Source organism: Phycodurus eques, chromosome 5 (assembly GCF_024500275.1).
Source record: "Phycodurus eques isolate BA_2022a chromosome 5, UOR_Pequ_1.1, whole genome shotgun sequence".
Lineage (NCBI taxonomy): Eukaryota > Metazoa > Chordata > Actinopteri > Syngnathiformes > Syngnathidae > Phycodurus > Phycodurus eques.
In genome coordinates this window covers 4870567-4992462 of record NC_084529.1, presented here as the reverse complement: position 1 = coordinate 4992462, position 121896 = coordinate 4870567, and the positions used below count along the sequence as shown (strand labels likewise).

At 42.8% G+C, this 121896-nt stretch overlaps 3 protein-coding genes across 12 annotated transcripts; 2 read left to right on the top strand and 1 right to left on the bottom strand.

Annotated features, from left to right (window-relative positions):
* The first annotated feature begins 229 nt into the window (after positions 1-229).
* On the top strand, positions 230-4805 carry kxd1 (KxDL motif containing 1). Of its 5 annotated transcripts, none has more exons than XM_061677133.1 (5): positions 230-333; positions 913-1026; positions 1158-1310; positions 1547-1593; positions 2889-4805. In XM_061677133.1, exons 2-5 carry the CDS (start codon positions 929-931, stop codon positions 3137-3139), a joined length of 549 nt encoding a protein of 182 aa, XP_061533117.1. In that variant the 5' UTR covers positions 230-333; positions 913-928; the 3' UTR covers positions 3140-4805. The 5 variants fall into 5 exon arrangements, with proteins under 5 accessions (XP_061533117.1, XP_061533118.1, XP_061533120.1 ...); XM_061677134.1 differs by having other exon boundaries at positions 863-1026; XM_061677136.1 differs by having other exon boundaries at positions 240-290.
* A 557-nt stretch (positions 4806-5362) lies between these two features.
* ergic2 (ERGIC and golgi 2) lies at positions 5363-13521 on the top strand. Its single transcript, XM_061677131.1, has 13 exons — positions 5363-5802; positions 5901-6009; positions 6076-6122; positions 6994-7061; positions 7575-7615; positions 8292-8393; positions 9154-9246; positions 9622-9677; positions 9799-9897; positions 9981-10078; positions 10199-10361; positions 12985-13064; positions 13149-13521. The coding sequence occupies exons 1-13, from the start codon at positions 5697-5699 to the stop codon at positions 13230-13232; spliced, it is 1146 nt and encodes a 381-aa protein (XP_061533115.1). The 5' UTR covers positions 5363-5696; the 3' UTR covers positions 13233-13521.
* A 3691-nt stretch (positions 13522-17212) lies between these two features.
* Positions 17213-116961, bottom strand: LOC133402877 (membrane-associated guanylate kinase, WW and PDZ domain-containing protein 2-like). Of its 6 annotated transcripts, none has more exons than XM_061677124.1 (23): positions 116372-116961; positions 96119-96235; positions 72641-72760; positions 68491-68715; positions 64483-64711; positions 61960-62039; positions 48467-48524; positions 47818-47939; positions 45628-45810; positions 39614-40137; positions 37844-38012; positions 29474-29505; positions 27406-27598; positions 26266-26381; positions 25403-25595; positions 24919-25146; positions 24004-24189; positions 23559-23850; positions 22318-22537; positions 21017-21175; positions 20701-20839; positions 17904-18570; positions 17213-17389 (listed from the first exon to the last, which is right to left on the bottom strand). In XM_061677124.1, the coding sequence occupies exons 1-23, from the start codon at positions 116667-116669 to the stop codon at positions 17386-17388; spliced, it is 4554 nt and encodes a 1517-aa protein (XP_061533108.1). In that variant the 5' UTR covers positions 116670-116961; the 3' UTR covers positions 17213-17385. The 6 variants fall into 6 exon arrangements, with proteins under 6 accessions (XP_061533108.1, XP_061533111.1, XP_061533110.1 ...); XM_061677129.1 differs by lacking the exon at positions 17213-17389 and adding an exon at positions 19369-19457 and having other exon boundaries at positions 18425-18570; XM_061677130.1 differs by lacking the exon at positions 17213-17389 and adding an exon at positions 19369-19457 and having other exon boundaries at positions 18425-18570; positions 26290-26381.
* Between the last annotated feature and the right edge of the window lie 4935 nt (positions 116962-121896).

Genomic DNA, 121896 nt, shown 5'->3' with positions numbered 1-121896 from the left:
TGTCTACTTCTCTTTTAATGTATTGGTGTCAATTTGCTAGCTGGCTTGTTTTAATATAGTTATCAAATATTTGTCAATATTTTCTTTTGTTGTTATATAAGTACGTAACTATGGAGGTTTACGTAATGCCGGAACTGGGCTCTTTATCTTGTTTCCAATAAAGAAAGGGGACGATATAAAAATGAGACACCACCAGACATAGACGTCTCGTGACAGGAAGTAACTAAAACACGGAAGTACTTTGTTATGATTTAGCAGACAGCTGGCTGAATAACGCTTAAGCTGCCCAAGTACGGAAATTTATTAATATATACATCTTCCGAGGAACCCCCGGTAGATATTTTCATTTTCTTGTGCTTCGGTTGTTATTTTGGCGTTGTTATTTAAGTTAGCTTTCCTTTAGTTGAGCAGCGGAACACATTAAAATAAATCAACATAGGCTGACTGAATTAATGAATAACATGGCTTTTTGTCTGGACTGCGTTTCTTCTTAAATAAGTGTCTAAAAATATGCATTCATATGTTGTCTACCTATTGTTCTATCCATCTGCAGTTATAGAAAAAGTCGACAGAACCCCGTTCTGATTAGTGTTATAGCTGCTAGGTTTTTGTAACATACAAAATAAGAACAAGATAAATCATTTGAAAACTTAAAAAAAAAAATATATATATATCGTTAATGTGACCTATTTCACGTACAACGCAATTGATAAAAATCTTTCCGACATTGGAAGTGAAAATTAAACAACTAAGTGAGCACACAGCTGCTACCATTTAAAGTGCCTCTGATTAATCCAAAATAAAGTTCAGATGTTTTTCCTGACATTTTAATTTTTTAATTTTTTAATTTGCTTTTCCGCAGAAGCTTTAAGGTTTTGTGCTCACATTTGACTGCTATTTTGAACTGCTCAGTCTCTGGAGCTTCATCATGGTGGAGCCCACTGCCTCTGGCGTGTTCTGCAGCAGGATGCTGAGCATGGTCAACGCTGAGGACGTCAACGCCATCATCCAGGCTCAGAGACACATGTACGTCACCATCACAATCGTCTTTTTTTTTTTTGTAGGTGAGCTTTAATTGAAGATGAATTTTGAATAGCGATGATTTTGTGTGCAGTGCCCCCTGATTTCATTCCTAAATGAAATATGTTCACTATCAGGCTGGACCGCTTTGAGAAGACCAACGAGATGCTGATCAACTTCAACGGACTCTCCAACGTGCGATTGCAGCAGATGAACGAGCGTTTCTTGCTCCACACTCGCACTCTCATCGAGATGAAGAAAGATTTGGACAGCGTCTTCCGACGGATCAGGTAAGCCATTGACCTGCCACAAATTTTAATGATAAACATGGCCTGATAAAAAGTTCAAAAAATATTTTACTTTTCATGCACAGTACATTGTAAAGTGCTTTTCACTTGTATTTAACTTTAATTTGCAATACCTTTTCTTTCCATTTTTTTTTCTGTACGTGGCCCGTTTGGACATTCCTGATTTAAACAGATGTATAAAAATATATTTTTTTATTAATTTTTTTTTAACTCCCCAGGACACTAAAAGGGAAGATTGGCAAGCAGTACCCAGAGGCTTTCAGTAGTAAGTCAACATTTGTGTTTTTATGTCATAAACAAATACAGGGCGTCCTTGGTTTACGAAAGAGTTCCGTATCTATGGAGGCGACAAATCCCAAATGGCTAACCTACACTAATGCAGTAGTCAAGTCATAATTACGGTTAATATTTGTATGAGAGACACTTGTAGGCCATAAATGTTAAAAATGAAATTTAATTAAAAATAATTGTACAGTTTTTGTCACACCTTTTGCTTCAATTTAAGACATTATGCTGCACCTTGGCCATTTGGGGGCAGTATAATAGTCATATGGTTAGACTCCTCATTCCTCAGTAAACTGCTGTGTATTAGTTGTTCTTTGCAGAGGATAAGGAATATATGCTTGTGATTATTGTTATATTATCTGTCTCCATGTGTTGCTTCACTGTTTGTGTTCAACTATTTGTAGCTTAAAGGGTAATAACACTCCAACACTGATGCTATGTGTCGTTTCGTATTTTGTCGCTTTAAGCTAGCGGAGGCTATGCAGTTGTTTGAAATACAGAAAGTGTAATTGTCTCTTTCTTTTTTTCTTTTAGTTTGACAGTAAATGTAATTTCGAGTGGCATTAAACAGCTTGAAGCCTCTGTTTTTGAAGAATTGTTTGCTAATTCTATCTGCCAAACTGTTGCATGCTGTGAAGTGAGCTGAGTTACTTCCACCATATGGCGTTCATGTCTCAAATGTTTGCAAGTAAAATAAAAAAATACAAAATTCGGGTGAACGACGGCTTTGACACGGGTCGAGTGTGGTGAAGGAGAAAAGAGTGCAAAACACGGAACCACCGGAAAAGTAGAAAAGGATTTTAATAATAAATTTAAGATGAACTATGACAAGTTATTTCAAAGCCAGGATACAGTGGAGTTCACCTCACAGTCGAGAGGGTCAGGCTATGAAGATAGCTTTGTCTTGGGCCAAAGTGATGCAATGTACTGTAATCCACAGATAGCAGGTCAGGAAATGTTCAGATCTCACTTTTGTCTTAATCCATGAGTCACAGAGAGCAGAAACGGGGAGACTCACACATTCCTGACCCTGGAGCAGACTCCTCAGATGATAAGGCCGAACTCTCACTGGTTCGTGTTGTAGCTTCTTGCGTGTATAATTGTCTGACACTCTGGCACTGATTGCATCATCAACAAGGCCTTAAATAGGGCGGTGTAACGGACTGTGTCTAGTAGAACATGATTGGCTAACAGATTGACTATCTGTCATGGCGGACTGTGATAGGCCCTTACTTTCTCTAAAAAAGAAGCCTGAACTATGTCTTCCTTGGCCAGACATCCACGAGTCACCCATCCCGGAGGACGACGACTTGGACCCGGCGCCGCTCGGCGGCGCCACCACCATCACCACGGTCACCTCGGGGCAGAGCTCGGATTGCTGCGACTCCAGTCCCGACGTGGTCTCCCCCGCCGCCAGCAGATCCTCCGAGGAGCTCTCGCAAGAACTGCCCGACACGCCCGCCTCGGACGCCCATCGCACGGCCGGCCTGCAGGATGAGGGCCCGGACTCGGTGCTTGCTGAGTAGCTTCACATTGTGTGTGGATGGACTTGATCACTTGAACTTAACTTCTATGTTGTCTTTCTTTATTTCTAATCCTGTGGTACCTTGATTTACGAGTGTACCAGGTTTTTTTTTTTTTAGGTAAGAACTGTCGCTGGTTGACTTATTTTATTTTTGCCGCTTGAGTGAAGTGGAAACAAAAAATGGAGCGATTAAGGTACCGCAATGCCCTCACACGTGGGCAAGGCGAGCCACACTCACCGATGCACTTTTAGACATTTACTGAACGGGGCAAAGGGTCACACACACGAACAAAATGGGCACACTCGCAAGGACCTGCTGCGGGCCACAATTTACACCCAGATGCTGACACACAGACTAACCTGACTCCAGCTCCTGATGTCACTCAATAGGCCGCGCCCCTTAAAGGCACACACCCGACACACGAATACTACAGTACAGTGAACCCTTACATTAAAAAAAAAAAAAAAAGCAACATTTTTTTGGGGTGGCATCTTGGTGCCAAGCTTCTGCGTTGAACTAAGCCTCAGTGCTTCTCAATTGTTTTGTGTTACGACCCCCCCAGGAAGATGAAAAAAAATTTGCGACGCCCCCCCCCACCCTCGTGAGTACACCTCTATATAACATTGTATATAAAGGATAATAAAATATAATCCTTATAAACATTGAAGAAAGTACAAAAAAGATATAGATCAACTTACAATAAATAATTTATTAGTTGTTTTCAGTCTGTAACAGAAAATAAAAGTGCATCATTTCCTTGAAATAGAAGAGAGCGAGAGCAACGGGAGCACCACTGCCATCTACTGCAGTGGATGTGCAATTACACTTTATTCTCATACGGCAAATCATGTTCTTCAGGGTCTCACATGCACCCAATTGCATCGCAACGTGACCTCCCCCCCCCCCAGGGGGCCCCGCCCCACTATTTGAGAAGCATTGAACTAAGGGAAGATGTGTCAGTTATCAGGCCTTAGCGTTGTCTAATAGAAGTGTTTTTGCTGCCATCTCGTGGCATGTATAGGCAATTACAAAACTTTTCATGTAGGCGTCAATTGCAGATTTCCGCTATTTGCGACATCCCCCGCAAATAGACTTGCATAAATTTACACTTTATTGAAGAAGTTTATATACAATAAAGTGCTAGTTTTTATGAAATACTTTTTTGGGTTATGAGCTTTCTGACAATGAAGTCAAGTTACCACTACTGCATTTGTACTTAGTTCTGCTTAGCACCCAAAACTGATGTATATGAGCTGCAGCCTTTCCCGGCTAACTTTAATCTAGAGGTGGGACACACCCTGGACTGGTCACGAGCCATTTGCAAGGCATGTACATGTAGACAAACAAGTATTTACACTTACATTCACACCTAGCGACAATTTAAGAGTCTTCAATGTAAAATGAGAACATTCAAACACCACACAGGAAGGCCGTAGGTGAGCTTCAAACCCAGAACCCCAGAACTGCGGTGCAGACATGCAAAGCAAGTATCCAATCGTGCTTTCCTCCTTATTTCTTTTTACTTGAACTTAAGAAGGGACTGTTCACACAAGTCAAGCTTGAAGTGCCAAAATCATGGAGTATTGTTATGAATCGTCGTTTGTGATGAGAAGTAAGCCAACCAGGCTGTGAAAGTGTGTGCAATTGTGTCATCATTAAACAACGTCTACACACAGGAAGTGATTCATTAGTTTCCTTTATTAGATTCCTGTCATTGGTCACATGATAGAACCTCACTGTCACTTGCTATCTTCAAACTACAGGACATGCTATTTCTGCATTTTGTATACTAATAAAAGCAGTTGTACGGTAAACTATATTACATTTTGATTAAAGTTCTTATTACTAACAGGATTGGGATGATTTAGTGTTAGATAACAATGCTTGGGAAGGATTTTACGGACGTCGTCTCCAGTATTTCGTAGTAGGAGGACTTTCTCAAATGCACACGTTTTAGTGGATGATGAACATTAATATTAAACATATTTGCAGTACACTGGAGGGCCCGCAAATGACAAAATACGCCACTGAACCTATACAGAAGTAAAGTTATAATTATATGATTTAAAAAAAATAAAAACAACAATATAAAACAAATAAGTACGGCGGTAACTGAACGTGCTTCCTTGAGCCGTGTGACGACATTTTTACGCCTCTCGCTGTTCGTAACTTCGAAACGTCGTATGTCGTTTACGCTTGTAGTTTTTTTAGGATCCACCCGAGGGCGCCACGTCAGGAGCTTTTGCGTTTTTCGTCTCAAAACCTGATTGACAACTACCGTCTCCTTTATCTCCTCCTCCTAATCTTTTTATTTTACGATTCATTTTGAATGAAACTTTTATGTCGTACCTCACTGAGAGCCCTCAAACTTCTAATAATCGACCATTCGCCACGGAAGTCATGTATATGCTATTTAGCCGGCTAGCCTAGCAAGCTAGCAGCTGTCATGTTGCTCAACGTTAGCACGTCAACTTGACAAAAGAAAAACAAAAAGCCAAAACTCACCCGACGACATTCATTCATTCATTCGTTCATTCAGTGCCGAAGTTACGCCAAGATGAGGAGACTAAACAAAAAGAAAGCCTTAACGCTGGTCAGGGAGCTGGACGCCTTCCCAAAAGTCCCCGAGAGCTACGTGGAGTCGTCAGCCAGCGGGGGCACAGGTAAGGCGGACAGTGGGCGCAGGAAGCCACGTCTACCTTCTCCACGTGTGCGTGTGTTTTAAAAAAAAATGTCAACAGTATTTTATCGCTCCTTCCAGTGTCTCTGATTGCGTTCAGCGCCATGGCAGTGCTCGCCTTCTTGGAATTTTTTGTCTACAGGGACACCTGGATGAAATACGAGTACGAGGTAGATAAAGACTTCAGCAGGTAACAACACCAGGAAGTAGTTCATTTGTGGAACATGGATTTAAGCTACTGCCCTTTCTGTTGCAGCAAACTGAGGATAAACATCGACATCACTGTAGCCATGAGATGCCAGCGTAAGTAATCACTGTCAAGCAATAAATGACCATTTTGTCAAAGGCTTTCCCAAGCTTTATTGAGCCAAGGCACACATTTTACATGAGAAAAAAAATCTCAATGCACACTACAAAACAATAAAGTCATAAAAATAGGATATACAAATCAATTATGTACCTTCTGCCATCTAGTGAAAGAACCTTTAAATGTTCTGCCTGTTGCCATACGTCGCTGGCATAGATAGTTTAACAACATTATTTGTAGTATTTTATTTATTTATTTGTGCCCTGCGATTGGCTGGCGACCGGTTCAGGGTGTACCCCGCCTCTCCCCGAAGATCGCTGGGAGACAGCAGCTGGGAAAGGCTCCAGCACGCCCGGAGGAGCCTTGTGAGGAGAAGCGGAAAAGAAAATGGATGGATGGATATTTACTTATTTTAGAACAAGGAAGTGAAATTCAATCATTTCCCGTGGCACACCTGATGATATCTCACAGCACACCGGGTGGGAATCAGTGGTACAGACATTGCGCCACGGTGGCAAAAGCTTGCGCAATCTCCAATGGCAACACGAGTAAACTCTTACATGTCATTCGACCAAAGGAGAGCAAATGAGTAAAAAAAAAAAAAAAAAAATCCATGCCTTCTTCTCTACTTCTGTAATTTTAATGAGTGCAGTCTCAATAAAAAATATGTTACTTGAGGTGAATTGCTTCCGAGGGAGACGGAACCCCTTCATTTTAGAGAATGCTTTGGCTTTTAGCACCCGGAAGAACGTGTGACGTCATGGCAAATTGTCCTTTGTGTACCTAATGTTTTGTCCATATACTGCGTGTATTTTTGTACACTTTGTGAGAGTCAAGTGTGGAATGTGTCATGTTTTAAATGTACAGACATAGGTGCAGATGTTCTGGATCTGGCAGAGACCATGGTTGCTTCTGATGGCCTTAAATATGAGCCGGTGAGTGTCTTTTGGTTGGATTTTGTTGTACGCATCATGGCCGTGTAAATGTGATGCCTTTTATTTGGACAAGTAGGCTAGCTGATACTATTGATGAGCCTCATGTGAAGGTGTTTTTTGTTAAATAATTTGCGGTTGCTTCACAATGCAGGGCTCGTGAATAATAGTCATTAGGCTACTTGGATCTGCAGCGTAAACCCGAACAGCGTAAACCCGAACACACTTCAACTTGAATGTTGCGCTTTTAAAGTGCTTGTAGTTGAACTGATTAGATGGAGAAGTCACATGAAATACGCGTGAACCTGCAATAGCTGATCAATCAGCAGGATCTCTAGCAATGGATACATTGAAATGAGTTTGTCATTCATCTTAGCTGTAAGGTGCTGGTGAACACTGAAGATCAAGTTCGTCCCTGAATGAATGAATGAATGTATTATCCCAGCGTTTGTATTTATGAATGAAAAAAAAATGTCAGTCTTAAACATCTTTTTTTTGTCCATTCCCATATTTTAGGTCAACTTCGAGCTGTCGCCACAGCAAAAAATATGGCACATGTAAGTTGATGTGATGATGTCATTCAGCATCCTACAGGTGGCATAAAGACAAAAAAATGGATGACAAAACTTCCCAGGCCACTGGATTTAATAGTACAGCAGTGCCTTGACTTACAGGTGCACCATCTTGTGAGTTTTCTTTAGTTGAGAACCATGGCTTGGTTGATTTCTTTTTCCTTTATTTGCCAAAATTTGACCGAAGTGGAAATAAATGGAGCAATTAAGGTACCGTGATGCCTCGCATGTGGGAAAGGAGAGCCGCAGTCGCTGATGCACTCTCAGCCATTTATTGAACGGGACAGACGAATACAAACCGAGAACACTCGCAAGGAGCTGCTGTAGGCCGCGGCTCACGCCTAGACGCTCACGCGAAGACTAACCGGTCAACACAACGCCTGCTCCTGACGTTACACACTAGGCCACGCCCCTTAAATGCACACATCCAACACACGAACACCGCAGTACGTACAAAAGTTAAGGCTTAAAAAAAAGCACTTTATTTCTTTACATTGTCTTTTGTTATGTTTTTTCTACAATACAGTGCTATATTCTGTATTAAAAACATAAATTGAGTTGCGAGGTTGGTCACGGAATGAATTCAACTCTGTTAAGTACTTAATTGTACTTAAACGCAGGGCAAAACCGACTTGAATGACTTCATTGGTATCTTTTCCAGGACTCTTCTTCACATCCAGGAGCGTCTGCGAGTGGAGCACTCTCTGCAGGACTTGATCTTCAAGACTGCCATGAAAGGATCTCCACCTGCGCAGTCCAGAAGGTGCACAATACACACACACACACACACACACACACACACACACACACAGATAAAATCTGTTCAGTCAGCGTGTCATGTGAAATTAGTTGGAATACGCCTGAGTGGGAGATTTAGAGATTTTCCCCATCCTGTCAATCATTTAACTAAACGTGAATTTTTTTCCCCACGAGCTGGAGAAGCAGCATCGATCCAATAGAATTTGCGCAACCTATACTAATGCGTCACTTGTTGCCAGGCAGAGTTCATGGGCCTACAGCCAAAGTAAACATCCATCCTTGGTCCTTCCAACCATCCATGGATGGATCCATCCATTTTCTACCGCTTATCCGAGGTCGGGTCGCGGGGGCAGTAGCTTTAGCAGGGACGCCCAGACTTCCCTCTCCCCAGCCACTTCATCCAGCTCTTCCGGGGGGGATCCCGAGGCGTTCCCGGGCCAGCCAAAGGACGTAGTCTCTCCAGCGTGTCCTGGGTCGTCCCCGGGGTCTCCACCCGGTGGGACGTGCCCGGGACACCCCACCAAGTAAACAGGCCATTGAAAAAAAACTACCACTGGTTACTCAAAAACAGCTGGGAGCTTGGTTGAAGGAAAAAAAAAAAGTGACACATGCTAGCTTTAAAACCCGGAAATGTCTTAGTTTTTATCCACAAGCTGGTAAGTGATTCGCTGCCCTGTATTGACATTTAGAATGGAAGGAAAGTAGAGAACTCAAGCTTGACTGTGTGCGTGTGCTTGACTGTGTGTGTGTGTGTCGTTCCACAGTATGGACAGCAGCACGTCTCTGACCGCCTGCCGCATTCACGGACATTTGTACGTCAACAAGGTGGCCGGAAACTTCCACATCACAGTTGGAAAGTATGTATGCGTGCACGCACACCGGCCAACCTGACTCCAGTTCCTGATGTCACTTACTAGGCCACGCCGCTTAAAGGCACACACCCAACACATACATACTAAAGTACATTCAGTAATTACATTTCGGAAAGAAATAAACTTGGATTTTTATTCTCTTGTTTTTATACAGGGGAGGGCTTGTTTTTCTCGATTTAAAAATCAAGAGAAAAAAACATGGGGGTGTTTTTTGGGGGGCTGGAACGGATTGATGGCGACCCCTTTCATTTCAATGCCGAGAATTTATTTGATTTACGACTACAATGAGATGAATAAAAGTTGTCAGGTGCCACTGTTGAGTACATGAAGTATTTAAAAAAAAATAAAATTTATGCACAGGTCCATCCCTCATCCACGAGGCCACGCCCACCTAGCGGCTCTCGTCAGCCATGACAGTGAGTTCGTTAATCTTCAGTTTTTCATCAAATCAACTCTGATGATTTGTACTATTTGTGTGTGTGTGTGTGTGTGTGTGTGTGTGTGTGTGTGTGCGTGCGTGCGTGCGTGCTCGCGCAGGTTTTAACTTTTCCCACCGCGTCGACCACTTATCGTTCGGAGAAGACATCCCGGGCGTCATCAGCACCTTGGACGGCACAGAAAAAGTCACCACCGACTGTAAAGGACATTCTCATCGCTTGCTCCTTACGTCTACTTTAACTGACTCTGACATAACGTGTATGCGTGTGTGTTGTTCTCAGCCAACCACATGTTTCAGTACTTCATCACCATCGTCCCCACCAAACTAAACACGTACAAGGTGGCAGCCGACACGCATCAGTACTCCGTCACTGAGAGGGTACGCGGCCTCGTTTTTCTTTCGGAAGGCAGGAGATGGGCACGTCTCGTGACCAGCGTGCGTACGTGCGCGTGTGTGTGTGTGTGTGTGTGTGTGTGTGTGTGTGTGTTCCCCGTGTAGGAACGCGCCATCAACCACGCAGCGGGCAGCCACGGCATCTCGGGGATCTTCATGAAGTACGACATCAGCTCCCTGATGGTGAAAGTGAGCGAGCAGCACATGCCGCTCTGGAAGTTTCTGGTGCGTCTGTGTGGCATCGTCGGAGGCATCTTCTCCACCACAGGTCACTCACTCGTGCCTCAACGCTAAACTTTAATATTTACCACTTTGGTGATGGTTTGATGTTTTTTTTTTTCTCTCTCTCCCCCTCTTCTCATTATATACAATGGTATGAAAGTGTTTGTCGCCTTTCTGATTTCGTATTTTTTTTGCACGTTTGTCACACTTAGATGCTTCTCGTCATCAAACAAAGACAAAACAAATTCATGGTTCCATTTATCACAGCAAGTCTTCCAGACTGTGAAGTAGCGAAACAGCCCTAGACCATCACACTACGACCACCATATTTTATTGTTTGTATGATGTTCTTTTTCTGAAATGCGGTGTTACTTTTAGGCCAGATGTAATGGGACAAACACCTTCCAGAAAGGTCAACTTTTCTTTTGTCAGACCACAGGGTATTTTCCCCCAGATGTCTTCTGGAAAAATTGAGATGAGCCTTATTGTTGTTTTTACTCAGCAGTGGGTTTTGTCTTGGAACTCTGCCTTGCAGGCCATTTTTGCCCAGTCTCTTTTTTTATGATAGAGTCATGAACACCGACCTTAGCTGAGGCAGGTGAGGCCTGCATTTCTTTGGATGTCTTTTTGTGACCTCTTGGGGTAATTTTGGTCAGCCAGCCAGTCCTGGGAAGCTTCACCACTGTTCTCTGTTTCCGCCATTTGTGGATGATGGCTCTCACTGTGGTTTGCTGGAGTCCCAAAGCTTTAGAAATGGCTTTCTAACATTTTTCACACTTGGAGAGCTCACTTACCTTCTCTCTCTTTTGTTGCTGAATTTCTTTAGCTCTTGGCATAATGTCGAGCTTTTGAGGATCTTTTGGTGGACTTCACTTTGTCAGGCGGGTCCTGTTTAAGTGATTTCTTGATTGAGAACAGGTTTGACAGTATCAGGCCTGGGTTTGGTTAAAGAAATCAAACTGGTATAATAAACAAGAGGGGTGGTGGTGGTGGGGGGGGGGGGGAGTGGGGGCAATCACTTTTTCAACAGGGCCATGTAGATTTTGATTTTTTTCTCCCTTAATAATAAAAACACTTTTTCACAACTGTACATTATAGTGTATATTTCATAATTTTTGGAAACAACCAGCGCCAGGGTAGTTCGGCTGGCAGAAAGCAAGTGACTACCCCTCTGAGATTTAATTTCATATTTTAAAAAAGTTTATGTAATCAATGTAAAATGTTCAGTAACTATCATAATTTTGAATATAATTTGTTTGAGCTAAAAGTATTTTGTAACTCATTTGTGTAAATACTGTATTTACACAAATGAGTTACAAAATAACTAATTTGTGTAAATATTTAATTTGATTGAATTTTAATATTTAGTAAAAAAAAATCTGTAATATTATGGAATATTATATGTATATTTAGTAAGTACTTTTTAAAAATTCAGTTTTACTTTAGTTTTATGAATGCTTATTTCATATATAAAATTGTAACTTTCAAGACATTTTGTAAATTAGATTTTGCTATAGTTGAATAAAGCTATTATAGTCAATTATTTTAAATTTGATTTTAATTAAATTTGATAAACAATATTGTCATTTGTGTAAATATTTAGTTTTACATTTATTACAAATATTTTGTAACTAAATGTAATAGTTAATATTGGGTTAAAGAAATATTAAACATTTTAAATTGCTTATTATATAAATTGTTTTTGTAAAATGTCTTGTAATATATTTCAATATTTAGTCTTTTGATTAATTTCCTATTTTAATTTTCATATTTTGTAACTTTTGAAGTTATACATTTTTTAATTAAGGTAATATTTAAAATAAAATATTTGGTAACTTTTAAAGACATTTTTGGTCATATAATATATTCATTCGCAGGGGGTGCTGGAGCCTATTCCAGCTATTTCAGGCGAGAGGCTGGGTACACCCTGAACTGGTTGCCAGCCAATCGCAGGGCACATAGAAACAAACAACATTCACACCTACGGGCAATTTAGAGTCTTCAATCAACCAAGCACGCATGTTTTTGGGATGTGGGAGGAAACCGCAGTACCCGGAGAAAACCCACGCAGGCACGGGGAGAACATGCAAACTCCACACCAGTGGGGACGGGATTTGAACCCCGGTTCGCAGAACTGTGAGGCAGTTGTGCTAACCAGTCGCCCCCTGTTCCACCTGTAATGTCATATTTAAAACAAAATATTTTCTAACTTTTTATGTAAGTCTTAATTTGATGTAATATTTCAAATAAATTGTGTAACTTCAAGACATTTTTTAAATCTTGTAACTAATTTAATGAAGTATTTAAAAATATTGTAACTTTGAAAAAAAAAAAAAAAAAATCATGAATTTCATTTAATATTTAAAATACGATATATAGGATGAATGCATATATAAAACTTTAGTGTAACGTTTTAATCTGTTAAAACACTTTTCTTTTAAAACCACATGTACTTCCATTTCATTTTCAAAGTTATTACGTTTTTGGGTTGATGAAAATATAAATACAGAAAAAAATGTATAATCTTGAGTGCAACGTGATAATACCATGAAATGTCTTTTTTCATGCATATCTTTATGTGCTGAAAGTAGCTTTAAAGCAAACTTACTCAACGAACGAAGCCTACGAAATGCACATTATTGAGGTACGTTTCGTCTCGTGTGCTGCAGGGATGGTGCACAGCGTGATGGGCTTCTTCGTGGACGTGGTCTGCTGTCGCTTCCAAATGGGAATCTACAAACCTCTCAAGGTGCTCCTCGCGATCTCAAAAACAAACACGACTCGTTTTCTTTCCCCCTCATCTTCATTTTTCTGCCGTTTTTAATCATCCCAGGGGGAAAATCCTGTGAAACTGCAGCAGGCAAAGGAGGAAGTGGCGCCCCCTGCTGACACTAATTTGACTCAGATGGTCAGCTGACATCTCATCACTCATGCCAACACAGCCGTTTGAACATTTATAGTTTTCGATAACTCAGCCCGCTAGTGGAACATCAAATAAATGCTCACATGGCTGGAAAGACTTCTGTAAAAGTGTCCCTTAAAAAACAAAACAAACAAAAAAACATTTTGACCTACTTTATGTACCAGCTGGTAGAAAAGGATCACGTTAAAGCCAAACATTAAATTGTAATAAATCGAAAAAAATAAAAAGCCACACAGAAGGTGCCTATGTGTAAATGTTTATTAAATAAAATCTCTCCACTCAATTCCTCGTTGCCGTTTCCTAATACGATCACGTCATAGCGTCTCTTACATCACGTCAAGAGTTCATTTGACAGTATTTCAGAATATCTTTCGGTAAACAAGTTTTTTTGTGTGTTTTTTTTCTTAACAAAATGTAAGCTAGCCGTACTGTCGCATTTCATAAAAATAGTTGTTCATGTCTTTGAAACTACAGTATCAATGATACAGTAAACCATATTTGTAGGTACACAGCTGTACAAGGTGAATAGTACTCGGTTAACACTACACAGGTATACTTGATGGGAACGTGCCATTGTTGTTCACAAAGAGCTGTGACTTTTTTTGTTCCTTTTACCGGATACAAAATGACTCACAACAGGCAGGGAGGCAGGGCGGATGTGTGAGTGGAGATGGAGGACATATGCTTTTATACTTCAATTCAGACCTTTGTAGTTGATAATACTCCAAGCATTAACTTTGCTTCCAATTAGACAAATGATCAGTCTGGGTCTTGAAGGTTTTGGGCCATCATCAGCATGCACTCAGTCAGTGTGTGTGACGTACATAGAAAATAAGAGTCGCTGTCGGGCGGAAGCCGAAAGTCCAAATTTTGTCAGTGAAATATTTTTTCACAAAACGATACTATTGGTCAGTCCCCATGTGGGTCTAAATTTGTGTTTTTTCTTTTTATAGTGACAAGTGACTCAACTTAGGAGTGTTTGCGAGATACGAGCCATCGTTTGGCAATTTTTGGGATTTGACTTGCGAGAATTATTTTGAGGGCAGATAATGATCACTTCTTCATAAAAGAAGCAAAGTCATTTTTGTCACGAGCCACATTGTAGTTACGCTTTCCCGCAGAGGGTCGTCATGAGTGTGAAACCATATAAATATTTCATCTTCTCGTCCTATTAAAATAATTTTTTTTTAAATAAATTGATGGATAACTAGTTTTCAAATCGGATGTCAAGGATAATAGTTTATTGTTCAAGTTACTGTAAAAAGGGGTTTGGTAACAACAACAAAAAAGCTTCTGCCAATGCCTCCACATTTATTATATGACAATCTTGAAATTTTGGTACAGATTTTAGCAAGAATCATGGAAGTTGACAAGATTTGCTTTCATGGGCCATATAAAATGTGACGAGCGAGATCTGCCCTGGGCCTTGAGTTTGACATGTACTTTAGTGTTAAAAGCCTCTCCAAGTTAAGGGTCAAAACTCAAACATAAAACAAAAATAATTACACGTGCATTTAAGACAACCTCACAACTTGGCCTTCCGCTAGCTTAATGCTAAATGCAATGTCAAAACGCCATAGATAGGCTAACCAATGGCATCTTACGGTGCGGTGTTGTAACGCTTTAACCAATGCATATTTGAACAGACGGTGGCGCAACACATAGACAGACAACATAACAAAACTCACAGGCATATATTCTTTAACCGCTGCAAAAAATGTTACTGCAGCTTACCGAGTCCCTTACAGTAGTTGTGAAACTCTTCTTTGTCTACGTGACTGTATTGCACTGCCTCCCGGTGGCTAAGTGGGACCACCAGAAGGTGGTGTGATAAATGAAACATGATCCACAAACTGTTTCATTCTTCACATTCTATGTAAGTTTTTATAAAGTATGATATTATACTGTTATTTTCCTTATTAAAAACATAAAAAATATTTTTGTGGGTTTTTTCGGTAATGGCATTTTCATTCATTTCAATGGGGAAAGATGATTTGAGTTAAAATATATATTTAATAAACACCCCAAAGAAATGCATTTTTAAAAATTTCCTGAAAAATAATAGTTCGGAGATGTGACGATTCTGCACGAGAGCGACGACATAGAACGCAGACCGGTCCTAATATTCTATGACAAAGTTAACAAATAAAGTTCGGGTTTGGATCCAGAGATTTAAAAAAAAAAATAAAAAATAAAAAAAAATAGCATTTCATAAATTACTGAAAACGTCAAAATTGTAACAGGAAATGGAACCCTAATTGATAACGCCATCGGTTAGGCCATTGCTAATGCGTCTGTCTCCGAATGACATTTGCAGTTGCTCCACATGTGAACAAACAAACTTGTCGAGGGAGGGGACTACAAAAACTGTTCGCTCGGTTTCTCTGCTTTTGGTTTGCGACAAAATGTTGCCACAAACTAGATGAGAAAACACAAAAGGAGATGAAAAATTCAGTGGAACCTCCCAAAAAAAAAAAAAAAAATTGCCAAAGAAAAAGCAAAACATACTTCTATGCTCAACACTTTGTCTCTTTGACATGTTGTGTTCCACCTGGGAGGCGCGACTGTAAAACGAGTAGGTACTGTAAAGCGGAGTGCAAAAGTTTTTTTCTTTTCAGCTAATCATGGCAACATTAATTAATATTCATTTGATAGAGTGCCCAATAACTCTATGCAAATTAATAATTGGGGGAAACTATTTTGCGTGTAGATAAGTTTGATATACCACCGTGCCAAGTTTTCAATACTGGTATTGTATATGATTGACAGTAATGATTCATTTTTACTTTTTTTTTTTAAATTTCCAAATACTGTAGGTACATTTTTCATTTGATCTCTGGTAATTAATTCTGACTTATATAGTTTGATTCGATAATAACAATGCTACCAATCCTACTTTTGCAGCTCTGATTATGATTATGACCAGCAGCAATGCTACAGACCCGTTGTTGCAACAGTGTCGAGAGCAGCAGGCTGATGTGGGCGCGCATGCTCACCGGCGCCACCTGCCGCCGTTCCGTGCCCTGCGTCCCCAATTTTTTACTGCATTGGTTTTGAGTAAGGCACTCGGCCCCCTCATCATCTTCGTCTTTCTCACACTGATGCCCCTCTCCCACAGTGATGTGGTACACGTAGCACAGTTAAAAGGCTTTTCGAAATGAACTGGAGTGATGAAGCTGCTTTTTTTTTTTTTCTCCCCCCCCCCCACCTTGTTTTTGGAGCACTGAAGGAAGCCGTTTTGAGTATTTTCATAGCCTTGATATGCAGCTTAAAGGTCCCATATTATGGCTATTTTAGACCTCCATAGAGTGAGTCTCTAACATGGACTTAGTATCAAAGTGTCAGTTTCATTTATATTATAAAAAAACACCTTGGTTTTGTCATACGAGTGTCCAGAAAAGGCCCCTCTGTCACTACTACTGTTTGACCCGGTTTTGTATCCGTTTTGACCATACTTGGCATAGACTGCCCCCATTCCTCTGATTGGTTGCCTCCGTGTAGCAGACCCATTTGGCAGAGTACACATTTGTTATGTTGACAGCGCTGGCTCGACAGCGGAAAGGGAACCCGGAGATCTTCGCTAGTGACGTAGATAAGTTTGAGAAATTCCAATGAGCTGATTTTAGGCCTCTCGGCAGAAAAAAATAACATCTGGAACTCAGGAATGCGTGGATGATTTTAATTCATACTTCACATTTTTACTGAGGCACCATAGAGCCAATATTACATGCCAAATATTAGAAAAAGTTGGTTTGGAAAAATATGGCACCGTTAAGGTGCTAGTGTGGACAAAGAGCATACTAGTACATAGACCTTTTGAACTGCATATCAAGGATATGGGTGGGTGGGTGGGGGGGAGAAAAGCTCATACGGCTTCCCATAAATACAACAATACTATGCACAATGGTTAACGTATGCTTGTGTACAGAACTCAGTGTAGTAGTGTGACTTCTTCCAAGCCTGCTGTCACTAGTATATTAAAAAAAAAAAAAAGGAGAACAAAGTGGCCCTCGTTCACGTTTTGGGAGTCCCATGCAGAGGGTGGCCATTTTGCGGCCGCGTCTTTGATATGTAGTCAGTCGAGGCTCGGGATGGGACGGGACGATCGGATCCGAAATAATTCCATCCTGGTGTTTTTGGATCCTCTTCATCTGCTTGTTTACAACAATAAATGTACACATTTTTGACATCTTTACATTTACAGTATATGATATATTTGTTAGGCATGTGAGGAGTAATGTGGGACCGACTTGTAGAACCATGATTCCCAACCTCTGGGGCCATTTCTTTTGGAAGTGATGATATTGAAGTGTTTTGGGATCCTGGTTTCTTGTATATTCACATTTATAATCTATTTATTGAGGCATTTATAATAATTGTTTTTTTGGGGGGGGGACTCAATCATTCGCAGGGCTCGGTCCTTATCCACCGCAAATAGCCAATAAAGGTCGGGAAACACTGTTCTAGAGGTTTTTCTGTCTGCATGGACCCAAAAAATATTTGGGTGTGCATCATCGGGCTCCTCCCGCTATGTTACAACAACTGTGAGAGTTGATCAGCTTTTTAAGGTGGCGGGTGTAATAATCCTCTTGTAAATGAATATCTGAATATGAGTTGAGGACAGGATGAAGAAGGGAAAACTGATAAAAAGCCGATCCCGTCTACCTGCTGACAGTGGAGGTCCAGGACCTCAGGGTGGCAGGCAGTTTATCCGGCCCGGGGATGTTCCAGGGCCCCGGGGAGGTGGCGGCAGCTCTCCTGGCGGGGGGCTCCTCGGTGCTCTTAGAGGGGCAGAAGAGGCCGGAGTGACCCCCGGAACGCTCCTCCTCTCTGGTGTAAAGCCCTCTGGTCAGCAGCCTCTCCTGGAGGCCGGCATGGGCGTCTCCGCCAGCCAGAGAGGTTCCGTTGGGAATAACACTCAGGTAAGGGTCCCACGGCCAGAGAGCGCCCGCCGCCTGGGTGCCCAACCCTATTCCGTCACAGCAGGGGGAGCAAGCGTCCCTCTGCCTCCCCAGGACGGCTTTGGCGGGCAAAACCCGAGGCTGCCTGGTGCCCGGCCCGCGCTCGGCCTCTCCTCCCTGCCCTCGGATCATGCACTTCTGCTGGGTGGACCTGCCACCTGTAGCCCCTCGAGCCGAGGAGCTGTGGTCCGTCGTCACCTGTGGAGCTTTGTCCGCCGCCATGCACGCCGCGGCCTCTAGAGGGAGCGGATGAGGGGAATCCAGGGATGCGGCCGGATGGGATGCAGGCAATGGACTCTGTTGGACTTCGAGGGTCACTTCCGGCAGGGCAGAGTGGATTGTAGGAAGGGAATCCCAGGGGCCGACACAGTCTGTTGAAGACCAGGGAAAAGGCATAAAGGGAGAATTACCAAGACAGATATATGTCGCGGATTTTGAAGCGATCATGTTTTATTGGGTTTTACTCTAGACAGGCAAGTCGCACATCTTCAGTGTCGTACCACGCGACAGTAAGCACTGAGGCTTACTGGACGACGTGCAGTGTAATTAACAGCAAGAAAAGAGGCAGAGAGGGTCCCGTAATAAGAGAGAGAGAGAGAATATATGCTCGTGAGTTTTGTTCTATGCTTAGCTTGTATGTGTTGGTGCGGCATGCGTGTTAAAATAGAAGTTGTTTGAAAGTTTATAATCATTGTCACATTTGTACTAATTCCCGTGAGCCCATCAATGGCATTTCACATTATATGCAAGCATTAAGATAGCAGATGTTCCTTAGACAACATTACTGTGTATGGTTTGGTAGAACGTTTGGGTTTTAAATACACAATATTGAATTGCCTCTAGTTTTGTGTGTCAGTTTGACATGTAACTTCAACTGGGAGTGACAAATAAACAGCTTGGAGCAAGCACACCTTGTATTTTTTTTCCTTTCCTCAAAGTGATGCTATACGATTGTCTCTCTATAGCACCGATTTTCACCTATCGCGGGTGGGTATGCAACGTTTCGCCCGCATTCACCGTACACGAAAACACACACACTTTATTGTCCATGCATTAACACATGATCATGCAAACGCACGCACGCACACACACACACACACACACACACACACGACTCTCCATGGCAACAAGAAGAGAAGAAAAGAGAAGACATGCAGTTTTGCACAAACCGTGTCTTTAGAGTGGCCCATTAGGAAGAAATAGGGGGAGCTTAGTGTGTCACCTTTCATGCACATGGACAGGTTGGAAGGTACCATTCCTGAGGGAAGGCAAGTAAAAGCCTAATATGCCAATCGTCCGACTTCAAGCGTAAACATGTCACACAGAGACAATTAATGACAGGAGCCAGACATGAAGAGTCACATATGGTTAATATGCTTGTTAATGTGCTTTGGAGAAAACAAAAACAAAACAAAAAAGCATCAATACACTGCTCACAAAAAGTCAGGAATATTCAGTGTTCAGTGACCTTCATCTGACCTCCTCCAAACTTGAATGTCCAGCTGTTGAATGTGTCAGTCATTTTTGCACAACTTGCAGTTGTCGGACAAGGAGCTGATTGGCAAAATTATTAACAGTTGTTTGATCCATGAACATTTCCAGGGGCGTGCACTTCGCCTTTCTGTGACTCTTCCAGTCTCTCTGGAGCTGTTGCAACCTACTAATGACAACCCTGACGGAAGGCTTCAAGCAGGATGTATGTGTTGCTGCTCCGTGTGTGTTAAGTAGCAGTTTTTTTTTTGCATTATATATTAGCATTTAGCTAGCAGACTTTGGTTGGACAAAATGTTACGATTTGGTTAAACATTTTGGTGTTGAAATATCCAATGTTGTATTCTCTTTTATTTTAAGTGTCTGTCTGTCCGTACGGGAAGCTTACGTGAGCGTCGTCTTTTCATGTCCTCAAAGTAATGTTCCATCGCACATTTCTTAAACTATATAGATATAATTAACATACATACATTATATTGTATACATTTATATACACATTCAATTGCTGTAGCATCGATGCTAATTTATGTTAGCTCATGAGTATTTTCCCATGAAATGTTAGCATTAAGCTACCAGAGTTTGATTAGACAAAATGATGTGGTTTGGTTGAATGTTTTGGTGTTCGAATCGACAATGCTGTGAGGCTTCAAAGGGGATGTTGTGATGATGTCAGCGGGAAGTGGCCACTGAGCTTATGGCAACATAAGCAACAAAGATGGAGAGACTGGAAGAGTCACAGAAAGACTTGGAAGTGCACAGCCTTGGAAATGTTCATGAATCAAACACCTGTTGGGAATTTTACCGTTCAGTTTCGTGTTAGAGAAGAGCAAACTATGCAAAAAGTACTGAAGCGTGAAACAGTTGAGAAAAGGTCAAATTAAGTTCACCTGCAAAGGTCATAGTGCATTTTAGGTTCATGCTGACATTTCCTCCGAAGCCTCCAAGTTTTTGTGAGCAGTGTAAAAGTGAGCAAGGGTCACGAGAGAGTGAACACTGGGAACAAGACCCACCGTATTCCGGCACCTGTCCCGTGCCTCTCTTCAGCAGCAGTCGGACCCTGCGGGCCCCCGCCTTGATGAGTTCGATGGCCCGGGCGTGAGTCATGTCCCGAGTGCTGTCGCCGTTGATCTCGATGATTTGGTCCCCAACCTGAGGACCGGACGTAGACACGCACGCGGACGCACGGATATACAAATTCACGGAGGTGACCTTGGTCATATTCTATATGTTAATACATTACAACTTCATATGAAGTCAGTGTGAAACACTTACAGTTTTGTTTTTTTTATATTACAATTGAGGTCCATATGACATATTTGAGCTCACCCTCATCCTCCCGTTGCGTACGGCGGGGCCGTCCTCGGCGAGGCGCAACACAAACAGGTCCATCTTGTACTCTCTGCCCCCGCGGATGCTGAAACCGAAACCTTTGGAGCTTTTCTCCAGCTCCACTGTGAAGTAATCAAAGTCCTGCAGAGGGGGAATCTAAAAACGGAACCAAAAACAAAAAACAGGGCATCGTGAAAGCACAGCAGGTGGAACATATTGTACAGTCCTTGCGCAGTGAAAGTAGCGCACGAGTATAGCGGATATTAAAAGTCTACACGCCCCTGTTCAAATGCTTACTGTGAAAGAAGAAATGAGAGCACGATAAATAACTTTTAAAGCTCAATTATCGATGTGGAGGGGATTCCAAATAGCAGTCAGTGGTTGCACTAACGCAGTGGAGATTTCAAAATTCCATGCATTTTCCAGATGATAATTCCCACAATTGTTGGTAAGGGAGGGGGGGGGGGGGGGGGGGGGGGGAGAAAAAAAAAAGTAAAATCATTTGTGACATTTGAGAAAACAGAAATGGATCCTTGTGATTCAGTCAAAGGGACGTGAGTGCGTTTCGCCTGCATATGACTCACAACTGCAGCCGAACTCGTCTTGGAGACGTCAAAGCAGTTCACACAAATTATGCATTTAGTTAAGTTTGTTTTGAAACCCTAACCGTGTTTTGAAACCCTACTTTGACACTCTAAGCCTGTTTTGAATCCCTACATTGACACCCTAACCCTGTTTGAAACCCCACTTTGAAACCCTAACCCTGTTTTGAAACCCTACTTTGAAACCCTAATCCTGTTTTGAAACCCAAATTTGAAACCTTAACCCTGTTTTCAAACGCTAACCCTGTTTTAAAACCCTACTTTGTAACACTAACGCTCTTTGAAACTCTAACCGTGTTTTGAAACCCTACTTTGAAACCCTAAGCCTGTTTTGAAACCCTAACCCTGTTTTGAAACCCTGCTTTGAAACACTAAGCCTGTTTTTAATCCCTACTTTGACATCCTAACCCTGTTTGAAACCCCACTTTGAAACCCTAACCCTGTTTTGAAACCCAAATTTGAGACCTTAACCCTGTTTTCAAACGCTAACCCTGTTTTAAAACCCTACTTTGAAACCCTAATCCTGTTTTGAAACCCATATTTGAAACCTTATCCCCGTTTTGAAACCCTACTTTATAACCCTAACCCTGTTTGAAAAGCCTACTTTGAAACCCTGACCCTGTTTCACTTGATCTCATTTCTTACACGAGCACAAGGTGTGTAGACTTTTGCTATCCAGGGCAGCGATTGCGATACCTGCGGCCGAAACTCCGCAGCGATCCCCAGGGGGAACTGCGCGGCTGCCGTGTGCTGTCTGAAGTCCAGCAGGCCGGGCGGGTGCCGGTAGTCCAGCGTCGGGGGCTGCCGGTAATCGGTCACCGGCGGGTGCCGGTAGTCTACGGGTGGTTGCCTGTAATCAGTGAACGGAGGATGGCGGAAGTCAGGTTTCACATCCTGTCTGGCTTTAACCTCAGACCTGTGAGGAGGGAAAAAGCAACACAATCTGAGAGAGTTTTGTCTGGAGGACCGTCTGTGTGCGCAAGCGTGTTCAGTGCTCCTCCGTCATATTGGACCGATCGTGTGGAAGATTTATAGACGGGCCTCATGCAAAATGTTTTTGGAGATCATTATTGTGATATACAGCTCTGGATATCAAGAGACCGGTGAGCGAGTCTTCTTCTCGCTTCCTCAAAGTGATGCTACAGTATAGCTCCCATTTCTTGACATATGTTTTTAATATTTTAATATACGGTGTACGCATCTGACATTTTTAAACATGATTTGGGAGTTTTTATATCATCTATATAGGACATATGATGTTTTGAAAAAAAATATTTTACTTCATGTTTTTACAAAAAAGGTGGAGCGGTGTTTTCAGTGCTCCTGGCTGACATGGAGACCGAGTCCTCATTGTGGTGTGTGTGTGCGCGTGCGCGTGTGTGTGTAAAGCGGGGGTCACTAAAAGAAAAAGCTTTTGAAACTTTCATCGAGCTCTCACTTGTAAAATGGGTAAAAAGCCACAGCTGGGTCGGAGTGCTACTCCAGAGTGTGTAGACACACACAACTGTCACTGATTGCTTGCATTCGTGCATTATCCAAGAGACACCTCGAGGTGAATTATTCAGCGTCACCGACTGGGTGGAACTCGGCTAAGTCAGAAGAGAGAGTCAGGAACTTACTACATGGGCACGCTGGCGCACTCGACATAGTTTATTTTATTTTCTATGTGATTTTTTTTTTTTCTTTTTTCTTTGTCACTTTACAAAGGCCACGGGTACGGAAAGCCGCACATGTATTCCAAATCCTTGATACCTCATGTTCTAGTACGTTCTTTGTCGTCACTCGTAGGAATGTCCATCTACTGTATCCTCCCTTCCATTCACGCAGCAGCACTCCTATCCATCCATCCAACTTCCATCCATCCATCCATCCATCCATCCATCCATCCATCCATCCATCCATCCACCCTTCCCGCCGCTGCTGTTTTGCTGTCATACCTTCCGTCATGTAGGTAGACTTGCGGCGGGGGTCCAGAGGGATGGCCGACGGGGCTCTGCTGCGTTCCGGCCGGCGCCGGGTGCGATGCCGCCGGTGCCGGAGGACAAATGAGGATTTGGCCGGTCTGAGCTGGTGCCTGAGCAGGCTGGACCGACGCCTGGCCCGTCTGAAGGACCGCCTGACCGGCCAGCTGGGCGCCGCCTTGGCTCGTCAGGACTCCGGGGCTGGGCTGGGTGCCGTGTTTCTGGGTCATGGGGCTCTGCTTTTCTGAGCCGGGCCCGGACTGGGAGCCTGTTGGGGGTGGGGGACATCAGATCACAAAGGCTCATTCCCTACTCCCTAGTGACAATATGGGGTATTGTATATAATGGACTACGTCTATCGTTCACTCAACAGCCAAATGGAAACAAGTTTGGTTCCACTACGCATAAGCAAGGCACTTGCCTTCCTCTGGTATGATGTGCAGCGTGACCGTGAGGCCAGCGTCTTTGATGAGCTTGACGATGTCGGCGTGCGGCATGCTGATGATGGACTGGCCGTTCACCGCCAAGATCCGGTCGCCCACTTTTAGTTTGCCGCATCGGTCTGCGGGGCTGCCCTCGATTATACGTCCGATTTTGTGGGGCACGGCTGGAAGAAGAGGTAGGTTGGATAGATAGTTAACTACGTTGGATTGGTCGCACAGGGAGGTACGTGGGTAGGTAAGACAGGTAGGTAGTTAAGTAAGGTACATAAGTGGGAAAAGGCGCTGCCCCACCACGGACGTTGGTCACCACATTACATGAAAATATTGACAATAGATTAAAAACACACAAATATTTACCCAGTGACTCTCGATGACAGTTTGACATGCAGTAGCTCCTCTTTATATATATTTCTATGCAATAGATAGGAGCAATGTGGGGCGCTACGTTCCAGCGACATCACGTTCCACTTGGGCGTTGGCGTGTTCGGTGGCATGTGAACTTGCAGGCGTCAAAGTTCACTTGCTGTCTGCCGGAATTTCTATTTATTTATTTTACGTTTTACCTCTGACCTTTTACCTTTGCAATTTTGAAAGTAAATGTGCTATTATGTGTTGCTAGCTTACTTTCATGCTAACGCGGCATGATTGTGCTTCACAATACAGACGAGTGAAGATGTCACTATTCCTCGTTTATGATTTAATAAACAAACACAAAACATTGTCAATATAACTACAATGTTAGTAATGCCCCTCTCTGTGACATGTTTAGTGTGAAACACACGATTTAAGTTATTAATGTAACGGATTGCCAGCAGCCTTTAGGCTAGGCAGGCAGGTTGGGTCGATATTTAGGTAGTTTGGATAGGCAAGTAATTAGGTATGGATCAACTTACTGATGACAGCGGCGTTCTCCGGCCTGTTGAGGGAGCTGATGATGACGAAGCCAAAGCCTTCGTTCTCCTTGCGGTGAATGAGCACGTCGCTGGTGTGCAAGGCCGAGCCGTCCGAGGCCACGGCGGCGGAGGATGCGGGGGCGCCCGGGGCCGCGGCGTCGTTGCGGGGCGAGCTGTGCTGAGTGGACACTAAGCTGGGGCTGCGGCCGTTTACGGGGCACCCTTCGCCTGGAGGGGACGTAGTCAATAAGCAATGTGTGGAGCTTCACCAATAGACCTTCGAACGGCATAACATCGACTTAATACAATGAATATGAAGATCAATGGAAAATCTCCTTTTTGGGTGAAATTTAAGGTTATTTTGGGGATCCTTCAACTACGGCTCGCTCAGCCCTGCGAGTTCCCGTACCCCAGTTTGAGAACCTTGCTATAGATAACGTCTGTGCTGTTAAAATCCCTCCTCCATCTCCTTCCCCCTCCTCACCGGGCATGTGCAGCCTCCTCCTCACGGTCAAGCTGACTTGGCCGTTGCGAGCGGCGGCGTGCATCAAGTCGATGACGTACTTGTGCGGCTTCCCGGCGACCACGTTTTTATCCACCGAGATGAGCTCGTCCCCCGGCCGGAGTCGGCCGTCGCGCTCGGCGGGGGTGTTCTCGATGATGGCGCCGATCACAATCTGTTCGGAGACAAAGGCGCCGTTAGGAACAGGCCGCGGCAGAACGGCACGCTTAGCATGTCCGTGGCACACATTGCACTGCTACTGTACATGTTAACAAGGCGTTCGTTTAGTATGGGAGGCAGCGGTGGGAAGTAACCAAGTACACAAATACTTTACTATTCTTAAGTAGATTTTTCAGGTGTCTGTGCTTTACTTGAGTATTTTTCTGACAACATTTTAGTTTTACTCTCAACATTTGAAAACCTATACACTACTCAGAAAAAAAGTTAGGGATATCGGGCTTCTGTGCCTTTCTGTGACTCTTCCAGTCTCTCTGTATCTCTGTTGCAACCTGCTGACGATGACGCTACGGCAGACGCTCAGTTTTCTAAAGCAGTTATTCTCATCAGCCAGAGCAAAGTCTCTGGTCACGCAATTTAGATGATCCTTGCAAAAACAACAACAACTGAATGAAATGATGGCGGTGGACTCCGCTCTGGACTGGTTGCCAGCCAATCACAGCACCTGACATCCATGTCTGTGTTCAAGGTACAGTAGAGCTGGATGCGTCAAGGTGGCCAGCGAGCGCGTGCACGAAGCGTGTTGAGGTTAGGCGGGCGTTACGACGGCGTGGGAAGCAGGTGTGCGAGGTTAAGTAAGCGTGAGCTCCAGCCCGTCCCATACGAGCCTTGTCACGGGCGTCCGGACTCACAGCCTGCACGGCCTCGTCTCCCCCCAGGATGCGGAAGCCGAAGCCGCTCTTCTCCCTCAGCAAGTGCACCTCCACCTCTTCGTACTCCGGACCTGATGCACACACGTCAGCGTCACAGCTTATAGCTCCTTCTTTTGGCAGCGGGCTCGTTCCAGAATTGGAGAACATTTTCCCATGACGTTTCAAATAATCCATGTATAATATACATAAACTAAATTGTAGTTGTCCGGAGACAAAGTGTTGTCGTAAAAGTCATTCCAAAAGGTTATTTAAAATACCAAATCGCTTGTACCATCCTCTTGATGACCAATTTACATATCACATATGACAGTTACATTTAAGTTTGAAATCACCTTTTTTTCGGTGTGCTTTTTGTTGAGGTCTTCTATGTAATTCTTCTTCTTCTTCAAAAAAAATAAATAAATTCCACAGACATTTTAAATAGTAATATTTATGCTCTGAAGTTGTGTCTCCCAACTAACACTGTTACTAAAAAACTTTTCAGCCAAAAAAAAAAAAAGTAAGCTACATGACTCAGCAGAAATGATATCATCACACTAATTGCTCTTACCGTGGGTAGACCTAAGAGACTGTAAGTCCTCTTTTCTATGGTTTATTTTCTAACATATTAATATCAATATTGGTAAGTTTCTGTTTGACCTGATAGCATAGCAGGTAACAGAGCTAGCATGTACTTTTGAGTAAAAACTAACGTTGGAATTTATTTGCAACCCTGGTACTGTACTTAAATAAATACTTAAACCAAATTAGTGCACAAATAAAATAGAACCTTCAACATTTAATTGAAAAGGACTTATTCAGCACTATTTGGTGCCTCAGTAACTGACTGAGGGTTGTGCCAAACACAGCAAAATATATGATTAAAAATATATCCAATAAAAGTGTACTGTTGATGGTTTAGCGGGATGAATCAAATTCTGAGATTTTTTATTTTACCAGTTTTTCTTGGAAACATTACTAAAAATGATAAATTGTCATTTTTTCCCCTAAAATGTTGGAGCCTAAATGGCCCTCCAATTGTGGAACGACCCAGCGACGCATTTGATTGGCTGCCCCCTCCGTCTCCCACGACGCTTTGACACAAGCTCAACTCACGTCGGCTCTCGTAGATAGCCCTGGACTTTTCGTAAAGGTCGTACGGATCCGGCTTGTTCAGGTCGAAGCCCTCGGTGGAGTCCGGCACGGATGTGCGGTGCTGGGGCTGGTTGGGGAAGGGCGTGCCTGGAGGCAGAACAGGACCCGACAGGTTGGCCTGGGGGCTTCCGTGCGGGTCCCACTGGTCAGGTAACTGCAAAGAAAACAATCAATATTTAAGAATAACAAGAGCATATCGCGTAGTTTTTTTTAATCCAGACCACTGAGCATTGACATTATCTGAGAGTCCTGTAATACAGTATTTGTTGCATTGATTTAATTGTTTTTCTTAAAATTGGTTTATAAATTTGTTTTTTTTTTTTTTATACATTTACAGTATCTCATTGAACAATTATTGTGAAGAATAAAAACAAATATTTTTTAAAATTTCTATCCGTCCGCCCATCTATCTATCGAACTAACAAAAGCACAGTGCTAGGTTAACTTGCTAGCTCGCGAAAGCTCAGTAAGAAAAAACAAAACAGTAATTTTCCGCATTTCAATGTCTTCTTTCTGACCCAACTGTCCAAACTCGGGAAGACCTAGTTTGATACAAAAGGAAGACGGCAAGTACATACAAATAAAAATATTGATAATGTATCAGAAGAATCAAAGAAAATGGGGTGGAAAGCACAGCGGACATGCTAATATTTAGCTGACTAGCATGCAGTTATCTAGTGACAGTAGGTCTAGCTTCTTCTTGGTGGCTCACTGGTCACAAAGCTAGTTAGCCTAGCTTAGCTTTCTAACCAGCAAACTACCTAGCTAGATTTCTCCTCCCTCTCTCTAGCTATCTATCTATGTTCGCTGAGTGTATACTGTATTTTGTTATATTTTTTTACGAGATAAATGCTTGAATAGGGTGGAAGCCAAAAAAAGAAAAACAAAAAAAAAAGAAAAAAGTCTTAATCACTTAAGCGCATGAATTTCCCCTGTGAGGGACAAAGGATGATGTTCATATTGATATTCTGCTGTTTGTTGATTATTATCGTCATGCAATTTACACCGATCAATGGAGCATTACACCCCTGATGATCATTGTAATGATTTATTGATTCACTACAATTGATTGGTGCAGTGGTTGCTTCGTAGCAGAGAAGACCAAGCAATCCTAGACACATGAGCGACGTTAAATTGCCAAGCTTTCTTTCCCTATGGCATACAGTATAATGTGGGCGGAGCATGGCATCGAAGTCTCTTAACTCATTAGCGCCCCCTGGAAAGTTTGAAAAAATTCGCCCCGAACACCAGTCATGTCAATCACTACGTAATTTAGTGGACATGTCGATCACAGCAGGACGAAAAAGTCTCAAGGAGCTGAGCCTGAAATTGAACAGGAAGTCGGCCATTTTGATTGGAAGTAGCCACGGTGGCTTCACCAGCTTGTACAGTATGTTGACAAAATAGGTGAATGTCATTCAATTATGCAGCTCCCTACACGAACAAAGTTGCAGATGATTGTACCAAGTTTTCGACTCGCAGCGACCGACACACTTTGGTAAAGTCAACACGAGGACAAAGAAGGACTTCATGGATGATAAATAGTCTCTCTGCAACCGGTCAGTCAAACAAGTTCAAGTCAAGTTTCAATCCAAGAATGTGAAGAAAGCGCAAAGACGTCAAATCCAGACAGCTCATCTGGATGATGGATGATTGCCACTCAAGGAATCATGTCACCCTCCAAGTGCCTGTTACTATGTATATTTAGCTTCACTCACTCAAGTATGCCGCAAAGACAAACAGCCACTTGGCCGGGCGCAGATACGATAATGAATCGAATCCATATCCACAGAGAAGAGATTCATCAGGCGCTGAATATTCCGCGTTAGTGCTACGAATGAGTGGTGACTGCAGAGCGTGGTGCAGTGTGAAATCTGAAGAGTGTTGCGCAAATTGGAGGCACCGCCTCCTCATTCGCTCATAACGCGAAACCTCTAACAACTCTGAGGCGGCACCGCTTTTTGTGCCTCGAACGTGCTTCAGTACTGCAAGCCGCCAGCCGAAAACGTCACGTAACCGTGCGTCGTACCTGTTTAGAGGCCTTCCATGGAGAGATGTGGCCTAAGGAGGGAAGAGAGACAAAGAAGATCACAAATGGAAACTGTTTCACACGTAATTAACTCATCCGCTGCTGTGGACTTGTTTGTAAACAACTGTAATGACAAACAGATTCATGCAGATGGCAGCGTTGGATCACTTTGAATTTGAGATCAGCACAGCTTTTGAGCGGAAGAGAAAGATTAGACGGTGAATCTCGCGCTTGTCACGTCAATTATGAGGGAGAGAAATGGAAACACGCTGGGAGTCGGGCACGTTTAGGCACATGACACTCAAACAGAATATGTATATGTATGCTATAAACAGTATGTGTTGCGGTAGGTAGTAGAAAGTGTGTGTCACGATCGTGAGAAGATGACATGGAATGGGGTGAATGACGAATGCCATGTTAATAAAAAAAAAAAAGCCACAGACATTGATTTTTTGTTGTTTAATAGTTTGAGGTGTCACAAAAGCCAAACAACAGCGTCAGAAATAAATAATAGCTTGTTTTCTACACGTGTTGGTCAGAAACCAGTGTTTTGGGGGAAACCAACCCATGTTCTACTGGGGATAACAAAAGAATGGAAAAAGCTAGAGGAAAAAAAAAAAAATGGCAAGAGAGTCTACTCAGTTTTTATTTTTTGGTCGGTGTGGTGCCTTGTACTGTCACAGAACATTATTCTGCGGGTCTTGAACAGTCAACATTTTTATTTTTTATTTTTGAGCTAAAGTTGTAATTTTACAAGAAAACCTTTTTCTTTTTTTTTTAAAAAAAAAAAAAAAAAAAAAAAGAATAAAATCACAATTTCGTGATAAATAATTCCACCAAGAATTCAGGAGAAAAAAAGTTTTACGAGGATATAATATGAAGAAGGGGGAAAAAAAGATTTACAAGGAAAAAATATCTTCATTTTACAAGACTACACTACAATATTGTGAGAAAATGTCATCTTCTCTGATCAAAATTGTAATTTTCCAAGAATAAATTTTAATATCGCAGGTATTAACATATACTTACATTCTGTATGTAGGTAAGGTAGCATTTACTGAATATGTCATAACACTGAATATTACAGACGTAAGATTTGTTAAATTTAAGTTATTTTTCTACATGAATGTAATCAAGTAACATTGACTTAATATCTTTACAACAGATAAGGTTAGCAGTACTGTCGGTACATTTTACTTGATTTGACTTACTTTAAAATTTCAGTTCAAATTGTTAGTTTTTTAAGTCAATTCTATGAGTTGCAGCTTCAGTGTCAAAAATGTATATAATTGCAAATCCTGTGTCTTGGTGGGGATTGTCTAATATGTACAGCAAAGTTGGATTTTCCATTCCTGTGTTTTGTCTTTGTTTGTGAAAAGCTCCCTAATGTGCACCGCTGTTGCATTTGTTCTCTACATAATTACATCATTAGCTGCGGGCGAAGGCGCAGACAACCTCCCACACACACGCGCGCGCAGACAGACACAGACACACACACAAACAGTTTTCTGCGTGAGTTATATTTCATGCGCGTGTAGGAAGTGGGGAGCACACTAGTTGTCAGCACCACAGCTCCCCTGCGACGCCGCACAATCAAAGGAGGCGAGCAAGCAACGGCAGTAATGCTGAGACCCAAATACATACATTGTACACGCACAGGAGATGCGCTGCATGCAATGGCTCTCTAGCATCAACGTGTTTGTAACTCGATCTGCGCAAACAGACGCGCGGCAATCCTGCAGCACCGACGATGGATCCCGATGCCGAAAATACGTATTCTGATAGAAAGGCCAACGAGAATTTAGTAGCAATTGGGTTAGGGTTTAAAAAAAAAAAAAAAGTCAGCTTAGACAAGCAGAATTAGACAAGCAGACTTAATCAATGGATGAATGAAGTTGGAACTGCACAAAGAAAATATATTTAAAAATAAATATTAAAAAAATATATCTTTGTTTTACATAAATAAATGTGAAGAAGTATTTTTCCAAAAAGTATTTTCCATGTAAACTATTTTTTTGTTAAAAATGTTTCATCTGAATAAATGTGAATACATAATTTTTCACTTAATTCATTGATTTTTAATTTTGGTGTCAAAATGAAACATTTCACGTTAAAAAAATCTCTTTTATATGAATAAATATGAAGACATTAAGGACTCATGTTTTGATATTTTTCATGTAAAAATCAAGAATTTTCATGTTAAATATCTGTTATTTGAATAAATGAAGTAATTTTCACTTTTTTTCAATTTTATTGTATTTTTCTGTGTAAATTTGGTTCATATCAAACGTAAAGAAATGGTGTTTTATTCACTTTAAAAATGTGTATTTTTCCAGAAAAATACAAAATCTATGAATAAATTAAATGTAATGAAATTAAATGTAGAGTTCTTCATGATTTTTGTATTTTTCATGTAAAAATTTATTTCATATTGATATTTACAATATCTTTCTTTTTCGCCTTTTAAGATTTTCATGAGCAGACAATTGTAATACTTAATTAAATTTAAATACAAAATAACACAAAATATTGATGATTTGAAACATCTTGGTTTCATAATAAAAATGATAAATTACATTTCACTTTTCAAAGAAATTATTAGTATTATTTGCATCAAAATATTTTCATTTTATACTAATTAATTAAAATAAATGAATTACATTTCAACATTTTCAGTTCTATTGTAATAAAAGGAATTTTCTATTTTATAGCAAATCTAAGTATTTTTTTTCCACTTCAAATTTCATAGTAAAAAATATTGTGTTTAAAAAAAAAAAAAAAAAAAACACTCCAAAATGCTGGCAACATGCTGCGTTTTGGTGGCATAATGTAACGTATTTAACACAGCTTGTCAGTGGCATGTCCCCAAATCTCAGAAGTGTGGAGCAGACATACTAACCAGTAAAGTGAGTGAGTGGAAAGTGCAAAAAAAACAGTGAAGAAGATTAAGTTCACTGAAAGTGAAGTTGAAAAACTAAAACAACAAACAAATCAACGACGGAAAAGCAGTTAATTTCTTTACATTCTGTTAGGTTATTACTGTATGCTTTTTTAATACATGACAATTGACAAAGGTTGAGTGTGGTGAAGGACCCAAGTGCAGTACACTGAACCAACGGCATAGTTGTAAATGATTTCAGTAGCAACCGTGAGCAGTTAACTTCACAGTTGAGATGGTGAGACTTTGAAGATTGGGAACTGGAGCCAAAGCCATGTAATGCTACGTAATCAACAGGTAGCAGGTCAGGGATGCTCACGCTTTGTCCACGATCCACAGAGTGAAGGACATGGGAAACTCGTAGTTTATTATCTTTGGAGCAGAACCCCCAACAGCCACGGGGACAGGCAGGCAGACATGCAAAGACAGAACCCGGGGTCGGAGGCGGAAGGTGGAGGGAAATAAAAATTTCATTCATTTCAGTGGGGAAGGTTATTTTGAGATGAGAGTGATTTAGGTCATGACCGGAATGAATAAAACCCGTAAGTCAAGGTACCGCTATACGTACTTTGTGTACAGAGTTACCTGAGTGGAAGTGACGAGTGGAGGGTTTTATGGACTAAGAAGCACCTCCTCCAGGGAATGCACAAAGCCCCGAAGGAATTGTAATAGCTCATTCATAGGAAACTTTCCTTAATGTGACAGGAAAAGAAATTAGTCGTCTGTACGCGGCAATTGTCTAATCGTATTAAAACGGAGCGTCACCCCCACACAAGGCATTTAGGCTTCATTTAAATTCTAATCAAATTCATCAGCATATGTGCCGGATATGTGGCGCTGTTCTCACGGGCGTGCGGCTGAATTTCAAATGAGTGCCTGGTGGAGAACTTTTAACGCGAACCCTGGACGACGCTGGTTTCCCCCCGAGCGCTTCGGCCCGTGCGGCTTGGTTTTCGCCCGCCGCCGTCCTCGTCTGTCTCTCACTTGCGGTTGGCTCGGCTTCAAGGCGGAACACATCAGGGGACGGAGCTCAGCGGAACTCTGGAAGAGAGCCCGCCGCGGGGAAAGCCAAAGCTTCCCCGACAAACGCATGCAGTGCAGGTCTGACACCTCCACTACGCTCACATGAAATATTCCAGAACGGGGAAGCCAAACTCATTTTCGTCGCAGGCTACTCACTCTGCGCGCATACATATATGTGTGTGTGTGTACACACACACACGTGGATGGGAGTTTAACACAGTTATCGCAATTAATTAACGACAAACAAATGAATTAGGTTAAGAAATGATTGCATTTTAACTGTATTTTGTGTTCCGCAAAAAGCGGAATCTTTTGTCAGTGCACAGATTTTCTGATCCACCGATTACACTGACGCACACGTCAGAGCTCGCCGACCAAAATGGAGGAATGGGATGAAACGGTGTTACTTGGACTGAAGGGAGGCAAATTTCATTAAAAAAATAAAATAAAAATGTCATGTCACTGAAGCACTTCAACCCTTTGACATTGGATCCAGTTTTTCAGCTGCAACACATAAACCACTTAAAAGGCAATGGTGTTCTTTAAAAAAAATAACTGACCTGAAAGGGCACTTTAACTTTAGGTCTGTGTAATTTTGGCCAATGATATTTTCTATTCGTTTTTTTCCCACTGTTTTGTATTGAAATGCAATTAAATGCACCCCCCCCCCCCCTCCCCCCAGAATTAATACTATTCCTGTCCGCGTCAATCATTTGATTCAGTTGTCCACTAAAATCGCTTTCAATTAAAACGTTGCTTTTTCGGACAAATATTGTCATACAATTCAAATGCAATTAGTCAAGATCAATTAATTACAAAGCCTCTAAATAATTTGATTTTTTTTCAGTTGAGTCCCACCCATATATATATATATATATATATATACACACACACACACACAAACACACACACACACACACACAGACACTGTATGCACATATATAAAAGGTGTTGTATGATAGCTTTAAGGGATGTTGTCCTCTTTTTCATCCTATATAGGGCAGCGAGACACGTACAATCGAGTCACAACACTTCCTGGTGTGTCAGACTGATCGTCCCTGTGGGCTTGTTCTCTTCCCTTGTTTGATAGAGGAAAACACTGGAAAGGCAAGAGGATGAAATGGCCTCCTTGGGGGGGGGGGGGGGGGGGGGGGCACGTGCATGTTGTTTGCGTGCAAGCAAATGCACATCAGAGCGAGAATGTCACTCAATAGAGCGCAGGCCTTTGTCAAAAGCCTCACACTCCTACTCTGGATCAGAACCAAATGGCACATTTTCACTGACGACCATCTATTTTATACAATTAACTTTAGTCATTAAAGTCTTTAAAGTATTTAAAATGAGGCTTGAAAATCGTGAACAATCAAGCTGTCGTCACCACTCTGTTAAGCGAAATGAACTTTTACGCAAGTACTGCTTTCAGGTACTTTATACAAGACTGTTCACTACTCAAATGAGGGGGAAACAAAAAAAAAAAAAAAAAAAAAAGGCTGGCATCGGCAACAAAAACTGGCCGCATCGTGGATGAGTGCAGTGTTGAGCACGTCTGCGTCACAGTTGTGAGGTCGTGGGTTCGATTCTCAGCTCCGCGAGTTTGCGTGCGTTCATTCGAGCAAGGCCGCACTGAGTGTCCCGGCAATGCTTCACCACCAGGTGGCAGTTGGCGACTCGTGCATGCTGCCCGAGATGCTCGACTGACTGCTCAACCATCTGACACTCTCGCGCGCATTCGACTCTCTCTGCTCCGCACTCCACTGCTATCACTCACCACACAACATCAATACGATCACTTGAGTCACATTCGGCAACAGTTTGCTGACACCAGTCCAACATGCTGCTCAATAATAATGCCGGGCATGCTCCAGGCTGACTGCTTGTCAGCGACGCACTGTGCATGCTTTTGCCATTTGTGCATTTCTGATTCTTTTTGACACTTCCATTCATATCATTAAATTTGCGAAAAAAGCGAGTGATAGCGCCTCGGCCGCTAATTAAATATAAACGCAAACGTCCTTATTGTTGCGCTATCACATCGGGAACAATACAAATTAACTGGCACTTTGTCACAGGGGGGTGGGGGGGCAGAAAACTAAACAAACAACTTTAAAACAATCAAAACTCGCTGGCAAATGTGAACTGATGTGCATCAAAAGACAACAAATTCAACTTGTGTGAGATGCGAAACGAATGTATGACAACCTATTTGAAATGCTCTCAGTCACTACTGAAAAGCTCTCACACACACAACCGAAAGTCTTACATTACACTGAAACGCTCTTACGCGATACTACTGAACGATACACACACACACACACACACTACTGAACCGCTCTCACACACACTATCTATCAGCCGTATTGTATTTCATTATAAATTACAGATAACTTCAGTATAATGTATGAAAATATTTCAGTATAATGTATATAGTACTATACTACACTGTACCATACGTATACTGCATACTCAGTATAATACAGTATACGAGCGTATTTCAGCAAAAATAATTTCATTAGTGTGCGTGAGAGCGTTTCAGTAGTGTACAGGATGTGAGCGTAATAGTTTCTTTTCCAAAATGATGGCTCTGAGGCGGGGTCTCAAGGATATGGTCTCACTTCTCCAATGGCTTTCCAAAAGTATTCACTGCGCTCACAGGTGGCCACTCAGACAGGAAGCAGTCAAAGCCTAGCATCACACTCTCTTCTGCTATTTCAGGGCATATTCCCTCCCGCACAAGCCTTTGGCTTCTCAGGCGCGGGAACATACCCGACATATGCAGGAAATCAAAGGCATCGAAGAGCGGCTCATTATAATTCAAGTGACAGGTGTCAAGGAACGACAGCATCGACTGAAATCTCTTGGAAGCGAGAAGAACAAAACCTGCTTTAAGGCTCAAGCGGGTGCAGGTGGAGACGGCGATCATTTGAAATGATCTGACTTCATATCAGTTGTCATTTGACACGTCATTAATCGTTCACTTCTTTTGACAGGATGCAGTTACTGTTTACGGTCACAATGTTCATTTTCTATACGGAAACGTTGTTGAAATAATATATCATATCCGATGCGAGGATTCTGCCTGACCCCAACGCTAAATTCTTTATCCTCTACGAAGAACGACGAACGTTACTGCGGCTTACTGAGGCGTTGCGACCGTCTCCATGTACCGTATATTCGTATGTCTGGATTATAATACCTTCTGGTGGCCAAGGCACACACACCAGAAGGAGCAGCACAATGTCCATTGAACTGAAACCAAAACATTTGGGCAAAAACGGTTTAATTTCTTGACATTCTATTTAGTTACATTATTACTTTGCATTTTATACAGTAAAGTATTATAGATTCAATTCATTTTCTTAAAACGCATTACAACTTTTTTTTGGTTTTTTTTTGAGGCTGCTCCACACAGGCGGGGCCGGGGATTGAACCCGGATCCTCAGAACTGCGAGGCAGATGTGCTAACCAGTTTTTTTCCACCGTTCCACCAGTTTTCCATTGCGTAATATACAAATTATATTATTATTTCATTTTGTTTGAATACAATTTACTTCGCCATAGAAACATAGAATTACGTCCTCTGAGGTCTGCTCGATCAAGAGAGACCATGATTATGCATAATGAGCAGATAACATCATCCAGGTCAACTACGCCATGAAAGAGAACATATTACAGATCATCATATTTCTTATCTGAAAATTCTCAAGGCCTAACAGACTGAAAATTCTATGGATCATCAGTGCACGCCCAAGCGACGACGTAAGCACAAAAGACTTCTTGTATCCTTTCCCCACAATTTCTCCTCTCCTTGCCGAGTCACGGTTGGTCGCAAAATGTAATTTAAGGCTTCTTGTAGCCTCATAGCTCCAAAGTCTTTGACCTTTTAATACCGCACAAGCCTGCAGGTTGAAGAGTCCTCAGTCAGAGGTCTCTTCAGTGCCCATCGGGATGACGACGACACGATGTTTTTTACTCTGGGCCCTCAAGTACTGGCATGACCTTTTGCTTTCTGGACTTTTACTTGAGCACTGCTTCGCAACTTATTTTACGTCTTGGAATTTCTCCCTTACGAGCGACTGGTGGATATGTTTAGCTGAAACCTGTCAGCCAATCAAAGAAGGGGTTCCCCGAGTAGAAGACCAAATGAGACGGTCGAGGGGATACGTTGAGAAATGAGTTTTACCCTTTTACTCTAATTTGAAGGCTTTTTTCAACCACATTTTCCACAGGCGATGTCGCAGAAAAACATTCCCCAAAAAAGCATTTTTTTCCCGACACGAAAAACAACATTTCTCCGGTCGCCGTCATCCGAAGTCATCTGCTTCCAACATCAGGTCAGAAAAATAGCAGTTTACCAGTCGTTCATGTCAGGCGGCTAATGTAATGGCAGCGCACGTCACTGCTCTACTCACCTGTCGCCGCTCTCTGAATGAGCAACGTGGCTTCAGCTCCGACGGGACACTCTTTGAGCATCTCCACCACACGCCCGTGGCCGGCCGCCGCCGCCGGCTGCTGGTTCACCTCCAGGATCAGATCGCCCTCGATCAGGCCCGACGCCGCCTGCGAACCCGGATCCAGAACCTGCGAGAGTCCAAATTTGCCGAAAAGCCTGTTATACATTTTTGCGCCAAATCAAATTTGGATTATTTTGCCAACCGAGCGTCATCCTACTTCCAGTTTTATGTTACTGTATGTTTGTCCTTTTGTTTAAACCTGTCATTTTAGCACTTCATATTTTGAGTGTATTTTATATATTATTGTTTTCAAATGCCGCTCACGGGCTAATACTGTTTTGCAACGCTTCATTTCATTTATGATAATTAAAAAAAAAAAACATCCATCAGTTTTCTATAGCGCCCTTTTTATCGACGGAGCATGTTTATGGGAGGAAAAACCCGATGAGAAGAACAGGCGAACTCCACACAGCAATGTTCCAACAGAGACTTGAACCCAGTTCTCTTGACCGTGAGGCACAAGTGCTTACCACTATGCCAGCGTGCTGCCTATAGAATGTATTTTTCTTTTAGAATTCTCAACTATTCTGTTTGCTGAGCTTATTAAAAGGCTTTTGAGTCACACTTAGGAATGTAGGCAGGGTGTTAAACGATGAGACATTTCTGAACACGGGCAAGCGCAGTGTTAACCGGTTAGCGTGTGTGTGCCTCACAATCGAGCGATTTTGGGTTCAAATGCTTTTTTTTTTTTTTTATATATATATATATTGTACTCGCTACAATGTGAGAAACAGCAGCTCTCGTCACATCATAAAGCATTTAAATATGCAGAATGGAATGCATGAAAAGTGGAGTGAGCTCAATGCAATTCAATAGAGCAAGCAGACTGAGCTCATTTGGTTTGACTTATCTTTCAATAGTTTGTGTAGAACAAATTGAATTTACAGTGTTTTCGCGAGCATAAGGCGCACTTAAAAGTCTTACATTTCCACCAAAACGGACGGGGCGCCTTATAATGCGGCGCGCCTTATGTGCGCACCGAGTTCCAAAATCTGTAAACGTTGTTGTGTGACTTCGATGAGCATTTCCTGCCGACACGCTGCTTATATAGAGGGAAGGCGGACGCGACTGAGGACAGCATGCGGACGTAAAGGGGGAAGGGTGCGTGAAGGAGGACGCTAAAGCCACGCCCCCAGTAGGTATATGTAAACAACATGGGTTTGGCTAAGGACCCCCGAAGATGGCAATTTTAATCTGCAAGCTATCAGTTATTTCTTTTGTCTGTACTGCTTCCAGTACGTGTATGTTGAAGTTATATTTAGTTGTCCAATCAGATTTCAGCCTCTATGTGTTGCCACGTCAATGTAATCTGCCCAGGGCCTTCAGAATCAGTAGTGATTCTTGTTGATGTCAGCATTTTTCTGTCGTCGGATTGGTCAGCGCAAAACTTGCTCCGGGCAACTTGGACAAATCCGTAGCAAGCTGCACACATGAATATATTTAATAGCAGCAGAATCGCTGGTAAGTATGATGTTTTTTATTTACATATTTATGTTTCCGTCATGTTATTATTAGATAGGCATTGATTATGAACTGGGCTCCGCTTCGGATGATGTACACAGTTGCTTGACATTCTATCACGTTCTCATATTGTATTGGTTTCTATAATTGTGACATGATAGTGGTGGATGAAGCCAGGTAAGTCTAGAAAATCTAGTTCAACTTGACCTGTTTGACCCGCTGGCCAGTGGGACTGTCGGCAATGGTGAACCCGAAGCCCTCCGCTCCTTTCACCATGGTAACCGTCAGCAGCTCGGCGGCCTGCGGCGTCACCCCGGCGACGCCCGGCGTCCCCGGAGAGGCCGCGGACACGTTGTCCTCGTGCGGCGTGAGCCCCGACGCCGACCCGGGCGTGGCGGGCGTCAGCGAGGAGCCGTCCAGGTGCGTGTCACCCGGGTGGGACGCTCCGGCCTGCGCCAGGGCGGGCAGCTGGGAGCTCAGGGACAGATACTCCAGGTAAGGATCGTAGCCGCTGCGGCCGTTCACCACCAGAGGGCGGTGCTCCATCCCGATGGGCGTCATGGAGCTGCCGGCAGCCGCGTTGGGGTCCTCGGGGTCGAAGGGCAGAGGGTAGCCCCTGCAGAGCACCAGCGTCACGCTTTGACCGATGGGCACCGACTGGAAGAGCTTGACAACATCGGCGTGTGTGGTGCCCAGCACGCAGATGTCGTTCACGTACACGATTACGTCACCTGAAGGAAACGTGGACGCACACCGTCACTCGCATTATACATCATTTACGTTCAGCTCTGGAAAAAATTGAGAAAAAAATAAAATCAATTTTATACACCATTTTCTGCACATCAATGCTCTAATTGACAGTACAGTATTGTACTGCAATCTTATGCAAAAATAATAATACAATTATAATTTTTTTAAAAACTTGTACAATCTTTCTGCAGCCAGCAGCTTCAGCTTCCACTCTTCCAATTGCCCCCGTGATCAGCTGAGGGTGTGTCCACTTCCTCAACTCAAACAGCGTCAGCAAGCCATCAAACGCCCTCTCGGAAACTAAAAATATTACACGAAATTGCTCCCTTGTCCAAAATTTGATACAGTTGTGCTCATAACTCTACTAGGCAGAACTTGTGAAATATTGGTCATTTTGGGGAAAATACGACTGAACGGGGATCATCTCATTATTTTCTTTATTGCTGTTTTGTGTATTGATTGTGCTATTCTGAAACGCTTTGTAGTTTCATTTGAATCCCACTCAAAATAAAATAAATGTGTTTTGCCTGATCACGCATGCTTACTTTAAAGAACGGTACACATCTTACAAATTCGGCCACGGTATGTGAACTTATGAGCTCAACTGTAAATGATGTAAAGTCTACAATGCAACCCATTTCACCCAAATTGTATGATTAATTCATTTAATACTATGTGAAGTCGCACATTACAAAATCAAGCCCTCATATTGGTTCCATGAAATTTGCATGAACACAGTTAAAATGGTTCCAAAAAAGGAGGACACAAATGAGCAGCACAGAGTCCAGATGGTTACGCCGCATCTATTTGTTTTCATAGCATGTCGTGTTCATATTGTGAAAGTGTGGGAAAGAGGCGCTGATGGAAGCGACGGCGAGAGCCATCTTGTCCTTTTTCACAATAAAAGACATCCGGCACACGCTCAGTTAAATGGAACGAGAAAAATAGGACTTTCTGTGCGGTCTGGCGTTTGGGGAGCGCTCGCATAAAAAGTCTGCCGCATAAGTGTCTCATAAAAACGCAATATCGGGATGTCGCTTACGCCTGCAGATGACACACACGCGCGCGCGCGCGGGTGCGACACAGAGGTGAGGGAGAAGGTCGACGAATCTTTTTGCGAGTACCTCGCACAAACAGTTTGACAGCCGTCCCGATTGACACGGTGACTGTTTGAGTCGCGTCTCGCGCACAATGCGGCAGAAGGTTGCACGTCCCCGTGGGTGGAGCTATGAAAAGCGTCATCTGACTTCATGTGGCGCGCAGGGAGGATGCCCCTCAGCGATGCCCGGACAACATTTCACTGGAGTCTTTATTCATCCTTTTAAACTCATTAGAACACATTGAAGTCTGTGCAAATCACTCGATTCGACAAAAAAGATTCAAGTGCTTGGCAGACCTCATTAAATTCACCTTGTACAATACCATAAAGGTCCGCTCGCTTGTTGAGTGTATGTACCGATACGTTTATTCCTTCATTTTGAATGCTTAGCGATCGGCAAAACAATCCCATGCAAGACATCATTGGCTTTATATTTATAATGATCTGATATCATCATAATATACAGCTATATCGCGGCTCATTGGTCACACCCTCGGCGTATTCTGGATTTCCAAGTGGCGGTAGAGGCAGAGAAGGTCCCCTACGAAGATCCAGTCGCGGTCATTGTTCCCACAAAGCAAAGAGACCATCAGCCTGCGAGTATTTTTGGTATGATTTCTTTGTATGTTTTACTGCTGTGTATGCGTGTTAGTTAAAGTAGCAGTTCCTTTAAGTTTTACTATCGCCATAAAAGTTTGAAAAACAAATTTTAACTCGTCCCTACGGAGTTTGAAAAAGAAAAAAAATGGGGCTGAGGTGCGGCGAGCGAGGGGGGAGTGAAATATTTCAGCAAGGCAACACGGGATGGCCTCTGCAGTCGTTTTATGTGCGGACATTTATGGATTTGTGCTTTGAAGTTGCAAATGCGGTCGCCTTAAATCCTCTGCTTCATGCCACGGGAGCCCTTCGCCGCGCACACACGTTTACAAACAAACACAAACATACATGTCACACGCATCGTCACGCACAAATCCCTGAGAGCAATGTCGCTCAGCTCAAATAGGCCAGCTAATTTCAGCCTGGGAGCGCCCGTGTGTGTGTGTGTGTGTTGTTAAGTGTGTCTATGAGCAGCTCTGGCAATGTCACAGAGGGGAGAGCAGCAAGTTGCGGGGAAAGAAAATCAGAAAACAGAGAGATCGAGAGAGGGAGGGGGGGGGCTGATTGGGAGGGGAAAGGCTGACAAACCAGAAAGGAGGAATAAAGTCAAGAAGTGCAAAGAGGCAGGATGAACAAGGAGAAGAAAGAAAAAGAAAAAAAAACGCACTTAGGCTGAAAAAGCAGAGGAGAAGTGTCAGATGACATGCAAGGGAGACAATGAAGTGGAAGTCACGGAGACAAAAAAGGAGATAAAGGAGATAGATGGAGGCCAGATAAGAGCGAGAGAGAGAGCGTCACGAAAGTGAAAGACGAACGGAGCATGGAGGCTTAAACGAGCAGTTTAGGCACCAAGCGAGCGAGAGACTGGGCGTGAGGCCAGCTCGCGAGTTCACGGGAGTGCAAAGCGCAAAAAGCCACGAGCGCTCTGCTTTCGACCGACGTCGTCGTCGTCATCGCCCCGCCCGCGTTGGAGGCTCGCTAAAAACACTGCGAATTTGCGAACGGCGCTAACAGAGCAGAGGCGGAGGGGAGGGGAGGGCTCCAGTCACATGACTTGACAGACTGAAGTCGACTTGGTTGGCTAAATACTTAGGGAAGACTCGATTTGACTATGGCTTGGTATTCATGAGACAAATAATAATAGCATTCTACGATATTGTACTTTATGCAAACATAGAGTAATGACAAAATCAAAAAGAACGTAATGAATGAACCATTTTTGCCACATTTTCTGCTTCAATTCAATGGGTATTGTTCTGCTCTTTCCGGTGTGTCCGCCTTGGCCACCTGGGGGCAATATAATACAGACATATGGATATACATGGAGACGGTTACAACTCCTCAGTAAGTCAATAATATTAGTCATTCTTCACAGAGGATAAACAACATATGCCTGTGACTATTGTTATATTATCTGCTTACTTAAAACTACCTAAAGGGTCATAGCACCACGACACCAATGCTGTTCGTTAGCCCGTCAATGGCGTTTCGCATGATGCTTTAGCATTAAGCTAGCAGACCTTCGTAAGACAAAGCTATGTGGTTTGGTTCAATACACAACGTGAAATTGTCTTTGTGTTGTTTATTTTGACAGGAAACTTCAAATGGGAGAGGCAATAAACAGCTTAAAGGTCATTTTTAAAAAAAATTATTGTTTACTATCTGCCAAACTGATGCTTGTTATGAAGTGTTCTCTTTGTTATGAGTTGAGTTCACTGCAATTATACAGCGCTCGTATCTCAAATTTTTGCACGCAAGTCCAAGTTTACAAAAAAATGAATAAATAAAAAAACTTGACGGCTAACCAACGGCTAGAATCTAAAAAAACAAAAAATGTTAAAATGTGTAAATTGGGTCACTCATATCTCTAGGAAGATTATTACATTTGGATTAAAGGGTTCTGCTTTTGATCAAACCAGGAAAATGGGAATGGCGTCATACAAGGTTTGCAACTCAAAGTTGCTGCAAGAACTAGCCTGAGCCGTCCTTATTAACACAAGTGCAGATACTGAGGACAAAAGCTTATCCTTGCAAAAGCAGAACTTTTTTATTTTTCCCCTTTAACACCAAATTCCTCACCCCTCCGTTACCTCTCTGACGTCCATTGCCCAGAATCCATCATATCAACTTTTTCCATCATTTCACTTTATGAACTCTACTTGACTCACAGAAGCAAAAAAAAAAAAAAAAAAAAAAAAAAAAAAAAAAAAAAAAAAAATTCTAAAGTTAACAAGCTGCTGGCAACAGATATATAGGAAGGAGGATGGGCTTCATTAGTTGGATAAAGTCGTAAAAAGAAAAAACACATTCAGCTACAAGGGCCCATTACTAGTTTGTGGAATGATCAAATCGTACAATAGCACAACGCTGCTGAAAATGAGGTGAAACTTGCACAATACAGCCCAATAAACGTAACATAAAAAAATTAAATAAAAACATAACAAGAGGGTACTCGGTGGGCGACGTAATCTGAATTTGTGAGTCAGAACGCAGCATCGTCAATCACGAAGCCACGTTGAGGCAGTTGCTAATATTTGTATGAACAACACTTTGTAGGCCATAATATAAAATAATCAAAGTAAAAAGCACAGCAATAAGTGACCATGCATTACTATGCCATATGACGACGACGCTGTGAAAATCTGTTTATTCATCGATTGAGTATTTTTTTCTTTTTTTTCTAATATTAAGATGGATATTTTATTCATACGGAAAGGAAATTCACTCAATTTTTAACTCTCACGTTTCTGTCTGTTTTTTGTCAGTTTTTCTTCTCGTTTGTTTTTCATGATTTTTGGATTTTATTTTGTAAGAAATGCATTTTTTTTTTTTTTTTGTAATTTATTGTCATATTTTGGCTTGATTTTTGTCCAAAGTGTTTCATATTTTTGACCGTTATTGTCTTGTTTGTTTTTTTGCCAGATTCTTGTTGGTTTGAACATTTTTTATATATATTTTAACCTTTTGTCAAAGTTTTATCCATTTTTGTCATTTATGTGCCATAACGTTCGTCGTTTTTTCTGACTGATATAAATTTTTTTTGTGGACTATTTTTCTCCAAGGTGTGTTTCAAGTTTGTCTTGTTTTTTTTGTTTTTTTTTGGGGTCATACTTTTGTCAGTATTCTATCCCTACGCGATGCTAACACAGTGCGTGTCTTCCTGCGCCACAGGACAATGTAAACTATAGTCGTTCATTGAGCGCCGGCGTAACCTCCAAAAGGTTAGAAACAGAGGACCGCGTCTGCGTATAGTTTTTGCTGACCTTAAATTTGCCATTCCAATCGAATCAATACAAGGCATAGCACATGCAGCGAATTTTAATTTGCCGGGTGAACTTTTTTTTGTGCGGGCAAAATGACACGCCACGGCCAAACCTGATTGTGATGCTCCTCCTGCTGGGACCCACCGGGCCTCCTAAGTAACGCGCATTACTGAAAATGAAGATAAATATGTATTTGTACTACGAAGCAGAAGCATGACACCCGTTGCGATGAAGTGTTTTAATTTAGATTTTGCTCGACAGACACAAAACTATAGCTGGCTTCAAGACCTTGTAAAGTGAATTCAGAGATTTCGAAATACGTTATAGTAGTTATAATGGTTCTTACCCTCTATGTAAGAACTCAATGGCGGGCAGTTAGCTCGGCAACTATGCCAACACCCCGAGAATACATCTTCCCTTTGGATAATCCACTGGTGTGGCCGCTTTAGAGCGTGTCAAATTAAGAACACCTTTCTTTTCGCTTTACAGGGATTTTGAGAATTTTGAAGTACCCGTGTCCATCTTTCCGTCCTGAGCAGCCGGCCCATCTGGAATGACGCTCTTCACTTGCAGGAACTCGTCGGGCTCGTCGCCTCCGATTATTGTGAAGCCGAATCCCATGTTGCTCTTTTGCAGGCCCGTGGAGAGAAACGTGCCTTTCATTTGGGTCGGGTCCCTCGTGAACAGCGGCTTTTCTGCGGGAGAGACAAACAGAAGCCTGAGGTTGAAGGTATTTCTTGTACGATTGAGCGGTCCATAACAGATCTACGAGCGCAATTTGAGTGGGGCATCGTGCTGGTGGCGTGTGTAGAAATGGGTCTCTCGCACTGGGATTACTTTGCCGCATATTGTGCCAGATTTTGTGCAACTTTCCCCTAACGTCGGTGAGTCATTGGGAGCTTATTTTGGAATGGTCTAGCACATCCTTACGTCGGTGCCTGGCTGAGCCCACTGAAGGCCTTCGGGGTGATCGTGTTCTCAGTCGTCTACCGTGCCCGCCCGCCCCGCACGCGGTGACATTGTGCATCTGCCCTGCCTAATACTATCTTCGCCGAGGCTGCCCCTTCCACCTCGCCCGACTTGGACGGCGGACACAGAAGCATGAAAAATCGATGTGCACCTGCTCGGTGCAATCTGCATCTGCACTTCTGTAGTCTCTTTGAGTTACCCGCAAAAGTCGAACGGAGGCAACTGGACTTTTCTTTGTTGTTGAGGACGTTCCACATTTAATTCAAAATGTTTCCTCAGCCCTGAATTTTAGGTTTGGAGCCGTCCTTTTCATGTCTCTGATGGGTGTGTCCCCTGGGGGTTGCCACATGGGGGTTGTTGTTGTTGTTGTTGCCAGGTGTGGTTGGTGACAGAAGCTCTTCTTGTCCCTCTGGGGGCCCCAGGCAAGGAGCATGGAGACCCATCCATCACTGTGTTTTTTTTGTGTTTTTTTTTGGGGGGGGGGAGGGGGGGGCAAAAACAAAAACACAGTGATGGAGAAGCAAAGGTATCTTTCATTTCACAATTGATATGTAAAATTAATAACAAATAACTTAACTCATTCAAGACCCACAGAAAATTTTGTTCTGTCCAAGGCACCAAAATCTACCCCCCCCCCCAAAAAAAAAGAGTAGACTCTTTTTTCATCAGAAAAAAAGTTTGTTTCTAGCTTCTTTTGTTCTGTAGTAAGCAGCAGTGAAACATGGGGTTGGTTTCACCCATTTTCTGACCAAAGGTGGAGAAAACAAGCTTTTGGTGTAAAGAAACATGTCGAGCAGAATATGTTTTGCTTTTCTGACACATCAAACTATAAAACAATTAAAAAAAACAAGACCGAGAAGAGAAGAGTTTGGATGGCAAAATCATTTATTTACAGATATTCAACCAAGAAACTCCCCAAGAGCAACGGCAACTCACCGCATGGCTCCATTTGAACGCTAGTGGCTTTTTTTTACATGACGTTACTCATTTACGGCATGATCTGACTCATCTTTTTTTTTTTTTTTTTATATCATACATATACATACTCTCTTCAAGTGTCAACTTGTTGGCATTTCTCTCCATCCCAATCGACATGACAAGCCGAGATTCACCGCCTAATCTTTATGTTCTACTCAAAACCTGTGCTGATCTCCAATGATCTTGGATGTATCTGCCCATCTTGCATAACGCTATTTGAAAACTTGGGACAGCACACCTGAAAAACTGCTCACAAGGAAATGCAGAGTGGAACGGAGTTTTATCATTGGTGATATGGCACGACACCTTCTTGTGAAGGGCTACAATTAAACACTTCGATCATTCAGAAGCTCCAAAATTCCTTTGCCCAATAGCTGATATGCTGTGAGAATATTTGTTTCTGGCATTTCAAAAATCTTTACACGTACGGCAAAGATCAGCTGTCTCCGTCGCCGCTATCATTTTGCCTACGCCTCCCTCCTCAACAAAACAGCCGCACTCACTTCCGCTTTACGCCTGCGTTTTGCTATTTTAAAGACGCATAATCAGTCACCGCAATTCAACTCACATTTGATCAATCCCCTTGCGCGTGCCACAATAATCTATTTTGCACGGCTATTTTGCCTGTTTGGCGGACGCAATCTTTGGTGCGCCCGGTGAGTAGATCGGATTCCACATCTGTTCGCGTGCGCGTTGAAGTTTGTGCGCGTAATTGTGCAACAATTCCACCAACATCACATCAGCGTGCGGTGTACCTCTGTAAATGGTGGGCAGCGGGAGAGCGGAGAGTCCCTGACTCTGCATCTGCCTCTGCTGCTCAAGGCGCCTCTTTGCTTCCAGGACTGGATTCTCAAACTGAGTCCTGCGATTGATGTGACTGCAAAAGAACACGGACTATTAGCACAGAATAGGAGAGATACAGTCAGGTCTTTTTCTTTTGGGGGGGGGGGGGGGGGGTGATTTGAAATAACAGGATTGATGTGTAGACTTCACAACAACATAACTTTTATCATTTAGGAATTACAGTTCGCTTTAAGCACAGTATACTCCAGGTGCTGACAAAAACGACGACGACACTAGAGGCTGGTGCAATGTGAACAGACTGACGTGCGCTAGAAAAGTTAACTCTTAATTCCCAACAAAAACTAGTAAGCTGTAAATGTTTTGTTCAATTGCACCAATAACAAAGCAAGCTTCATGCTAGTACAGTGTTCCGTCACGATTGTTGGGGGGAAGGGAGCGAGCCCTGCCACGGACAGCTGATAGATGCCACAAGATGGCAGCAAAGCATCACTTTTTGATTAGACAAGGGCCCTGCCGAAATGAAGGCAACTGCAACCTACTGATATAAATTGCCCTTTATATGATATTCAAACGTATCGCCTTTGCTGTTGCGAGACTTACTCCACGTAGTAGCTGCCGTAGATGGGGTCATCGATCTTCTCCCAGCCGTAGGGCAGCTCTGAGGTGCGGGAAAACACACCAGGGAAATGAAGTCAGTTTACGGCGTGAACAGCAGAAGAAAACCACTAAAAGGAGACAACACGCATCGAAGGTCGCAAGCCCACACGCTCGCTATCATTTTTTTCTTGACAGTCAATACTGGGAAAAGAAAACTATTTTGCGTTTGTATTTCCGCTGATTGATTATTATTCACTACAAGTACAGTGGCGTCGAAGTCATTCTGTGACCAAGGTTGTTACTCCGTTTTCTTGTATATATTAAATAAATGTTCCCCCGCTGAAATGAATTAAAATGTCATTAATTCATTCCAGCCTCCAGAACACCATCATGATATTTTACCGTGTTTGTAGTATAGAAAAATAGCACTGTGTTGTATAAAAACATAATAAATCATAAAACAAAGAGAATGACAAGAAATAGAAACTGCAAGAGGGCATTACAATACCTTAATTGCGCCATTTCTTTTTTCACTTTACATGAGCGGCGACATATCTGAAGCTCACTGGTAACTTTTTGCTTACAATACAAAGCAAAAAAAAAAAAAAAACTAAAAAAATCTGACAAGCCGTGGCTTGTGACGCAAAAACCTAAGGTGACTTGTAAGAGAGATGCTGGAGCTGCTGTTGGCCACAACTCACGCCCAGATGCTCACATGCAGACCAACCAGCTAACTCGACTCCAGCGGCCGACGTCACTCACTCGCCACGCCCCTTAAAGTCATATTCAACACACAAACACTACAGTATGTCAAGTAATTACAGTTCATGAAAGCAGTTTATTTCTTTACATTCTCTTTTATTGTTTTATTACTGATTTTTATTGAGTAAATTGAGTTCCAAGCTTGGCCACACAACGAATTAAACTTGTAAGTTAAGGTACCACTGTACGTTAAGTGGAAAAGCACTTTCTTTGGTATTTTTTTTGCCATCTAAAATCAATGTAACACATTACAGAAAGCCCAATTTAAGAATATTTATGACCTAGCATTCACTAAATAAGCACCAACATTTTGGGGGATTTAAAAAAAAAAAAAATCTGCATTATTTTTTTAATATCCACACACACCGCACTTAATGAATGGTGGCGGTTGTGCTCACTCCGATCGTCGCTCAGCTAAAATGCAAACCAGTAATTGCAGATTTGTTAATTACTCCCATTTATTTCCGAAGAAAATTGACAGGTAGCATCACTGTGTATTGTCTCTGGGACAATTTCAAAGGGCCGTTGAACAGCGGATTTAAGGATTATGCGCAATTTTCCAAGCTAATAAAGGCCTTCGTTTGGGGAAAATCTTAATTTGAGGATCCGCAGACCCCCTGTGCAATAATATATTAAAAATTAACACTCAATTAAGGCTGTTAAGTCATTCAATCAAAAGCCCATTCCTGTTCTGCAGCACAAATTGTTCTCGGCGAAAGAAACGTGTACCAAGCGCGTCTTTACATTCGTCTTTCCTTTTCTCACAGCCGCCCACTCCCGTTTCGCCTTCCAGCCTCTTCTCGTGTTAATTGTCTTGTCCTCGCTGCCATCCATCCCTTCTCCTATTTATCTCCTTTTTTTTTTTTTTTTTTTTACTGCCGTCGGATAAAGTGGGTCAACGTGCGGCTAAAAGGCGCTGTGCCTTTTGTCTTGCCTATCACCTCTAGCCAACAAGACAATGCAGAATAGGATTTAAGTACAGTGAACTCCCGCTGTAACCCGGTTCATCGTGCGCCGACCTGCTTTGTGACCGATTTTCAAGCAATCGCTTTTTTATGGGTTTTTAAGCATATACAAGCAAGACAAAAATTCGAGTGGCGAGCCGTTTCAAGAGACAATGTTGAACACAACAGTTCTACAAGGACCATTTATGAGTTAACAGTAATAAATGACAACCAAGTCCAATTAGTTTTTTCTTTAATTTGTTATTCGTGTCCTCCAACACAAGTTGTCCAACGTTTAGCGTTTCTTGCTAATCGGTTGATTGACGGGTGTCATGGGTGCCTGAGAGTAAAAGTTACAATCAACACAACACGCGGAGGCCTGCTTGAAGTGGATTTCTTTCACGAAAAACAATTTAAAAAGTCACGAAAATAATACTCGTTCGTACACACTATGCTAAATTTGACTTCTTCCTACTTCTTTATCAATATGTATAATTTGACTTTATTTTTGTTCAAATCTTGTTTTGTTATTTTTCCGTTACTTTTTCACATGCTAGAAATAATATTCACTCAATATATTATAACATATATATGCTGTGTATATATAAAATCTAATATTCACGCAGATTGATGATTAGCTAACGTCCCGATAGCAAGCTAGGCCGCTTAGCCTCGCTTCCGACAGTCATTGAAACAAACACGCAGTTCACGATTTCCTAATAACAGAAAGTGGCATTTTAAAACATATACTTGTCCAGTTTATTCACGTTATCCTATTCAACCACTGACCATAAATGTACGATTGGCCAAATTAACGGTTTACAACACCAGTGAGGCGATGTGATATGTAAATTTAAAGGTTGTCGCGCTGTTGTACGGTCTAACATTTGGTCAGAACTAACTGTTGTATAAGTGAGTTTTATGTAGTTGAAAATGGTTTAAAATGTCCGCAAGGGTGGAAAGACTCTATAAAAATAAAGATATGGTCTCGCTACATTGTGGATTGTCAGCTATTACTGATAGGCGCGGAAGGTATCCCACGCGGTAAAGTTCGGTACGCGCCTTATGCAGCGTTCAGGATGTTTTTTGGTTAAGCGCTCACTCGGCGAGATGAGGAGTACAACGAGGGGATTGACCTTGCACTTTTATGCGCAAGTTAACATAGTCAAATGCCCATCCGCACCCACAGCCCATCTGCTCAAGCTGCTCTGCTCCCGCACAAGCATACGCTACTAATTCAGCATTCAGACATCATCTTTTTTTTTTTTTTTATTTATTTATTTTTTTTTTTTAAAGCTTATTTTCCACCCTCATAATACAGTGGAACCTGTAAATTCGAACACCACTTCCATTGGAGAATTAAGAGTCCAACCGAAAAATATGCCTCCAAAGGCATATAACAATCTCTCTGGCTTTTCGGCGACACTCATTCCAAAAAGTAGAAGCTGCGTCAACGACGGCTATTAAGATTAACAATGCAAGACGAGAAAAAGAAGAGTGACGTTATGTGGTAGGCCAGCACCTATCGAATGTTTTTAGAATCAATTATTCTGCAGAATATCCCATCGACTAAACAAGTAATCGGATAAAAATGTATTTTGCATTATTAAAGAACGTAACACGCATGTGAGGTGCAGGTATTATTGTCCATTTGGTGTCGTCATGGTAATGTTGTGCATTGTATTATCTGTGACTGAGCGTGTACGGCTTTTTTAAGGCGGGGCCTGGGCTCTCTCTTTTCTTTTTTAGATAGAATTGTTTGAGTTATTTGATGAATTGTTGCAGCACTAGCATTGTGTAACATGGAAACCTGAGCGCGGTTTATGAGTGAAAAAACAAACAATTCCTCAACTTTGCAGGGGGCGCTATGCAGTGAGTTTTTAAAGTAACATGGGCCAGCATTACTGACTCTGAAGACCCTGATTGACATGACAACACATCGAGACTGAAATCTGATTGGACAAAAAAAAAAAAAAAAAAATTATTACTCCATGACAACATGTCCGAACTTTATGATTAAAACATTCCATATTTCACCCACTTGCTAAGTTTAAAGGCTCAACTTGTAAATAATTGAGCATGTAAATTATGCAAGTGAGTCAAATTCCCGCTATTAAAGGCATCCTTGGAATATTTACTTCTTTACGCAACGGGCTTGAATTGATAGTTGAAGATCTCAAGTCCAAGGCTCCTGAACCTTAGGTTCAGCAAGGATTAACTGAGTACTGAGTACTTCACTCGAGCACTCACCAATGCTATTACCGAGCACCGATACCAGTGATACCTTTTGATACATAAAATTTCAATGAATGCAATGACATATAATTGTGAACAAACACCTTTCATTGTTTCTGATGCACATGATGATTCACCAATGAGTCAAAGACTCACACACACACACACACACACACACACACACACACACACACACATGGACAGACACACATGGACATTCCCAATTCCCCAGCCCTATTATTTTTACAATTACTGTGGCATCATCCCCTCATGCTATAATGTAATTACAGACTGATTTGTGATCTTGATATTAGTCGTGTGCGTGTTTGTGTGTGTATGTGTGCGCGTGAGATCAGCCAACGCGTGTGCACGGCCGTCACCTCACGCAACCCCTCTCATGCCGCAGGCGCGGGACTCAGACACGTTCCGACTCCGACCCGCCTCAAATTCCCGCCCACCTTGTCCGCGAGCCACCTCTTAACGTCGGCCCGTTTGCCCTCCCCCCTAAAAAGTGAGCGGGAGACAGTTTCCATGGCAACCCCCAGTCTCTAAGCTTAGTGCTCAGTCTTGTCGCTTCCTGCTGCTGAAATACACAATGTGGCTGTGTGTGTGTGTGTGTGTGTGTGTGTGCCCACAAGTCTGTGTTTGCACTGCATGTGTTCATGGAAATTAAATCACTCACTCATTGTACGTTTGTACGTGCGCCCGTGTGCGCGCGGGTGCGTTGCTAACGCTGCATATTTGCGTCTCTCTTGAATTAAGTGTGTAATCGTAATTCGTCATCTTCTCTCTCGCACAACATCTTTGCCACTAACAAGCAACCAGGAACACATTCAACCACACCATGTGACTCAGTATGACATGAAAATTCTATTCTATTTGATCTGTCTCTCTCCGTCTGTTTGTCAAGCTCGTTAGCTAGCTAGCTAAAGTCCAGGAAGAAAACACTACAATACACAAGTGTGTAACTCTATGTCTTCTTTCTTACCTAGCTGTCCAAACTTCACAATATTTAGTTCATTACAACAAGGGTGCAAGTAAATAAGGAAAATATTGACAATGTAAGAAATGGGGTGGAAAGCACAGTGGACATGCTTCACTGTTGCTAATTAGCATCTAGTTATTTAGCTAGAGTAGTTTTAGCTCGTGGCACGGTGAACGACTGGTTAGAGCGGCTGCCTCACAGTTCTGAGGTCCGGGGTTCAATCCCCGGCCCCGCCTGCGTGGAGTTTGCATGTTCTCCCCGTGCCTGCGTGGCTTTTCTCCGGGAACTCGGGTTTCCTCCCACATCCCAAAAACATGCACGCTAGGTTAATTGAAGACTCTAAATTGCCCGTAGGTGTGAATGTGGGCGCGAATGGTTGTTTGTTTCTATGTGCACTGCGATTGGCTGGCGACCAGTTCAGGGTGTGCCCCGCCTCCTGCCCGATGATGGCTCACATAATGGATGGATAGTTTTAGCTCCCTCTCGAAAACTAGCTAGATACTGTAGCTGGCACGATAGAAAGCTAGTGAGTTTGAACGAGCTCACTAACTAGCAAACTGCCTCGCTGGAAATCTCTGCTTGAAAATACAATTGGCTCTTTAAAAATGTGACGTGAATACATTTGACTCTTTAGAAATGTGAGCTTTCAGTAACGAAACATTTATCGATTGTAGCTATCCTTCCGTCTGTCCATCTATCGAGGCAGCTAGTAGGGCAAGCAACAGCCGCTGGCAGACATGGCCAAGAGGTTAAGATCATCACCTGCGACCGTGGGGACCCCGGTTCAAGTCAACAACCGGCAGAAGAATGAGGGCAAGAAAAAAGAAGGAAAAAAAAAAAAAGGTCAGCGTTTGAGAGGAAATGCATGTGTTCACGACGAATAAAGATGATTCGGCTTCTTTCTTCTTGCCTGGTCCAAACGATTTAGGACTCGAAATTCAAGGCACCACTGTATACTGTACCGTCTTTGTGACATTCTTGAATGGTGGTGATTTTTTTCAAACTGTAATATATATATATATATATGCCTTGGCTCCAAAAAAGGTTGGGAAACACTGCAGCAGAGCACCTAGCGTATGTCATGTGTCAGAGAGGTGTCATGGCTGGTCCACCACACATTAGGGGATCTAAGGGGGCCATTGCGCGACAACGATGCTACTCTCCTTGTTACAAGACCGTCACCGGGATTTTCAAGCCATCGTTTCAAGGTACATCAACTACATATTGTTGTTTTCGTCATTGAAAGGTATACTTCACATCAAAGTAGGGCTGACATATAATGGCACGCTCGCTGTAAGGCCAATAATGCGGAAGCATATTTTGGTAATGGTGTCATTGTACCCGTTTTTGATCAGCGAAAGACACGCGGGACTGTTTTGGGATGAAAAGATGGGCAGAGAATGACAAGTCTGCAGACAAAACTGTGAGAAAATAATTGCAGTGTTTCAAAGGGAATGTTCTCCAGAGAACAGTAGGAGGTGGTTATGATATTTCACCTCCTGCCGTGTGTCAGATTGGGAAGTGAAACTTGTGTATTGCTGATATTTGCGCCCCAAGTGAGCTCGGGATTACTTCGGCCAGAGTATGTCGTCTAATATGCAATTTCCTACCGCCAAGTCCAGATGCAGCTCAATCTTCTCGATGAGTATAAATAGTATGAATGACTTAACTATGTCATAATGTTACCTCTGAGTTGCATCACTCACTCCATCAGTTGTTTTTTTTAATCCATCTATCCCTCAGTTTTTGTCTTTGTTCCCTTTGAATTCTGTCGATCTACTTAAGGAGACGGAATTCTTGATGCGTACGCGAATCTGTGCAAAAACTGCAGCTCTACTTAGATTTTGGCTTTGACATATACAAGCTGTGTTCAGAACACTCCTTGTCCACCATAAAGTGCCATATTTTGCGAGTTCACCATTTTAGAATGCTTTCCGAATTTACAGTGACAATCGGCTTTCATTGGTAAGTTTGTGAAAGACATTTTCTTACATGGATGTATAAATTGGTTGTCTCTGCAAGTTAACGTGTGACATGATTAAAAGGTGTATACTGTAACAACAGAAAACAAAACCTTAAAAAAGCAATATAGCGGGGGACAAACGATAAAACGTGTGTCTGCTCGAAGAAGGCTGACAGTTGAGAGAAATGCCAGTTGATGACATTACCAGTTTATTGTTCCAATAAAGAAGTTATCGATGGACCACCGCTTTTCCTTGCTTTATCGTGTAAGCAAACGCGACAGTATTGCCTGTCGTTTCCCTGTTGCAGTATTGCTTCGGTGAATGCGCTGACGTGTGGATTTAAGCCTGCTTGTCAGCGAGCGTTAGCGGGTGCCATTTCACACGGGCGTGCATAGCACTTGTGCTTTTGTCATATTTGAGGAAAGATTTTTTTTCCCAAGTGACCGCGCTACTGGCCTGGTTTGTGCTAAAATATTGCCACGGGCTTGAGCGACCGCTGCTAGTTTGCCACCCACCACCTGATAATTTTCAGCAACGTGTCCGTGTTGCCAAAACCAACCTCAAGCTATAACCGTTGTTGACGTTCGACCCCGAGCACTAACACACTGCTGTTGACGAGGCCTGTGACAGCCTTCCCCTCTTACACCTCTTCAGGTTTAGCTTATCAGTTCCCCGCTTTGCCTCGTCTCCTCCCCCTGACTCGGTCACACACAGAACGCTGACGCGGTGGCCTCGGCGAAGCGGCGCGTCGCTAATCCGGGACGTGAGGTTGCATTGACGGCTGCGCGGGGATTGAGCGCCTTATCAAAGGCAGAATTCGCAGCAACAAGCAACAAGTAACAAGCACGCTGTCGTTTGTAACGCCGAGAGGGGAGATGAGCCTGTGTCACCCATCAAAAGGAGACGGTTGACGAGCCTTTGAACTCTGACAGTCTGCCACATCATATATACACGTATAAATATACGATGTATAAATATATGCAGTATATATATGTGCGAATGGCAGGCGCACAAGACACGTGTTAGCTACGCTTTCACTCAAACGCAAACAAGCATCTCCTCAAATCACCCTGAAGCCTGAGAAAAGGGAATCGGGAAGGAGGTTAGAGTGTGACACTGCGAAAAAAAGAAGGAATGGAACAAAAACAAATCTCTGACATAAAGGGAGCAGAGACAAAAGCGCAACTTCCAAGAGTGATTTTTTTTATTTTTATTTTTTTGTCTTCGCCACTGGTGAGGCCTTCAAGACAAGCGGGTAGTTCGCGAAGCGCCTCGTCAAGCTGTTCGTGCATTGTTTTATTCACTCTCCTTGTCTGCATCTATATTTTATCGGCCCGTACTTCATGCGCAATAATGTGAGCCAAAACCAGGAGGAGATTGACTTCACGTCGTCGCTCAGTGCACAGCAGGGATGTCGCGTGGTTTTAAAAATGGAAGTGCACCAACACCACAGTTATTTGCACACGGATTCATTATTCAACACAAAGCAAAAACAAAGGGACTTGTAATTGACTTTTTAATTGCTGGTATACAAATAGTCGGGTCTCTGGAATCGAATGTGAAATGAAAGAAAGCAAGTTAACCGTTTGTTTTCCGTCTATTTCTGAAAATGTTTCTGTGACCGAGCCCTTCTGCCCGACTGTGACGTAACAGTGGCGCTAATTTAATTTAATAACCCCACCCATGTCATGAGCAGCTACGCTGGCCGAAGATCCAGGGCCACTTTCAAGCGTGCGACCGTCAGACAACACTGTCTCAAAACAGATCATGCAGAAACACCCGCATCCCCCACAGGTGTGACAACCCTGCTCCATAGCCAAAGGGTAAGCAGAGCTGCATTGAGTTTTGCTCGATGCACAATTTAGAGTTAACCTTCTGGTGAGCGGCACTTACTTGATTGTTTGGTGTTGTGGAATGGTAAACCTCTGCTATTTACTGGGGGATAGGATATAGGATAGCAACTAATAAACGCGCCCTCCAAATGTTTAGAATTGCCTATGTTCATAGTTTAAACTGTCAATATCAGACTTATTTTACAACAGTTTCCTGAAAAATAAATGGCTTACGGATTATTTGATTTGGATAAAATGCACCGAAAGTGTGCACATGCACACTGCAGACCCTCCGCAACTTCCACTAACAACCCAGGCTAAACTTGTCTCCTCCCCAACATAGAAATATTTGAGTCTCTCAGTCGAGATGTATCAACATACTTCCTTGACACCAAGTACTCCTTTTGTATGGGCTTAGGCGCCATCTTGTGGCATCTTAGAGTATTACAGAAACAGCATAGATAAGGTGAGTTTTTAAGGAAATAGCCGAGGATAGGGTCCACAGGAAAAAAAAATGTGAGTGGATGGGAGGTAGTTTACAAACGCAAAGTCAGTGTTGCCAACTTAGCCATTTGGTTGCTACATTTAACAACTTTTCTGACCGCTCTAGCAACTATTTCTCAAAAAGCAAATGTAATTCCTGCTAAAGAAATAGAAAACATGCAAGGAACCATTTTCATATATATATATATATATATATATATATATATATATATATATATGACAAAAAGGGAGTGAAGAGAGTCAATGAAAGACATTTATATGTTGCAAAAGCAGCAATTTGTGCAATTGTTGGACCTGAGGTATGTGCCTCCAAGCCACAAATATTTTACTCAAGAGAAGCCTGGTGGAAAGCAATCACAGAGTGCTGATCATTGCCAAAGACATGGTGCCCATTCAGATGGCACAAAATCAGTGATGTACTGTATCCACAAGATGGAAACGTTTGACCCGAGGTATGTGCTTCCAAACATTTTGCTGAGGTTGCCTTGCGCGCGCGCAGGAATGTCCGATTTATGTGATATGTCACAATATCCATATCAGAGCTTGGGTTGGAGGTGTTTGTTTTAATGGCGCTGCGGTCCCCATATGAAGGTATGCACTTTTAAAAAAAATGATAAAACATAAATTTCTATCGAATCAATTTGACAACCACTGCTTTATAGGACATGAAGACATTTACCAATAAAATGACTCCTTTTAGCAGTGCTGTATATTACATCCTGTGTTTTACAGGGGTTTCGCTTGTAAAAGTTTAATGATGTGTTGGTTTGACGTGACATGAAAAAAGTTGTAGCGTTGAGCAAATACATGCATTTTTAATGACCGGCTGCATCATTGCCGCCGAATATGTGCTGAAATGCACTGTTGCACAAAGTCAAAAGAGAGCCATCGTGGAACGGAGAACAATATGAGGATGAGCCGGAGCGGGGTGCTGGATTATTGCTTCTGCGCATTCCTCCTGCGTCCAAGCGGCTGTTTTCCCTGATAAAAATAATGTTTCCTGGCTCCCACCGCTGGAAGGCACTCGCTCCGGAGCATGTGCTCTCTCATCCAGGAGCTTTATAAATGTTTGTTTGCTTTTTTTTGGCAGTTGCGGCGCTCCCTTCCCCAGATACTGCACAGAGCCAGACTACAGGAGTACACTGCCGGGCAGACTTTGCATGGCCGGCGAGGCATAGTTGGATAGTTTCATTTCAGTCAGTGGTGGGTGGTCAGCGCCAGCGAGGGCTTCTCTGCTGGCCTGATCACTATCAGAAGCACTAACCAACACTTACAAGCTGAATTCCGATACAGCGGCGCCTTCAGATACTACTTTAATTCATTCTGTGACCACGCTCGTGACTCCATTGAAATGAATGGGAATGACATTAATCCCCCTCCCAAAAACAAACAAACAAAAAAAAATTTTGTAATGTCTTTTTTTAATGAGAAAAATAGCACAATAGCACAATGATATTGTACTATTTGAAGAAATACAGTCATGAAATAATGAAATAAAATTAACCGTTTTTGACACGCCAATTAAATGGCCATTCTACCACTATTCCCGTTAGCCACCTGGACGCAGTGTAAAACAGACAAACTGATGTACTGTTCATGGACGTCTGTACAGGATGGATGTTTTAGTTACTCCCAGCTCCTTGCAGAGGATAAAGAATGTATGACTGTTAGTAAGTGTTATATAGAATGTCTAAATGTGTTGCTGCACTGTTTATGTTAAAATATCAGTTGCTTAGAGGGTTATACAGTTTACTGTATGTGTTTTCCATTATATATTAGCATTAACATTAAGCTAGCAGACTAAAGGCTAGGCTATGTTCTTGTGGAATGCAGTAACTGCGGCAATTACAGCAAGTTTAAAGGCTTCTTTATACTCGCGTGGACGGCGATTTTACTGCCGCTTCCCCCCTTGGTGATTTTTGTGAACCATGGGCTTGTGAAACCCTTCGAAACTCTTTTGTGATCAAGGCCTATACAAATACACTTGACTTGATTTATTCCCAAAAGCCTATTGACTTCATTTTGTTGCGTTTCCCTTAGCTGCATTACTTTCCATACTGCATGTGGATGTTACATTTCTGGTCCAATCAGATTTCAGCCTCTATGTGTTGCCATGTCAATCGAATCTGTCCCACATAACTGAAACCATACTAGCGATGTGACTGTTTCTTTAACCAATCAGATTTCAAATTCGTCCACACACGGCCAGAGCGCTGGCCCTCGATGATGTCAGCATTTTCCTGTCCTTTGGTTAGTCGGAGCAAAACTTGTTACCAGCAACTTGGACGAGCAACACACATCTGTAGCCATCTGCACACATTAATACATTTACTAATCAGCATCTCTATTATCTATGTTATTTACATTTTTTGTTTTGGTCACGTTATTAGATCATTATTGATTCTGAACTGCTCTAGATGATCTCTGTGGCACCGTTCCATGCTGTTATATTGCGTTTCTATGTCGTATTGATGGCTTCTATAATTACGACATGATAGTAGTGGTATTAAGAGGTAGATTAAGTCCCCAATGTACTGGTTACTGTACATCAATAATCGGTTTTCTCGCCAAGGTTGTACAGGGTCGAGTGTCACCATTGATTTAATTCAAACTGACGAGGCGGCCGTCATTGGGAAATAGAGCGGTTAAGCCTCTAAACATAGTCTAATTTAACTCACTTATGTTAGATTACAGATTGGAAACCCCTGAGGTGTGTTTGATTATTATTATTATTATTATTTTTTTTTTTACTTCCTTCTTCCTTGCATGGTCCGCCGACTGACTGACAGTCGCAAATTAAACAGCAGCCAGCCATGCGGCCTTGTCAGTCAAAGACAAACCAATTTGCTTCCATTGAGGTGATAGATGAAGAACGTCGGCCATGACAACAGTATGTGCTGCGTGTCTGGCGGAAGTACGATTGCGGTTGTGCAGAGCCCAGCGCCGTACTTGGAATTCCGGGCACATTTTGGCTCAACACCGGCAGGGATGAAGGAATGACAGAAAATGAACAGGCGAGAGGGAGGTAGAGGAGAATGGATGATGGGTGATGGGCTGCAGGAGGGGCCTCAATGTGTGTGTGTGTGTGTGTGTGTGTGAGTGGGGTGACTGAGATGTAGAAAAGGAATTGATTAAGTCTGTAGACGTTCACTTCACAAGCTATGACAGCATTGGTGATGTAAGTTTGCCTGCTACTATCAACGGACAACAACACAGAGTGCGTATCTTTTTTCTTTCCGCAATGCTTTCATTTCCCTCAAAAGCACATTCACAAGGTTGTGTTTGTGTGTGCATACAGTGGAACCTGTAAAGCGAGGGTGGGCGACTTTTTTAAAAAAAAAAAATTATTGATTTTTTTTTTTTTTTTTTTTTTTTAAACGTACAGATGGGCCAGGTCATTCATGAATGAAAGGTTTAAGGGTTCAAATGTGCATGTACTGTACAATAAAAAAAGTATTTTAAATAATAAATTATGTCAAATATTTGAAATTATACAAATATTTTATATATGTACAGTACATACAGTACAATAATTCATTCTCATTATTTTTTTTAAATGATGATAAACAGTTTTATAAATTGTAATCACTGTATGTACTCTAGTATTCGTGTGTTGGGTGTGTACCTTTAAGGGGCGTGGCCTAATGAGCGAGGTCAGGAGTTGGGTTGGCAGGTTAGTCTGCGTGTGAGTGTCTGGGTGTGAGTTGTGGTCTGCAGCAGCTGCTTGCGAATGTTGTCATTATTTGTGTCTGTTCACTGTTTGTCCCATTCTGAATTTAATTCTTCATTTTTTTTCTCGCAACAGAAAGAAAAAAAGAAAAAAAATGATCTTAAGACTCATAATTTGGGGCAATCATAAGTCAAGGTACCCCTGTATATTATTTATTTTTTTGACTATGCAAGGAAGTTGGGGGAAAAAAAACAACCCGGCAAAACACAAGGACAACACACACTTGAATTGTACTACTGTGAGAAGAGCTGTTACCATCACACAAATCTATTTCCAAACCACGTTTGCATTGTTGCTACAAAAAGAAACGAATCACACACGAGACTTCGTGAGCGGCCGCGAGGCTGACACACGTTTAAAAAAAATAACATTTTTGTACCACGGCGCTAAATCGACAAGCAGGTATGAAAACAGCGGGAAGCGGCGAGATGAAACGCTCCTTGGCCAAAAAAAAAAAAAAAAAAAACAATCGGCAGCTCAACTCTGATAAACATAAACGTACAAATGGAAGAGTTGCCATCTTGTAAATCTAGCACTCACCGTCCTCCTTGCATTCTTCCGGGGGCTTTGCCTTCTTGGCCAGCCGAGGGTCCAGCCATGACGTGGTCTTTGTGTTGTGACTGCACGACAACAGGACGACGACGACGATGACGAGAGAGAGAGAGAGAGAGAGAGAGAAAGAGAGAGAGAGAAGATCATTAGATCAAAGGAACACTAACGACCGGGACCCAGGCGAGCGGGCCTGATTAGCAAACATTAAGGCGCATCAATTATTCAATCGAGAGGCCGGGAAAGTTTACACAACTAACCACACATAAAGCAGAAGATGGCGACCTCTGCCAGCAAAAAGAATCTAACACGACTAACTGCAAAACACAGGTGGCAAAAGTACTCACATGCAAGTAGAAGTTAAGATACTGTATGTGTATGGATTAAAAAGCTTTTTATATCATTTTATCCCTCCCCCACAGTTTCAACACACTTAAACTTGTTAGTCACATTGTAAATGAATTTGAATATTCAAGTAATTGCAAGCTTAAAATGCAGAGAAGAGAGAATACTGTGTGTATTGCAGTGCCTTTAAGAGGCGGGGTGGCGGGGCGACTTTGGCCAGTGGCCGTGTGAGTGTCCGTGCGTGAGCTGTGGCCGACAGCAGCTTCTGCATGCGTGCGCTCTGAATGTGTTTATGTGTTTTGCCTTTTTGCGGTGTTCAAATAAACAGCTGAAAACTGTGGCTCTCCCTTCCCACGTGCGAGCGCATTATAGAACCCCAATTCCAATGAAGTTGGGACCTTGTGTTAAACAAATACAAACAAAATACAATGATTTGCAAATCATGTTCGAACTGTATTTAATTGAATACACTACAAAGACAAGATATTTAATGTTCAAACTGATTAAATATAGGTCGAACCTGATTTTCAAATCATTGTATTCTGTTTTTATTTATGTTTCACACAACGTCCCAACTTCATTGGAATTGGGGTTGCAGTAAGACAGTATACTCTAAGAACCCACTATGAAGCACAATATAGTTGGGGCACGAATAAAGAGCCGCAACGTAGTTAGTATGTAAACTACAGCGGAAGCACAGGCAATTAAATATAGCAGAAATATATAAAATGAGAAATGTACATGGAAATAGACTGAGGATATAGAGTAAACCGTTTCTACGGAGTCCAGCCTACTGTGGATTCTTCCACACGTGACGTTTTTAAAAGCACTTAACAGCAGTTAAAACGTCTCCCCTTTTTGTTTATCCCGACAATCCAAAAGTTCAAACTGCTGGTTGCCACGACAACGGTTATGACGGGGGCTCGCCCCAATCTCGTGCAACAGATGCTCGACAGCTTCAGCCTCTCATCTTTTTCCACCACTCTCTCATTTGTCGAAGAGGGGGACTCAGCTCGGCTTTGTAAAGTACATTTTTTTACTTCTTCCTCACCAATTTCCTCATATGAGACTCACTAAGCTTCTCGGACAGCAAGTTTGACACTTTGACTACTTAATCCTGCAGCATGTTTTTATTCTACGTATTTTTTTTTTTTTTTTTTACTTCTCCGCTGACTTGAGTGAAACCCCCAGCTGGGAATTCAGCTTCTTCCACTTACTTGCAGTCTGCCGGAATGCTGTGGTAGATTTCGACACGGTTTTACAATTTCCAGCTCATGAACTCCCGAAACTCGCATATTTCAATGCTCTCGTCTGAAGCGGAAAGAGGATTGTATTTGACTGCATTATTGTGTCAAATGCATTTGTGCATTGAGTTAGGGCTGTGGGGGAAAAAAAAAAAAAAATCGGATAAGTCGACCGCAAAAATTGGTTGACGGCAAAAATAAAAACGATTAATAATAGCCTATTTGTGACACGCGGACCCAATTTGCATCACCAGGAACCATTTGGCCCCTGTTCATGTTTCCCGCACGGACTTTTGTTACGGACGGACGCACTGCACTGTTGGACAAGTAAAATAAATAAATTAATTAATTAAAATAAAAATGTAAAATTGCCCAAAACTACAAAGTAGCATCTTTCAATTAGTCACAAGACACTATTAGATGTGTAATATACATATATCATGATGTCTGAGTGAGCTGAATGGTAGTTAGCATTTTCTTTCTTTTGACCTAAAATGGTGATCGCTAGCATGCTAATGCTAACTGTTTAGCAAAGGCTATTTTGGTTGTCTCAAATGCTGTGCAGAGTTTATACTATACACTCAGTACCAACATGTGCAGTTTAAGGAAAGAAGTCCGGCCCTCATAAATGAGAATAAAATGCATGTTCGTAGTAAAAAAATAAATAAATTGGGGATAACTTGACAAAATATCAATATGTTAATCGATTCTAAAAAGATTTGATAGTGACAGCCATATATAGGGTGCATTCGTCTTCTTTCTTTTTTTTTGCCGTATATCACCATGATTTCATTTCGAATGTAATATAACACTCTGTGACACTGTTGAAACACATTGTACCTTGACAATAAAAATCACCTCTTTAGGGCTAAAAAAAAAAAAAAAAAAAAAAAAAAATTAAAACTATGCAGGGTTTTTGTCTTACTCGATGAAGTAGACCTCCCCCTTCTCCGTGTACGCCATCTCCCAGTTGTCGGGCAGAGGACCCAGCTCTTCCTCGTCCACATCCGGGACTTTGTTGGGGGACTTGTCCGGAGATTTGGGGGCGTCCTCCGCCTCAGGCGGGGGCTCGCTGGTGGCTGCCGCTTGGCTGCAGGTTTCCACGGCGACCTCCCCGGACGCGTCGGTGCTCTTGTCCTCGTGCTCGCTGGACTCTGGACAAGAAGAACCATTGCGTTACATTTTGGCACAAATCAGGATTAAATGTCGCCGCTGCAGCCCAGAACGCAACCAGTCGTCGTGTCCCTCCATTACTTAGTGGCCGGCCGAGTATTTGTTACCCGAGCCTTCAGCGGGAATTTACCTGACCTAATCTACCTCTTGTTACCACCAGTATCACTTTGCAATTAGAGAAACAATCAATAGAGTACTTTACAAAAAATAAACAAATAAAAAAAAAAAAAAAAAAAAAAAAAAAAAAAAAAGCAATAACGGCACACAACTATGCCACATACATCATCGGAAGAAGTTCAGAATCACTATTTATCTAATAATGACAAAAACATTTAAATAAAGTACACCGTGCTAACCAGAGATGCTGATTATAAAATGTATAAATAGATCATCTACAGGCATGTTTTGCTAGTTCAAATTGGCTGTCAGGAGTTTTGCTCTGACCAACCAATCACAGGATGGAAAAATGCTGACATCAATCGAGGGCCAGCGGCGTGGCCCTGTGAGGACAAATTTGAAATCTGATTGGTTAAAGGAACAGTCCCATAGCCCGCGTATATAGTTTAAGTTACATCGGCCAAAGGTACTGATTCTGAAGGCGCTGGGCAGACTAGATTGACATGGCAACACATAGATGCTGAAATCTGATTGGAGAACAATTCTAACATACACATCTCAATACATTACAAAATGGTAGAAAAGTCCATTGATTTCAGTACTCATACATGATAGATAGATTCACTGAACACTTGGTAAAATACTTTTCAGCGGCCAAACTCCTGCCTAATTTCAACATCAAAAATCATTTTGATGGTTTCTTAATTGTTTATGTAATATTTTCATTTCTCGAGATGGTGCTGCCACTGGCCGGCGACCAGTTCAGGGTCTACACCCTGCCTCTCGCCCGAAGAGAGCTGGGACAGGCGCCAGCACCCCCGCGACCCTAGTGAGGATAAGCGCTACACAAAAGGAATGAATGGACGAATGAGTGTGAACGGTCGTATGTCCATATGTTCCCCAGGGTGTGCCCCACCTGCCAAAGTCATCTTAAATGCTAATTAAAAAAAACATGTTTTAAATAAAAAAACGGATGGAAGAGTTTTATTCTGCTCCATAAAGATAATAATGATTAAAAAAAATAAATAAACTGGTATGGTTCTTTCCTCTTACCTCATCCTCCATGACGGAAGCAATAACTCATCGAGTTTGATAAGAGTTGTGTGCGCGCTATTCAAGTTATGTGTTGCAAATACTTGGAAATGCCAGTCGGGCGGGCGCTGTACACACACACACACACACACACACACACACACAGACCTGGACTCACACTGCTCACTACACACAGCATGCATGATGAGTCAACGCTGCCGAGCTGCGAACCCCCAGGAGGGAGAGAGGAGGGAGGGAGAGAGAGAGAGAGAGGAGAGAGGAGAGGGAGGGAGGGAGAGAGAGAGAGAGAGAGAGAGAGAGAGAGAGAGAGAGAGAGAGAGAGGATTCTGAGGACAGCGAACATGAGGAGCACGCAGCACGTCAGAAAGAGAGAAACCGGCAAAGACAGAGACTTTCAGGGTCAGGGAGTGAGTCAGAAACACAAGGAAGGGATTTTGAGAGTGACAATAGATGCCACCAGCTCTTTTTTTCCCAACGTCAAACACCAAGACCGCTGCTATACTTGAATAATATTTCACCGTCTTTTATTAACTTACGATTGCTTGCAACTGAGAAGAAAAGAATCGCATTTTCATGTCACATGTTGCTGGAGAAGAAAAAGAAGATGATGAGGAAGCAGAAGAAGGAATAAGGAGCAGAAGAAGAAGAAGAGAAGGTCCCCAACTAAACTCCAGTAATAGCTTCATTGCTGTATGCTCTGTTTGTATGTGTTGCTGCTCCATGTGTGTTTAAGTAGCAGTTTATAATTACTGTAACATCGATGATAATTTCACATTATATGTTAGCATTAAGCTAGCGGACTTTTGCCAGTTTTGCAGTGAACTTTAACTCGAAGTGCTAAATAAAGTCTTCTTTTCATTTTCTTAAAGTGATGCTATACGATCGTCTCCCATTTCTTGACAGCGAGAGAGTGAGAATAATAAGTTTAAATGTTTTTTTTTTTGTTTTTTTGTTTGTTTTTTTTTTAAATCTGATTTTTCTATATTGCAGATTTTTTACCCATCTCGGGTGGGTCTGGGATATATCCCGAGTGAACAGGGAAAAACCACTTTGAAATAATCTCACTAGTGATGATAATAATAATAATAATAATCATAATAATAATGCAATGGTCCTTTGATTAAATGCATGAAATTGGGGGTAAACAAAATCAATCCCTGCTAGTCAGTCCACGACAGTGTATGGGCTATTTGTTTAATTGTAACAAAAACTACCTATCAAAGGCGGTCTTATATTGGATGCGAGTCTTTCAGCATCACCGTCAACTGACGCGTAAACTTATGCTTCTGTGCTGCGGGAGAAAAAAACAACAAGCAAAAAAACAGCACGCAGGGATCACTGGAGGTTGTTTCTGTCAAAGGCCAGATGTAGAAGCAAAAAATAGCACGACACATGAGGAGGCGAAACACGATGACATGCTGCACTGAGCCGGACCGACCGAGGAGGAGGAGGAGGAGGAGGAGGAGAGGTCAGGAGAAAGAGGAGAAGAAGAGACGCCAGTCGTAATAATAGAAACCGAGCAGCGAGGCCAGCGGCGGCAAAAGTGACACTCACGACAATGATAATAGAGGAGCCATCAAGGTGCCTTTGAGGCTCGTGTTATATACGTTTATGGACCCGGCGCAGTCGCGTCCGCCCCGAGTCGAGCGTGTCAATGTCGGCGGGCGGGATTTATGGACGAGCTGCAGACAACAGACGGACTGAAGAGGGAAAGTAAATTCCCATTTATCCCAGTATATGCAATTCCACCGGTGCACTCGGGAGAAACAACCCATGGGAGAATTTACTCGCCGCCTAAATCTGTTGCTGTGAAATATTTTCTGTCTTAGTAGAACAAGGGAATGCAAAAATGAGGACAATTTATTAGGTACACTCGCACAAAGTCAGGCTGTCCAATACGAGAGCTGTATTAAATGTATACAATTACCCATATTGATCATATGTATTTTACTATTCTTTTTCTTCGTCTTCTTGTTCTTCTTATTGTTTATTATTATTGTTACATTTCAATCCAATTTTTATATTTAAGCTCATCGTTTATAAAGGATTACAGTGGACATCAGCGAATAGCAAAAATCCTCGAATAATGGACTCTTATTATAATTGGCATTGGCTTATTAAAACGCGAATAAGGAGGGTCGGGTGTAAAAAAAAAAAAAAAAAAAAAACATGGGATCATGGTATATATCACCAAGGAGCAATCAGAGCAAAGCTTTTTTTTTTTTTTTTTTTTTCCCATATTTGAAATAATAATAACAGTGATCCATTCAGAGCAAAGCTTATTTACCTATCAAATAATAATGAGGAATCTGGTCGTCTCAAATGCCAGCCATAAAAGACCAACTAAAATAGCTTGAAAAAGGGCATCCTGGGCATTTTCAACCCAAATGAGCTTGCAAAACCAATAAAAGGACATCAAAGATTGTGAAAAATCAAATAAAAAGTGTGTTTTAATGAGATTAAATTTGTGGAATGCGTGTGAGAGTTTCAGGAGACGGTCTTTGGAAATGACTGCTTTTGGTGGGTGCTTCTGTATCATTGTGTATGGGTGTTGACTGTGTCATTATCTGCGATCCGTGTCTCGGGCTACCTGGCGTGATGGCCACTCCGTTGCCATTGACGACGGGGCTCTCCTCTTCCTCCTCCTCGGGCGGCTCCAGGCTGGCGCGCTGCTCCATGTTGCTGACCGACTGGTTCCTCTTCCTCTTGCCCTGGGCGCTGGGCCGGGCACCGGGCAGCAGGGCCTCACTCACATTAAGGGGAGGGGCTGCCGGGGACGGTTCTGCTGGCGGCTTGGGTGTGCCGTAGAAGTTATCTGATGGGTAACACACACACACACACACACACACACGAGATCTCACCTTTTTCGGCACCGTTAAAGCGAAGCGGGACGTTAAACACGGTCAAAGCGGAGAAGAAAACGAGGTTACTTATATGCACAACTTACAAAACGATAAAAAGATATTTTGCGGATGAACCTAAAATGCACTACACAGTGGTTATAAAAAGTCTTCACACCCCTGCTCAAACGCCAGATTTCTACGATTAGAAGAAAACAAGACCAAGAGAAATCATTTCAAAACTTCCCCCCCCCCCCCCCCCCCCCCCCCCCCCCCCCCCCCACCCCATAAATGTGATTGCTAAACACGTTACAAACATTTTTGTTGGCATTTTTGGGGAGGCCGGAACTTATTAATGATGAACGCGGTCACGAAAGGAAATTAAACTTGCATCTTCAGGCACGAGTGTATTTGAGTGGAGATCTTAGGTTGGGTTGGCAGCGGGATCTCAGGTGAGCATACAAGGGGCATTTTTTTTCTTCTTCCAGCAGATAATTTACAGATTCTTTTCAGTGTCTTTGAATGCAGCAGCAGGTTCCTGCTTCCCTACAAATGCCACTGCTTTGACCCGAGGGACAATCGGGCCACGAAGCAGGTGTGCTGGAGCAGGCTGGGTCCTCATTGTAGCGTGTGTGTGTCTGTGTGTGTGTGTGTGTTTCGGGTGTTGGAGCAGATGTGGTACAAAGGCTGGAGGCCTCCGATGTTCATCGCTGTCGGTCTGTGGTCATTTCACTTCTCATGCCATGATGACTTTACAGGATAAATAATAAATGATGGAATGGGGGGGAGGGGGGGGGGGCGGGAAAGTATACATCCAGTGGTTGTGATACAGTTTTTATTTATTATTTTTAAGGAATACACACTTTTCTTTTGTTACAGTTGAATTATGTATTTCTAGGCATCGTGCAAGCTTCAGTTTCGCTAAAGCGCAATGCAATTTTTGCTGTCGCTGTCGAGTGTATGACGCACATAATCGACAACTTTACGGGATGTACTTGGAAATGAAAAGCCCCCCCCCCAAAAAAAAACAACTAGTTTTGCAAACAGTAAATCATAAATCACTGAACAGTTCAACATGTGCATTCTAAAGATTTAGCACACTGGGACTATCGATGATACTCATTAGCCTACTTATGGCGTTTTGCATTGTGTGCTAGCATTACGCTGCAGAATCTACTGAGGCATTAAGTAGATTCAAATACACAATGTATAATTGTCTTTGTTTTACGTTTAGTTTGAGAGTGTACTTCAAATTGGAGTTGCAATAAGCCACTTGAAGCCTCTTTTTGTTTTTGTCAAACGCTTCACTAAGTGCCAAAGTGCTTCTTGTTGTGAGGTTCGCTGCCACCATGTAGCTCTTGCATCTCAAGTTTTTGCTCACAAGTCAAAGCAAGAAAGTGGTCAAGCGATGGCTCGTATCTCCAAAAAAACCTGTGAGTCGACCCATTCGTAAGTGGTGGTACCACTGTATGTGCCTGTGAGCATTGTTGTATGTTCTCCCTGTATGTTTTGTTACTCTGTGTGTGTTAAAGTGGCAGTTGTTTTTTGTTTATAATTACGGTTAATTTCTGTTAGCCTGTCTATGGCATTTTCTCATATGTCAGCAGTAATCTAGAGAGCGTTAGACGAAATTAGATGGTTTGGGTAAACATTTTGGTGCTAAAATATACAATGTTTAATTCGCCTTTGCGTTAGTTCTCGAGTAAACTTTAAGAGAGATTGACAAATAAACAGCTTGAAGCACGCACACCCTGCCTCTTATTTGGAGAACTGCGCGAGGGAGCGTGAGAACAGGCGCTAGGGACTACTTTTAAAAGTGGTTTATAATAGACGTGTGGGAGGGGTGTGTAAAAAAAAATTTTTTAAAAATGTGTCCATCCATCGTGGATTTTCGCCGATTGTTGGTGGGTCTTGAAATGGTCCTCTGTGATAAACGGGGTTCGCAGTTGATCATAATAAGTGGTCCTTGGGCCTTCCTTTGGAATTTCGTACCCCCTTCTCAGCCCTTGTTTGGATGCTTGCATGCAAGGAAGCGATCCCATTGTGTTCCACTCGTAGCCAAATTGGATTTTCAGCGTGCTTATCAGATTGAGGCCGAGAGGGCGGTGGGGGGAGGGGGGGGGGGGGGGTCACGTATGTTATCGTTCAATTCTTCGCCGACATTCCTCCACTCGGCTTCAAAAGAGATTTTCTCATTTCGTTGCCTCGTCATGTTTCACACAAAAATTGTCGAGCGAGGGGAAGAATGTTTTTCAATCAGTGAAGAATTTGCTCTCTATCAATCAAAAGAGAGCATGATTTATTTATTTTTTATATACTTGGTCAGGTGCACCTAATGTTGTGTCACATAATGTCCTTAAACATTGTGGGGAAAAGGAACTTTTTAATAACTTGTAATGTATACAAATAGTGGCACCTTCTCTTGTGGGTTTAATTTGACTTCCGTGACCAAGCTCATAACTCAATTTACTCTTAAATGTATGTTAATCAAATTTCAAAATTGAAATTAATTAAAATGCCTTTGATCTGTTCTAGCCCCCTAAAATTATGATTTTTTTTTTTTTTAAATGATGGACTTTCCCCTTTGTAATACTAACACTTTAGTCTTAATATTAGAAGATATTCGGTTGAAATTCAGACTGATCCCACGGAGGTCACGTGAGGGATCCACTCCACAACAGTTCTCAAAGCCTGGGGGCCATTTTTCATGTGGCCCGTGAGAGCAAATCACGTGCATCTACTTCATGTTTATTGCCGAAAATGTGTTCCAAAATTGAAAAACTGTCCTCCCCTTTTTTGGGTAGCAAGTGACTTTTTAAAAATAAAAATGCAGAAAAGTTGAACAAACTATTTTCCTTGACTTGGGATGATAAAACAATGTATCCTTTCTTTAGAGAGCACTTTGAAAAACAACCGCACCTGTAACAAACTGCTGTACATCAAGATTTAACACAAATAGAACAGCTTGCAATAAAAGCCTTTATTGTCACAACAAAATTGGGGATATGAAAACATAAAACACTACCAATAATAATTATAATACTTTTAAAAAACCCAATAATGTCAAGCATTGACTACTGGCAGGATCAATGTCCCATCGTCTTACAAAAGTCAAAACTTGGGATGAAATTTCAACTTGGGAAAGTGCCAGCATCGAACGATTGAAGATGCCGGTTACACAACCCCACGTTATCACACATTTTAAGAATGAGCTTATTTTTCCGTCAGATGGCGCCGCCTAACCTTTGCACAGGAAATGTCACAAATCGAGAACTTGTCTCCACATCCTCTGGTATTTTTACATATTATTAACCAACCTGCTGAAAATAGGTGAAAATAGCTTGAGAACAAACCTAATAACTCTTTTGGACACTTGAACAGTCCGAGAAGTGTCGTAAAACTCCGCTTCTCCCTCACTCGGCGGGAGCCGTGTGGCATTATGTTGCCTCAAGATGGGAAGTTTGGATGTTTTTTTTAGACTGTAATGCATGGGTGCAGAAAGACGAACGTCAGCCACAAAGTATCGATTAATTTGCGTTTATTACACTGATTAGTCATCTCACTGTTTTATTTATTGCATCGCTCATGGCTGTAAGACCTTTGAACCTTTGGAGGGGTATTGTGTTAATGTTGGTCCCGAAAATGTGTGATTTTGGAGGATTCCGCCCGGCAGCGACAATATGATGAGGCGATTCTACGTTTATATGGTTTCACAGTCATAACGGCCCCTGTGAGAGAAACCAATATGGCCCCGAACAAAAATGAGTTTGACATCGCTGCACAACGAGGTCAGTAACTCAGTTAAGCGAAAACACAAAAAGTAAAGACCTCGTCATGAAAACGTTATCTCAAGTTGAAATGACCACGAAAGCAACAAAATTGCATCGCTGAAAAACTCACCTTCATAGGTTCCGCTCTCTAGCAAGGCTCCGCTTTGCTCCAATTCCATAAAACGTTCCACAGTCACAAAGTTGTAGTCCACCCCCGGCACCTCCCCCTCCTTGGGCTGCCTGGTCGTACCTGGACAGCGAGAGAGAGAAAACGTGGACGGGCGGGTCAGGAGAGCCCTCTTGAGAAGAAGAAAAGACAGGAAGGCAGCAGAAACACAAGTGGCAACACAAGAAGCCCAGTCAGACGTTTTCACGTGCCAGCGCCAACCCATTCACACACTTGTGAGTGGAAAAACACCATTAGAACACTTTGAAACTTTTTAAAGCACACTTTTTGTCATATTCCTTAGCGCCTGTCCTCACTCGTAGTTCTCCGAATAAGGTGCAGTATGGAGGATATGCGGTGGAGAAGACGGATGGATATTTAAACACAAAAAGGTTCAACCAAGCCATATAAACACGAAAGTCAGCTTAATGCTAATGAAAAAAGCCAAATGCCATAGATGGGCGACTGAAGAATTTGCATAGTGTAGATCCGGCCATTCATTTTCTATATACCGCTTGTCCTTATTAGGGTCATGGGGTGCGGCCTATCGCATCTGACTTTGGGCGAGAGGCGGCGTACACCCTGGACAACAACCATTCACACTCACATTCCCACCTGAGAACAATTTAGAGTCTGCAATGAAACTAACAAGCATGTTTCTGGAATGTGTTTTTGAACGAAACATGGACGCCATGGTAAATACAAGCCTTCAAACAACTGCTGCTTTACACACAGAGCAGCAACACATACAGAGCATACAGCAATCCTCACAGGTACAATATAGTCTCTCTTTAACTACGGCACATCTCTTCCCGTAGACCTCAGTGGTGCCCGGCACGTTGTGGCACAACATGATAATACACAGGCCACGCAACTCTAAATTCGGACTTGCCTGTATACTGTAAAAAAAAAAAAAAAAAAAAACATAAAATACTATCACTTAAAAATCTGCGGTATAGCGAGGGAACATTGTAAAGACTCCATCAATAGGGCACATTTATTTATTTATTTATTTTTAAATCAAGCACAACTCAAAGCTCCTGACGCAGCACATATTGCGCAGACAACGGTAATGTGAAGGCATTTAGGCTTCCAGCAATTAGAGGCTGCCAACGCTCTGGAGAGCTCCATCAGCGGGGCTCTGTGATGGGCCTTAAAGGCAGCTTTGGGCTTAATGAGGTGCTTGTGTTTGCGCTTCGGCCAAGTCCACTTTGAGCCCAGTGAAGTCCACATGAAAGCAGAGAAAACGAAAGCCCGCCGGGCCGGGTTATGCGTGCACAGTCAGAAGGCGAGCCCCATGCTGCTAAAGCAAAGTGATTCCAACGGCAGAAGGTCTGAAGTGCGTGGCATCGTTTATGTTTGTGTGCAGGCGTCAGCGATGGCAAGTAACAAAGTAGCAAAATAAATACTTTATTATTGTACAATTTTCCACTACAGCGGTGCTTTGACTTACAAATGTAATTTGTCGCGTAACTCAAAACATTCTCGTCTCTAATCATCTTCCCTACTGAAATAATTGGTAATGCCATTAAATTATTTCAGCACCCCAAAAAACAGCATGTTTTTGATCGAGAAATATAGCACAGCGTTGTACTTTATTTAACAAAAAATACATTCATAACACAATTTGATATACTGTACTGGAATTAAACAGTTTGTGCAGCATGATAATTTATTGGGCATTGTGCTGCTCAGGCTGGTGCAAGCGACTCGGCCACCAGCGGTTAGTACAATACATAACGGTGCTGTGACTCAGCTGCAATAATATTATTTTTTTGGCAAAGTATAACGAATCCATCCCTCTGACTATTGTTATATTGCCTGTCTGTGCGTCAGGCTGCACTGTTTGTGTTCAATTATACATCGTTTAAAGGTGTATAAGTACAACCCCAATTCCAATGAAGTTGGTACATGTTCCAAAAAAGCTTCTGTGATGGTATGGGGCTGTGTTAGTGCCAATGGCCTGGGTAACCTACACATCTGTGAAGGCACCATTAATGCTGAAAGGTACATACAGGTTTTGGAGAAACATATGCTGCCATCCAAGCAACGTCTTTTTCATGGACGCCCCTGCTTATTTCAGCAAGACAATGCCAAACCACATTCTGCACGTATTACAACTGCGTGGCTTCGTAGTAAAAGAGTGAGGGTACTAGACTGGCCTGCCTGCAGTTCAGACCTGTCTCCCATTGAAAATGTGTGGCGCACTGTGAAGCGTAAAATACGACAACAGAGACCCCGGACTGTTGTACATCGAGCAAGAATGGGAAAGAATTCCACCTACAAAGCTTCAACAATTAGTGTCCTCAGTTCCCAAACGTTTATTGAATGTTGTTAAAAGAAAAGGTGATGTAACACAGTGGTAAACATGACCCTGTCCCAGCTTTTTTGGAAAGTGTAAAATCCATAAAATTCCAAGTTAATGATTATTTGCTAAAAACAACCAAGTTTATCAGTTTGAACATTAAATATCTTGTCTTTGTAGTGTATTCAATGAAATATAGGTTGCACATGATTTTCAAATCATTGTATTCCGTTTTTTATTTGTTTAACACAACATCCCAACTTCATCGGAATTGGGGTTGTATATCAATGCTAGCTGCGAGCTAGTCATTACGCCAGCGCTCAGAGGCTGCCTCTCTACAGCCTGCGGGAGCGTGTACAACCTGGGTCGCTTGGAATATTCCTCTCCCGGCTTAGGAGCTGTGAGAGAAGGCACTTTTTTGATTGACAGCTGAAAGTGCCAGGGAGGCGGAGTTTTCAGAGCGTTCAGCGTGTCGCTGAACCCTAAACCACAGCGTCTGCAAGCTAAAAGAACGTCTCCATTCTTCACCATTTGGAAACCTGATTTCAAATACTTTGCAATTGCTTTCATCCAATCATTAATTGGTCATCAACGAGACTATTTTCTGTAATGTGTCAACTTTACAAAAATGTTTTTGTTTTAAAATAAACTTCAACTTGGAGTGGCAATAAGCAGCTTGAAAACAAGTACTTGGCCTCCTTTTTGAAGAATTGTTCACAATCAGCCGAACTGTGATTTGTTGTGGAGTTCGCTGCGACCATAATTCTTGCTTACAACGCGAGACAAAAAAAAAAAAAAATATTTGACAGAGCGATGGCTCACATCTCCAAAAACTCATAAGTCGGGGGTCACTCGAAGGTTGAGGTAGAGGTGAATTTGTACTTTTCTTGAGAATAAATTTTTGTGACAAACTTTTGCTGTAAATTGCTACATTTTGAAAACAAGTATCTGTACCTTCTAGACGTGTGTGTCTGTGTGTGTGTGTGTGTGTGTGTATGAGAGAGAGAGAGAGAGTGAAAAAGATCAAACTGTGCGTAATAAACATTGTAACTCTTCCACCCACTGAGCAGGCACTAATCCACACGTATGATCAAAGCACAGCATGGCAACAATCTCACACACACACACACACACACACACACACACACACACACGCCTTATAGTTTCATGTGGACAAAGGTATTGGGACACCACGTCAAAAACCAGTACTAGTAAGTTGCCTGGTTACAATGATATAAAATTATTTTCTGTATCCATCAAGAATGAGTGGCAATATTCTGCATTTGACCAAATACCGCGTCACAAATTCACATGCAAAAGAGATACCGCGAACTGCTCGGAAAAGGGCAAGCATAAAAAAAAATAATAATAATAATAATTTCAAAAAAACAAGCTTGAAGAGTAATTGTGTGAAGGTTGTGTGTATCACATTCATTTGGGCCAATCAGATCACGTAGAAGTCGACCACGAGCTCTACTTCGCTTCCCGGTTCTGATAAAACTGCCGCTACGTTAGCATGTTTAGCATCTCTACTGATTTCCAAACGTTATATTTGTGCGACTCTTCCGCTACTGTAAATTGACCCCCAGTGACAAAATAAAATAAAAAACAATTCAAACCGGGCTTGTAGTAAGAGATGTTTCTGCTGTTTTCTACATGCGGCGCACTCCAACGATTCGTTTCGAGCTGCATAAAAATGCCTTTAATAAGGCCGCTGTAATATCGGCGCAACGGAGCCGAGTACATAAAAGCTTAGAGTGTTCCCCGCGGAAAATAAAAAATGTATCTTGAAGGGGGACGTGCTTCTCGGCCGACCGCCTTCCGCCGGGTACGGCTATCGATCTGGACGATCACGATCAGATTATTCTGCTGCCCACACCGCAGGAGGCAGAGCGTGCCGGAATACTGACGTGCCGGAATACTGACGACCCGTCCGTGGCCTCGCCTCCCACTGCTTCTTTGTGCAGACAAGACAGGGAGAGACATAAGCCAAGGTGAAGAATAACATTAACATCTGGGTGCAAATCTGAATGAAAATGCAGATTTTTTTTAAACAATAACTCCCCAAGACCCTGAATCCCAATGGTAGATTCAAATGCGTTGAATCCTAACATCTGTTCGGAGAAACTTTAGCGGTGACTGGTTTGTAATAGCCGCTGCAACAACTCTGAAGCTAACTGGGCTAATGCTATGTGGCTCTCAAACATTTTACACCAAGTACCACCAAGTACCACCTAAAAATATACAGCCGCCATCATAACCAATATTAAAATACAGGATGCTTTATTCCCGCAACATTTACATTTTTATATTGTGAGCCACTGTAACATTATGTAGATTGAACTTTAACACTGCTCAAATATAGGAAAAATTACCCAAAAAATCTGTACTTAAATGAATTAGTAAGTATTGCAGTTACATAAAAGTAAAAAAATAAAAATAAATTGTGCCTTCATGAATGTCTCAGTCTGTCTGTGTCTTGTAGCCACAAAAGCGTTGTTGTTGTTTTTCTTTCCATATCACTTCCTCCTTCCAAAGCTGACACTTGTGATTGGCTCTCTCTGGTCATGTGCCATTCTGCCATTGTCTCAAACATGACATTATTTTCCAAATATGACCTCGAAGTGACACTTTGTGGTGCAATTTGTTCATTTGTCGGAGTTTTTAAAAAAAAAAAATTTTTAAAACGCACTTGGCTATTTCGCACCGCTGGAGTGGGTGCATGCTAAGACCTGGTGAGGTGTATAATAAGCCCCGAAGCTGCCACTCCGGGTGGAAGTGGGGAGGGGACGACATTCAAATTAAAACCGGTGGGAGTATATATGTATGAGTAAGATGCGACGCAGAAACCGAACAAGGAAATTCCATTTGGAAGTGAAGCCAAAATAGCTGACATACTGCAATAACTCAGCTGGGGCGTCAGATTTGGGGCAGGACAAAGACCTTTGCTGAATAATGGAGAGGGCCAGCTGAAGACTGAAGACCGAGAGCGCCGTCGGTTCAGCTCGAAGCGCCTCTTCCACGGCGAGAAATGTTCACGCATGAGGAATGTTTGTATAATTAAGAGAGGAAGCTGGCGAGCGGAGGAAGCAGTGAAGGGATGCAGCGAGGGGGGTGACGCTAAAAATAGACTATCGATAGACTGATTATCATAAGAAAAGGTGTTTGTGTGTGGGGGGGGGGGGGGTCCAAAGATTCAGTTGCTCGGATATTTTCATAGCCGTGGGCAAAATATCAGTGCGTATCTGACGCTAAGCAGCACGGTGATTAGTGGTGAGCACATCTGCCTTAAAGTTGAGAGGTCCCAGGTTTAAGTCTAGGCGCAGGCCCTCTTGTGCGGCGTTTGCATGTTCTTCCCATGCTTGCGTGGGTTTTCTCGGGTAATCTGGCTTCCTCCCGCATTCCCAAAACATGCGTGTTACGTTCATTGAAGTCGGAATTGTCCACGAGTGTGAATTGTTTGTCGAAATGCGCCCTGCAATTGCAGACTAGTGCGAGGTGTTTTTGTAAGCATATCATTCACCTTGCCCACGGCTTGCCAATGTACGCGGGAGCTGCATTCCAAAGTTGCCACACGGCAAGAAGTTTTTATGTCCACGTCTGCAGTTCAGCACTGCTTAAACGCAAAATTTACACTATCCGTGGCAAGTTTCTTGAAACAGGACCTGCTCTTGACAAACCACCCGATGGAAGGCCTGCTAGACCACCAATGTGGAAAACACCGAACTCCTACAGCAGGCATTCACGCAAAACCAGGGAAAGTCTATCTGAAGGACTGCACAAGAACTCAGCTCAGCATTCATTAAAAAAATAAATAAAAAGCTCGACGCAGTGGCTGTTTCGGGGAATGACGGACTTCAAGTTGTTGAAAGCTTTCGAGCAGAAGATTACGATGCTTATCGACATGGATTGTGTTCATTGTTACTAGGCGCTGGAGCCGTGTGACGACCATGAAGGTTCTCAAACTGGCACTGAACTGCAGTCGGGGACAGAAAAACTTCTTGCCGGGTGGCAATTTTGCAATGGTGCTCCAATCAGGTTTCAAATTGGCCTCAGAGGGGCCAGCACCAGCACTCGATGACCACACCATTTTTCTGTCCACTAATTGGTTGGTCGGAGCTAAACTTGTTACCGCCAACTGCGATTAAATGACGTGTGATCCGCACACATTTAATACATTTAAATAGCAGTATCTCCGTTTAATATGATGTATTTTAATTGAATGGTTTTATGTTTTTGTCATGTTATTCAATAAACAGTGGTTGTGAACTGCCCCAGATGATGTACGTGGCACAGTTGCGTTCTGTTTTACTGCATTTTTATGTAATGTTGATGGTTTGTACAATTGCAACATGATGGTGGTGGTATGTGGAGGTGGATTGAGTTGGGTAAATCCCCACCGAAGACGCAAAGTATGAAATTCACTGCCCACCACTGCCTAATACCATGGAAAACGGATGCACTTCACGTCCTGTTTATATGCTTATGAGCCCATCCAAACAGAAGGTATTCAGACCCGCCTGTTTCTTCCACCCTCGGCCAGCAGATGTGACGTGTGACAGCGGGTCTGCAGCGAAAGGAACGATCGATTGCACGAGCACGCACACTTCCTCATTTGCACTCCAAAGCGGACTCGCGGCACGGCGGCAGTCCGACAGGAGCGTCTGCTGCCATGACAACACGCCATTGCTTGGCAACACGCTAATTCCGTAGCAACGAGATGGACACATAAGCAGTGGAACATTTTGGCTGGATCCAAAAAGGGACAATTTGTGCCACACAGACTTTCAAAGAGTCCAAGAGAGTGGCAGCTTAGCTTGAGCAGATGCAGCAGATTAAGCTGCATTTCGTTTTACTACATAGTATCGTCCTGCTACTTACTGTAATGCCGTTGTATGTGGGAAAGGAGAGCCATTGTTTTATATTTAATACAGAGTAGAGCAGGCATTCAATTTGCAAAATGAATGCACCATCAGCTCCTCGTTTGTCAACCAAACAGTCAAGTTGGCGTGGTGATCATATGCCAATTTTTTTCTGTTCTGCTAGCAAGAAACGCGCTGCATGTGGCTTCGTTATTGGCTTTCGTTCGATTTCACATCACAATCACGAAGCCTGGGGATGACAGTTGAGCACACGCACAAGAATTTGCCATCACATCTATTGAACATATTTACGAGTACATCGGGGAGGGAAAATATCACTATTTACACACCCCACATTACAGGGTACTCACTCGGGATAATTTGTCTGCTTACTTTGATCATAGAAAATTGAACAGTTAACGTTCGCCATTGTCAACCACAACCGTCTTCCTTGTCCGAGCAGATCGGAGAGGGAAAGAAAACACCAAACACTCGTAACCCACCCTACAGCATAGGACAATCGCTCAGGGTAAACTTTGAGAGACATCTGACAATCTGGCCTTTGCTGACTTTCATCAGAAGAGAGAAGAAACGCTGAAATCTGGTCCGACTGTCGTGTGTGTACCCCGCTTTAGCTGCATTACAATAGGTAGCCAACATCGGTCTTTAGGCTAGATTACTGAATTTAAAGCTTAGTTTGAGCCTATCCGTCTACATTGTCTTCTGGTGTCCCACAGGGCTGAGTATAAGAGCCCATGTCATAGTCCTTTAATGCTCTTGGGGGAATATTTAACAGTTTTACTAATTTAAAAAAAACAATCACTGAAAATATCCAGCTCCACTTTTTATTCCTGGAGGGTTTTAAATAAAAAGTCAGAGCAGCTACTGCTGTAGTTTTATCCATATAAAGTCACTACTGGCTTGAGAGGTGCTATTTTCACTCACTGCAGGTCTCTTTCGAGCTGCTGTGTCCTGCGTCAATCAATTACTCCAACGCCTTCAGTGGAGCGAGCTTACGCCTGGTTAGCTCGGAGTCATTCACATTACCGTGTTTGAGTCGGCTTGCCCTGCGATTTTCTGGCAACCAGTTCAGGGTGTACCCCGCCTCCTGCCTAGCTGTGATAGCCTCCAGCGCTCCCGCGACCCTTGTGAGGATAAGCGGCTCAGATAATGGATGGATCGATGGAGTCTGCAGCTTTCACTCAGGTGGCAGTGAAGAGGGCGAGGGGGCGGGGTAGCGGTCCACAGGGAGAACCATGGCTCGCTGGTTGTCAACCCTCCAGTGTAAATGACACTCTGGGCTGGGGAACGGTCGACCACTGTGAATACTGTCAGCGAGAGGGTGAGGTAGGGATGTGAGGTCGGTCGATACACAGCTTGGAGCCAAGAGCTAAAAGCATATTATTGTCGACAACATTGAGCACCAGTGATCAGTTCATCTCTGCAAAATTATTCTAAAATGGCATACAATACCAATTTACCCTTTAACTGATTCTTAAAATGTGAGAGACCCCACACATGACGAGGAAAACAGTGGCATGTGTTCTTTCAGCTCTTACAAGGCCTGACTTACGAGGATTCCAAATAGCAGGCATTAAAATGCATGTTCACTCACTCAAACAGATTGCGTGTGCTATAGGGAAAATGTCAAAGCGGTGGAGACCACCGTGTTTAAAAGAGGGTTTTGCGCTCTAAGTACAGCAGCGCTGATGGTTTTCACTTTGAAAAATTTGGTAGAGATGAAGAATGAAAATGAAGTCGGAAGTGATGGAATAAGAACTGGAGCAGGCAAACAAACATAACTGAGTTGCAGAAGAGAAATCTATCATTCTGATCATTTTTATGGAGGAAGTAAGTGCACAATAGCCATATTATCTTTGATTTAACTCATCCCGAGTGTTGGATGTACAGTATCTGACCATCCGGTGTAACATTGCATTCAAAATTTGGGATGGCACACCTGGACACTGCTTTGGGAGAGGGCAGTATCAATTGTGCGCTGGAAAGACTCAGACAGAATGAAATGCAGCGTTGAAAATGAGCTTTGTCAGACACGATATGGCATGACTCCTTCTTGTGACCGGCGAGGAACTCAGCCCTTAGATCATTCGGAAGCTTCACACTTGCATTTCTGAATAAACAATATTTTACTCTCACTTTGGTTTCTGGCATTTCAAAAAATGTTCACACACGCATAAAAGATCCGTTTTATCAATCAGCTCCTCATCATGGTTATGCACAGCTGTGCCGTTTGTACCTGCCTTTCAGGCGCGGTATTTAAAAGACGCAAAATCAGTCACCAAAATTCCTCTCATGTTTGTTAAATCACTTTTACATGCCAAATTCATTTATTTCCATAAATTCCACGCAGAACACACAAAATGAACTGTGAGCCAATTTAGCGGGTTTGACGCCCGGTTAGTAGATCAGATTCCACACCGATTTTGCAGGTGCAAACCCATTTAAAAAATTATTAAAAATCTAATCGGTACCCAGTAATTTAGGCCCTTACTGTGGCATACTCGAGATGACCAACAGAGCATACCACCCCCATAACGAAATAATCTCTCTACGAACAATTGTGACTTTACCAAAAATCATTACTCTCCTCCCCCAAAACCAGATATCTTTCGTAGTACTTAAAGTGACCTGTGAGGGTCAGCATGTGTCACAGCGCATTCACATTGGCAGAAAATACAAAGGCTGAGCTAACCATAAGGTTCACAGTTCAATTCCCCCAAATAACAAGGCTGCTCCATAACAGTCCCAGCAGTGATGAACTACAGCGGTAGCTTAACTTGCGAATGATCTTACTAGCCGTCAATTTTTTTGCTTTGTGCTGCAAGCCAAAATTTGAGGTCAGAGGAAGCTTCGATTGCGCCAGTGCTCGAGTGAAGTGAAAAAATACGGAGCAACTGAGATACTAGAAAATATTGAACAGGTTTAACATTTACGGTCGTCAGCTCTGACCATTTCGCGAGCATATCAGCGAGGGAAATAATCGTTAACACACCTCACGATAATCACTCTGGGTAATCTTTTCGAGACGTCGGTCCTTCGCTGACTTTGATCGGAAGAGAGGACGACCACCGAGCAAGCCGGTTCCATCACGCTGAAAGGGACAACACGATCTCTTGTTTTACGAGCTGCTGGTGGAAAACGACTGAGTGGGGCTTATGAACATCTTCGCAGAGGACAGATAGTCATTAAAGTCTTTATGGAGACGTTGTGTTATCCACTAAAAGACAAGTGCAAGTGAAGCGGCTCCTGTCAACACGTATTACTGTATAGAAGGAGAACAAATATATATGGCCTTGTTGCCTTCGTTTATCTCGGATCTAAAGATGTCGTTGGTTGGAAAGAGTACACAGCATGTCGCGTTGTTTGCTTCCTAAACGTTTTTATTTCTTGATTGTCTCTTTTCGATACATTTATGATTGCATTTTTTTTCGTGTTCAAATACTTTTCCAATGTGTTTCAAAAGTGAATTTGAAAAACTTTCAACTTGTTTCAAGCGTGTGGAAGGGGTATTTTAAGGCATAAAACAGTGTCAAAATCATTGCCGTCTCAGGCCACATTGTCGTTATAGTTTCCCTTCGAGGGCTGCTATGAGTGTGAAAAATCATATTTCTATCCAGTATAATCACTTCGTCATATTATTATGTACACACAATTTCCATTGTTATTGTGTATATTTTTTTTAACAAATTTAAGTAGAAATCAGATCTCATGGAATACAATTACAACTAAATAAAAATACTATTGTTCCATTTATGTTAATCAGGGATTTGGTGAAAACAAATGCTTGTAAATATCTGTAAAAAGTGAAAAAAAAATTGCAATTTGGATACAGATAAAAATGAGAAGTACAAAACCGTTGAGTAAGGAGGACAAAGTCGACACTAAATTTGCTTTTTGTGGGCCACAACAAATGAAATAGACACTTGTGGCTTAAACAACAAGTCAAAAAAAATGTTTTATATGGTCTTTCTATATCCTGGATTTTCACTTATTGGGGTAGCTCCCGCGACAAATGGGGGAGAACTGTTGTACTAAAAAATGAACACAGTAAATAATCTTCTTGGTTGAGGTAATCAAATGATAAAAATCAACCCCGTGAGGTGGGCCCACTTGATTCAACCAATCAGCGCGCGCAAAACCTATCGGTTCAATGACACAACCTTGCATTCGTTTAATTATATACTGATTAGAAGTACACAAGCAAAACTTGAACGTTCCCTTCTCTGTCTCAGGGTGACATTGATCACTTCCCTTCCCCACCCCCAGCCCTCCACTCTGGGGTTTCCTGAGGTGATGGAAATCAGGTCTGGTAAGGTGAAAAGCGCCTTTATTCGTTGGCAGCGATGAGCGGTGCGTGGGGACATTGATGATGCACGCACATACGCAAAGTCATTTGAGCATTTATTGAAAATGTACTTCTTATCAAGTACCTGTATATTGAATAAATGCTCAAACTTCTTTCGATACGGACGCACAAAGAACTCAATATGGCGTGTGTGTGTGTTTGCATGTTTATGCAGAGAGCAACATCAAAAGATGCCTTAGATGAGTCCTTTGATGATGCCCTAACCAGAGTCCCTAAGTCCGATAAACGTGTCCTCATGGGTGACTTCAATGTCCGAGTCGGCACTGATCCCAATCTGCGAACGAAGATAATCGGAACTCACAGAACTGGGAATGTAAACACCAATGGCGCTTTGAACATTTTCTCAACTCAACTCAACTTTTTTTCTAGACTTCACTAACAGTATCATTCAGATGAAGAACAAATACATAACGTCATGGTTGCACACCCGGTCCAAGTACTGGCACCACTGGACTGTATCATCACATGACCGCAAGACCAAAAGAGCGTCTGCATAACGAGGGTCTTGCGTGGGTCTGAATGCTGGACCGACCACCGGTTAATCAGATCCAAAAATGAACCTGAAAATTTGACCACCACACACGTAACAGCAGTCAAAGAAGCATCTCACTTGCAGGGGCCTGGAATCACCAGACTGTGTATCCCATTACCGTAAAAAAAAAAAAAAAAAAAAAAAAAAAAAGGATATACTTCTGTATATTTGAATGGCAATAAAGTTGAAGTATAACTAGCTACTACACCACTCCGCCGACAACACAAAAAGCGACTGCAACTGTATACCAAGCTGCCACCGAATCGAGATCGGTTTAACAATAGCTCACCTGCAATACAGAAGCTGCTGGATACCGAGCGTAAAGCCCATACTGCCTTGCCTTTCAACTCCCATTACAAAACCGTCTGAGCAGAGAAACGGAACATACTAAAGAAAAATGAATGGTGGCTCGAAAAGCCCAAACGATCTAGAGTAACGCAGATACCAACAACGCCCGTACTAGGCAAAGAAAATCGTGCCAGTAAGATTAGATAGATAAGGACAAACAGCAAATACGCAAGCACTGAGCACTTCAACTCACTACTGAAAAAGAGAAACGCTTTGCAGCCATCAGTGCTTATTGCGCTTCCAGACCTCCCACCATCACCTCCCTTGATGACACCCAACATTCAAGGAGGTCCTCTCTGCAAAACGGAGTGTCAAGAACAGCGGGAACCCTGGCCCCGATGGACCTCGGGCTGAATTCTAAAGTAGGGAAGCTACCTACTGATGCGGCAGCTATTTCACTTTATCCACAACATTTGGCAAAGTGAGAACCTGCCTCCAATGTGTAAACATGGTAACGTTGTCACCATCTATAAAAAGTAGAGTGACAAGGAGCGCAGTGAAAACAGTCGGCGGATCTCCCTGCTCTCGGTCAGCAAGGTGTTTCCGAAGTTCATGTTGGCTCGACTTACCTCTCTAATTGAGGACATCCCTCCCAGAGACACAGTGTGGCTTCAAAAAGAACTGAAGCGGGCTGGAAATTATTTTTACTGCCCGTTGAAACCAGGAGAAATGCAGGGAACAAAACAGAGACATCTACCTCGCCTTCCAAGACCTCACAAACGCCTTTGACACAATTCACCAGGACATCACAATTTGACACAATTCACCAGGACATCCTCTGGAGCATCGTCAAGAACTTTGGTGTTTTCCTCGAACTTTCTCAGCGTCCCCTCACTAAGCTTACTGATCAACGCACAAAAAACTGAAGTTCTATGTCAATAAAAGTCTCCATCTTCCATGCCTCCAGTCCTCACCATCAACGGTGCAGCCCTCGACATCACTCAGCAGTTCGACTACGTTGGTAGTATCCTGACTCCAACATTCCAGATCGCCAAAGACATCCGGGCCCGAATCAACCGGGCTGCCTCTGCGTTTGTTAAACCGCACTCCCATGTGTTCGACAATATCAACGTTCCAATCGAAACAAGAGCTGTAGTCTACGTGGTCTTATGGCGCAGAAGCCTGGACAACCTCCTGCCATCCCACGTATCGCTTTGAGGCTTTTAACATCAGATGCCTCCAGTGCATTCTTGGCCTCACCTGGTAGGACCACGCCCCACACAGGAATATCCTGCAACGTACTGGGTTGATGAACATTGAGGCAACTCTAGCGCAGACGCAACTACGGTGGGTTGCTCACACAGTCTGGACTGCACCGCCAGCTCCTGTCAGGACCAGGTTCTAAACAGCAAAACAAAAGCTTCGTCATCTTCGACTACAATGGAGTGCCCAAGTAATTAAATACAGTATGTGTGTGCGCTAGGAGAGGTGAGGACGGATTCCAGCAAATGTCAGCGCTCAGCGAGCGTCACAAGAGTCCCATCGTCGCTGTTCATTAGTCTGATCTCGGAAGAAGCGCAGAGATGGACGGCCACAACAACAACAACACATCCGTGACGCACAATCTCGCTTCCCACAGCTGCAGTGTTCAAGGATCCTACCAGAGGAGATGAGCTAAAAGCAGCCGTATCTAACAGTTGTACCTGAACGCAGCGATTCCCGACTACCGTGCTAGGCATGGGAATTCTCAAATTCCAATTCCACTTAAATATGACAAATGTAATTTGTCATTTTGATATTGAATTTTGAGATTTTATTTATTATATATAATTTTTGTCATTGTTGTACATGCAGTTATTGCATTTGTACTTAAGAGCTAATTATTAAGGAACCAGGCAGGAATAGTTCCCTTTATAATTTGCTCTTAAATACAGTTGACATGGGACCAATTATTAAATATGTTGGAGTTGGGGTCCTTTCCGCACTAATTTATGGAATTGTAACTCTCTCACAATCCTCAATAATTACATTTGACTTATTTTACATTTCTTTCAGCTTGATGTTAGTTAGACATGAAATATATTAAACATAAATTCACTTGTGAGTTATTTATGGAAGCATGCCCAGTATGCATAAACAGCTGTGTGTTTATGAATGGCGTACATTATTTTGAACATATTTCACATATTCATATTTTCTTATCTGTCAACAAATGCACCTGAGACTCTATTTAGTGCTAATAACAATTAACACCTGTAGGGTGCGCCGTGGAAAAAAAATAAAATAAAAATAAGATCAATTATCTTCAATATTCCAGAAGTGTAATAAATTCCTGTTGCAGTTTTCTTTCGTACGCAAAGCTCCAACAATGACGCAGAGTGCCAATCACGTTACAGGGAGCGCATGAGCACATCAATGCGTGTCAGCCATCTTGAACAAGACTCCGCCGGCAGGCAAATCGCCCGTTTAAGGAGCCACTCCCTCAGGAATGATGTACATTGTACACATGCACACTCACACAGAAGGCAAGCGCAAACCACAGGGTGTAGTTTCTCAGCTCAGCCCATTAAAACATGCAAACAAAATAATCAGTGCAGGAAAAAACAGAGGCATTCACACGTTATGGAAAATGGACTTCTTATTTCAATACAAATTCAATCGTGCCTTGTCTTACGAGTGTAATTCGGTGTAATTTGATAATAATTGAACAAAATTATTTCCTTGGAGTTGCCTTGTTTTTCAATGAAATGAAAAAGACATCTTTGAAAGACTATTTCAGTCAAAAAGCTAGCTTTATCTTGGACCCGGAAATGTAAAAAACAAACAAAAACTCACTTTACTCAATTCACAAAAAAAAAAAAAAAAAAAACTCTTCAAATGTACTGTGTACTGTCAGTGCTTCTGAAAGTATTTAGGCTAGCAGAGATGATGTTGCCTTTAAGTACAGTTTGTTTGCAGCATTTACATAACGGCACAATCATCACCTCGATACTGACGCACGCAAAATCAGGCCCGTCGTCTTCATCATTCCAATTCAAATCAACCCACTTCGCATGAGAAAATGTATGTCTGAGGCCCCATTCGCAGTCACTTGAAGAAACTAAAGACGCCGTCAGGGATCGTTGTAGGAGGCGGCAATCACAAAAGGGCGCAAACGCAGACGAGGGGAAGGAGGCGAAATTGGTCACGCCGCCACCAAATCATCCGTCAGACTTCGAGTGCCGCGTCGAGTGTTCCTTCGGGAGGCCTCGCGTACGGACCGCGTCCGTCCGCCTGGCCGGTCGTCTTCCGTAGCGACCGTACGGAGCACGGGTGTCAAACTCAAGACCCGGGGGCCACATCCGGCCCGCCGCATCATTTTATGTGGCCCGTGAAAGCAAAACATTTGCGTCCACTTCCGTGACTCTTACAAAAATTAGTCACAAAATTTCAAATTGTCATATGTAATAAAGCATCGCAAGCATTCTTTCATTCCTAACTCTATTTAACTCACTTTTATTATTTATTTTGTTATTATTTATATAAACGGGACAATGCACATTAGTGAACACCAGTACAATATTTGTGTAAACATGCCTAAGTTAGCATACAGCTAATTAACATCCGTAGTCTCTTGGCAGACTTTAATTGTAATTTATTGAATTACACTTTTCACATAAAACAGGGTCTAAAGTGCCTAACTTGCAAGTGGGAAAGTGCTTTCAGTATTTTAGTCCCGTTTTTACTTGTGTAAGTTTTTGCCCGTGGAAAAGAAAATGGCAGGTTTTATTTCTCTCTCTCTTTATTCATTTTGTAATATGGGACTTTCTCCAAACGCGCGTGGGTCTGTATCGTATTCCCCTGTGACAAACTGTCCGAAAATGTGAACGTTAACGCAACACAATACTACGCAACTGATGACCACCTTTATTTTCCTCGTCCTTCTTCTGTGTACTTTACATACAGTGCACGATAAACGACACAAGCAACAACAACAACAACAAAAAAAAGTTGGACGGCTTTGTAGGTTAATGACTTGACGCATTTGTCTTGCTAGACAGAATGAAAGGCTTGCGGTGATGAACTTTAAGGGAATGAATCACCTCCCGCAGCTCCTATTAACTTCGCATTTTACTGTATTTTTTGCAGCATGGGCGCGAGAACTTTTGTCCTCAAGGGCCACATTTGACTTTTCAAACAAACAGACGGGCCAGATCATTTGGCGATGAGGTTTTAAAAAAAAACAAACAAAAAAAAAAAAAAAAAAAAAGAAAAGAAAATTAAAAGATAAAATGGTTATGTAAAATAGTCTATTTTAATTATACTTTTGTATGCTGTGTTTGTATGTTGGTTTTCGGTCATATTGTTTTAAGCTGCAGGCACACATATAGCCACATTACTGGAGGATTTTGCAACTGAAGCTCTAGATATTTCCCTATAGAATATTGGCCTTACACACATAAGCTTTTTTTTTTTTTTTTTTTTTTTTTTTAATGTTTTACTGTAAGTCATGATCAATGATTCTCATAACATTCTAGAGGCTCGCTTATGAGATATCGCCGTTGACTTGGTTTTATACAGTTTTTTTTTCCCCCCCATGCTGCACTTGACTGAAATTGCTCTTCGAGGAGTTTCTAACTGCATTCAACAGTTAATTTATTTTATGGCTTCACTTAAATGTGTGCACACATCCTGTTTATAAGGTTAAGCGGGCTACACAAAATTTGAGCACTTTGCGTCTCTCGAAATCAAATTCAGAAAGGCCCGATTATCGGACGCCCCCGAAAGGTTTTCCTGAGCGATTGTCCGGCAGTGTGTTCAGAATGATTTGAAAACCATTTGGGTCTGAAAGTCGTTCATATTAATATTTAAGATAGCAAATCCTTCTGGAAGTTGCCGGAGACAAACAGAGGAACAACTGGTTTGTATAACGTAAAAAAGGACGAGGACTTACAGTGCCGGGGACGGGCTAAAAGTTAGCATAGCTACTATTGCAACACTTTCTCCGTCAATTGCTGGCAATTCAATTCAACAGAGTTAAGAACTTGGCCACGGAATTAATTAAAGCTATAAGTTAAGTTATCACTGCACTGCATCTCCCTGTTGAGTCATGATATTTGTGCATACAGTAATGATTCATACAATGTGTATTCTAGCCACTGGGCGTTATAGCCATGAAAAGCAACACGTTCCAAACAACATTTTGACACTTTGTGTTTATGCAGAGTTATTTGAGCTGCTTAGCGACGGCGCATGTGGGAGCGACGAGCCGCCGGAGCCGTTTCGTAAACATGAACTTGAAAGCGCTCTCCGGCACGTTACTAACGCGGCATAAAAATAACCCCGCGAGCGTCAGACGTTTCAAGGTGTCGTTTCCCTCGCCCTGCGATCATCGCTTTTACTTGACGGCACTCGCGGCCTCTTTAAGCGGCCGGGCCACGTTACCAGGCGACATCTTCATCCCCTCCACCACCTTCACCTTCTCCACGGGGAGGATTCCCTGTCAGCGAGGGCTGCTGGGGTGTCCAGCGCGCGTCCAGATGTAAAGTGACAAGCTTGCGTGTATTTCTAGGCTGTCTAAGGAGGCGAAACGTGAGCCTCACTGTTGCGGTTATTTATAGACCTTTTACCGATTCCCCCACGCGCGCAACGCAGGCTGCGGGGAGATGGTTCTCCAGGGGAATGACTTACGAGGCTCCCTCGCAACTACCTGCATTTGCTTCACGCCCGCCGTGCTTTTCCACACATTTGCACTTTACTCAGCCTTCCATCTCGACCCCTCGCTCATCCACCCGCAGCGCCATTGCTTCTTTTACGATTCTCTCCCGGACGCTGAGACACCTGATCGCTGCTTCTTCCCCCTCCCCTAAAAAAACTAATCACTCTTTACGAGCATTTTTTCCCCTACCTCGGTTGAGCCAAGGCTCACGCATATAGTGGTGCCTTGAGAGTTTAAGTCATTCCGCAACTCAAAACATTCACATCGCAAATCATCCTTCCCCGTCGGAATGAATGGAAATGTCATTCATCCGTTCCAGCCTCCCCGAAAACCAAATAAAAATAATTGTGGTGTTTTGTAAATAACGAAAACCGCACTCTATGATATTGTACTTTACAAAATTAGGAGTAGTAGCAGTAATTATTATTAGTAGTAGTAGTTGTAGTAGTAGTAATTATAATTAAATAGACTTGGCGCAGTGTGATAAAGTTAAGCAGACAGAAACGAAGAAGAGTTTCACAACCACTGTAAGTGACTCGTTAAGCTGTAGTAATCGTAAGCGGGTTTACGCGGAGTCTTGCATTGCAATTAGAATTGGGTTAGAAGCCCAAAACAAATGAAAATGCTCCATATGAACACCTCAGCCGCAGTAAACAGGCTGAATTCGAATGCATGTTCATTGGGATATTTGAATATTCCTTTTGCCAAACCGACCGGAAGTAAAAATTTTGTCAGAATCGGAATGGTGCGCATGCTCTGTCTTGCCGAAAATGTGCGTATCTATGCGTTGAGTGTGTACAAACAGGGTTACATACAGTTTACAAAAAAAAAAAAAAAAAAAACATCCCAACACTGAGTTGTGTGATGGAACAGGAAATGCTTGATGCCTGCATGCGAGTCTTGCAGCATTTTAAGTATACACACACACACACACACACACAATTCCTCCCACGTCCTTCGGCGCGACAGCATGTGATGCAGAATGGCGTCTGCTCGTCAAGCTGACAGACGCGCAGTGACAGCGCGGCGGGCGGAGCAGTGCGGACGCGGGGGAAAAAAAAAAGCGGATTTTCACAATCGCTCGCAACCAACACGACGAAGCGAGCCCGCAGGCCGCCGCCGCCGCACCGTCGCACGTGAAGGTTGAGCGGCACGGCCAGTGTGTGTGCGTGCGTGCGTGCGTGTCAGACTTTCAGCTTATTTACACTTTACCAGTTGATTTATTGACACGCTATACGTTTTTCTACTTCCATTTCACAATACAGTGCAGTTTTCTTTCTTAAAAACATGTAACAAAAGATGCGGTGTTTTTTTTGGGGGGGGGGGGGGGGGGAACAGATTAAAGGCATTTCAATTTACTTCAACGGGGCAATTGATTTGATATTTGAGAAGTGAATTGTGCTTGTCTTTGTAAAATTGTTCATCTCAATACTAATTACCATATTATTATATATTAAAATGGTCAGTCAATACACCAATTAACTAATGTAAGGAATTAATTTAAAAAAAAAAAGTTTTTTCATGTCTTTTGTTATTTTCTTAATATTTCGGATTTGATCATTTACAATAACTCCATGAACCAACTATCTAATGAAATCCATTTAAAAAAAACTGAAGAAATATATTTTAATTAATTCATTTGAAAACCCAATGGCTAAATTAAAGCAAGAAATTATGCAGGATATCTTGATGATGATGTAGGTAAATGCTCAGTGGAAAATGGGAGTGCACATGTGTGGAAAAGCCCCCCCCCCCCGCCCCGCCCCAGCAAAAGGTTGTCCGTCACAACGGTTGCAACATGGCGTGTTTAAGAAGCCAGTTAAATATTCAGCATGCGAATCAAAGTGAGGCGCAGGACGCCTGCGAGCGAATCTTCCATTCCACTGTACTGGGCTTTGTTAAATGATTGCCATTTTAATACGGGGGTGTCACCACTGTAGCCGCACATCACGAGGAGGGGGAAGTCTTCCCACAGTCAGACACAAGGTTTTTTAATGATTATTTTTTTTTTTTTTTTTAAATTGAAAAGTGGCGAAAAGGCCACGGTTCACACGGGCGTTTAAGCCGGCTGACTTGAACTTTGTCCCGTGTCGTCACCGACAAAACCAGAAGGAAAATGCAGACAAAAGTGGACGGCCAAAGAAAAAAGGTTACGAATGAGACGCTTGTTTGTCGTTTTACCCGTCTATCCATTTTCTATGTCGCGGGTGTCAAACTTAAGGCCCGGGTGCCGGATCCAAGCAGGACACCCAAGTCCATCACTGGGTGCCATTTTAGCCACCCCCTTCCAAAAAAACTAAATCTCAGTCTTTGCATATGTTTTCAGCAAATATCTTCAAACATTCAAATGTACTTTAGCTGGTCGTTTTTTTTTCAGCCGAAGTCTAAAAAAAAATGTGGTAAGGGTAAAACGTTTTTAAAAAAAATATATATATTTTTTTAATAATATGGTCTCTCTATTTTGTGAGATTTGACCCATTTGCAGGTGGGTCTGGAACGTATATCCCGCGGTGAACCCTCGTTCACTGTATTGCGATGCGACCCAGCGGGACGCACTGTGCCTGTTAACGACCACATATTCCTTGTCATCTATAGAAAAGCTTTTTTTTTTTTGGTTACATTTTTTTCCCAGAGGGTTTTGTTTTGTATCTCATTAAAGTGCGCAAGTCTAGCTCTTCCTCTTTTTGAATTAACTCGTCAGAAACAGGTGTACCGTTTTAAATGTCTTTCCCTTTTTAAACAGATGGTAATGTTGTCTCTTAAATTGGCTGGTCGCATAAATTTTACAGCACAGTACACACGTAAAATGGAAATTTACCCCCCCCCGCTTACTTTCCCATGGCGAGCGCTTGGCATGATCATCAGCTGATTACACTTTGACGCCGGGCACCACCCACATTAGACGTTGGCAAAAACAATTACTTCACAAGTTAGAGTCGCCCATTTGTCCGCGTGATTTTGATCGGGGTTAATTTGGGCAAATTCCCAAGGCAGCAGTGCACCATTTTCACAACCTTTCACTCCATCAACTTTGCAGTTTAATGAAAGCATTTGTTATTAGCGGTGTCCCGATCCGATCTTTGACATTGGAAATCGATTCGATGTCACCAAAAAAAAAAAAAAAAAAAAAAAAAAACACGAGTATCAGATCGGACTGGATCTAAAATCTCCGATTTGACCGTCATACAAGCGGTCCATTCCGTGCGCCGCTCCAGCACTTCTATGCAGCGCCCACGTGATCGCAACAACAGCTTGCTAAGGTGCTAACATAGCAGCAAGGAGTAAGCGTGAATGTCGCTTGCTTAATCGACACTCCCGTTGACGGTCACTGTGAAACTAAACTCGCGTAAAAGAATTACACCTACTGAATGTTCAAATACATCACAGCACTCCTTTCGTTCTTTGCTTTTGTGCACAAAAATCCCGAGCTCGAAGCTAACATACAATAAACGACAAACACCATTGACGAGCCCACGAACATTAGCATTGAAATCGCGGCGCTTATAGCTCTCAAAATAATGAATATTGGTGCACAAATGCTGTATAACCACATACGAACAGGCAATATAACAATACCTTCTGGTCTATATTCTTATAATAACAGTATACAATCACGACTACTTCTACTTTCTTTGTTACTGCGAGTTTGTATCTCATCGCGTGTGTCACACTGCCCCTCAGAGGCCGAGACGAGCACAGCAGGAAACGCGATTGTCAATGGGTCTGTTTTTCCTCATAACTACTGTTGCTGATTAATGTTTTTATTGCTATTATTATTTTTAGAAAAAAATATTTTATCCTTGTTAAAGTAAGACTTTATTCCCGTAAAATTACGATATTTTCCACAATAGAATTATGGATTTTTCTTCTCATAAAACCCTTATTTTACTATTGAAAAATAATGACTTAATTCTCTTAAAATTACAACTTTCCTGTAAAATGATGGCTTTGATTCACATAAGATTCTGATTTTATTCTTGCAAAATTGTGACATTATCATAGAAGTACAGTTACAAAATTAATGTTTTATTCCTTTGTATAATTATGGAATTTTTGCTCATACTAAAATTTTACTCAAAAGGAAAATAAACACTTTCATAAAATTACAACTTTCTCATAAAATGTCAGAAAAACTGACTTCATTTCCCTAAAATTGCGATATTTTCCTTGTAAAATTATTGATTTTTTGCTAATAAAATTTGTATTTTACTCTTGCTCATAATACTTAATTATAACTATTTTGTGAAATTATGAGTTTATTCTTTGATATTATGAGAATTACCCTGGAAATGTGAATTTTTTTCCCCCCCCACTTATAAAATGTTATTGAAAAATTTACTTTATCCTCATAATATTTTACTTTCTTGTAAAATTCTGGATTTGATTCTACTAAAATTCTGATTTCTTTTTTCTTGCACAACTATATTCTTGTAAAATTAGACCTTTCCTGCAAAATGATGGATCTTTTTGCAAAATGATGAATTCATCATAATCCAACGCAAAAAAAAAAAAAAACCTAGAGCAAGCTTTGCAGAGATGATGTAAAACTATACAGCTCACCATTCAACCCAATTTAATATAGAGAGACTTTCAATGCAAACAACGTGTGGACTCCACGTAAAGACAACGAACATGTGCAATATGTAACCCGATCAAAACACGCACAAAAGCGCTTCCACATTGAGCACGTCCGCACGCGCCGGGCAATGTAACGCGTTTAGTAGTCTGCAGAGTCATGCCGGGGAGCCTTGAAGCTGATGCACAAACTGCTGCGCGCTGACAGCAATGACATCGCCCTCCAAAAAACACATGCAGACACACACACACACACAAAATTGTGCACGTCTACAATGCAGCCTCTGGGCATTGTGTGTGTGTGTGTGTGTGTGTGAGAACGTAAAAAGACCCATCAGGATCATGGCAGCAACCCAGTGACGTTTTTGTGCGTGCATGTGTGTGCGTGTACGTGTATGTGTGTGTGTGAGCTGAAAGGGGGGGGGGGGGTAGCAGGGGTTGGGAAGTCACTGCAACACAAGCCTCGAGACAAGAGGCTGGTTGCCGTGGAAACCCCAGGCTGAAAGCTCGGCAGCCGGACGACGGCGAAGGAAGGCGGCGAGAGATGGAGAGAAAGAGCCTGTGTGTAATGTGAAAGGGAAAAAAAAAAACGCGGAGGAGGAGCGCAACACATCCTGAGGGCGGCAAGCGGGGAAACTCAAACAGAGGAAAACGGAATGAAATGGGCAGGTGGGGGAGGGCTGGTGGCGGGGGTCTATCTAAGTGAGTGATAAAAAGGCCATAAAAGAGACAATTGCACAGACGGTGAGGATGCTGAGAGGAAGAGGAGGACAAAGGGAAAGGAGGAAGACTCACAGGGGACGGTGCGCAGGTACAGGTTGTCTCGGATGATCTGCTGGTGGTCGTGGTCCACGGAGCCTTTGGAGAAGCGAAGGTTGAGGTAGTGCCGCAGGTCCTTGTCAACAACGCCCCCTGCCAACCAAAGAAAGCGGAGAAGGCTTACATGTGGCCACACGGCTCGTTATCCTGCACACATACGTACGCCGAAATCCTCTCTCCTTATTTGACAATTCACCCTGATCGTTTATCACGGGGGCTACGTGGTGTTCACATGCGGTACTCAAAAGCACACACTTGGACTCGGTCGGCTCAGGCGCACGCTGAAGTTGGGTAGAAGAGCACGGCTCAATCAAGCAAAGAGCCTTCGCCGCCGAAGACAAGACAACAAAGGCTGCCACACACCCGCGCGCACACTCGCATTATGGCAATGGCGTGAACTTTTGATCCCTCGTGGAAGCGCAAAGTCAGCGGTTGCAGTGACGAAGGCCCCGTGAAGGGCGGACCGCCCTGAAAAAGACGACGCCTTGCTCATGGAATCGACGAAAGGACAGCGTGGAGGAAGCCAAGTGTCCTGCTCCAGCATGTATTGACAAAGGTCTCGGGACACGCCTCTTCATCCATGACTCGATCAACGGTTGACCGGATCCCTTTCGTTCAGTCTCCATCTTCGACAACTGTAGGCGTCAAACTCCGCGCCGTCCTCCTCCCCCCTTCCCCAAAGAAGCGCCAGACGAGCACGGGGTCAACACGGCGTGCGTTCGCAGAACGCCAAACACGTCTTTAAGCGACATCTCGCCACATTGGCGCGCTGGCTGGCGGCCGGCGCAGATTAACGCGGCGATGAGCCGTCGCCCTGCGACGTGCGGCTTTCTCGTCTCGGCTCGGCAGACGGCGGAACCTCACGAAGAAGTTAAGTTCTCGTGATTTCCGGACTGAAGAACATTCTCTGGCTTTCATTAGCAACGTGACGAGTGGCCGCCACCTTTCTGGAATTTTCTTAAATTCATTTCCTCTTTTTAAATCCTCTCTTGAAAACATATTTTTTTTCTCTCTGGCTTTGACCTCAGGCTGAGATGTTGATTTTAATCCTTATGTACTTTTTACTATTTTATTTGTTTTAATTGGTGCTTTTTTTGTTTTGTTTTTACTTTGTTTTAACTTTGCTAAATCCGTTTTATATTGGTTTTACAGTATACTCTTGGCATTTTATCTTGCTCCATGTATTGCTTTTTGTTGTGTTTGTGTTTTTGTTTAATTTACACAATGTCAAGCACTTCGGTCAGTGGTCTTGTTCTTAAAGCAGTCTATAAATAAAGATGGCTTGGAATGGATTCTAAAAAAAAAAAACACGAACTTTAAAATCCTCCATTCATAAAAAAAACAATTGATTGCTAAAGTACAATGACCTGCTTTACTGCTACATAAATACATAAATACGTTCCATTTGCGCTACTTAAGTTGAGCAAATGACGGCGTTAGAAACGTCTCGGTAATTTTGAGGCGTCGACGCCTCGGAATTTCGGCCCGTACGAGCGATTGGTGGATATTTGTAACTGAAACTTGTCAACCAATCGGAGAAGGGCTTCCCCTGGTAGCCCACGAAATGAACTGACGAGGAGATTTGTTGACAAATAATGAACTTTTAGTATTTTACTCAAATTAAAAAATTTGGACCAGATGTTTTATAGCCGATATCCCACAAAAATGCGCCCCAATTTTCTCCGACACAAAAAAAGCAATTCCTTCAGAACGCATCGTCCGATTTTCTTCATCCTTGCTGCGTTGTACTCAGGTTGAAGTTTCTGTTCCAATCAGACTCAGCCTTTTTAGAGACTCATTTTGGGCAAAATCTCATCGCGTTGCTACTAGCTTCTCTCATGTAGTAGAAATCCATCCATTTTCTAAGTGCCTTATCCTCACGAAAGTCTCGGGTGAGCTGGCAGGGCGCATTCAGACAAACATCCAATGACATTCACACCTATGGACAATTTATGGAGCAAATATGCATGTTTTTGGAATTTATGAGGAAGCCAGACTACTTGGAGAAAAGAACGAGATTCGAACCACAAACCTCAGAACTGTTAAGCAGGCGAGCGAGTCACTTGTGCACCGTGCTGCCTGCTAACATTCAATAAAGCCTACATATGATGAAAACAACCAAACTTTTGCAGAAGGGTTGATCTGAATCCGCCTGGTTTGGCGTGCGAGGAGGCCTGTTTTTTTTTGTTTGTTTTATTTGTGGCAAAACATTGACAAACAATAATTCACACTCACATTTACCCTTTAGGGACAATTTAGCGTCTTCAATGAAGCTAACACGAATGTTTTTGGCACGTGAGATGCGTAATCCACACAGCAGAGAGACTCTAACCCAGAACCTCTCAACTGTGAGGCTGACGTGCAAACCGCTTAACCGCAATGCTGCCCTTGAAGCGGTTCCATTGCAACTGAAAAAATGATGAATCGGCCGCAATTGGGCGGCGGGTGATCTGGAGCCTTTCCCAGCTGACTATTGGGGTCCACCCTGGACTGGTCGCCAATGCGGCCAATCGCAGGGCACGTATAGACAAGCAAGCGTTCACATCTACGGACAATTGACGGTCTTCAATGAAGCCAACGTGCATGTTTTTGGAACGCGGGAGGCACGCAACTCCATAAAGGAGCCGAGATTCGAAACCCCGAACCTGACAAGTGTGAGTCAGGCGTGGAAACCACTCTCCACCGTGCTACCCCAAATGGAGCTAATTAAGTGTTTGTTTTCCTGGAAAAGGGGAAGAAAAAGCGGGCAGGAGGAAATTAACAACACTGTCGCACGGCTTGCTCAGCACACACTGACAATGACCTTAACACACACACGCACGCACGCACACACGTACGCATTTGGAGAAATAAAGGCAGTGCAGTCCATGCACCTCATCTGCATCCGCTCCAGATGTTGCTATCCAAAAATATTCCCGGTATACATCCACAAAACAGCCCGGTGTCCTCCCTGACGTCCTCTATCCTCGCCAGCCGCACATCCTCTTCCTCTTCCTCCTCGTCTTCTTCTTCTTTGTCTTTTTCCTCCTCTCCGAGTCCTCCTGCTGCTCCCTCAGCCGCCGCCGCCGCTCAAGCGCTCGGCAGCCGGCCGCAGCCAAATTTAATCCCGGCGATGGAAGCCGAGGAAGGGGAAGGAGGGGGATGCGGAGAGAGGAGAGAAGCGATGGATGCGGAGAGACGACGGCCGTCGGGAGGAGAGGAGGAGAGAGAGGAGGAGCGGGAGGAGAGGGAGATGTGCCAGCGGGAAGCCGGCGAGCCGAACCGTACCAGATCGGAGAGATGCCGCGGTGTGGCAGCACCACCAGTCGGGTACCGCTGGTAATGCACTCCAATTTTAAGACGAAGTGTTCATCACAAACGTTTCACGAAGGTTTAATTCCGAAAAAAAGTATATTTGACACAGTTTGGACAGTCACACTGCAGTTAAAGGTAGGGAAATTATTCAATGAAAAATGTATTGCACGTGAACGTTAAACGACGATCGTACCGAAATAAATGTTTACAAATGTTAAAAATCTACGATGTACAAAACTTAAAAGTTCAGATACAACTGAACTGTACTTGGGAAGTGATTCTTTCGCATACCACGGAGAGGGAGCCCGCATAAAACTGACAATCACTGCTGTAGTACATTTGTTGTTGTGCCTTTAAGGGGTGTGGCCTAAAGAGTGACATCAGCAGCTCTGACTGCAGCTCCGATGAACCATTTTCCACAGCCGCTGCGTGCTCCTCTTTGTGCTTGGCTGCTTGTCCTCTTCGATAAACGTCGAAAAGTGCATCGGCGGCATGGCCGAAGTTTAGCGCACAACACAAAGCACGAAATACAGATAACTAAATAAATACATACTTACATACTGGAAAAGGTACGTTTGGGCACTCGTAAGTCAAGGTACTGTCATGATCCTGTTCTGCCTGGATCAGACTACAAGAGAAATGCGGTCATTCCCGATTGCACTGCGTCAGACGACTGCCATAGAATCTTGCCGTATCTCAGCAAGAGAGTCGCAACGCTACACGACATGTATTCCGGTAGCACCGTAACCTGTCAACTCACAACGCTGTCGGAGAGGCGGAACCACAAAACGTGTCACCGGACAGACAAGCATTCGCACTCTAATTCACACCTATTTAGACACCACAATTTAGAGTCTTCAATGAACCTAACATGCATGTTTTTGGGTATGTAGAAGGAAGCCAGTGCACCCTGAGGAAACCCACGCAAACACAGCTGAGATTCGAGCGCAGAATATCTACTTTCAATGCAAATGATCCCAGCGGGAAGCAATAAATGTTTTTGTGTGCCATAAAGCTATGTTCTATTTCTGCGTGTGAATGAGCCCAGATGCTCCCTGACGTTCCTCAAATGCTCAGCATCGCGCCCACCATATGCTCCCCCTGCGCGACCTTGTGCAGACGTCACCGAACGGAGCACGAAAAAAATATAACCCATTGAGGACGAGCTCGCAGCTGCGGACGCCAGCCCGGACACCTCCAGTGCCCAATTTGGTCGAAAAACAAAGACGTCAACAAACACCAGTAAGGAAAACACACATCAACATCGAGCGCCTCCGTCGACGTTATGTGGCTGCCGGTACTTTGCCGCCGAGCGCTTCGCTGCGACGTTTTACAGCACGGCGCGACGCGAGCGGAACAGATGACAGCCGCAATCCATCACAAAGTCATCAAGGCAGACGGCAGTCGGCTCTCCTTCTGCTTGCTCGCTGGAGCGGTTGGCCGGACCGCGCCGGTCGCGCGGCCTCTTGTCCCTCAACTGATCCCCGCCATAAGGAAACAAACAAAAAGTAGGCAGGCCTCCGCAAAAGGCCAAAAACAAATCCAAATGGAGATTGGCCGACATTGATGTCTCCCTCCTGCAAAAGTTTGGTTGTTTTCATCTTCATTTAGGAGACTTTTTCACCGTAACGTCGCTCAAATATCCGGGTGGCGAAAACTCAAGCGCGCTTCCGTCTGCACCGCTAGTAAACAAAACGCCATGGAGAAAACAGGCTAAATGACTTGAACGACGATCAGTCAAAGAAGATATTAGATATTAGGACATGAGGTAAATTGTCTGGGAGCAACGACAGAACCTTGGTCGTAATTTACATTTCAACAGGTAAGCTGATTCAAAAATAAACACGGAACGCGGAAATTGAGACAGTTGACACGATCATTGAAGGACTAGCTTATTAATTGACTTTGTGCTCTTTTGACAATGAAATGCATCGTGCGCTGTCGCGCTAGCAGGCTAGTCCATTCAGTTTTGCAAAATTATAACCAAAACAAACACTTTGTACATACACTACCCGTGAGAAGATGTCTTCCACAAAGCTGATGTTCGAGGTTTTGGTCCCTTTACAAGTGGCTACTGTGTCTTGCCATCTTCTCTGTACAACTCTTTAGGACATCCACTCCCACAGGTTCCGCTTGATTTTTTTTAAAAATTTTTTTTAATTTTTTTTTTAAAAGGATAGCCTAAAAAAAAAAGTTTTGTCATCATTTCAATTCAGGTCAGCGGTAGTCCATCACTTACCCAGAAGTATCCCGGTTAGCGATTGTTCTCAGGCCACACAGTGGACAGTTAGCTAGCATGTCTGCCTCCCGCTTCTGAGCTTCGGGACTGGAATCTTGGGTTTTCTACGGGTACTCTGGCTCCATGCCACATTTCATAATTTTCTTAGGTTAATTAAAGACTTTAAATTGTCCGTAGGTGTAAATGTGAGTATCAATGCTTATTTGTTTATCTGTGCCCCGCTTTTGGGAAAGGGATGTAGGTTGATATTCAACACGTGTTGCTGGACTAGAGTCTTGTTGGGTGGAAATACAGCAACACACAATTTCAGAAATAGATAACAAAACATTCACTTTTTTAATTTTACATATTTTTAATCCAGTAATGAAATATTCAAGTTTAGCTGAAAGTAATTTTTTCTGACATTGCGAGCTAGTCAACAAACAGCAAATGAGACGTCAAATCACGTGATTTGTAATTATGTTTTTGCTTTTAATAGTCCAGCAAAAGAACACCAACACCGCAAAATTCCGGCTAGCTCCTTCACGAACAAAAACAAAAATGCATTCATAAGCATTCACATCTGTGGACAGTTGGGATTGTTTTTGGAAAGTAGAAGGGAGCCAGCGTACTCAGAGAACACCCACGCAGGCACAGGGAGAACATCCGAGGTCTACCCGAGAAGGCCCCAACCGAGATACGAACCCCCAACTTGCCTATGAGGCACACATGCTAAACACATTACCCACCGTACCGTGCTTCTTATTTGAAATGTCTCCCATTGATTCCTTCTTGCCTCAGCATCACATTTGCTTGTTATGAGTTCTTCCCAGGAAAAAAAAAACAAAAAAAAGAAAAGAATCAGAAGACGGCGACGAAGACAAAGGCGCCGCCAAAGTGTAACCGTTAGCAACCACCAGCCGAAGCGTCACACGACATTACATGGCGCATTTGGCAAACAGGTCATAATTGCACCTGTCTGTCGCTTAGCAACACAAAAGTAGCCGCTTTGTTTACTCGGCACTTGACTAGCCACTCGCACGCCCGCTGAACTCTTAACTGGATGTTTTTGTTCGCCGCATTAGCGACATGACTCAGTGGAACGCGCCGACTGCGTTTGCATTAACGGCAATATAGTGAGATGGAATATGTAAACAATACTTTCTAGATAGATCGATGGACGGATCGATAGATCGCTGGACAGACAGAAACACAGACAGACAAGCTCGACCGACGGATACAACACCAGATGGAAAAATGCTCGAAAATGGCTACCATTGTACTCTTTAAGTACACTGAACAGCTAGAGGGCAGACAGAAAGATGGACAGAGGGATAGAATCTTCTTCTTGTAACAAACTACTGTGGCCGAAATATTAAATGCAAAATATTAGACAGACACACCAAATAAATGACAGAAAAATGGCTACTATCGTACCGTTAGCGTGCACTGGATAGCTAGCGGACAGACGGAAAGGCAGACCGACCAAACGGACAAAAAGATCTAGTCTTCTCGTTACAAACTGTAGGAGATAAAACCATATTGGAAGTTGAAGAATAAAGCTACTTTTGTCCTAGTTTCTCCCATGGCCGCTCGCGATCTTATGGGAACTGATGTTAATACGCTCCCCATTTTGATGAAGCTAATTTAATCTTGATTTGATTTTGATCTCGGTTAAAGAAATGGATGAGTAACAGCTCTCAGTATGATACCATAGTACACATTGGCGAACTACAACTACAATAATAAGCATATTATTAAATGAATACCCGAGTGTGTTTATGCTTGATGCACGCGCCATCTGTAGGCTTTACGAGCGCCGCAAATGTTATTTATGCTAATTGAAAAGCGCCTTCCGTCTTGTTCTGCTGTGATTCCGAGCAAACAGTGCGCTAGCAGGTGAACCTAACGTGAAGGCCGCCATTGTTACTTGAGCATCCAGGCCCTTAACGTTTCGCCCTTCCTCCCCCTCAGAGGATTTGCATATTTCTCCTCCTCATTTAACATTCTTGTCATTCACTTTTTTTCTTCAATTGCATTTTCTCTAAATCCGGATATACGGAGGAAGTCGGTCTTATTTTCTCTCCTCCTTGACAGTAGCTAGGGCCTTAGTTTCATTTATTTATGTTTTTGTTAGACAACAATTGATATATTTTGTTAGACAACAATTGATATTGTAATGTCTTTTTTTGGGGAGGGGCCAAAACATCACCGAACCACTGTCAGGAGCATTAAAAATAATTTGTAAGGCGGCATGCTCATTAGGCCATGTCTCGATACGATATTTTTATCTTTTCAGCCGCGTCGCTCGGCGTGCTCGGCTTTAGTGAAGACTCGAAATTGTCCGTAGGTGCGAATGTAAGTTTGCATGCTTGTTTGTCTTGCTCTGCAATTGGCTGTGCACCAGGCCACAGAGTACCCCGCCTCCTATTGTTGTTGTTTCTCTATGACCAATACGGCAATGAATTGATCCATCTACCCATCTTCGTGCTCTGAACAGTAATGTTAGCACTGATGCTAACACAAGACGAGACATACAGTATGCTGGCTGGTCCGCCAATATCGAAAGACCACCGGCGTAGGTAATCCAGAGTTGCCATGGCAACAGCAGAGATGCTACTCTCCTTCATTTAAGGCAGCGTAACATTGGGTTGGTGATTTTTCGCAGCTGCTACTCTGAGGTCAAATGACAACATAACGTTTTTCGAAAGGACACACTCATCGGGCAGAGCGAGGCGTAAACCGACAGGGGCCTTTTGTCCGATCTTGGGACGCCATAATCAGTCGCCACGCGCCCGCTTTCTCCCAGGAGGCCGAGGGTGAAGTGCAGTCGTGCCACATCGGCTTCTCGCTAACTTGAATCCACTCGCCTCTGAAGTGTAAACAAGCCCGCGGTCACACGCGCCCGCGTGCAAACTCACCAGTCGCACTGTACGCACACACGCACGCACGTACACGCTACTGTACAAAAGTTTGAGGTCGACCAGACCAGTTTCCATGTAAACGCGTCCTTGAATACAGTATATAAATTATGATTCCAAAGTTTAGAGGTCACTTATTTACGCATGTCCGTATTTTCGAAGAGAAGCACTGTTGCTGTTTTTTTAACTACATGAACGGGGTCATTATCACTATGAAGTGGCTTTGGTGTCCTCGTCGGAATTTGTCAGTCATCATGAAAACGCGGCACTGCAGAATAATGAAACTCGGAGGTCTAATTGTAAGCGGCCAAACATTTACGGACACATAGCAGTACAATGAATAAAAAATACGCGTCCTTTGGGATTTCGAGATGAACGGCAGCATCCTGACAGGTGTTTAATCCATGCCAATTTCCAAGAACATCCACGTTCATGCCTTTCTGTGACTCCCCCAGTCTCTCTGTTGCAACCTGCTGATGACACTGAGCTTTGATCCATTAATAGACAAATACATTTCTCTGGTTATCTAAACAGTCGTCTTCGCCGTGTTGTTCCCATTTTTGAAATCAGGAGAGCGAGACGACACCAAACAATTGATCAAAAGTGCCTCGTCGTTGCGAGGCTTCAACCGGGATGTTCTGAGGGGGAAGCGGCCGGCGAGCTTCGAGTGTCACCGAGCGTTGTCATGGAGAGCAAAAACTCTGCAATCGCTCCCCTGCACTCCCACGAGATGAGAAGTAGCAAAATGGAGGGCAGGAGGTACAATTTTGCACAAGAATGGCAAGGAAATGCACAAAATCAGGAGACTATACGGACTGCGCTCGTATCAACGAGATCTTGTATAGAAAGGCACAAACTATGTGGCGCACTAATTCATCCATTCATCCATTTTCTATAGCGCTGGTCTCCATTAGACTGGCAAATGAGCTGGAGCCGATCCCAGCTGACTGGGCGAGAGGCGGGCCGGTGGCCAGCCAATCGCGGGACACACACGTAAAGACGACGACAATTCACACTCGTGATGGACAATTTGCAGTCTTCGAGTGATCTAACGCGCATGTTTTTGGAATGTGGGACTATATTGACGACATTGAGCACCTTTAGAAAAGGTGTAATAATATGATGAGGTGATTCGGCTGTTACAACCGAACAGGACAAAAAAAAAAAAGAGGTTATTAAAGATTTTTATGGTTTCACAGTCATAAAAGCCCTCGGGGGGGGGGGGGGGGGGGACGTAACTACAATGTGGCCCGCGACAAAAATGAGTTTGACACGACTGGGATAAAGTGTATTTCCACGCAGATTTTTTTTTCTTCCACGAAAAATCTTTTTCATACAGTAATTGTGTAAACAGTAAAACAAAGGGAAACCAGTTCCACCGCTGAGGTCATGTTGCGATCCCAAATTGGTCGCGACAGTATCAACAGCGCTTCAAGACATCGAGACGCGATTAATCAACAATCAATTCCACAAATCTTGAACAGGCACTTCCTCAACCAATCAATTATTATGTCTTTCCCTATTCCCGGAGGGTTATTGATGGAGATTGTGGCAAGAAGTTCAAATTGACTTGAATAGAAGATCCACCTTAACATATTCAAATGACTTAATTATTTTTGTATCAAAAGAGTAATATTTAAGCTGTAACTGTTCATCTCGCGTCTCATGTCCATCTTTTAATTTCTCGACGACGTCCTTCGGCCCGGTTGGGTACCATTAGTAAACCAACGACGACAGGCTTGTGCAAGGTCGGGGAACCCGGGGAAAGCAAAGCGCGGCGATCGATGCGGCGCCAAGGGAACGTCGGGAAGAAGGAGCGCGAGAAGATGGACGACTACCGAAGCTCTGGCATGAGCAACACGTGCGGCCGCTAAGGGCAGCAATGCTGCTGGTGAGCTGGAGCTTGATCCCATCTGAATTTGGGCGAGCAGCGGCGTACACCCGGGACTGGTTGCCAGCCAATCGCTAATATTTTTGGCTTTTGTGACACCTCAAACAATAACAAAAACAAGACTGATAATGGCTTTTGATGGCAAAATAATTTATTTACTGATCTACAACTACGAAACACGGCGCGTATTGACCCTGATTCACTGCAACACTCGAGCTGAACGTCAGCGGCTTTTTTTTACGTGGTGTTCACCATTCACAGCGCAAACTGTGTTGAGACGCAAACTTTCATCTACCTACTGCGACCATTCATTTCGTACAGTTCATACCATGCAAATCCAGTCCATACTTTGTTGGAGTGCGAGGCGTCTTAACTCGTCTGACTTGCAACGTGTTGGCATTTCTTTCCCTCCTAGTCGACGTGACAAGCCAAGAATCACTGCCTAATCTTTATCTTCCACGCAAAAGCTCTGCTGATCTCAAATCCAAAGCGATGCAACGCCGCCATCTACATGGATCTGTTAGTCATTGCTGTGGTTAAAAAAAAACAAAAAACTGAATTTGTCTTCCACATCTACTCACTAAAAAAAAGGTACTTGACGAATATATACGTCGTGGCAGTAAGCGGTTGGATTCCAGTTGCCAAACATAAAGGTCCACGGCGGTAGATGAGTCGACAGCTCTCTGGCTTCCACGTTCAACTATTAGAAATGTAGTCCGCCCCAGGCAAAACCCAAATCTGAAAGTGGACATGGGGCCCTTTTTATCGTCGGTCACACATTACAATACTTTTGCTGACATGAGAAACAAAAGGTTGCACGTCAGATCCAGATGTAAATCTCTAGAAGACTGAGGCCCAAACTTCGTTTGACCGCGTCTACTTCTTCCCGCGTCCTAGTTTGACACCGTCCCATTTGCGTTTGGTGCCCTAGAAAGCCTGCGTGGGCGCCGCATGTGGGCGTGCATTAAAATGATATGTGTACAGTTTGTGTTCTTCAGCCGTGGATGAACAATATTCTTCCAGTACTCCTAATGGTGCTATTACAGCAGGCAGCCGGGTCTATTATTAATAGTAAATGACACAGTCTCTCTCGTAAAGGTCTTAATATTGATCTTCCCCCACCAAGCCCGCACCCTGAGACAGATCCTCATGATGATGATGCGCGTCCGTGTTGTTCTCGACGACGGCGTAATCGAGACCAGACGCGTATTTACGACGGCCGAGCCGTCACAGCGACAGGAGACCGCCGTGAGCCAGACTCGGAGATTAAAGGGGGATTGTTTTGGGAACGGCCGGCCTAATATTCCTGACGTCCGACCAATAAAAAGTCTCCCGTCACTCCCTTAATGTCTGAACTCGGGAGATAAATTCAGCAGGGCTCTGGCAATCTACGCTATTGGTGACGCGCTGCTTTCGAAGCGGCTTCGCCGAGAACATCGCTGATCGTTTAATCAGCGCTGCTCGCACTCGATGGAGCACCATGTTCCCCACGTAACCCAATGACTTGCAAAAACGTTGGCCGAGCAGTTCTGCACCTCTCGGTGAGACAGAACAAGATCTGTTGTGCTATAAAGCCGGTCGTCACTGGCTCTTTTGTTTTTCCTCAAATCAGGATATATGTTGTTTATTTTGAGGTAAAGAGTGTGAAAATATCAGGGGGACTAGGGGTGCTCTGCTGGCAAAACTTATTAGTGAAAAGTGTTTTGTTTCACTTTTTGAGGTCCTGATGTGTGTCAAACATTCAGTTTCCCCGGACAGATAGTTTGAGTTTTTGACCCAAAATGTGCACAAATCTGTGTGGTGGGGAAATGGAGGCGCTATGCTGGCAAAAGAAAGCAAGCAAGCTCTTTGGTGCGGCTGAAACCAAATCTGCTCAGTTTTTCAACTGCAAGCATAATTTCAAAATATCCTATTCAATTTCACTGATTTTGACCCAAAATGTGCAAACTACAGAAAGTAGCAGCAAAGCCTTGAAACACTCACATGAGCCGTACAGCTGGTCATGAATAGCTTATGAAAATCAGGACGGATTTTGTGGATTTTCACCAAAAAAAAAAAAAAAAAAAAAAAAAAAAAAAGAAAGAAAGAAAGTGAAAATCCGTGAAGAAATACAGCCACTATGCTGGCAAATAAAAGAGCAGACCACCAGTTCTGCTGTACAGATTGTTGTTTATTTCTACAAATCCGGATGGTTGATTCTCACCCAAAGTGTGCGGAAAATCAGTGAAAAATTTGGTGTGCAACGCTGGCCAAAGATGAAGCAGACACTTGACATGCTGACTTATGCTGTACAGATGGTCATGACCTGATTATTTAAGGAAATCACAGTTGACTTTGCTAATTTCGACCCAAAATGTGGGAAAATAGGGGATGAATTACGGCCACAACGTTGGCAAAAGAAGAGCAAATCCCTTAATGTGGCTCAAAACCAGAAGTTCTGCTGTAAAGGTGGTTGTTTATTTCTGAAAATTGGGTGATTTTGACCGCAAATGTGAGAAAATCTGCAGAAAAACAGGGGCACTATGCTGGCAAAAGTAGAGGAAGGCAACTGTTTTGTTGGCTCAAAATAATCTGTTGCACTTCCCGCTTGTTGTGACAGGGTTGTTGTTTTCAGTTTGGTCATTTTGACCGATAATGTGACTAAATGTGCACGGGGAACAAAAAGTGCACAATGATGGTGAAATGACGTCCGCAACGGGAGGCGATCGCTTAGCTCCTAACGATGTTTTGTTGATTTTGACCAAAAATGCACAAAAATATGTACCCCCCCAAAAAAAAATTTTTTTTAAATGCTGTGATATCCAAAGCTATGCAAAATACGGTAATACATATGAATATACAGTTGGTCATGGCTGCTTAAAACCCAGCAGCTCAATGCTGGCAAAAAAAAAAGACGAGAAGGCGCTTGAGGCAGCTCAAAAAAAAAAAAGTAGCTCCACTTTACAAACTTCACCAATAATTTTTGAAAAAAATAAAATTAAAATAAAAAGATTGTGGAAAATACTGTAGGTGGGCTGTGCCGGCCAAACAAGAAAAAAGTTGAGAAAAAGAAAGGAAAAAAAAAGGAGATGAGATGGTCACGTATGAATTGTGTAAGTGGGTCTGTTTTTGTTTTTGATGCTTTTGAACACACAAAACAGCCCCAAAATATGAAAAATATATTTATGCTATAATTTCTGGCAAAAAAAAAAAAAAAAAAGAGGAGCATGGCTAAAACAAAACATATTGCTGTAAAGCTCGGCACAACAGGATTGTTTTATACACTTAAGCTTGATTTTGTCAATTTTGACCTCAAGTTTGACAAAACCGATGTTTTGCTGACGAAAGACGAATAAAAAGCCTTTGGGGGGGAGAAAAAATAAAAAAATAAAAAATAAAAAAGTCTTCCCGGCTTTACAGTTAGTAATGACTGGACTATTGTTTTTGAATCTTGCTGATTTCTGACCAAAAATGTGCAAAAATCAGTCATGAAGGTTACTAGTTCCAACATTTGCATTGTGGGGTTATCCGAGTTCACTTCATCTCCACCTCTCTTCAACAACATGAGCATTTTTCATTTTTCCAGCAGGCGGACTGAAGTGTGTCCAGACAGACAGCGGAAGGTCAAAACTGCTTTCCATCTGCTGAGGGAAACCCGCTAGCGTCCTCTGCCGGTGGCGAGCGTCAAGCACGCATGCAAATGTGGGAACCGAAGAGTCGGCCGAGCTTGTGGCCCTCAGACGTTTCGAGCGTTCGGCGCATCATCTGCAGCAGTGTAGAACTACGTGCAGAAAATGCACACGCATCAATTGATTATGATTCACATGCTGGTTTGGGTCGAAACGTCACAAAATCGGCTTGAACGTTGATCACTGTTTTCCGAAGTCTAAGTCAAACTTTGGTGCGCTAGTAGGACAGCTACACGCGTCACTAGTGAGGCAAAACTGTGCACGAGTTGAAATCTGTGTGCTACTAGAATTCTAATAGTTAACATCTAACACTTCACGACCAATTACTAGTCGTGCGCAGATGTCAACTCGTGCATAGTTTTGCCTCACTGGTAATGTGTAGTCGTTCTTCGAGGAAGCCAACGTTTGTACGACGGCGAGAAGAAACTTTACTAGTAAGACACAGTCGTTCCACTGCTGCACCCTCGTCATTCTACCAGCGCTCGGAATTGTCTTACAAATGAGGACGAAGAGCGACAAAAAAGTCAAAAACATTCCATATTTACACGAGTAAAGTGTTTTTAGGCCTTACAGGCCAACATTTTCAAATCATTTCATTTCCTCCCTTCAATCAGCAGATGTTCTTCTTGTGAACGCTGGAGGCGCACGTGTCAATTAAAAGAGGAGCCAGCGGGCGATTTGCCGTCCGTTGACAACTACATGGACAAAAAAAGGATGACTAGTACTGTAACTAGTACTCCTGTTGATCGCTACCAAAGGCAACTGCGCTTGTCAATTGGGAACGTCCGAGAACAATCGGAATAAATATACAACCCAAAATAGCTGCGATTTTATTTATACCACTGAGGCTATTTCTGACAAAAGAAGGCGAGAGGTGGCTGTTTTGAGTCATTTTTCATGAAATTCAACACTTGGCCTCCCTTTTCCAAGACGCCCATGTGATATAAACCACTGCTATTTTGGTTTCCAATTCAAAAAGCTGCAGTCGTAATGCATTTTTTTTTTTTTTTTTTGCCCATCTTCAACGTAAAGACAAGCGTCTGTGTTCGAAATAACCCCGGCAAAGTGCGTGTTCTCGCTTTGACGCTCCCGCCGGCTCCTTCGCACCATCTCCATCTGTAGCGCAGTGCTGGCATGGACCGAATCACAAATACTCCGCTACTGTGCTCCAGTGGATTGGTCCAGGAATCTGTACTTGACTCGAGTACCTTTTTTTTTCCCCGTTTTTTTTTTTCCCCGTTTTTTTTTTTTCCTTTCACTTTTAATCTCTAAATTTCAAAACAGATCTGTACTTTCTACTTTGTCAAAATATTCTGCCACTGCGGATTTAGACGCGATGCAAAAACAAAAACAGAAAAGACATGAATAGAAAGTAAAATTGTATTTGTGTGTAATTGCCAGTATAAAAAAAAAAAAAATCATTTTTACCTGTGCACTTATGTACATTTCTGAATGTACGAAGTTAAATCAGTATTTCTACTTTTACCGGTCTTTTTTTTAAATGAATTTTTTTACAGTCTGTACTACTCGAGTACTTTTGACACCTTTGCTGTTGTGTCAGCGCACGCTTGTTTCGCCCACGTCGACGTGCTCGACTACAGCGGATAGAAAAAGTCTACACACCCCCTGTTCACGTGCCAGGTCCTTTTTTTTTTTTTTTTTTTTTTTCTTCTTCCTCATTTCAAAAACCGTGTCCGCCATTCATGTGGCCTATAACCTGTACAACTGAGTCAGTTTGGATTGATTCAAATAAGTTTCGATTGGTGTTGATTTCACAATATAAGAAGTGTTGCAATTCATGGTTCCATCAATGACAGTAAGTTGTCCAGTTCCTGAAGGAGCAAAGCAGCCTCACACCATCACACTACCACCACCATGTTTGACTGATGGTACGATGTTCTTTTTCTGAAATGCCGTGTTACATTTACAGCATACGTAACGAGATACACGCCTTCCAAAAAGTTGAACTTTTGTCTCGTTAGACCATAGAATATTCTTCCAAAAATCTTGGGAATCATTCAGATTTTTTTTTTTTCTTTCCAAAAGTAAGATGAGCCTTTAGTCTTTTTTTTGGTCAGCAAAGATTTTCGCCTTGCAACGCTTTTGGAACTCCTTGGAAATTTCTGTTTCTTTCAGTCTGTTCTTTATTGTTGAGTCATGAACACTGACCATAACTGAGGCAAGAGAGGCATGCAGTTCTTGAGATGTTATCCCGGGTTCCTTTATGAGCTCCTGGATGAGTCGTCACTCTGCTCTTGGGGTAATTTTTGTAGCTCGGCCACTCCTGGGAAGGTTCGCCACTCTTCCGTGTTTTCGCGATTTATGAATAACGGCTCTCACCGTCGATCGCTGGAGTCCTAAAGCTTTAGAAATGGCTTTGTAAACCTTTTCAGACATCAATTCCTCTATTTCTCGTCTGTTCTTGCATTTCTTTGACTCGTGGCATTTTGTTGTAGCTTTTTGAAATCTTTCAGTCAACTTCCTTTTGTCAAAGAGGTTCTATTTAAGTGATTTCTTGATTGAACAGGTCTGGAGGTCACCGGGTTTGGGTGTCATCGTTGCCCTAATAAATAAAATCAGCATTTAGAAACTGCAGTTAATGTTCACTTAGATGATCTTTGTCTTATAGTTACAATTGTTTGATGATCTTGAACATTAAAGTGGGGAAAGTGAGGCAAATTTTGAGGCAAATACTTTTGTCGCAGCACTGTAGCGTGTATCTAAATCTAGCAATGACTATTTTGATTGGCCAGACACGCGTCCCTTAAGCTTCAGCCTTGGCATTCAATTAGATTTACCATTTTATATTTAGCATCCTAATCTCAATCGCTGAAGGGAAAAACTCAATTTCCACTAGTCCGCATAAGCGTGTGTTACACGCACGACACTACACAAAGACACAAGCCGAGTGTCTTGCTCAAGGGGACCGCCAAGAACATCTTGGCCAAAAAAAAAAAAAAAAGGATAAGGTGATAAAGTCCTGGAACTGCCAAAACTGCAAAGTTTTGCCTCAATAACCTCCTACTCTTTTTGCCTGAGGTGCAGCGCTCACTGTTGGGAGGTATTATTTTAACGATATGTTTGCTATTGTCGTTGTATTTTGGACTGCATCATAAGGAACATTTGGACAGCGGAATCTTTACTCCAGGATTGTGAACTTTCGGAGGAGCCTCAAGTGGACTGTTTGGACCACAGGAACTAATGTGAAGCCTCTGCCTAGCCGCAATTCAGCATTTGCAGATTTTCTCCCCAAGACGTAGACATACATAAACTTGTTTATTCACACTTTTATGCTCAGGCCAAAGAAAGGTATTTCCCGCCATTTGGTGGAATCCGGGCGGTGTTGTTGTTAGGTTTAATTCATTGATAGTGTTTTTTTTTTCGTCTGCAACTGAGATGTCTTGTTTTTTGGGGGGGTTCCTTGAACACACCTCGCGCACAGTCAAAAGGAGAAGTACGTTCCTGCTTCTCTCCGGATGTCGCTGCTAATCGCCCGTCGAGTCTGTTGTGCTGTTATTTAGGATAGTATGCTCGCTAGCATTATTGATGGACCTCGTTGAAGTTGGTTTGTTTGTGTTGAATAATTTAACCATTGTAAACAGTTGTTTATGTGACATAGGTTCATGATTTTGTACATGCTACAAGCATGGTGTTGATGCTTTATGATCCTCTCCATTTTAAGTGATTTGCTGCCATCTTGTAGCATCTCCACACAAGCACAAACCCCTTTTGGGGTGGTGGTCAATTATTCATGACTTTTTGCTATTTATAGCAAGAGGCGTTCTGTTCTGGGGGTTGTACTTTCGAAAGGTCCGGGAACCTTTGGGGCAGGGTTGACAGCGCTACACGGACAGTATCTGATTGGAACCTGACAAGTCCCAAAGACTAGCATTTCTTGGAACTTTTAGCCGTAAATTAGGCTTAAGCCACACCGAGCGGTGCGGCTGAACGACATGGAGCTGGACAATCGCCACCGAATTCCGGTCGGCGACTGACCCTCGCACAGAGACACTGCGACAGGACGGGCGACCCAGGCAGTCGCCTAGGCCCCCGAGAGACGGCTGGCGAGGGCCTATGTCGATGACATAACAACGGCACTGCTTTCGACAGTGGAACGACAACGCGCAGAGAGACGGCTCACTATTGGTCCATATCAAGGAATGGAAAACTGAAAAACAGACTACTTCTGCGTTACGATATGGTTTGACTTTGGTACGAATTCGGGTTATGACATTCTCGTGTGTTTTGACTGTGAGAAAGTGATTTCTTTTTGAGAGAATGCACGTAAAATGACGGTGAACATTTTAGGCCGATATGTAATGTTTTAGGAACAGAACGCCATCGTAAACCGAGGACCCCCTTGTGTTTTCAGCTCGATCAGGTGTACCTAATGAAGCGAGAGTCGGTACCATCCGGGATGGAGTCGCGGCACTGGAGAAAATGAGCATCGAGCTCAAGGACACGGCGAGAAAAGGGCACGGGAGAGTGTTAGGAGGCGAGTTAAATAAACACATCGAGTTTAACTGGCTATGAGAAGGGGGAGAAAATAGACCTGTGTGAGATAGACGCGCATTAGCATTTAACCCCTTTGGTGCGCGGAGGGCCGCTCGCCCTGTCAACAGCTCCATCTCAATAATCAATCACACGGAGGCGAGCGGCGCAAACAGCTCGGGAAGGCAAATCCTCGGCTCGCTCCAAAAATAACCGGCCCGAGTGTTTGATTTGTGCTTTTCTCGTGTCCCGGAAAACAAGACGCTGTAGGAATTCTGCTTTCATGCCGCACAAGATGAAACATCTTCGCCGCGGTCGACGCTAAATCGGACTTTAAGTCCTGTTTGGAGCCCGCGGGGCCTCGATCGCAATATTAGGGACGAGTCGTCATCGAATGGCAGCCAACGCAAAACATGTTGCCCCGTGCGAGGATAATAATGCTCAGTGGGAGAGTGGCATTAATTGTATTAAAAAGGCCAAAGAGCATTCACATATATGTGTGATTCTGCACCCCATAAATTCTTCTATTATTACTATTATTTCACCTACTTTTTTTGTTGAACTTCTGCATTTCTAAACCAATTCAATATTCCGCAAAAAGTTCCTAATCATTCCCGTTCCGACTTGAAACTGTTCAGCTCATCCGGGACATCTTGGGAACTCATCTATCCATCCGTCCACCCACCCACAGAGGCGTCCATTCATTTATCTATCCATCATCCATTCATCCATCATTGCACCTGTTTATCTATCTAGCCCAGTATTTCTCAACCCTTGGGTCCGTGAAAATAAAGCATCTTATTAAAACGACGCTATGACATTTATAAAAACAGGATTATTTACTCAAATGTGACTGACCTTCACGTAGCAAAACTACAGCAGGAACTTCATAATCATCCATTGAGATTTCATACTTCTTAGCTTTTTTTTTTTTTTTTTTTAATTTTGTTACACACGGCCAGAAGGTACTGCCCAAAAATTCTGTTTTGTTCGATATTGATGAAAGCGACTGCATGAAACGCTGCTTGTTCCATACTTCTGGAAACAGCGCGTAAATATAATGTCGTTGTGTTATGCCAAGAAGCGACCGCACAAGTATGCGCTCTTGTTTTTGGCAGTTAACAACTGAAAGCTCCTATGTGCCTCAAAGAGTAATTCAAAGTCCATAATGCAATTTTAAATGCAGTTTCTATCACATCGCGCCCCTACCCTCCACATTGGGTGGGGCGCGAGGGTCCTCGGTGGGTCGACTCCCAAAAAGGCTGAGAACGACTGATCGATCCAAGCATCCATCTATTGATCAACGCGTCCATTCTGCTCATCCATTCATGCATCCTTCCATCCCCCAACCTTTGGGCGTTTGTGTGTTCACTTTAGGATTTCACTCGTTCACCCCGCGTGAACTTCAGCAGCAACAATCAATCAGAGTCAGGCCCATAACGGCAGCCATGCGTCTGTCAGTCTGTCTGCGGTGACCTCCGGCAAAAACACGCCGGAGACGGACACGCCCCCTCCACGACCGCGGTTACTACTGCTGCTGGTTCCGGTTCTGGAAGCTCCACACGGAACAGGCCCAGCTAGCGTCAACAACGCACCACCACCAGTATATTTAAAAAAAAATAATAATAATAATAAATACAATTTAAAAAAAATATATATTTTTTCTTAACACACATCACACGAGATCAATCGACTGCTAGAAGTGCGGAAACTAGACCAATCAAATAAATACGTCGGCCGGCTCACCTTGCTTGACACATTTGAAGCGGACCGGGTCCTTGCAGTGCTTGATGACGGCCAGCACGTCCCGGCCGGTGAGGCCGGCCACGGGCATGTCGTTGACCTCCAGCAGCAGCTCATCCTCGGCCAGTTTGCCGCTCTGGACGAGCCCCTTGCCCGCCTTCACCTCGCCCAAGTAGGGGAACTGGCCGAGCTCGGCGCCCCCCTTCAGCTCGAAGCCCAGCTCGCCGTCCTTGCCGCGACCGATGGCGGCTTCGTGGACTTTGTTGGTCCAGTGGTTCTTCTTCTTGAGGCTTTTCGACATCGTCGCGAGGGGCGACGCGCTTCGCCGCCGACCGGCCGCGTTCACCACCGCCGCCTCGTGCCCGCCTCGCCGCAGCTGGGCGACATCACCGACTCGCGCCGGGAGCTGCGACCGCCCTGCGTGGCGCCGAGTCGGGCGAGAGGCTGCGGCGCGTCGCGGTGCTTCCTTCGGCGGGGGACGGGACGGAAACGATTCCGCGGTCCAGACGCCACAGACGCGGGAGACAAACAGTGGCGCGTAACCCGGATGTGAAAGCCGAAGGAGGGGAGAGATGGATGCCTCTGCTTCGGTCTTCTCTTCGGAAGAGGAAGGGGAGGGCAGGGGAGGGGAGGGGACGCGACGCGACGCTCCCACTACTCGGACTGCCAGGGGCGCCGCCCCCCTCGGCCACGGTGGAGAGGGAGGAGTCCACGAACGCACCACGGGCCAAACGCCATTCACATTGGGAACTTTTGTATTTTGTGATGATAAAAAATGTTCTTGTCAAAAGATAAACACAAAATATATATGAGTCATGGGCAGTGAAAGAGTAAGTCATTTTCTTGGGACACCCTGCATATTATCATCATTATTATGAGTTGCAGTAGTAGTAGGATTGCTAATATTAATAACTATGACTGCTTTTATTATTATTATTTTTCTTATTATTGGACACATTCACTCTTCTACTACTAATCATCATTCTCATCATAACCATAATCATAATAATGACATAGTTTGTCATCGATACTTGTCTCATGAGATAGATTAAAGAAAATAAAAGTACATTTAAGATAATTTACTGGCTTAAAAGAAAACCTTAGTCCAAAGCAAAACAATTGATAATCTGAAGTCAAAGTGTATGCTAATTATTTTTTGGGGGGGAGATACCGGGAACAATTACATATATCAATGATCATTATTATTACATCATATATTATTGATTTAAATATATGATTTTTTTTAAAATATATTTTTTGAGGGCATTGCATTTCTGAGCCTCAAGGGGCCAAATGTGCATGAACTCCACTTTCCTATGACAGCCATTTCCTGTTCTATGACTGTCGTACCGCATTTTCCAGTGTACCTAATGAAGTGTCCAGAGCATATACTGTATGTACAAATACCGTTTGCTTGAATTAAAGGGGGAAAAGTATGATGGATCAGTCAAAGTAATGACAGTATTGTACCTCACTTTCTTATGAAGCTCCATTTCCGGTTCTATGGTTATCATTACATTTTCAAGTGTCCAGTGAGTTTAAATGTTTGAAGAGAAATTCATTCTTTCATTTCATGTTGTCAATGGGGCCAAATGTTGCGTGAAATGATGCGGTTGTGTGTGTTATTAGAGGCTTAGACGTCACACTGAATCATAATAACAGGACCCCGAAGGCAGCACGTGTGCATTAAAACTGATTTGTGTCCTCAATATGACTTGGCAGCCTTTTTAAAGTTGGGCTTTTATTTGAAATTTGAATACTCTGAGGGGAAACAAGAGTTTGTGATCTAATGTTAGGCAAGCGCACTGCCAGCATGACTGATTCTGAAGGCACTGGGCAGATTACGTTGTCATGGCAACACATGAAGGCTGAAATTGGATTGGACAAAAGAAACTAACGTAAACATAGAGGCCGACAGCAAAAAATCCGCACGTAAAAGAATGAATACAATTTCATGGTATAAATATGATGTAGAATTTAGGTTTTGAAGGTTGGCCACTGCTTGCTTAGTGGCTATTAAGTGTGAGTTTGTGCATTTTGACCAAAGAATGTCAGGAACCTTTGATTAAGAAACTTGTGAACTGTTTTAAATTGAGAAACCACAGCGTCGAATGTCTCCTTTAAAACTTCACCAGTCGGGCAGTGCAATCGTCAACTTGCCCTTCTTGTAACATGTTTCATGTTGTACATCGTGACAACACTTTCAGGCCAGAGAATGACAAACCCTTTTTGTAGACATCATTTTTTAATGTCTGGTTCTCCGAGTCAAACTCGCATGTAATATTCATTGTTGCTAGTCAAGAGCGGCGCCGTCGCATCCGCTACCGCGCTCCGGAATGACGACTGTGCACGTGTGTGTTTGTTACCTGACAGTTTTCAAACGTATTTTATCCTTGAATGATTCCCACCGGCTTGTTGATATTGAATGTCTTCGCGTAATTGAAGATTAACACTGCGTTTAAATATAGGAAAATGGTAAAGTATACTAAAATAAGGATTCAATTTAAAATAAAATAAAATAAATAAGACTTTGGAAAAGATGAAATGGAAAATAAAAGTGTACTTAAAAGTTAAATATAACTGAACTGTACTTGATAAATATACTGTACCTGATTATATTACAAAAAAAAATAAAAAAAAAATTATAAGCCACTATAACATTAGGCAAAGTTTGAACATCAATTCAGTGACTCTTTCATGTACCACTTGTGGCACTTGTACCACACTTTGAGAACCACTGCCCTTATGTAACTGGAACAACAAACAAAGGGGAAATTAACATGATATATCATAGTCTGTAGTGTACATATAATGCTTAACATCCTTTTCTCGGGTTTGCAAGATCATCTGGGATGGAAATGCACATAATGTGTCAATCAGATATGAATACTGCATTTCTCATTCATATTTGATATGAAAAGAAGCTTTGCTCTGATTGGCTGTATTTTATATATTGCTGGCTGTCATTCTGATAGCTGGGTTTTACGAGCAAAAAAGTGCTGGATGTTACGTAGTAGAACTTTAGAATGTCACTAGTAGCACGTATTTGGCAACTAGTGCATAGTTTTGCCTCACTAGTAACTACTACCTAACTAAGCCACTAGTATGCCAGCTGCAGCTAGGTTACGCGCAGACCGACAATTTGTATTCCACTCTACCACTGCTAAATATTTACGCATGGTGTCTTAACCAGAGCACACAAATACCCTACTGATAATCGGGTGTAAATTAAGCGTTTCTTTCCCTCCAACTTTGCAATTAAAGTCAGCAAAGGCCCGATTGTTGGATGTCTCTAAAAGATAATGAGCTATTATCCTGTGGTGTGGGATGGGTTAAGAGTGATTTTTCTTCCCTAATCTGCTGCGAAAACAATCGAGACCCATGATCGTTCATGGTGAACCTGTTCAATATTTACGATAGCAAATCCTTATGTCTGTAGTCAACGCTGAGCCCATTGCCATGTATTCCACCGTACACCTTCCAACTGTGTAGGTCCTAAATTTTAAGTGGAGTACACGCATACTGATAATCGGGGATTTTTCTCGATATTTGTCACTTCCAACTTTAGCTCTTTCAAAATATCCATAACACAGTTTCGATCAAATTGTACTTTTTGGCTCTACAGTGGCCGCTTTTGGCCAATTGAAACATGAAAACTATATATATATTTTTTTAAATCCCTGGCAACGAGTTTCATTTTGAGTCAACCACAAGTACAAAATGAGAATTGCTGTAGGCCACAACTCACGTCCAGACGCTCACACACAAGACGAACTCGTGTCACTCACTGGGCCACACCCCTTAAAGGTACACATGCAACACTGAAATACTACAGTCCTGATTACACTTTACAAAACCCGTTTAGTTTATTATATTTTGACATAATATGGTTTTATTTTCCTTCATTAAAAACAGTTTTGGTAGATGGCATTTCAATTGACTTCAACGAGGAACATTGATTGCTGTTTTGAAGCCACGGTCTAATCCTGTTTTATTTGATGTCTGTCTTGCATCACAAGTCACCTCTTTCATAAGTTAAACAAGTTGGTCATTTAAAAAAAAAAAAAAAAAAGACGAGAGTTTCTCTCGATGGTAGATGTCGCTGGAGTCGGGGCTCTTTTTGCTTTGCATCTGTGGTCAGTAAGCAGCTGCGTGTTTGGAGAGCATCGTGCACATCCCTTTTTCCCTCCTTCAATCCACACCTTGGCTTTGATGCGCACGTTTTGATCTGCCTTGCAGGAATGAAGGGATTAGCATAATGATTGTGCACTTAGCTTTACACGTCACAGAATAGGGCCCTAAAAATAGGCCGCCTCCTCTTGCCTGATCATTGTGCTTAAACACAAGGGGCTGCGAACAGTTCCTTTTTGATTATTTCGATGTTCGACTTGTGACATATGGATCAGGAAATGCGTGGAAATATGAATTCCCTTCCACTGTAGGAGAAACTAATTAGGTGTTTCATTACAAAAAAAAAAAAATGTCACTGTAATTGAACTCTGCAGACTATATTGAAGTGTAGTTGTTCCTTATGCCACTGGATGGAGACATAATAGATATTAATTGAGATGTGGAGTGCAGAACTGAAGTCTACTTAAAAGTAATTATCACTTGTCTGAATCCTATACATATGTGGCAATATGCCAACTTATTTTGCTTATGCCCAAAATTCTTTATGGTGAAAAAAAGTTGATGGAATGACTGCACTAGTTTAAACACGTATGTGGCAACCACTAAAATGTAACATTTCAACCTCAGGGGTTAAAAAAAAAGAAAGAAAGAAAAAAAGCATAGTATAAAGTTTCTTTTTATGACTTTTGCACTTTTTCAAATCTCTGAAGCTTTACCAATATTTTCTTTTGGTAAGTAACTGCAATTTTTTTCCCCCCATCTGCATGCCCCCCAAAACATAGGCCAAAATTCATTAGTAGGATTTTTTTTTTTTTTTTAACGAATGGCCAAGTAATTGAAGTATCTCGTTGAAGCCCTAGACGAGGTATCCAGGTCTTTTTATCCGTTGGTCTTATAATACTCTTGGTGCGCAGGCTCGCTCTAGTGGCACGTGAACAATCACCAAATTAAATGTTCCAATTGGGCATAATTTTATCGTGGTGTAACCTCTTTTTTTTTTTTTTTTTTTAATCCACTACAGTACATTTGTTAAGTACAGTTCAGTTGTATTAACTTTAAAATTCAACACATTTAAAAGCAATCACTATTAAAGTTTTGTTCAAACTGCATATAAAACCACTTTACCAATGAAGTCGTGTCGCTGTGTAAAACAAAACCAAAATAAAATCATTTGGAAATCCTTTTAAACCTGTCATCAATGGAATTCACTACAGAGATAAGATATTTAATGTTCAAACCGATGAACGTTGTTTTCTTTTTTTGGGGTTGCAAATATTCTCTCATTTTGAATTTGGTGCCTGCAACAGGTTCCCAAAAAGTTGGGATAGTTGAAGAATGCAAAAAAAAAAAAAAAAAAAAAAAAAAAACGAAATAAAACAAATAAACTGTTTGGCACA

Bases quoted from the DNA above. Each gene is read 5' to 3' on its own strand.
- kxd1 (XM_061677133.1), top strand. From the start codon at position 929: ATGGTGGAGCCCACTGCCTCTGGCGTGTTCTGCAGCAGGATGCTGAGC. The intron at 1,311-1,546 runs GTAAGCCATTGA...TTAACTCCCCAG, and splicing joins AGCGTCTTCCGACGGATCAG to GACACTAAAAGGGAAGATTG. The intron at 1,594-2,888 runs GTAAGTCAACAT...TTCCTTGGCCAG, and splicing joins GTACCCAGAGGCTTTCAGTA to ACATCCACGAGTCACCCATC.
- LOC133402877 (XM_061677124.1), bottom strand. From the start codon at position 116,669: ATGTCGAAAAGCCTCAAGAAGAAGAACCACTGGACCAACAAAGTCCAC. The intron at 25,596-26,265 runs GCTCGTATGGGA...GTCTCCGAACAG, and splicing joins GTCCGGACGCCCGTGACAAG to ATTGTGATCGGCGCCATCAT. The intron at 25,147-25,402 runs GTGAGGAGGGGG...CGTCCCCTCCAG, and splicing joins GAGGAGGCTGCACATGCCCG to GCGAAGGGTGCCCCGTAAAC.
- ergic2 (XM_061677131.1), top strand. From the start codon at position 5,697: ATGAGGAGACTAAACAAAAAGAAAGCCTTAACGCTGGTCAGGGAGCTG. The intron at 7,062-7,574 runs GTGAGTGTCTTT...CCCATATTTTAG, and splicing joins ATGGCCTTAAATATGAGCCG to GTCAACTTCGAGCTGTCGCC. The intron at 10,079-10,198 runs GTACGCGGCCTC...TTCCCCGTGTAG, and splicing joins AGTACTCCGTCACTGAGAGG to GAACGCGCCATCAACCACGC.